Here is a 144,179-nt window from a genome sequence, read left to right as displayed (position 1 = left end):
AAATAAACTAGAATATAAATAATTAAGACTAGAATATTGATCATTAAGACTAGAATATAAATATAATTAAGACTAGAATATAATCATTAAGACTAGAATATAAATATCATTAAGACTAGAATATAAATAATTAATACTAGAATATAAATAATTAAAACAATACATTTCTACAAATTTTTCAATACAAAATCGATTTACTACAGTTTAAAGTATTTTAAATTGCTGATATAAAAAATTTCGCGTCTAAAGAATTACAAGTGATAAAACCGATTAATTCTTGTCTAAAGAATTACAAGTGATAAAACCGATTAATTAATTCATACATATGCCTCAATTGTTAATGTTTTTAAAAACCCCATAAGGCAATATAATTCTAAGCAACTAACATTAACAAAAGGTCATGAAACTAATATAACTCTCTCCTACCCTTTTAGACAAAGTTTTATAGAATGGACTAATAAGGAAAAATTTATAGGCCTAACCAAATCAACAATTCTTGAAGAAGAGAATATAAACGACCAATCCAAATCATAAAACTATATGGTGGTTAGAGCTTCCTCTTAGATGACATGATGGAAGCTAGATAAGTAATCGAGAAAATTATTGTGAGATATTAAATTTCTAAAAGATTATCTTCCATTTTTAATCCTATATAAACTACTGGACAGTTGATCATTGTTGCTCATCTTAATTATGCAATTATATGCTCTCAGCAGCTGTAATAATAATCTTAAATTACATAGCTACACAGATGCTGGTTAATTTGCAGTCATAGCCATGACATACACGATGTTGACTAATATCAAAATCTAGTATGTTAGATATATTGATAAAGCAAAAACACCTAAAATCTTGGAAGAAATTATGTTTGGAAGAAATTATGCAAATATATTGAAGCCTTGAGTTATTTACAATTTAAATGCGCCAAATTAGAAATAAATAATTTGGGAGCTAGAAAATAAGTACCATAGTGATATGATGAAAGCAATTAAGATCTTATATATTATTGTATTGTCAATGTATTCAAATATTTTTAATTAAATTTTTCAGAAACTTTGGTCATATCAAAAGAAAGCATTTACTGTTTTTTTCTGATTTTTTCCTATTTCAAAAAGAATTTTTTTTATAAGCACCATGTCTTTTAGCTAATTTTGGATATGAAAAAAAAATTTATAAAATAAATATTAAACGATATATTTATCCGCAGATACTAACGCCTAAAATTGCGTTTCAAAAATTATAAGGTTAAATTATTTATAAAATAAGTTCTCTACGCTGGCTAGTCATTATTGCATATTCATCTATAATGTGATCTATAGGGATGGTATTAATAATATTTTTTTCTATGCTCAATAGAGCCAACGAATTTAATCGTTCCTGACCCATTGTCGATCGAAGATGTGTTTTCACCCGTTTTAATGCTGAAAACGATCTTTCACATGAGCAGGAATTAAAAGATATAGTTAACGCAATTTTAAGTCAATTAAATATACGAGGGAATATATCTATGGGTAAGATTTTTATCAAATCTATTATTGATTTACACGTAGATTCGTGTTTTTTATTATAGGTTAAAATATAAGCCTATAATATTATGTATTCTTCCATTGGATCAGGAAGATTATAATGTAAGATAAATGGTTTAATGATATCATTATTTAAAAAAAGGGGGGAGGATGGATGTAAAGCATTTATAGATATTAAAATATCTGTGTTTTCTTGGCAAAATCTCTTTTTTAATTCATTTATCATAATATCCAAAATTGGATAAAAGACATGAAACTTATAAAAAGTTTCTGTTTGATCAGAATGATTAGAAGAAACAATATCATCTATTTGAATATAATTATTCAAAATGGTAGAAGGTATATTTGCTCTTTTATTTGTTATTTTTATATTATATAAATTGCAAAATTTATTTACTTCGGTAAATAATGAAGAAAAATACGAATTATTTCTTAAATTTGACAAAGAACTGATAAGAGACTCAATAAGAGCCAATCTGTTGATATGTTCGAATCTGATTTTTGCAAAAAAATAGAAATATTGGAACACATAGATAATAATTTTTGGAATATAAACATACACATAACTGTATCATATTGTAAAAGAATATATAAAATTCCCTTTGCTTTCACCACATCACCATGGTCTATATTTTCTAGATAAGAAAATTGCAGGGAAAGTCATTTTTACTGCCTCTATAGTTCTAATATGGGATCCCCAACGTGTAGAACTTAAGGCATCAATATTTTTGTATTTTAACCCTAAATGGCAAATCAAGAAATTTATTGTGATGGATAACAGATATTGAGAAAAAAGCATGAATACCTTCTAATACATTTAAAAACTTTCTAGATTGAGGTACTGATTTGCAGGCAGAGATCAGTACAAGGTTGAGTTTATGCGCATAGCAGTGCACATATATAGCCATTTTGTGATTTTGGCGATATCTTTCCTGGACTCCTGAAAGATGCTCTTTCATAACACTTGCACCATCATATGCTTGAGCAACGCAAATTGCATTTATGTAATTGTTGTTTAAGGTTGTTATTAATGTCTTCGTTAATGACTCTGCATCTAAGTCTTCAACTTTTTGAAAAGATATAAAAGATTCCTTTGGTGTTTTTGTTTTATCAAAATATCTAACACATATACTAAATTGCTCATATGAGCTAACATCACGAGTGTCATCAGCCATGACAGCAAAATAGCCTGCCTCCCTTATTTCTGATGCTATGTACTTTACGATTAAGTTTCCAGCTGCATATAGCATTTGATTTTGTGATTGAGGTGAGCAATAATGAGCATTGCCTGGTGGTTTATATGCTATTAAAAATGGATCATACTCTTTCAAACAGTTTAATATTTCACAATAATTTCATTGATTATTGCTTGTCTTACTTTCATAATGACCTCTAAGGGGAAGTTCCAACTTACCACATAGTATTATAATTTTGAATAATCGTTTCAAATATTCTCTTCTTTCAAGTATTGTTGATTTAGTTATAGCTATAAATTTTTCTTTAATGGTGCCTTCTATCAAAGATTGTTTAAAATGGTTCCAGAGAATTACATTCGTTGCATGACCATTTGTTGCTCCGTGAGTTGTTAAGTATTATTTTACCTTACGAAATTTTTGATAACCTTGATTAAAAGGGTATCCTTTTTGAGGTTGAGTGGGAAAATTACGACAAGGAAAACAAAAAATAGAGTTTCTGGTTATGCTATATTCAATCCAGGGAAAGGATTTGTACCACTGAGTTTGAAAGCATCGTTTATCTTTACCCATTCCAATATATGGATAGGCACCTAATATAGGTTGCATAGGACCAGTTGTTTTAGTACCCAGATCTAATTCTTCTGAAAAAAGTGATAAAAATTAATAAATGAATTTATTATTGGTTTTAGAAAATTATGACAAATATTATATATTTGAAGAAAAACATTGTTAAAATAAAAATAATACTTGTATAAGCTCTTCTAAAAAAGTGACAAATATTAATATAAAAATTAAAATATTATTGCTTTTATGAAAATTATGACAAATATTATATATTTGAAGAAAAATATTGTTAAAATGAAAAAAATACTTGAATAGTTGTTATTTTTAGTTGGGCCAAACGTATAGCTTCTATTATTTTATAAATAAATATAAAATATCTTATAAACAAATTAATTTATTTTCTTTCCTTCTGTATCTACATTATTTATAATCATGTCATTCACAATACTTTCTTCATTATTTAATAAATCTAAATAAGGTTAATTTTAAAATGTATTTCATCAAATGTAATTTGTTGTAATAAAACTTCTTTATCCAATATACCTTTATATTTACTGCTATCAAGAATCTGGCTTGTTGTAGTATCCTCTTCAGAATCCATTCCTAAAATTTTATATTTAAAAAATTAATACCTTCAGAGATATCTATACATTGGATCTCACATATATCTTCAGATTGAGCCACACATATTGCTTCAATTATTTTATAAATAAAATATTTTATATATAAATTAATTTACCCATTTTCTTTCCTTCTGTACCTACATTATTTACAATCATGTCATTTACAATACTTTCTTCATTATTTAATAAATCTAAATAAGATTAATTAAAAAATGTATTTCATCAAATGTAATTTGTTGCAATAAAACTTCTTTATCCAATATACCTTTATATTTACTGCTACCAAGAATCTGGCTTGTTGTAGTATCCTCTTCAGATTCTATGTCTATATAAAATTTTATATTTAATTTAATTATATTTAAAAAATTAATACATTCAGAGATATCTGTACATTGGATCTCACATATATCTTCAGATTGAGCCACACATAGTGCTTCTATTATTTTATAAATAAAATATCTTATATATAAATTAATTTTTTACCTATTTTCTTTCCTTCTGTACTTACATTATTTACAATCTTGTCATTCACAATACTTTTTTCATTATTCAATGAATCTAAATAAGATTAATTTTAAAATGTATTTCTTTTCAGTGTATTTATTTTTGTAAATATAATATATAATATATAAAAAGTAATATTCCATATTATAGTGTCCATTTTTCAAAAATATATATAAATAAGCAAACTATTCTAAATTTATTTAGCATTTTTATTAAAATATAGTTTATTATTAAGTTAGGATAAACAAATAAATATATAATTATCAAATTATGAAAGAATGATTGAGTAAACAATTTAGCCAATATTTTATTAATGTAAAAAGAATAATAGTTATGATTTTTTAAAATATTGACTATTTATATAGAAAATATTTACTATGTTTTATTTAGCTAATATTTTGACATCACCTTATGTGATTATAATAGAAAAATTTTAAAAAAAATTTCCATTTCTAGTGTCCTGCTCCTGAAAGGTGAAAATATATTGTAAAGCAATTTATGCTTAACTTGAAAACTAAAGAAATCAATATTGTTTAATACTCTGGGGAAAAATGACTTAAATAGAAATTCTATAGAAATTAGGCAAATTTGGGAGGAAATAGGAAAAACATATAACTTAAATTATGATCAAGTGAAAAAGAAACCTTCCATTAAAATAGATGATTAACTAATAAATTTTTATTCTTTAAAACTTAAATGTCCAAAGTGTTTTGTTATTAATTTGTGAAAATTTTAAGAATTTTTTAAAACATATTGGACACAGACTTATATATAAATTTATTTACCTATTTTCTTTCTTTTAACATTTTTGTTTTCAATATTTATATCTTTTAAAACTACAATTAATCGTCTTTCAACTAAATCAAAGTTTGAATTTTAAAAACTGTACAAAATATACTTTGTTCATCACCAGCTTTATTATTGAATCCTCTTCTTTGGTCCTCAAGATTATTGCTACTTTTATCTTTAGTTTTTTTCATAAAGTCTTTAATGCTTAAATTTTTAAATCGCAAAGTCATTTTATTTAAATAGTGATTTTAAACTCAGCTTACAATATTAAATTTGTTAATTTTCAATTAATAAATCTTTATATTTATTTAATTAGGGTTATATAATAATTTAATTAATAAAAATCAATTTAAACTTCAACTGTTAATGCGTTATTTAAACATTATGCATGGTATTGATATTTTATTTTTAACAAAGAATTTGATTGCAAGCTGACTTAGTGAAAATATAATTTATATGTATTAATCTAATCTAATAAAATTTAGATAGTCTTATTAATTTTTAAATAATAAAATTAAATCTATATATTACTTAATAGAATTATAATAAACAGGGGACAATCAAAAAAAGTTCTTTTTAGTTTAAGGGGTTATTAAGGAACCATTAAAAAAAAATTTTTTTTGCTTCAGGGGGCTATTCAAATTTTTCAGGGGGCTTGAGCCCCTGCGCCCTTCCCCCTCCCTAGTGACGCTACTGCTTATTAACCAGCAACTAATATATGTGTGGCTATATAATTTAAAATTATTATTACAGCTGCTGAGAGCATATGATTGCATATTTTTTAAGCAATAATGGTCAACTGTGTAGTTGTTTATATATCATTAAAAATGGAAGATAATCTATTAGAAATTTAATATCTCACAATTTTTTTCTCAATTACTTATCTAGCTTCCATCATGTCATTTAAGAGGAAGCTCTACCACCATATAGTTTTATGATTTGGATTGGTCGTTTATATTCTCTTCTCCAAGAATTGTTGATTTAGTTGTGCTTATAAATTTTTCCTTATTAGTCAATTCTATAAAACATTGTCTAAAAATGGTAACAGAGTGTTATATTAGTTTCTTCACCTTTTGTCAATGTAAGTTGCTAATTTTATAATATGTAGTTTTTAAAAACCATTATTAATTGAGGCAATATGTATGAATTAATTAACCTTTTTTATCACTTGTAATTCTTTAGACGTAAAATTTATATCAGCAATCGAAAATATTTTATACTGTAATAAATAGATTTTATATTAAAAAATAATATTTTTAGAAATGTTTTATATTGTTTAAATTATTTATATGCTAGTTTATTTTGTATGCATAATATAATAAATGACAAAATATGAAATTCAGAATAATTATTCAGAGTTAGCAAATTTCTAAAAAGTATAATATATTAATATAAAACCCGGGCAAAAGCGGGCCGAAGGCCCCCAAATAGGGGGAATGGGGAGCGAAGCCCCCGAAATTTTTTTTTAGTTGAGCCCCCTGAGATTGTAAAGACTAGCGACGCCCCTGGAAATAATCCTAATGCAGGCGCGTACGCATCGGGGGGAAGCAGGGGGACAAATCCCCCCTCCAAAGCCAAAAAATGCAGATGCCGGATATATTTTTCTCAAATATTATTGTTTATATTAATTTATATTTGCTAATATTTATTCCTATCTCATATTAAATATATATTTAATTACATTTATTATCACATTCATCTACTAAGTTATTTTATCAATTAATTTAGATTTCAAGTTTTCCGGCGTAATATTTACTTATTACGTTCAAATTTTTAGTGGATTTATCCTACCATTTTCAAATTTCTAGTCAAATAATAATTATTTCTGAAACTCCTTACATAAAAAATTCAATATATAATTGATAAGTTCAGATATATTTAAAAAATTTTTTAAGGCCCCACCAGACTCGGCCCGAATTTTTTCAAAAAAAATTAGGCCCGACCTGACCCGAACCCGATTTTTTTAAAAAAATATTAGGCCCGACCTGGCCCGAACCTGATTTTTTTAAAAAAAAATTAGGCTCGTACTTTTGCCTAGTTAGAAGAGCCGATTATTTGCTATTAATGAAATATCACAATGGCCTGAAAGAAATATTTTTCAGAAGCAAGAAAATTATTGGATTCAATGCTTATTCCAAATTTTTTTCTCATTAGAATGTATTATTTAATTATATAATTATTTTATGTAATAATTTTAAAAACATGACATTGACTTGATTAAGAAGATGAGAATAGCGGAGAGCATTTTATTAGAACTCAAGGAAATTAGGGCTAATGTTGATGAAGAATTTCATATTTTATATGTTAATGTTAAGTCTAAAGCAGAGCTATACGTGTTTAATATTTGTCTCCCTCGACTTGCAGCATGGTAAGCTCATCGTCAAAACATTAATATAGGATCAGTAGAAGAGTATTAAAACAAAAGTCCCCTCTCTTAGATACATTTATAACCCAAATAAATGAATGGTTTTTAATTCATCATGCAACACTTACCAATCTGCAAATATTACTTTCACAAAAGCATCCCAACCTTTTTCAGATGTTGATAAAAAAAAATATTTGATAGATTTTTATCATGAAGATGTTAAAGTATCTTATGCTGACTTATTAGTTGAATAATGTTTATAAAATTAACTATGGTTGATAAATTCCCAAAAAATGCTATGGATGCTTTGCATTATTTCAAATACATTTTAAATTATATTCCCAATGTATTAAAAGGGTTTATATATATTAGCAACTCTTCCCAATAGTATTCTCTTTTTTAAGAAGAATAACAGAGCACTACAGAGGTACCATTTGCAGGACACGGCCAGGATTTTTTTTATATAATTTTTTATGGCCCGACCCGAGTTTTTTTAAAAAAAATTTCAGGCCCTGCCCGGCTTTTTTAAAATAAAATTTTCAGGCCCGGCCCTAATTTTTTTAAAATAAGTTATATTTATTTTTGATTTTTATAGCTAATAATTACGATTTCAAATATAGGCTGTTTTAAGATGTACAGCCCAACCCGGGTGTTTTTTAAAAAAAATTTCGGGCCCAGCCCGGGTATATCCTACAGGTCTCTGAAAAACATACCAAGAAGTACAACTTCTGAGGTTTGGATCTTTTGAATATTTATAGGCATTTGACGACAAGCATGGATGAGATAATTGAAAAATTAGCTCAATCCCAACTAAGATTGGATTTTACATTGTAAATATATAACATAAAAAGTACAATTATTCCTAAGAAACTTTTTGTGTGTTAATTTATATTTCCAACATTTCATTTTTTATACTTTATATATAAATTTTAAAGGCTCAAAAAATTCAAATTTCTATTTTGGGTCATTTAAGTGATTCTTATAGTGGTTATATTCACTTTATTTTTTATAATTCACATTTATTTTATAGTTTTTCATACGCCAGTTATATCCGTTTAATATTTTATAATTCACATTTATTTTAGTTTTTTATATGCCGGTTTATACATATAATTTTTTTATAATTCACAATAATTTAAAATTGTTTATTAGAAATAGTTATTAGTCCTAAGAAATTTACGTTTGTTATTTTTAAAAAACAATCCCCCCCCCCCTTCCCCCTAGACTAAATTCCTGTGTACGCGCCTGTAATAATGATAAACTATCTCTTTAATTTAAAATTTTTCCATTTTACTAATATTTTTGAATAATGTTAATATACTCACAAAAGAAAGGAAATTATAATACAATTTATTTTAAAAAAAGAAGTTTTATGTTGGAAAATTGATTTCAAATATTTGCAAAATTTTGACTGGGGAGGGGGGTAAAATTTTTATTAGCATAAAATGATATTTATGAAAACAGTCAAATTTGCCATGGAAGAGACCCCCCCCCCCATTGGTTATGCGCCTGGAGGATTTATTGATTATTACTATGTAAAATTAAGAAATTAATACCGTGAAAATTTATAATTTAATATATCACCTCATTTGAATTCCTTATCTTTATAATAATTCGTTTTAGTTTGTAAAATCTATTAGAGATGTATCTGATAATAATCTTATTTGTTATTTGATTGAGCAAAAATTTTGGATTGTGAGCTTTCATTTGAATATCTCTCTTTGATATGAAATAGTTTTTTGATAGATTTCTTACAGTTATTTAGTTTTATAAATTGTTTCATATTGATGTTTAATTTCATCATATCCTTTATAGTTTTAGTTTCCTTTTGTATATATAAAGCCATGTTATGGCATCATGTACTAGATTGTGATCAGAGTTTCTTATTAAGTGAGCTAGAAACTGAATTCGGCGTCTTTTTTAATAAGTGCCGTAGCCAGGGGGGCCCTGGGGAGGGGCAGGCCCTCCCAAAAAAATTTTTGGCCCCCAAACCTGGCCCCCAGAAAAAATCTTTGGCCCCCAAAAATGGCCCCCATAAATTTTTCCGGCCCCCCAAATTTAAAAAAATTTTTGTAATTGATTATTTTTAAAATAAATTTTAAATATTTATTCAAAAAACATGTCTTGTCCTATCCTGTTTTATTTTTATCCAATAATAAATCATCATTCATTCATATTTTATCATTTTCATGTGTTTTTGTGTATAATATTATATAGGCGCTTAATTATAATGTTTAAATTATACTTATTTCAATGATAATTATTTTATTTATTATGCAAATCATAAAAAACCGGAATTTTCTGAAGCTAATCAAGTGACTCAAGACTTGATATATATATTTCAAATCTAAGGAAACAGATTGATATCGATTCATAAATATTTATAAAAATAAAAAAGGTTCTTATTAAATTTTTATAAAATTTGGTAATTTTTGTGCAGTGTTGCTAAACAGCTCGATTTGGGCAGATTTTTAATAATGGTCTGATTAAGATCTTAGACAAAATAATATTATCTAAGCCCGATTTAACCAGTTATGTAAAACAGCGGTGAATATTTTAGCATTATAAAGAAAATAGTGAGATAACACCAATTTTGGTAAGCCAACAAATTAACCGTAATCTTTATGATCTTAAATCAAGATTTCATGATATTTCTTAACATACAGGAGCTACCTTTCCGTGGGACTGGTTCAAGAAAAATTACGGATGCTGCAAATGTAGAAAACATAATTTATTCTTTCTGGACTATTTATAGCAATGTTTTCATACACTATCCAAAAAGATCCTGAATTAAATAAAAATACGAAATTTATATATAAAAATACGTGATATACATCACCCAAATTCAAAACGAAGTAATATCTATTATGGTAGATATGGTGCTTGCATTGGCGTACGCAGCGGGGGAAGGGCAGGGGGACAAACCCCCCCCCCCCCCCCCCCCCTAAAGCCAAAATGCAGATGCCAGACATATTTTTCAAAAATATTATTTTTAATATTTTTATATTTTATTATAATTATTCGTATCTATTTCTTTTTAAATTTTTATATTATTACCTTTTTCATTTACTAATTTACTTTATCAATTAATTTCATTTTCAAGTTTTCCTTGTGGCGTAATATTTATCTATTATTTATAAATTTCCCGGTATTATAATTTTCAAATTTCTAGTCATGGATATTAGACTTTTTTTTAAAAACGCTGAAGGTGAAAATCATGCCAAAAAGAAAAAAAGTATAATATAATAATTTAATAAACAAAAGCTGTGAACTGATGATTTCCTCAAAAGAATCAATTCAAAAGGGGGATATGATTCCCATTTCATCAATAATTGATAAAAATAGGATTAAAATTGCAAAAGAAAATAGAGGCAAGATAAAACTAACTATTGAGGCTATTTTATATTGGGGCTTGCAAGGCCTAACACTTCGTGGCCACAAGGATTCAGGAAGCTTAAATTTTAATAATAATGATAACGAAGGTAATTTCCGTGGACTTTTAAAATTTAAAGCATTAGGAGATCCTGTATTAATGGAGAGCCTCATTAGTACTAATAAAAATGCTACTTATCTCAGCCCTAGGATACAAAATGAGATAATTGGCAACAATATCATTTATCAATTCTGCCCCATGCTTCTCAATTTTGGCAGATGAGACCACGGACATTGCTGGCATTGAGCAGATGTCGTTGTGTGCGCGATATGTAGATACTCATAAAAACAACATTATCAAGGAAATGTTTCTCAAATTTATTCCTGTTTCAAGCATGACTGGGTCTGCTCTAGCTGATGTAATATTTGTGAATCTTATAAAATTAAAAGTAATAATTAATCTTATTATATAATTATTTTCAAAAATATAGCTAAATTTAAATATGATACGTGGGCAAGGGTATGATGGAGCACGTGCAATGAGTGGACAATTCAATGGGCTTTAGGCATTTATTAAAAAAAATGCCCAACAGCTATATATGTCTACTGTGCTGCCCATTCACTCAACTTAGCAATATCGGATTCATGTTCTTTACCATTGATATCAAATTGCTTAGGTTTTTAATTATTAAAATTAAATTTTTTATATTTATATCAGGTAAAATATCTAGCATCTATGAGATGTTTAGATACCCCAAGCGTCAAAATATTTTGAACAGAATTATATCTAAACTCCTTGCCCAACAAGGAGAAAAAAATTGCAAAAAGCTTGTCCAACAAGATGGAGTCTTCGACATCAAGCAGTAACAGCTTTTATCGAGTTAGAAGAGCCGATTATTAATGCTCTTACAGAAATATCACAATGGTCTGAAAGATATATTTCTTCAGAAGCAAGCAAGTTACTGGATTCAATACTTATACCAAATTTTTTTTTCGCATTAGAATGTATTAATAAATTATTTAATTATACAACTATTTTATGTAATACTTTTCAAAAACATGATATTGATTTGATTGAGATGATGAGAATAGCAGAGACAATTTTATTAGAACTCAAAGAAATTAGAGCTAATGCTGATGAGGAATTTCATATTTTATATGTTAATGTTGAATCAAAAGCAGAGCTATACGAGTTCAATATTTGTCTCCCTCGACTTGCAGTAAGGCAAACTTATCGTCCAAATATTAATATAGGGTCAATAGAAGAATATTATAAAATAAATGTCTTTATACCTCTTTTGGATACATTTATAACCCAAGTAAATGAAAGGTTTTTAATTCATCAAGAAGCACTTATCAATCTGCAGATATTACTTCCGCAAAAGCCCTCTGAACCTTTTTCAGATGGTGATAGAAAAAAAATAAAATATTTGGAAGATTTTTATCATGAAGACATTAATGTATCTCATGATGCTTTATTAGCTGAATGCCGACTATGGTATAAAAGATTAACTATGGTTGATATAGTCCCAAAAAATGCTATGGATGCTTTGCATCATTTCAAACATCTTTTAGATTATTTTCCCAATATATTGAAATTATTATATATATTAGCAACTCTTCCCATTAGTACTGCAACTAATGAGAGAACATTCTCTTCTTTAAGAAGATTAAAAACGTACCTAAGAAGTACAACTTCTGAAAGTAGGTTGAATGGTCTGGCCCTTTTGAATATTCATAGGCATTTGACGCCAAACACGGATGAGATAATTGAAAAATTAGCTCACTCCCAACGAAGATTGGATTTTACATTATAAAAATATAATGTTTCTATAATATATTTTGTGCTATCATTTTTTAATGTCTTATATATTTTTCTTTTACATAAAAAATATAATTATTCATATTTTCAACATTTAGATTTTTTATACTTTATATATAAATTTTAAAAGCTCAAAAAAATTTAAATTTCTATTATGGATTATTTATTTTATAGTCATCATATCCTGGTTATATCCACTTAATATTTTATAATTCAGATTTATTTAAAGTATTTATATGCCGCCGGTTATATCCGTTTAATATTTTTTAAATCAAATTTATTTTTATATATCGGTTTATATATTTAATTTTTTATAATTCATATTAATTTAAATTTGTATATTAGAAATAGTTATTAGTCCTAATAAATTTAAGCTTGATATTTTTAAATAACAATATTTTATTTTAAAAAATTTTATTTATCCTCCCCCCCTCTCCCCCCACACCAAATTCCTGCGTACGCTACTGGGTGCTTGAATTATTTCAGATAAATATAACAAAAGTGAGATGCCTTTTTTTGTCTTAAGGCTGATGTGACAAAAGATGCATTAGGTTGTTAAAACCTGAGCATAATTATTTATATTTTTTCTCGAGAAGTCCAAGAAAATTTAATAAGGATTATTAATTTACAACTTAATGAGTTAAATATTAATTCAACGAATATGATAAACCAGGCATATGATAGTGCAAACGTTATGTCTGGCCGAAATGGAGGAGTGCAAACCCTTCTTCAAAAAAATTAATAAAAAGTTCCATTTATACATTTCTACAACCATATGTTGCATATTGTGGCTCAAAATTGGTATAATAATATTGTTATCATTTCTAATTTTTTAAATTTATTCAATTCATTGCATAATTTTTTAGGCGGTTTAACGTATCCTGTAAATATGCAGGCAAGAGAATTTTAGACCAGAGTTGGACTGGTTATTTAGAAACATCTCGCATCATTTATGTTAATTTTGAGGCTATTGGTGAAGTATTAGTTTACTTTTCTAATGGAACTCTTAATTCAGAGGTTTCCACTCATGATTCTGTCGAAGCCTCTGGTCTTTTATCTCAATACGTTAATATAAATTACGTTATATTAGCCATTATAATTTATGATATTAATAACAATATATCCACTAAATAAGTTTCTACAGTCAGGTACTTATCAAGTGGATGCTAAAAATTATAATGATTCCACGATCAATTATTAAAAAAATATAAGAAGCCATAATTCTATTGATTTGATTAGAATAAAAACTGAAAAACTTTTAGTAAAATTTAATCTCACTCCCCACAAATCATCAAGCATAGGTAAAAAGCCTATAAATTTACAAGATTTTTTAGTCGAAACTAAATTACAATTTGATTGCGAAAAAGACTCCAATCGGAGTTCTTCTAAATGGAATTATTATGAAATTATTGATTACTTTGTTGATAATTTTTTAGATAGATTTACACAAGATGTTCTATCAAGTTTTAATGCATTGTCCCCCTTTGATAGTGATTATTTTATATCGGACAAAATGGCCCGATTATAATAATTATTAAACTTAAATATGGAAACTTTACATCATGAAATGAAAATAGCTAAAGAATTATTAGCTGCAGAAGTTAAAGAAACACATAATTTTGAAAATATCCTAAATATTATGTATAAAAAAAATATCATCATGCATCTAAGAGAATTGTATAAATGCTACTCAGCAGCCATCATCATTGGGGTACCAACGGCTTATTGTGGGGCTTCTTTCTCTATAATAAAGAGAGTTCTATCGAGCACTAGAGGGTCGATAGAACAAAGTAAACAAAATTTAGTATTGATGGCTTATGAAAAAAAATTAACAAAAAATTTTTCCTTTAATTTATTTATGTTAAAATTTAAAAATAAAAATCGTCGTATTATATTATAGTATTATTTTCTATGTTCATATTATAGTATTATTTCTATTCATATAGCATTAATAATTTTTTAATAAAAATAGCAAAAAATTTATATGAATGCTTAATTATTTGTTTTATTTAAATAATGGCCCCCCTAAGTAAGCAGCTAGCCCCCTAACTAAAAATTCCTGGCTACGGCCCTGTTTTTAATGTTAAGTTTATTGGTATGATTTGACTTTTTTCAAGTTTGAAATGATTTTTGGATAGAAGATACCATTTATGATTCGGAGGCAATTATTGATAAAGAATTAAAGTGGTATATTTTCTGTTTTTTTCCCATAGGAATTATTGTCAAGTTGAAGATACGCAGTCTGTTAAATACCGAAATCTATTTTGTTTTCCATACTTTCATAAACGTATAAAAAGCGCCTCTCGCTTTTTGTATGCAACTACCTTTATTATCCAGTGTGGTACTTTATTTTGTATACTATTTTTACTGCGTTAGCTCCAACCGTAAAATTTTGGAGCGGTGGCGCGTTTGGGGAAGGGAGAATAACTGTTTTTTCAAATTTATCCTTAGTCTAACTCTATGACTCAAGGTCTCTATTAGGTTGAGTAAATTTTTGGTTTCTTCTATATTTTTGAATATCACAACGATGTCATCTGCGTAGGATATTATTCTAATTTCTAAACGTATCGTCTCATTTGACCCTATATTTACTAGATCGGCCGCCTTATAATTTATTCATTATATTAAACAAAAGTGGCGATAGAGTACAAACTTGTTTTACTTTTTTATCCTGAAGGAAGGGGTTATTTTATTATTGATTTTGAATAGTGATTTTTTAAAATGTGACTGATGTTGGGTTCTATGCCACACTCTGACAGCGTTTCCCATAGAGCTTCATGATTAACATTATCAAAAGCTCTACTAAGATCCACGAATGTGAAGTAGGAGAGTATTTTGCATTTGCAATATTTCTGCATAATTATTTAGATCTTTTGTTTGGTCTGTATGCGCATATGTATTTGGGGAAAAGGTGAGATGTAGATGATATGATTTTATTTTTTAATAGGACCATAAAATTATTTGAGACAAAAGATGTGAAGGCTACGGCTCGGTAATAAGTAAATTTTTATGGGTTCTTGATTTTAGAAATTACATAGGAAGGATTTGTTCCATCCATTGTAGTATTTTCGCTCTCACATATTTTATTGAAGAAGGTTAATGGAAGATATTAACATAGGTGCTATTCTTAGGTATTTTGCTATGATATATTCCAGCCCCGAGTTTTTCCGAGTTTTTTGACTACATTTGATATTTCATTTATGGAGAAACCAGACGGGGGTGGAGCATGGTTTGTATTTATGTTTGTTGGTAGAGTTGCTTTGTGAATCGAACACCATCATATAAGAATCTAGCCATAATGCCATTTGTTCGTCTTGGTCGATGATTACGTTTCCGTTCCTAAAACTATAGAGGGGAGTTTTCTAAAAGTGCAAGGTTTACAAAATTTTTCATAGGCATCATAAATCCTATTCTTATCGTTAGCGATAACAAGGGCTTTTTTTGCTATAAATCTGCCTATCACTCCGCAGTAATCTCGTTATGTTTTCCCATAAGTCGCTATTCGAGACATTCTCCACTCTTAGTTGATTTATTTTTTATAATGTCTCACTAGACACCCAATCTTTCCTTGAAAAAAGACTTACATTTGGCAAACCATCATAAGATTCTGCAAGATCACTTTTAAATAGTTTCCAGCATTCTTCTACGTTTCCATGCATAGTTACGTTAGCTCTTTTCCTATTTAATGCTTGATCAAAAAGTATTACATCTTCTGGCGTTTGTAATTTACTGAGTTTACGTGTAAAGTACGTTTTCAAATGATTTGTAATAGGTCCAGTCGAGTTTATAATTTTGTTATAATAGGCCCATATATTTTTTACGATAATATTATCTCTAAGCATTCTATGATCCGACAGGTTTATATTAGTTGATGCCTTAACGTCGTCAAACCACTGGTGAATATTAGAGATGAAGAAATCAATTTGAGATTTCAGCTAAACCCTCACTAAGGTGTATGTGTTTATTTCTCTGTAGCAAAAAAAGGTATTTTCGATTTTTATAGTTCTTGTTTCAAATCAAGAAGTTTCTTGCTATCCTCGCTATTCGGTTGTTGTATGGTAGCATATCCGGTGACATTACTGATAACATATTCAACTTCTTTACCAATTTTCATGTTTAGATTGCCTAGAATTATTATATTATATCTACATGGTAAGGAATGGATCGTATTTATCATTATGTCGATGAAGCTTAATCTTTCATTTCTATTTGATGGGGCATAAACTTTGCTATTATTGTAGGCCTAAAATTCGTGTTTTAAATAGAGAAGACCACAGATATGAGTACGAATTTGATGATGAAATTATGTATTCGTTTATTTATTAGAAATACTATCCCAGACCAGCTATTGGAAACGGTGCCGAGCAAAATATTTTACAATAATTAAAGTTTGCAATGTTATTCCCCGGACAATGGGTTTCTTGAATACCTATAATGTCTATTTTCTCCATTTCTAACACCCTTAAAAAGAACCGCTAGTTTGCTTTTTATTCCATTGATATCAAGGGACGCAATTTTTAACTTGCCTGAGAATTTGTTCTAGAGAAAAACCATTAGAAAATCAAACAAAGAAAACAAAAGGATGAAAATAAAGTTTAGAGGAAAAGACATTTTGAGTGGAGGTAGTAATTTTTCTATTTAAACGTAAGAAAACAAAAAACCAAGAGTATTATGCGATGACTTATTTGTTTATTATTTTGTTATGAAGATTGAAATGTACTTAAATTCTAATTATTTTATGATTCTATAGTACCGAATCAATTTTTTGAGTTTGAATAAAGTGTTATATTTATGTGTTTATTCCATTTTTTATAATTACGCGTTAATTTGAATATTTGAACCAGAATTATGTTGTTATATAATTATTTTCGTTTTGAATATTGTTAATCGAGTTTTCGACGATTGTAATTTAATATTTAGATCTATTTGAATAATTTAGTTTTAGGAATATATTATTATATGATGAACTTTAATTTACTTCAATTTTTTTTTTGCATAGTAAAAATTTATATAAATACACAAAAAATTTTAAATAAAGTAGTGGTTTTTTGATTTAGTAAATTTTTAATGTAAATGTTGAAATCTCGGGAATAAAATTTTTTGGTGTAAATTGTTGAAATCTCTCGTGAATAAAGTCGTAAGAATTATTATTAAATTAATTAATTAAGTCTTTTTCTTATAATTTATACAAATTATTAAAAGTTTCATTTTTATTTTTAGATATAATAAGCTCGGTAGTTTGCCTTGGAGCTTTTAGTTAGTCTCCCTTATATCCCTCGATAAATATATTACAATTATACAGAATTGTAACAGTCATAATCAGATGATGTTAATTTTATATAATAGACACAATTTTTATAATTTAATGACACTTTTAATTTTTTTACTTTTACATATAATTTTTTTAATTTTTTTTACTTTCACTTATTTTTTCGCATAATACTCTTACCTTTTTATTTTTTATTTTTTAGGTTATGTTTTCCCTTTATATTAATTTATATTATTTATAATTAATTTTTGGTATTAGTATTTAATAAAGGATTCAAAACTATAATTTAGTATATATTTTTATTTCTATTTTATATTTAGATTCTTAATCCCCCAATCAAAGAATTACCAACTGTAACAGTGGTGCCGGGTAGGCTTTTTTTTGTGATAAAATTGTTAGTATATAAGGAAATAAAGTTATGGATTACGACACTAAAAGTGGAGCCTATTTTAGGTTGGAATGACATTAAGAAGATAGATCCTGATTATAATTGGTGGTCTTTGTTTGAAAATGTCCGTGAGAACAACAAAATAACTAAAGAGATAATAAGAAGTGAGGATAAGGAGAAGACTGAGTTACCTTGTTTAAGAGTCAACCAGGATGTAGTTCTCGATGAACTCAAAAATCTAACACCAGAATTTTTAAATAGATATAGAAGCAACTTAGAAGAAAATAAGGAAACAGGAGATATAAGGACAATAGAGGTAAATTCAGTCGAAGTCAAACAACAAGGAATTAATAATATGGCAGAACTGAATGTTGTTGAGGATAATTTTAACAAAGAAATAAAGAATATATTGAATAGGTATAAGGAAGTCTTTAAAGATGAATTAGGTACTCTAAAAGATTTTGAAGTAGATATACGATTAGAAGAAAATTATCGACCTAAATTTTGCGGCATAAGAATATTACCCTTTTCGTGGATAGAATAGATAGATAAAGAATTAGACAAATGGCTAAAAGAAGGAATAATAAGACCAATAGTGCATAGTGTATGGGCAATATCTTTAGTTCCCATAAGAAAACAGGATAACAGTTTTAGACTAAGTATAGACTATAGAGAATCGGTTAACCCGTGGTTAATAAATGAAAAATATCCATTACTTAGAAAAGAACAATTACTGGCTAATTTAAGAGGAGCAACAATTTTTTCGAAAATAGATTTTTCTAATGCTTACTTGCAAATTAAAGTGAGTGAGAAGACAAGTAAAATATTAATGATTATAACGCATAGAGGTTTGTTTGCATTCTGCCGATTGCCTTTTGGTTTGAAAGTATCGGCTCTAATATTTCAAAGAACTATGACGGCGTTATTTCAAGGAATAAAGGGAATAATGTATTATTTAGACGATGTTTTGATATCTGGTAGAACATAAGAAGAACACAATAATAGATTAGTTAAAGTGTTAGATATAGTATTAGAAAATTTTAACAGCTAATATGAATAAGAGTGTTTTTGTAGTAAGAGAGATAAAGTATTTAGGACATATTATAAAGGGAAATGAAATTACTCCGATTGCAAAGAATATAGATAAGATAATGAACATGAAGCACCAAATAATAAAACGGAAGTACAGGCGATTTTAGGAGTTACGATTTATTATCATCGGTTTATACAAGATTTTGCAGAAATCCCCACACCGTTGTATGATTTATTAAAGAAAAATAAAAGGTTTGAATAGGGAGAAGCAAAGAAGGAAAGTTTCGAAAAATTGAAAATAAAGATGGTAGAGAAACCGATTTTGAATTGTTTTAATGAGAATTTAGATGTTATTTTAGCAGTAGATGCATCTAATGAAGGTATAGGAGGAGCGTTATTACAAATGACAGATAAGGTTGAGAAACCTATTTTATTTTTATCTAGACGGTTTAGTAGCACTGAAAAAAAGTATTCAACCATTGAGAAGGAGGCTTTTGCCGTGAGATTCGGACTAGCAAAATGCAAGGAATATCTGATTGGAAAAAGTTTTGTTTTATATACGGACCATAAACCGTTAGTTTATTTATTTAAGAAAGAAAATAAGGAGTTAATGTTATCGCTCAGGCTGCAAAAATGGTTGTTATTGGTAGGTAATTTCGATTTTAAAATAAGATAGATAGAAGGTAAATTAAATTGTTTACCAGATATTTTATCAAGATTATTCAAAAAGGAAACAGAAGAGGAAGAAATACAATCCAAAATTAATAGTTTAGAAAGATTTTTCGCAGAAGAGGAAGCAAATAATATTATTATAAGATCTTTGAAAGTAGATACTAGAGAGAAACCGATAACTTTAGAACTAGTAGATAATGTATCTAAACAAGATGAAGAATTAATAAGAAATAAAGCATGTTTGAAAGGAGACATAGAATGGAAAAATGAAGATAAAGCATTCAAAAAGGTTAAGAATGAATTAAACATGAAAGAAAATTGTCTCATGAGAGGATATCGTTTAGTGATTGCTGTTTCGAAATGGATAGATTGTCAACAGGTTTATTGATGATAAACATAATTATGAGAATCATAATTTATAAAGGAATAAATTGATGATAGACCTAATTAGGAGAATTATAATTTTTGATGAAATAAAATTGATGATAGACCTAATTATGAGAATCATAATTTATAAAGGAATAAAACGGTTAAGAGAATTATAATGTTGATAGAATATCATGGATTATAAAGGATCATTAGAAGATTGTGGAATATAGATATATTTATATAGTAATTTTTTTTTAGATAGCTTCCTACTTCCGAATAGGAAATAAAATCATAAAGATTGAAATTAGAGAGGTAAATAAACAAATGGATGGAAGCTGCAAGAACAGAAGCCCAACAACGATATGGAGAATTACTGCAGGAGGTGCCCAGGAGACAACGATATGAACGTAGGACTGAACAATTTTGGGTAAAGAAAAGCCTTTTAGAATGTTGGTCTTGTGGAGGGATCCACAAGTTAAGATTTTGTCCCATCGCAGTGGAAACGTCGGATAATAACGCAGCTTTACCAGTGCGGGAAAATGGTTAACAGACGAAAAACGCTCTAGAAAGTTAGTTTTCAAAGGGGGGGATGTTATTTTTATGTGTTTATTCCATTTTTTATAATTACGCGTTAATTTGAATATTTGAACCATAATTATGTTGTTATATAATTATTTTCGTTTAATCGAGTTTTCGAGGATTGTAATTTAATATTTAGACATATTTGAATATTTAGTTTTAGGAATATATTGAACTTTAATTTACTTTCAATTTTTTTTTGCATAGTAAAAATTTATATAAATACACAAAATTTTTTAAATAAAGTAGAGTTTTTTTGATTTAGTAAAATTTTAGTTTCAATTGTTCTCGTGAATAAAATCTTTTTGGTGTAAATTGTTGAAATCTCTCGTGAATAAAGTCGAAAGAATTATTATTAAATTAATTAATTATATTAGTCTTTTTCTTATAATTTATACAAATTATTAAGTTTCCGTTTCATTTTTAGATATAATAAGCTCGGTAATTTGCCTAGGAGCCTTTAGTTTGTCTCCCTTAAATTCTTCGATAAATATATTACAATTATACGAAATTGTAACATAAAGATGACAAAATTCTAAGTAATTTTTAGTAGAAGTTTTATTTTGACGGATTTAACAAATTAAACTAGATCCCCATCCCATTCGTTATTAAATTAGGGTTACGATCTCACCGTGTACGATATCGTGTTAAGTTTTTCTGGTAACAACGAACTTGCAAACAAAATTTTTTCTTACCACTGTGGTGTTTAAAAGCCATATATATAATGGGAAGAAAAACCAACCTTAGTAACTTATGATTAGTAAGATGTAAGAACAAATAGTTCAAATTGAATAAAACTATAAATATTATATAATGACCAAATATATAATTAAACAATATTTTAATTTATTAATATTTCTAATATATAACATAATTAATATGAGCTTCGATAAACTGCGTTATGCGAAAGCCACAGTAATTGGAATGATTAAAATAATCCTTAATGTAATGGATATATTTGGTGAAGCTTAACCAACTTGTATTAATATGGCATAAAATTTCCAGTGAAGTTTTTAATACAATTAGTAGGTCTCATGGATTATTATTGCATTCTGACGTATCCTGATCTGTTAAATATTTAATTGACAACATTATCTAGCTCTCTATCAGGCACATTTATTAACTCTGGGATATTAAATAACGATCCATGATGATCTTTAAAGAGCTTAAATTGCTGGAAATTTTATCCAACGAATTTCTTGCTTGATTTAGTAATACATTGAAAAATGCAATCTCATATTTTATGAAGGTCATGTATAGGCTTGTCATCTACTTCGTAAGAAAATTGTTTTTAAACTCTCCGTCTACGAATTAATGTTATTAAAGAAAAGCACTGCTCTTCTAGACTCATTTCCAATTCCTGCGCAATCTCTTTTGCTAAGTCAACTAAATTCTTCTGTATAGCATATGGGATCAAAGGGTCCGAAACTAGCATATCATCAAATTAAACATTTAATAGTGGAATCTAAATCTTAATCTATACTATGATTTTCCGATGTCCTCGCTACGTCATGTCACCGGTACTTATTTATTTATTTTTTTACATAAATAAATAAATACACTTTTTTTTATAAAAATAACTAACATTAAAAACATGGTACATATTATATTTATCAGTCAATTTATATTCAAGTAAATTATATTATTTATTACCTCTTTATTAATCAAAAAATTTTTTTTTCAAATTGATAGCTTAAATATATAAAAATTAATTGGGAAAAAATTTTTTGGCCCAGCCCGCATTTAATATTGAAAAAAATTTGTAGGTTAAGCCCGTTCTACATTTAGTATTAATAAAAAACTATACATAGTTTACTATTTTTATCGTATCAAAAGAAAAATACATAGAAATATATTTATTTATAATAAAATAATTAAAATTCGGAAACATGGCCAACCAAAGAATCAGACGAGAGAAGTCTACAAACTATGGAGATGAGAATGCTGAGGATGATTGCTGGGGTAACAAGAAAGGATAAGATGCGAAGTACAAGAATACTAGGAAGTTTAAAGGTAGAGCCCATTAAGACTAAGATAATGGTTAATAGACTTAGATGGTATAGGCATACAATGAGAAGGCCTATGAACTACATAGGAAATAAGGTTGAGAGTTTGGAAGTGATGGGTAAATGTAAAAGAGGAAGGCCAAAACTTCAATGGGGCCATAAAGTTAGAGCCAATATGAAGAAGTATAAATTAGATCAAAGAGATAGTATGAATAACATAAAGTGGAGAGAGATATTGAAGGAGCTTTCCACCAGAAAAGGTGAAAGCTAAACAGAAAAAAAATAACTATTCTTAAGAATCCTACAATTTACCTTTTTATCGCACCTACCATTATCCCCTTTTATTCCTGCGGATTATTTTGTATCATTGAGTTAAAAAAAAGAAATTTAATAAAACTATACATGGTTCACTATTTTTATCGTATCGAAAGAACAATACATAGTATGATATTTTTTTATAATTTAAATAAATTTATATATCTATTCATAAGAATCCTTTCTTTTTTAAAACTTACCATTTCATCGCACCTACCATAATTCCCTTTTATTCCTGCGGTTTCTTTTGTATTATTTAGTAAATTTAATAAAAAAAGCTATACATGATTCACTATTTTTATCATATCGAAAGAACAATACAGTATTATAATTTAAATAAATTTATATATCCATTCTTAAGGATCCTACCTTTTTAGAAACTCGCCATTTCATCGGGCCTAACATTTTCCCTTTCATTCCTGCAGATTATTTTCTATTACTCAATAAAAAAAAAGGAATAAAAAAACTTTACATCGTTCACTATTTTTATTGTATCGAAAGAACAATACATAGTATGATATTTTTATAATTTAAATAAATTTATATATCTATTCTTAAGGATTCTACCTTTTAAAACTTGACATTCCTTATCACCTACCATTATTCCCTTTTTTTTCTATTTATATCATTCAGTAAGAAAACGATACGTGGTTAGTTAATTTATATGACCATAAATATATATGATAAAGGCCGAGTTAAGGGGTAGTCCTAGTTAAAATAATAACTCAATCAAGATAAAAATAATTTAAAGTGCAACTACTTGAAAGGTATATGTATCAAACGAAGAATATAGTGCAAACTTTTTTATTTTATAATAGACTAATCAAAATATCCAAATGTGTATCTTAGCTATTGCAGCTACAAAAACAAGACCATTAGGAGAAAATAGACCAAATATATTTATCAAAATCAGTTAATAAAAATAGTTTTTTTAAAAATTTATTTATTATATTTTTTTACTTACCGATTTTCTTGTTTCTTTATCTTTACCAATAGAAAATGTTATTAATTTTTTATAAAGATTATTTATAAATAGAGAAAAAAGAAAATTTAAATAATAATCAAGTTTACTAAAATATAAAAAAAGTTAATTATAATACATATGGCTAGACACTCTAAACCTTTTTTTCAAACTTAAATTTTTTACAAAAAATTAGAATATAATGTCTTGCTTGTAGTATACACTAAAAAATATTCTTATTTTTCAAGAGGCCAAAAATAATATAGAAAATTATAAAATTTGGCTGCTCCTAAAATTTTTTATTGGCCGCCAGGGGGTCCCATTTACATATCACCCTAGAGAGTAGTGAAGGCTTAGGGAATTAAAGTGCTAGATTTTAGGAGAAATCTGCTGACGAAGATAGAATTGTTCTTTGGGATCGCCTGTAATCTGTTTCCCTTTTTTGCCTATGGTTTTAATAAAATTAAGAACCTTTTCCGAACATGCCCAAGGTGCTGGATATGATTGTTTTGAACATTGTGTTTGTGACAGGGGCGGACTGGCGACGCTATGGCCTCATGGACATTTTTTCATAGCGGCCTCATTTATATGAGGGCTTCGCTTCCCTTATATGGCTTCTTCGATTTACATGATTTTTATTACTTCTTGTTACATTAGTAACGATTTTATTTTAATATATTGTAGATAATGAAGGTTTAAGCTATCAATTTAAACTTTTACTTTATATTAATTTTTATAAGAAACGTTATATTATATTTTATATATTTAATATTAAATTGATTTATTTTTGTATATATAAAGAGATCCTTATTATATAATATTTTACTAGTTAACTTTTGAAAAGAAAGAACTTAATTTAATATTTTAAATCGATTCTTATTTATTCCTACGTTCAAATCAAGCCATCACCCCCGCGTGTCGAATACTTCTTATTTTTGAAAATAAGTTCAAAAGATTTACATTTTTAGTAAAAAAAGAATAGTATACGATAATCATATATTTTATTTTTTAAAAATGCACATCTAAAAACATATTCACTACCAATATAAAATAATAATCATTGCACATATATATTTTATATCAGATTTATAACGATATTGCACTATAAAATAAATCATACATCACATGTTAAATATAAAAAAATACATACTCAATATATCAAATCAATTAATTTTACACGTATAAAATTATTCAGTTATAAAATATTACAGCGTATAAAATTGCTGCACTTATAAAATCAGGCACCGATCATATTGTAAATAGATATTATAAAATTAAAATAAAAGAATTAAGGAAATATATAATTTTTACCTTAATAAATCTATCATTAACTTTGAACCTTTGCGCAAATATACAAGAATATCTTCTAGTTAAATCTGCGCTAATGGTTCTCATTCAACTGACATCATTAAAAACGCTTCTAATTTTTATTGGTAACTATTTACTCTCAGCATATTTTTATAATTTTTAATTTACTAAATGTTTTCTCGCAATTTGCATAAATGACAAAGTTAAAATGTATTAATATGTCAAAAATAAATTAGTGTCACTTGTATGAATATTGCATCTTTTAAAAATTTCATACACGCATATTAAACACTTGTCCCATTTATTATCACTTCTGAGTTATTATCATATTTTAATATTTCATCTTCTTCATTTGACTCCTTGTACATACGATCATCGTCCTTTTCATTTAATTCTGCTACCAAATCTTTAAATACACTGGCATATGAACATTATTCGTTACGTAATTTAACACTCAATATATATATCTTTACTATATATTTCATCAAAATTTCTAGGGTGCAAATATTGCACATTCAAAATAAGCTCTCAATTCGCAGAGAGCCGTTCCGACAAGGTGTTTATAATTTGATCAATTATAGGCCGAAATACTCCGACCTATATAGATCAATCGATTCTTGAGGACGTTTATCTTGGCATTTGTCACTATATATATTCTCTTCACTTGTCCTATTCGATTTTTTAGCAGAGTATTCTGTACCCTGATACTCTCCGGGAGCTTTAAATAATAAAGTGTTTCATTTAAATTAGAAGCCATTTTATTACATTATTTTGAATCGATGATACAGAAAACTTAGCATCTTCCAGTGGCGTAGCTACGGGGATGGTTTTCGGGTTTGGACCCCTCCCAGAGCAAAATTTTTTTTTAGATTATACGTTCAAAAGACATAAAAGTGATTTTATATGAATTATATTTTTCTGGTTTTGATGTTTGTGGAAGGATATTATATTACTATTGAAATTATTCTGGATAGTATTATTATAAAGTCATTGAGAATAATCTAATAAATTATAATAACATATTATTGATGCATTTAAAAAATATATTTATTATATATTATCGAAGATATGGTTATGATTTGTAAGATAAGCCCGGCCGAAGGCCGCGCATGCCCCCCAGCTTTTATATGTATAGACCCCCTCTAAGGAAAATTCCTAACTACGCCACTGGCATCTTCTATCATTTTCCATGCTGACAAAGTACCTAATTTTTTAGTTTAAAGATATGACAGTGGCCCAATTATTTCAAAAATTACTAATATATTATAGCTGTACTTAGAGTCTAAACTTACATAAATTATCAAGTTTTTATTTCAAATGATTTATTATCTAATATAAATTGAAGTGCATTTATCGTTATTGGGAGAAAGCTCTTTTTACCAAATATCCTCTAAGGGCCTTTTCACGTGCTCACCACCTTATCTTACCTATTTTTTGCAGCTTTCTCAAACCCAAGCATCCATCCTTTTATTTAATTCACCGACCTGGATTTTATTTGATTTCAATGAATTAAGAACAATAAATGTTGGCCATATTATTTCTACAATAAATCAATGTATAAAAGTGTAATATAATAAATTAATCAAAACTTAGCTTTCACTCCACTCAAACGGAAGCGTTTTTACTTCATTTAAAAAAAACAAAGAAAGGAACGTGGTAATGATGTATCGCGTCAAGCGACGTTACTGATATTTTATGATTAAATTATAGTAAACGACATGACAATTGTCAAGGAATGTGATATTCAAATTATAGAGATATCATCAAAAATAAATAAATGATAAGAGAAAATAGTGTGAACATAATAATATATTATTTTTCTAATCGGCCTCTTTTTTGATATTTTCCTCTGATCAGCCTCAAAAATCGACATTTTCATGCGGCCTCTCGGGCAAAATGCCCACCTGGTCTTATGGCCAGTCCGCCCCAGGTTTGTAAGGCCAGAATTAAATAATAACTTTTTTAAAATTTATTCGAGTCATTTACTCTCTTCATTTTTAATACTATCTATTATACGGGGCTGCGTAATGCTATATAGAGAAATTATAAATGGATATATTTTTAATCTTACTAGTTTTGGATCAGGCGCATAACCAATGGGAGGGGAGAAAGGGGGAAATCTTCCCCCATCGCAAATTTGACTGTTTTCATAAATATCATTTTAAGCTAATAAAAATTTTACCCTCCACCCCCCCCCCCCCCCAATTAAAATTTTACAAATATTTGAATATCAATTTTCCAACATAAAACTTATTTTTTATAAATAAATTTTATTAAAATTTCCTTTCCCTGTGAGTACATTAACATTATTCAAAAATATTAATAAAATGGAAATATTTTAAGTCAAAGAGATTGAAATCAAATGGTAATTTATTTTATTATTATATATAATTATTTTATTAAATTCAAAATTATTAGTAAGTTAGAATTAATAAGTATTTTTAATATTAATTATTAATAAATATCTATAATTTTTTAAATATTTTATTTTTACTTCGATTTTGTAGAACAGAAGAAATAGAAATACAAAAGTTAAATAAGGCTGAGCATGAAAAAAAGTAATGTGTCGTCAGAAGCGATATCATTATTGAATTCAATTGATCAATCAGAGTTTATCATTGCTGCTAGTTGCATCAATAAATTATTTTCCTATAGCTCATTGTAGAAATTTACAAAAACCAAATTTATATTTGGTTCAGGTTATTGATTTGGCGGAAAATATATATGAACAGGTAGATACAACAAGAATGAATGAAGATGAATATTTTCATAATATTTATATAGATGGTGAATCGAAGGCTAAATTTTATGATATAACACTAATTAAACCTCGTCTAGCACCTGGGCAATTATTGAGATGTAAAATAAATATTGGCTCAACTGAAGAATATTATAAAATATACACTTTCATCCCATTCTTAGATACTTTTTTATCGCAAATAAAAGTACGGTTTTTAGATAAAAAACAAGTCTTTAGCAATCTTCAAGTTTTAATGCCCAAAGATCCATCTTCCTTTTCTAATGCCACTATTGGTAAAATTAAATATTTAGCAAAATTTTATTCCTATGATATTGATACTGAAATAAATTTAATCAGTGAATTAGAATTGTGGTATAAATATTTACTACGTTTAGCTATTTTACCTGAGCATGCTATTGATGCGCTCAATCGATGTAAAGAAACCTTGGCTCAAATTAATAATATTTTGAAGTTGTTTTTTATTCTATCATGTTTGCCTATTATAACATGTACGAATGAAAGGACTTTCCAACTTAAGAAGGTTGAAAACATATTTATGAAGTACTACTTCCGAATCTCGGCAAAATGGGTTAGCTCTGTTAAATATCCACAGAGATTTGATTCCAACGACAAACAAAATTCTTGATGAATTGGCAACATTCCCACGAAAATTAAAAATCACATTATAATTATAGTATTTAATAAAAATTTTTGTATAATTGTATTTGATAAGAAGTTTAAAAAAACTTGTTTTTTAAATTATTTTCTAGTCAATATTTTATAGTGTTGTTAAACGCCTCGTTTTGAGCCGATTTTTAAAAACGGCTAACTCAGTTATTTATCCAGAAAAATATTATGCAAGCCTAAAAATTTTGCTAATAGAAGGAGCAAAGGTCTAGACATATAGTATCGAAATTTTGAGGCTTAGTTAATATTTTTCTGGCGAAAATATTGAGTTAACCGTTTTTAAAATCGGCTCAAAACGAGCCGTTTAACAACATTAATATTTTATACACACTACTATTAGTATTATAAAAAAAATTATATTATACTTATGTATGAGAATTTGAGCTGAGGCTAGTTTTTAATACAAATTTTATAAAATCAGTAAATCAATAAAAAATAGTTTGGCAAAAGAATACCGAAGAACTTGTTAAAAAAATATTCGAATTTATTATTTCTTTCAAAGTATACTGATTAATCTAAACAATTAAAAATCTACCTATCTGAATATTAGAATTTCTATTTTAACATTAGATTTTATTAAATTAGATAATTTCTTGCTTGTAGTAATGTAAAACGGTTTAGCGCTAACTTAATAGTCGAAAAAATTCATTAAGCCTTAAGGTAATAATATAAATTTTCAAGATTACGCTAAATATTTTTCAGCCATAGCCTATTAGATTAGCGGCGTTGGCGGGGCTATATATTCTAGAAATAAATTGAATTTAGGATTCAATGTATTTTTTATAATTGATTTGAGCACTCTATTTCAATATTGTTAACAAAGTTTAGTTCTTAAATCATTTCCTCACCTATCTATACATTTCTTATCCTCCGAAATAGTCTAGGGAATTGTTTTTTTATTCAGGTCAGAGTCAATATATCATATATAAATTTAGAACGCCAATAAAATATAAAGTAAGAAATATAAATAAATTAGAAATAAAGTTAAATTATAATCGCCGTGAATAAATATTGTCGAGATTAATGACATATAATAAGCCATTGGTAGGGCATAAAAAGATTCTTTTGACATTGAGTAATAATCCAGATATAAAAATGATTATTCCGATAGGCGTACTAGCAGCAGGTATGCAAAGTAGGGTTCTAGCATAATTAGTGTCTATAAAGTTTAAATTGGTTTTGTCCCAAAGGTTTAGTTCATCATGTTCTGGTATAATATTATTATCCGAGTAAATTATGCCATTCCTGCTCTAAAATGCTAGTGTTGTAATAATCGTTGCTTGGAAGAGAAGGTTTTTGAATTTTTATATATACATATGAATTGGATGTTTGCCCCTTATTTTCAACTTAAATATCACTCTCTGCGGATCTATCTTGCTCTATAGTTTTAAATGTCTAAATAAAAATTGCAACAATGTGATAACTCGAATTTAAATATTCTAAAACAATTTCAAGATTTTGAAATCAAAGATAAAATAGTGTGGCGAATATTTACATGCAGTTCGATATTGGAATCCAATTGTCAAGCATTTTTTAGCATATTTTATTTAAAATAAAATTTATTGATTCGCAGATTTATTTTTATTTCAATGCAAATTAAAGTACCTAAATTAATTGATGATTCCGTTTAGGAGGAAGGAAATTCTACTGTTTCTCTGGATAGATTTAGTATGGCAAATAGTTCTTAAAAGGAATCCCATTCTTTAATTACTATATAGAGTTGTTACTTCATAATTACATATCGAGTGGTTTAAAAAGTGTAGGTGGTTTAAAATAAAGAAAATTATAATATTCATTATATTTTTAATTGAAATATATAATATAATTATATACTAATACAATTATATATTAATACTCGAATATAAAAAATAATAATTCAATTTATAAATATTATTAAATATCATTTCAAACATTTTAAACGTCGCGCTGTTGCCATAATATTTTTATTTATCAATTTAAAAATTAAAATATTTTTGGCGAGGCCTCAGTAGGAAAAGGGCTAAAAATTAAAAGTTAGTGAAGGGCTTAACCCTCTAACCCGAATTCGTAATACACTTCTGTTGCTGTTAAGGATTTGGGAATCAGGTTTACCTAGATTCAGAGTAGCCTATTGGACATAGGATTCTATCCATAAATCAGATGATTTTAAAAATTTATAAACCTTTACCGTATTTTGATAATTTTAGGAAAGTTCATAATGGGGTACGTATTAAAATACATGGAATAATTTGAACTGGCAGTTTTAAATATTAAATTTTATATGTAAATTTAAAAAAATAGGCTAATAAAACACAGCTATTCATTAATGGGAAATTTTTTGATTCAAAGTCAGAGGAATGGCTGAATGTTCATGATCCAGTAAATTTAATCAAAGTTTTGTTTATTTTTATTTTGATCTAAGTCTAATAATAATGTGATAACAAAAGTTCCAATTTCCACAGAAAACGAAATGAAATATGCTGTTGCAAGTGCTCAAAATGCTTTTAAAACTTGGTCAAAAACAACTGTGATGCAAAGACAAAGTATCATGTTCAAATTTCAACAACTTATTAAAGAAAATTTAGTAAGTAAATATCAAAAAGTGTTTATTATTTGACCCATTAAGAACATAGTAAACAAGGGTCAAAATGAAAATCAATTTAATTTATATCAATTGAGTTTTTAAAAAAATTATTGAATAAAATTAAATTTTTATTTCAATTAAATATGTTAATTATTGAATTTTTACTGAAATACATTTTGATATTATTTAAACTTATTTTAGCTGTTTAATAAATTATTTAGTGGTATTTCCTAAGCTTATTATTATTATATTAAATTTTATACATTAATTAATCTTATCTTATATTTTTAATTAACACTAACCAGTCCAATTCTAGGCCTATTCCCATCCCCCCTCACTCAAAATATTCCTCGAAAATATTTTTCGGATAAATTTTCTAAAAATAAGAATGTAATAGGAGAGCAACTGCTGTTCAACCACTATCAGTTTAAAAAAAATATTCATGGTTTGGGCTGATTTTTAAAAATGGTCCAATTAAGATTTTAATCAAAATATATTATTTAAGCCTCTAAATTTTACAAATAGAGGACCAAATCTTGCTGCCATCTATGAGCAAAATCTCTAGGATTTTAATAGGGCCATTTTAATAAACCTACCTGAGGCTTTTAAACAATACTATCAGAAATACCTAATAAGTAAATGTAGTTAATTTGGTGGATGATGATGAAAATGATAAAGGTACCAAGATTCTGAATACGGAAATGAGACTGAGCTTCCAAAAACAAAAAAAAGGTTAGATCCTTTAATTATTCTTATTTCAAATATTTTTTAGAACCAACTGATCCAAATCAGATATTACCAAATAGGCAAATATAACTCAGAAAGACTGCTACTAATGGAAGAAAATTTTCCTTAATGTTTTATACATACCAATATGTTAGAAAATTAATTGAAGCTGATACATTTTTCTACTTTCTTTGTAGAATCTATAACAAATAATGGTGAATCAACCTATAATAAAATGAGTTTTATCAACTGTAAGAAAGTTCATGAAAAAGGTACCTTAAAAAAGCAGGATAAATTTAGAGTACATAGAAGAAGAGAATCCTAAGACCAAAAGATTTTTTTGTATAAACTAATAAACAATTTGAAAAAAAGAATTTAAATCAAGATGCCATTTCAATTTTCTGCACATGAATAAATTAAACCTTTTTGAAAAACAAAGTAGATGAAAATGAGGTTGTTAAATAATTATTTGTTAAAGGTTTATAAAGTTATAAAGATTGTGTTGCACATATTTTGTCAAATTTGTATACCCATATATAAATGCATTTCCAAATGTTTTTCAAATAAGCATTATTTAGATCATCACATCAAGTTGTAAGTCAACTTTTTAATCATTAAAGAGCATTATTAAATTAGATAAATGTTCGAGTAGTTATATAAGAAAGGTTAACTTGGCTTTCTAAGACAAGAAAAAAACATACTCAAACCATTAACTATGAAAATGATTTTAAGACATTTAAAAATAGATCTCAACCAAGATTATATTGTTAATACTTTATTTTTATTAGTTTTACACTGCTCAATCATTGATCATAATATCAATTAATATAGTTATAAATATTTTCTTAATTACATATATTTTATAATCAAACTTAACAAGTATTATACAAACAAAATTAAACTATATCAATGTTATTACATTTGTAAAATCATTAATCAACTTATTTATATTTAGCTATAAGTCAATTTTTATTTCCTTCTAATTTTATAAACATACTTGATTATTATTACATTTTTTGCATATTTTATATGTGCCATTTTTTACATAAAATCATTTTGTATTTTAATAAATATCTGCCCCTCTAATGGGTGAAGCTAGAATCGGGCCTAACACTAACAAACATTACTCAAATATATCTAACTAATATTTTCTTATGAATGATTTAAACAATGAAAATTAAAAAGATTGTTTTATTATTATATATTTAAAAGAAAAACTAATTTTCAAGCCTTTTCTAGTTCAAACCTGTTTCCTAATTTGGATTGGACAAGGCCAAAAGAGGTAAACATTTTTCTTTAGAAGCTGAAGATACTTAATAACTAATTAAAGGTTTCATTTCTATATTAAGACCAACAAAATTCCATCTTATGATCTCCATTACTCAAGATTTAAGATATTATTTAATATAGAAATAATTTTACTAAACATTTCTCACCTGGTTTGGCATTGAGTTATTAATACTAACTTTGCAAGATATTGTTCAACACAATCTAATATATTTGATAATAACCAAGGATTTTGTAATTGAAATTATTATATAATAATCTTTAGACACTGATATTTATAAAATTATCCTGTATATTTTTTGAATTTATTTATAAATTTTACATAAGCCATTGGCTTAAATAGAATTATTCTGTCTACCCTTATCATTAGTATACATTAGAGCAATAGCAAAGTAATTATTTCTGTAATAATAAGAAATGATAGCAGGAGAGAATATGAAGAGTAAATTTAATTTAATTAATTTTTATTTAAAACAGAAAATTAAGTCTTTTAAATTTTATTACAAAAAACTAATTAATTAAATTTTGTTTTCAAAAACGAAAAACTTAAATAATAATATAGAAAAATAGAATCACGATGTTTTATATAATTTAAATTTACATATCAATTCGAAAATCTTTTCTTTTTCTTATTTTTGTACATTTTCAATTTCATTAACGTTAACAATTAAATTTCCATACTATAAAAAATCCTTTAAATATAATATAATGAAAATGATAATTGACCAATTTACATTTTGTCAATTATAAAACAACCACAGGTAATTTTAATCACGACACCCTTTCCCTTAATATTGTTAATCACAATAGGCAGTATTCGTTTCATATTGACTCATCAAGGTACTTCGTTTTGTTCAACCATTAACGATTCTTTGTTTCCCGTGAGAACGTGTTCTCTACAATATCTAATTAGGTGGTTTCCCCCACACACCCACCATTCGTGTTGGTATGGTATGTATTCCCCACTGTCTTTTTGCTCTTGTAGATCTTTCAAGACTTCTCATAATATCGTCCTTGCTTCTTCTCTTGCTGCATTTAAACAATGTCTAATCAAGGTCAAACAACAATAGCTCTGATCTCCATTCTCATATAATAACATACTCTAATATACAATCCATCTAAAAATAAAATTAATTTACTCTATCTGGTTTATTCGAATTTACTTCTTATTTTTGAAAATAAATTTAAACGATTTACATTTATAATAAAGAAGACTCTATAATCATATTCATTGTACATATTAAATAATATTTATTGCACACATATATTTTATAATAGATTTACAACGATATTGCACTATAAAATCAAATCATACATCACATGTTAAATATAAAATAATACATACTCAATATATAAAATCAATTACACATATAAAATTATTGCAATTATACAATATTGCTCAGAGAATAAAATTGCTGCACTTATAAAATCAGGCACCGATCATATTGTAAATAGATATAAATAAGATTTAAATAAAAGAATTATGATAATATATAATTTTTATGTTAATAAATCTCTCATTAACTTCGAACCTTTGCGCAAATAAACAACTTCTAGTTCAATCTGCGTTAATAGTAGTGTTGTTAAACGGCTCGTTTTGAACCAATTTTTAAAAACGGCTTACTTAATCCAAATATTACGCAAGTCTGAAAATTTTGCTCATAGAAGGAACAAAGGTCTAGACATATATTATCGAAATCTCCAGGCTTAAGCAATATTCTGGCTAAAATATTTAGCCGTTTTAAAAAAGGCTCAAAACAAATCATTAAAAACGCTTCTAATTTTCCTTGGTCTTTATTACTCTATTTTTTATAATTATAAATTTACTAAATGTTCTCTCGCAATTAACCTGCGTAAATGACAAAGTTAAAATGTATTCAAATGCCAAATAAATTTGTGTATGCACTGTGTGCATATTGTATATTTTAAGAATTTCATACAAGCATATTAAACACTTGTTACGTTTATTATCACACTATGAGTTATTATCATATTGTAATATTCCATCTTCTTCATTTGACTCCTCACTGCACATACGATATCATCGTCCGTTTCATTTAATTCTACATTAAATCTTTAACACAATTCGTTACATTTTGTTTGCTTCTGATGAAATAGCTCTTTCAGGCCATTGTGATATTTCAGTAAGAGCATTAATAATCGACTCTTCTAACTCCATAAAAGCTGTTACTGCTTGATGGCAAAGACTCCATCTCGTTGGACAAGCTTTTTGCAATTTCTTCCTTGTTGGACAAGGAGTTTCAGAAATAATTCTGTTTATATTTTGTCGCTTGGGTATTCCATTAATGCAGAATCCCCTAATGCTTTAAATTTTACAAGACCACTAAAATTACCTTCATTATCATTATTATTGAAATTCAAGCTTCCTGAATCCAAGTGACCGCGTAATGCTAGGCCCTGCAATCCACAATATAGAATAGCCTCAATAGTTAGTCTGATTTTTCATTTATTTTCTTTTGCTATTTTAATCCTTCTTTTGTCAATATGTGATGAAATGGAAATTATTTCCTCACTTTGAATTAATTTGACGAAATCATCATTCACAGCTTTTGTGATAATTTGTTTTTTGATGATTGTCAAAGATTTCTCCAGCATCTTTATACTTGTTGAATGGAGTAAATTTCTTCCAGCATATCTTGGGCCAAACAGGACATATATCTTATAATAAGCTCCATTGTTTCGGGTAGAGTATGCTAGCCATAACCATTTAGTAAAATAGCGGTTTTGAAGTTTTAACTTTCGATTAGCACATAAAGTTTGTGGATATTGAAAATTGAGGGGTGGAATATAAATCTATTATTAAATAAAATATTTATCATAGGTATCTTTAATACCTTTTTAAGAAGTATATGTCTTTCTTCTAGGCTAATTATAAAATGTTATAAAATTATTTGTACTTTTTTGTAAGATGACTAGGATTTTCATCACATCAATATGTTTAAAAAAATTTCTTATGCACATAATTATTATTTGATTAAAAATTTGAAACAGGTAAATATTACGCCACTAGAAATTAGAAAATAATAGACAATATTACGCCAAGGAAAACTTGAAATCTAAATTAATTGATAAAATTAAATGAATGATAAATAAATGTATTAAATATATATTTAAAAAGAAAGAGATAGGAATAAATATTATAAAATAAATTAATATAAACAATAATATTTTTGAAAAATATATCCGGCATCTGCATTTTTTGGCTTGGGGGGGGGGTGCTGCGTACGCGCTAAATGATACCACTGTAATAATAAGAAATAGCAGGATATTTATAAATTTTATTACAAAAAAGAATTAATAAATTTTGTTATCAAAAAGAAAAACTTTAATAATATAAAAAATACAATCACGATGTTATAATTTAAATTTACATATCAATCCTAAAAACTTTTCTTTTTCTTATATTTTTTATTTTCAATTTCACTAATTTTAACTACCTTCAAATATAATATAATGAAAATGACCAATTATAAACAACTATAGGTAATTAATCACAATTTCTAAACTATTTAATATTTGTTCCTTTACACTTCTTGCCTCAAAATGAGTGCATATGTCGTAATGGGATATGGAATCATGTGGGATTCGGAATCCCAACGCGGGGATTCAAGTTGAATCCCCACGTTTTATTCGGGATCTTTTTTTTAAAATATTTTTTTTAAAAATATTTAAAAAATATTCCGAATCCCCATGAAAAAAAAATATAATTACTTTTTATTTTTTTCTTCTCTTTTTTTGCGGCTGGCACCATATAATTAAAAGGCCAAAATAAGGAATTTAAAAGTAAATAATATAAAATTGGCATATAATAAATGAAAAGATATGAGGTTAAGACATTTTTGTTTTAAAAAATATAAAATATATTACTTTTTTTTCTCTTTTTTTGCAGCTGGCACCATTTAATTAAAATGCCAAAATAAGGGATTTAAAAAGAGAATTTAAAAAAAAGTAAATAGTATAAAATTAAGGCATATAATGAATGAAAAGGTATGAGGTTAAGACTTTTATTTTAAAAAATATATTTATAAAAAATCCGAATTATTGCAATAATTATTCAATGCAATATGGCATTTCGTTGAACATTTAAGCAGGGACCCGAACCGTTATTTATAACGGTTCAGTATATAAAAAATTATAATGGTTACGTTTTGGTTACTGTTCTTGAGAAGAAATTTATATAAAGGTTCGGTTCGGGTCAGCTAATTATAAAGGTTTATTACGGTTAGAATTTTTTTTTTATTGAAGCAACACCATCTTCTAATTTATTTATATTATAAGCATATATGAATTATATATAAAAAAATATATAAGATTCAAAATAACTCATTTTTAAATATATTATTGGAACTTATAAGCAATATATTTTCAAGTATAAATGAATTCCTTTTTGTTCGTTGTGACGATAACTACAGAAACTTGTGTTGCGGGAACCGCCAGTACTATAAGAGCACGTTTATATAATTCTGGATATTCAAATTATTTCCATTTCTAAAATATAAAAACTGAACCGGTTTAACCGTTTTTTATAAAGGTTCTTTTTACTCCTTCAAAAAATAATTATATCGGTTCGGTTACGGTTATGATTCAGATATTTATAACAAAAATAAATTTTTTTTAAAAAAAATATTTAAGGGGATTTGGAATCTTTTTTTTAAAAAACAATTAAATTATATTTTTTTGCCGCCTGGCTGGCACCAGAAAATTTTATTTTTTAGAGATATTTAATATGTATTACTTTATGCTTTAAATCATTAAATACGAAAAAATGGTTTTAATATAAATTAAATGTAATAAATAAAATATGGCAATGAAAATATTCACGACCATTCACGCTTACCACTAAAAAATTTTCGCTCACGAAAGGCAATATTTTGTTTCACGCCCGAAAATTCACGGTGTTTTTAAATTTTTCAAAACTTTAATGCTATAATTTTTTACACTTTTTTGAATTTATTCTATTTATTTCTTAAATTCCATAATCCATAACAACAAAAAATAAATACATATTATAAATCCAAATTTTTACATAGAAAAAGAAGAATGTCAATTTTTTTTATTTCAAATGTGTACGCCTTTCCTCTAATAGGCGATTGGCTACAGAAAATAACCTTTCACTAGAAGCCGAATGTGCCAGGGCTGACAAAATTTTACTCTCTAATTTTCTCAAAAAAGGAAATAAATTTTCCTGCTTCCAAAACTTCAAAATATTGCCATTGTTATTTGTTTTATTTTTTAAAATTTTATTTTGATAATATTGATATTGGTATAATTTTTAAAAAATGAAAAAACACTAAAATATTAAAACTATATAAAAATATGTAAAAATATATAAAATTACTAAATAAAAATATATATTGGAACATTTTGATAATCTCAACTTAAAATTTGTTCGTTGTTATAAATAATTTAGTTTTAACAATCTCTAAGGCTTCATTCATAGTGGAGACGGATCCGATTTTTACATCCGTTCCGTCAAAAGTCAATCTCATTAAAAATGATATATATGTTCATAGTGCGTCCGTTCCGATACCTTCCGTCTTCCGGCAAATTTTGAAGTCAAAACATTTTGACTTTTTGATCCTGCAAATCTTATAGAGCGTTATAACGTTACTTACAATTTTTTTATAGTCTATGAACATTTTTTGTATCATTTTTAATGAGTTTGACTTTTGACGGAACGGATATAAAAACGGATCCGTCTCCACTATGAATGCAGCCTAAATGAGTCTGACCTTATTTGGCTCAACCTAAAGATACATAGTATTTTTCCTTATTCATAGTGGATTTTTAAAAACGGCTAACTCAATATTACATCCAGAAAAATAAACCATTATAATTTTTTATATACTGAACCGTAACCAAACTGAACCTTTATAAATAATTCAGGTCCCTGCTTAAATGTCCATATTGCATTGAATAATTGTTGCTTTTGTAAATATATTTTTTAATATTTAACAAAAAAGTCTTAACCTCACCCCTTTTCATTCATTATATGCCTTAGTTTTATACTATTTACTTTTTTAAATTCTCTTTTTAAATCCCTTATTTTGGCCTTTTTATTATATGGTGACAGCTGCAAAAAAAAGAGAAGAAAAAGTAATTATATCATTTTATTTTTTTTTCATGGGGATTTGGAATATTTTTTAAATATTTTAAAAAAAAATATTTTAAGAAAAAGATGCCGAATAAAACGTGGGGATTCCGAATTCCACATGATTCCATATCCCAATACGACATATGTCGTATATATATGGTTAATTCCATATCAAATCAACCAAGGTTTCAACCCGACCCCCTTTCAATTTTTCTTAAATTTTGTATACTGGTAGTATATACTATAACTAAGAAAGAAAATGAAATTTTACCTTCCAACACTGTTAACCCGCTAAGATATGGCCGTTTAAAGCGCGGGAAATGGTACATTTTTGACAAAATGCACCTCATTTATTTTCAAATATCTCGAGAAATAATTAAGTTAGAAAAATTATTTAAATTTTATTTTGTAGCTTAATAAAAGTTCTTTAAAATGATATAAAAATAAATATGATAGACATTTTATTAATATCGAAAACCGGATGTGTAAAACCGGAAATGGCCATAGAAAAAAAGGTATTTTTTTTTTCAAATTTTTTTTTCTGTAGATAGATATCACACTGCTTTATATTTGTACATAGACTGGGATGAACATGGGTTTAAGAGTTATCACTCTTTATATGGCTAAAATTGAATAAATTTAACATTAATATCATAATATTTTAATTTAATGAATAATTATGAAATAATGTTAATTTAAAAAATATGTCTATATGACAGGCCCTTACTTTTTTTTATCTTTATCGAAATTTTTGAGAAGTGGCTGGAATAATGAGCTTTGTTTAACACTTTATTTAAATTTTGTCTCGAAGTTACTTGACAAAATAATTCTAAACATATTTATAACTTTATTTGCCTCAAATTTCATTACATATATAATACAATCAAAAATTTATAATTAAAATATATCATATATTATAATCATCCAAGGAATTTTAAAAAATTATGACTTTAGTTTTCGTCTAGGGGAATAAAAGCTAGGAACTTTGTGTTCCAGAAATTCTCTTTGATCTCAAAAATCTGCTTTCAAGATGACTTTCTATGTTGATATATTCATTATTGCTCACAAATATATAATTTACCCCATAGATATTATTTCTTGCATAGTTAAATAAATCTATTGTTGTCAATTTGTGATGTTCATATGGACGTTGCAAGCTTGCTCGAGCTGCTAACCGTTTAGTAACGGCCCCCAAAATGTCGCATGGACTTTTACCTTGTGCGGTTTAAAAAAATGTCACTCAGCCTTATCCCAAAATCATTTTCATGATTGTAGAGATTAATGAAATCTTTTATTTTTATATTGGTTAACTGCTCCATCAGAAAAATAATAAATTTTAGCCACTCTATTAAATCTTTCCTTCAAGAATACGATCAATTTTTAAAATAAATAAAATGCACATGCGTTGTGCTTTAAACAATCTGATATAACCACTAAATTTACATGTTATATTATGTTGTTCTCACGGTAATAAATTATAAAATAGTTGATAGTGGCTTGATTATTGGTCTGCTTAAATCCTTGTGCATGGTTCTGCACTACAAATGCATATTTTTCTGAAAAGTCTGCAATAACTAAGCATTCGCCAACATTTAAATTGAATTTTAAAAAGTTTTTGAATTAATGATTATCGTGAAGCTATAAACAAATGAGGAATTAAATTGTTTAATTATTCAATTAAATAATCTACAAATTCGTCAGCGGATTTTGTCAGTGTTTCGAGGGTAGTTCGATCAACTGCTATCCATTGTTTGAATGTTTCATAATCTATAGAATTCTCGTCAAAATTTTGAATATATGGGGGAAAATTTATTGTTGAATTTTAGTTTTGGTAAATAAATATTTAAAATTATTTTGTCAAGTAATTTTATTTTCGAGATAAAATTTAACTAAAGTTTTAAACAGCTCATTATCCCAGCCACCTCTCAAATTTTTTTTATAAAGATAAAAAAAAGTAAGGGCCTATCATTTAAACATAAATTTTAAATTAACATTATTTCATAACTATTCTTTAAATTAAAATATGATGATATTAAATGTAAAATTTGTTCAATTTTAGCCATTAAAGAGTGATAACTCCTAAACCTATGTTCATCCCAGTCTAGGATTTTGTACAAATATAAAGCAGTGTGATATCTATCTACAGAAAAAAAATTTTGAAAAAATACCTTTTTTTCTATGGCCATTTCCGGTTTTACACATCTGTTTTTCGATATTAATAAAATGTCCATTATATTTATTTTTATGTCATTTTAAAGACTTGATTAAGCTACAAAATAAAATTTAAATTATTTTTCTAACATAATTATTTCTCGAGATATTTGAAAAAAATGAGGTGTATTTTATCAAAAACGTACCATTTTTCCGCGCTTTAAACGGCCATATCTTAGCGGGTAAACAGTGTTGGATGGTAAAATTTCATTTTTTTTCTTAGTTATAGTATATACTACCAGTATATAAAATTTAAGAAAAATTGAAGGGGGTCGGGCTAAAAATCGACCTCTTTTTGTTGATTTGATATGGAATTCACCATATATATATATATGTTAGCGGCAATTTTGTTTTTATTATTAATAATTTTTTTAAGATTAAAATTTTATTTGATAATTTATATTATTTTTTTAGATATAATAATATGTTTTTTAAATATATTATTTGATTGATATTTTTTTTTAAATATATTGAAATATATTATAATATATTTTAATTTGTTATATTAATTTTTTATATATTTTTTGATTGATATTTTTTATTATAATGGTTTTTTATGTTTTTATTATAATGGTTTTTTATGTATTTATTTTTCAGGTAAATTTTTTCTTGATATATTTTTTGACTAAATATTTTTTTTATTTTTTGTGTTTTATTATTTTTTTAAATATATTTTTTGATTGATATTTTTTTTAAAATAATTTTAGATAATATATTTTAATTTGTTATATTATTTTTTTATATATTTTTTGATTGATATTTTTTAATATAATGGTTTTTATGTATTTATTTTTCACGTAAATTTTTTCTTGATATATTTTTTGATAGCTAAATTTTTTTTTATTTTTTGTGTTATATTATTTTTTTAAATATATTTTTTGATTGATATTTTTTTTAAAATAATTTTTAGATAATATATTTTAATTTGTTATATTATTTTTTTATATATTTTTTGATTGATATTTTTTTTTAAATATTTTTTAGATTATATTTTAATTTGGGGTAGGTCTATAAGTCGAAAGGCTGCATGATACGAAAGGCTAAAAAATAATATTGAAAATAAAAATAACAAAGAAAATGATTAATGTAAAATTTGATTGATTTATTGCTTTTTTTACGAGAAAAATATAATAACATTACATTATAATATATTAAAAAAATGGAAATTTTAAGATCTTTTCAATTTTTTTATTAATTCTTTGAAATAAATTGCGGTTTTAATTTTATTTAATTTTATTAATTTTTAATTTATATTTTTAATTAAATTATATTTATTTATTTAAAAAAAATGGAATATAATATATTAAAAAAATGGAAATTTTAAGATCTTTTCAATTTTTTTATTAATTCTTTGAAATAAATTGCGGTTTTATTTTTATTTTTATTTAATTTTTATTTTTAATTAAATTATATTTGGTTATTTTAAAAAGGTGGATTATAATATTTCAATTTTTTTAATAATTCTTTGAATAAAATTGCGATTATAATTTTATTTAATTTCATTAATTTTTAATTTATATTTTTAATTAAATTATATTTGGTTATTTTAAAATAATGGATTTTTAAAATTATATGTATATTCTATTTAAGTTTTTTTTCAAAACTAAATTGATAGTAAGTATAACGGTATTGTGAGTACTGGATTAGGGAAAAGGCTAAAATCTTATATGCAATTTTGAATATTTTTATATCATTCTACTCAGAATTAAATTTCCTATCCAATTATGCTTAGATGTATTTTTTTACGTTTCCGGTTCAAAAAATAACATTTTTGTCGCGAAAACGTTCGAAGGGAAAAGGCTAACATCTTAAGTTTAATTTTATAAATTTTTATATCATTGAACTCAGAATTAAATTTTCTATCTAAATATGCTTTGATGTATTTTTTTACGTTATCGGTTCAAAAAATAAATTTTAATAATTTTTTTGTGGTAAAAACGTTGGAAGGGAAAAGGCTAACCTTATATGCAATTTTGAATATTTTTATATCATTCTACTCAGAATTAAATTTCCTATCCAATTATGCTTAGATGTATTTTTTTACGTTTCCGATTCAAAAAATAACATTTTTGTCGCGAAAACGTTCGAAGGGAAAAGGCTAACATCTTAAGTTTAATTTTATAAATTTTTATATCATTGAACTCAGAATTAAATTTCCTATCTAAATATGCTTTGATGTATTTTTTTACGTTATCGGTTCAAAAAATAAATTTTAATAATTTTTTTGTGGTAAAAACGTTGAAAGGGAAAAGGCTAACATCTTATATGCAATTTTGAATATTTTTATATCATTCTACTCAGAATTAAATTTCCTATCCAATTATGCTTAGATGTATTTTTTTACGTTTCCGATTCAAAAAATAACATTTTTGTCGCGAAAACGTTCGAAGGGAAAAGGCTAACATCTTAAGTTTAATTTTATATTATTTTATATCATTGAACTCAGAATTAAATTTCCTATCTAAATATGCTTTGATGTATTTTTTTAAGTTATCGGTTCAAAAAATAAATTTTAATAATTTTTTTGTGGTAAAAACGTTGGAAGGAAAAAGGCTAACATCTTATATGCAATTTTGAATATTTTTATATCATTCTACTCAGAATTAAATTTCCTATCCAATTATGCTTAGATGTATTTTTTTACGTTTCCGGTTCAAAAAATAACATTTTTGTCGCGAAAACGTTCGAAGGGAAAAGGCTAACATCTTAAGTTTAATTTTATAAATTTTTATATCATTGAACTCAGAATTAAATTTCCTATCTATATATGCTTTGATGTATTTTTTTACGTTATCGGTTCAAAAAATAAATTTTAATAATTTTTTTGTGGTAAAAACGTTGGAAGGAAAAAGGCTAACATCTTATATGCAATTTTGAATATTTTTATATCATTCTACTCAGAATTAAATTTCCTATCCAATTATGCTTAGATGTATTTTTTTACGTTTCCGGTTCAAAAAATAACATTTTTGTCGCGAAAACGTTCAAAGGGAAAAGGCTAACATCTTAAGTTTAATTTTATATCATTGAACTCAGAATTAAATTTCCTATCTAAATATGCTTTGATGTAATTTTTTACGTTATCGGTTCAAAAAATTAATTTTAATAATTTTTTTGTGGTAAAAACGTTGGAAGGGAAAAGGCTAACATCTTATATGCAATTTTGAATATTTTTATATCATTCTACTCAGAATTAAATGTCCTATCCAATTATGCTTAGATGTATTTTTTTACGTTTCCGGTTCAAAAAATAACATTTTTGTCGCGAAAACGTTCAAAGGGAAAAGGCTAACATCTTAAGTTTAATTTTATATTATTTTATATCATTGAACTCAGAATTAAATTTCCTATCTAAATATGCTTTGAATTTTTTACGTTATCGGTTCAAAAAATAAATTTTAATAATTTTTTTGTGGTAAAAACGTTGGAAGGGAAAAGGCTAACATCTTATATGCAATTTTGAATATTTTTATATCATTCTACTCAGAATTAAATTTCCTATCCAATTATGCTTAGATGTATTTTTTTACGTTTCCGGTTCAAAAAATAACATTTTTGTCGCGAAAACGTTCGAAGGGAAAAGGCTAACATCTTAAGTTTAATTTTATAAATTTTTATATCATTGAACTCAGAATTAAATTTCCTATCTAAATATGCTTTGATGTATTTTTTTACGTTATCGGTTCAAAAAATAAATTTTAATAATTTTTTTGTGGTAAAAACGTTGGAAGGGAAAAGGCTAACATCTTATATGCAATTTTGAATATTTTTATATCATTCTACTCAGAATTAAATTTCCTATCCAATTATGCTTAGATGTATTTTTTTACGTTTCCGGTTCAAAAAATAACATTTTTGTCGCGAAAACGTTCGAAGGGAAAAGGCTAACATCTTAAGTTTAATTTTATATCATTGAACTCAGAATTAAATTTCCTATCTAAATATGCTTTGATGTAATTTTTTACGTTATCGGTTCAAAAAATAAATTTTAATAATTTTTTTGTGGTAAAAACGTTGGAAGGGAAAAGGCTAACATCTTATATGCAATTTTGAATATTTTTATATCATTCTACTCAGAATTAAATTTCCTATCCAATTATGCTTAGATGTATTTTTTTACGTGTTGGAAGGGAAAAGGCTAACATCTTATATGCAATTTTGAATATTTTTATATCATTCTACTCAGAATTAAATGTCCTATCCAATTATGCTTAGATGTATTTTTTTACGTTTCCGGTTCAAAAAATAACATTTTTGTCGCGAAAACGTTCAAAGGGAAAAGGCTAACATCTTAAGTTTAATTTTATATTATTTTATATCATTGAACTCAGAATTAAATTTCCTATCTAAATATGCTTTAATGTAATTTTTTACGTTATCGGTTCAAAAAATAAATTTTAATAATTTTTTTGTGGTAAAAACGTTGGAAGGGAAAAGGCTAACATCTTATATGCAATTTTGAATATTTTTATATCATTCTACTCAGAATTAAATTTCCTATCCAATTATGCTTAGATGTATTTTTTTACGTTTCCGGTTCAAAAAATAACATTTTTGTCGCGAAAACGTTCGAAGGGAAAAGGCTAACATCTTAAGTTTAATTTTATAAATTTTTCATATAATGAATGAAAAGGTATGAGGTTAAGACTTTTATTTTAAAAAATATATTTATAAAAAATCCGAATTATTGCAATAATTATTCAATGCAATATGGCATTTCGTTGAACATTTAAGCAGGGACCCGAACCGTTATTTATAACGGTTCAGTATATAAAAAATTATAATGGTTACGTTTTGGTTACTGTTCTTGAGAAGAAATTTATATAAAGGTTCGGTTCGGGTCAGCTAATTATAAAGGTTTATTACGGTTAGAATTTTTTTTTTATTGAAGCAACACCATCTTCTAATTTATTTATATTATAAGCATATATGAATTATATATAAAAAAATATATAAGATTCAAAATAACTCATTTTTAAATATATTATTGGAACTTATAAGCAATATATTTTCAAGTATAAATGAATTCCTTTTTGTTCGTTGTGACGATAACTACAGAAACTTGTGTTGCGGGAACCGCCAGTACTATAAGAGCACGTTTATATAATTCTGGATATTCAAATTATTTCCATTTCTAAAATATAAAAACTGAACCGGTTTAACCGTTTTTTATAAAGGTTCTTTTTACTCCTTCAAAAAATAATTATATCGGTTCGGTTACGGTTATGATTCAGATATTTATAACAAAAATAAATTTTTTTTAAAAAAAATATTTAAGGGGATTTGGAATCTTTTTTTTAAAAAACAATTAAATTATATTTTTTTGCCGCCTGGCTGGCACCAGAAAATTTTATTTTTTAGAGATATTTAATATGTATTACTTTATGCTTTAAATCATTAAATACGAAAAAATGGTTTTAATATAAATTAAATGTAATAAATAAAATATGGCAATGAAAATATTCACGACCATTCACGCTTACCACTAAAAAATTTTCGCTCACGAAAGGCAATATTTTGTTTCACGCCCGAAAATTCACGGTGTTTTTAAATTTTTCAAAACTTTAATGCTATAATTTTTTACACTTTTTTGAATTTATTCTATTTATTTCTTAAATTCCATAATCCATAACAACAAAAAATAAATACATATTATAAATCCAAATTTTTACATAGAAAAAGAAGAATGTCAATTTTTTTTATTTCAAATGTGTACGCCTTTCCTCTAATAGGCGATTGGCTACAGAAAATAACCTTTCACTAGAAGCCGAATGTGCCAGGGCTGACAAAATTTTACTCTCTAATTTTCTCAAAAAAGGAAATAAATTTTCCTGCTTCCAAAACTTCAAAATATTGCCATTGTTATTTGTTTTATTTTTTAAAATTTTATTTTGATAATATTGATATTGGTATAATTTTTAAAAAATGAAAAAACACTAAAATATTAAAACTATATAAAAATATGTAAAAATATATAAAATTACTAAATAAAAATATATATTGGAACATTTTGATAATCTCAACTTAAAATTTGTTCGTTGTTATAAATAATTTAGTTTTAACAATCTCTAAGGCTTCATTCATAGTGGAGACGGATCCGATTTTTACATCCGTTCCGTCAAAAGTCAATCTCATTAAAAATGATATATATGTTCATAGTGCGTCCGTTCCGATACCTTCCGTCTTCCGGCAAATTTTGAAGTCAAAACATTTTGACTTTTTGATCCTGCAAATCTTATAGAGCGTTATAACGTTACTTACAATTTTTTTATAGTCTATGAACATTTTTTGTATCATTTTTAATGAGTTTGACTTTTGACGGAACGGATATAAAAACGGATCCGTCTCCACTATGAATGCAGCCTAAATGAGTCTGACCTTATTTGGCTCAACCTAAAGATACATAGTATTTTTCCTTATTCATAGTGGATTTTTAAAAACGGCTAACTCAATATTACATCCAGAAAAATAAACCATTATAATTTTTTATATACTGAACCGTAACCAAACTGAACCTTTATAAATAATTCAGGTCCCTGCTTAAATGTCCATATTGCATTGAATAATTGTTGCTTTTGTAAATATATTTTTTAATATTTAACAAAAAAGTCTTAACCTCACCCCTTTTCATTCATTATATGCCTTAGTTTTATACTATTTACTTTTTTAAATTCTCTTTTTAAATCCCTTATTTTGGCCTTTTTATTATATGGTGACAGCTGCAAAAAAAAGAGAAGAAAAAGTAATTATATCATTTTATTTTTTTTTCATGGGGATTTGGAATATTTTTTAAATATTTTAAAAAAAAATATTTTAAGAAAAAGATGCCGAATAAAACGTGGGGATTCCGAATTCCACATGATTCCATATCCCAATACGACATATGTCGTATATATATGGTTAATTCCATATCAAATCAACCAAGGTTTCAACCCGACCCCCTTTCAATTTTTCTTAAATTTTGTATACTGGTAGTATATACTATAACTAAGAAAGAAAATGAAATTTTACCTTCCAACACTGTTAACCCGCTAAGATATGGCCGTTTAAAGCGCGGGAAATGGTACATTTTTGACAAAATGCACCTCATTTATTTTCAAATATCTCGAGAAATAATTAAGTTAGAAAAATTATTTAAATTTTATTTTGTAGCTTAATAAAAGTTCTTTAAAATGATATAAAAATAAATATGATAGACATTTTATTAATATCGAAAACCGGATGTGTAAAACCGGAAATGGCCATAGAAAAAAAGGTATTTTTTTTTTCAAATTTTTTTTTCTGTAGATAGATATCACACTGCTTTATATTTGTACATAGACTGGGATGAACATGGGTTTAAGAGTTATCACTCTTTATATGGCTAAAATTGAATAAATTTAACATTAATATCATAATATTTTAATTTAATGAATAATTATGAAATAATGTTAATTTAAAAAATATGTCTATATGACAGGCCCTTACTTTTTTTTATCTTTATCGAAATTTTTGAGAAGTGGCTGGAATAATGAGCTTTGTTTAACACTTTATTTAAATTTTGTCTCGAAGTTACTTGACAAAATAATTCTAAACATATTTATAACTTTATTTGCCTCAAATTTCATTACATATATAATACAATCAAAAATTTATAATTAAAATATATCATATATTATAATCATCCAAGGAATTTTAAAAAATTATGACTTTAGTTTTCGTCTAGGGGAATAAAAGCTAGGAACTTTGTGTTCCAGAAATTCTCTTTGATCTCAAAAATCTGCTTTCAAGATGACTTTCTATGTTGATATATTCATTATTGCTCACAAATATATAATTTACCCCATAGATATTATTTCTTGCATAGTTAAATAAATCTATTGTTGTCAATTTGTGATGTTCATATGGACGTTGCAAGCTTGCTCGAGCTGCTAACCGTTTAGTAACGGCCCCCAAAATGTCGCATGGACTTTTACCTTGTGCGGTTTAAAAAAATGTCACTCAGCCTTATCCCAAAATCATTTTCATGATTGTAGAGATTAATGAAATCTTTTATTTTTATATTGGTTAACTGCTCCATCAGAAAAATAATAAATTTTAGCCACTCTATTAAATCTTTCCTTCAAGAATACGATCAATTTTTAAAATAAATAAAATGCACATGCGTTGTGCTTTAAACAATCTGATATAACCACTAAATTTACATGTTATATTATGTTGTTCTCACGGTAATAAATTATAAAATAGTTGATAGTGGCTTGATTATTGGTCTGCTTAAATCCTTGTGCATGGTTCTGCACTACAAATGCATATTTTTCTGAAAAGTCTGCAATAACTAAGCATTCGCCAACATTTAAATTGAATTTTAAAAAGTTTTTGAATTAATGATTATCGTGAAGCTATAAACAAATGAGGAATTAAATTGTTTAATTATTCAATTAAATAATCTACAAATTCGTCAGCGGATTTTGTCAGTGTTTCGAGGGTAGTTCGATCAACTGCTATCCATTGTTTGAATGTTTCATAATCTATAGAATTCTCGTCAAAATTTTGAATATATGGGGGAAAATTTATTGTTGAATTTTAGTTTTGGTAAATAAATATTTAAAATTATTTTGTCAAGTAATTTTATTTTCGAGATAAAATTTAACTAAAGTTTTAAACAGCTCATTATCCCAGCCACCTCTCAAATTTTTTTTATAAAGATAAAAAAAAGTAAGGGCCTATCATTTAAACATAAATTTTAAATTAACATTATTTCATAACTATTCTTTAAATTAAAATATGATGATATTAAATGTAAAATTTGTTCAATTTTAGCCATTAAAGAGTGATAACTCCTAAACCTATGTTCATCCCAGTCTAGGATTTTGTACAAATATAAAGCAGTGTGATATCTATCTACAGAAAAAAAATTTTGAAAAAATACCTTTTTTTCTATGGCCATTTCCGGTTTTACACATCTGTTTTTCGATATTAATAAAATGTCCATTATATTTATTTTTATGTCATTTTAAAGACTTGATTAAGCTACAAAATAAAATTTAAATTATTTTTCTAACATAATTATTTCTCGAGATATTTGAAAAAAATGAGGTGTATTTTATCAAAAACGTACCATTTTTCCGCGCTTTAAACGGCCATATCTTAGCGGGTAAACAGTGTTGGATGGTAAAATTTCATTTTTTTTCTTAGTTATAGTATATACTACCAGTATATAAAATTTAAGAAAAATTGAAGGGGGTCGGGCTAAAAATCGACCTCTTTTTGTTGATTTGATATGGAATTCACCATATATATATATATGTTAGCGGCAATTTTGTTTTTATTATTAATAATTTTTTTAAGATTAAAATTTTATTTGATAATTTATATTATTTTTTTAGATATAATAATATGTTTTTTAAATATATTATTTGATTGATATTTTTTTTTAAATATATTGAAATATATTATAATATATTTTAATTTGTTATATTAATTTTTTATATATTTTTTGATTGATATTTTTTATTATAATGGTTTTTTATGTTTTTATTATAATGGTTTTTTATGTATTTATTTTTCAGGTAAATTTTTTCTTGATATATTTTTTGACTAAATATTTTTTTTATTTTTTGTGTTTTATTATTTTTTTAAATATATTTTTTGATTGATATTTTTTTTAAAATAATTTTAGATAATATATTTTAATTTGTTATATTATTTTTTTATATATTTTTTGATTGATATTTTTTAATATAATGGTTTTTATGTATTTATTTTTCACGTAAATTTTTTCTTGATATATTTTTTGATAGCTAAATTTTTTTTTATTTTTTGTGTTATATTATTTTTTTAAATATATTTTTTGATTGATATTTTTTTTAAAATAATTTTTAGATAATATATTTTAATTTGTTATATTATTTTTTTATATATTTTTTGATTGATATTTTTTTTTAAATATTTTTTAGATTATATTTTAATTTGGGGTAGGTCTATAAGTCGAAAGGCTGCATGATACGAAAGGCTAAAAAATAATATTGAAAATAAAAATAACAAAGAAAATGATTAATGTAAAATTTGATTGATTTATTGCTTTTTTTACGAGAAAAATATAATAACATTACATTATAATATATTAAAAAAATGGAAATTTTAAGATCTTTTCAATTTTTTTATTAATTCTTTGAAATAAATTGCGGTTTTAATTTTATTTAATTTTATTAATTTTTAATTTATATTTTTAATTAAATTATATTTATTTATTTAAAAAAAATGGAATATAATATATTAAAAAAATGGAAATTTTAAGATCTTTTCAATTTTTTTATTAATTCTTTGAAATAAATTGCGGTTTTATTTTTATTTTTATTTAATTTTTATTTTTAATTAAATTATATTTGGTTATTTTAAAAAGGTGGATTATAATATTTCAATTTTTTTAATAATTCTTTGAATAAAATTGCGATTATAATTTTATTTAATTTCATTAATTTTTAATTTATATTTTTAATTAAATTATATTTGGTTATTTTAAAATAATGGATTTTTAAAATTATATGTATATTCTATTTAAGTTTTTTTTCAAAACTAAATTGATAGTAAGTATAACGGTATTGTGAGTACTGGATTAGGGAAAAGGCTAAAATCTTATATGCAATTTTGAATATTTTTATATCATTCTACTCAGAATTAAATTTCCTATCCAATTATGCTTAGATGTATTTTTTTACGTTTCCGGTTCAAAAAATAACATTTTTGTCGCGAAAACGTTCGAAGGGAAAAGGCTAACATCTTAAGTTTAATTTTATAAATTTTTATATCATTGAACTCAGAATTAAATTTTCTATCTAAATATGCTTTGATGTATTTTTTTACGTTATCGGTTCAAAAAATAAATTTTAATAATTTTTTTGTGGTAAAAACGTTGGAAGGGAAAAGGCTAACCTTATATGCAATTTTGAATATTTTTATATCATTCTACTCAGAATTAAATTTCCTATCCAATTATGCTTAGATGTATTTTTTTACGTTTCCGATTCAAAAAATAACATTTTTGTCGCGAAAACGTTCGAAGGGAAAAGGCTAACATCTTAAGTTTAATTTTATAAATTTTTATATCATTGAACTCAGAATTAAATTTCCTATCTAAATATGCTTTGATGTATTTTTTTACGTTATCGGTTCAAAAAATAAATTTTAATAATTTTTTTGTGGTAAAAACGTTGAAAGGGAAAAGGCTAACATCTTATATGCAATTTTGAATATTTTTATATCATTCTACTCAGAATTAAATTTCCTATCCAATTATGCTTAGATGTATTTTTTTACGTTTCCGATTCAAAAAATAACATTTTTGTCGCGAAAACGTTCGAAGGGAAAAGGCTAACATCTTAAGTTTAATTTTATATTATTTTATATCATTGAACTCAGAATTAAATTTCCTATCTAAATATGCTTTGATGTATTTTTTTAAGTTATCGGTTCAAAAAATAAATTTTAATAATTTTTTTGTGGTAAAAACGTTGGAAGGAAAAAGGCTAACATCTTATATGCAATTTTGAATATTTTTATATCATTCTACTCAGAATTAAATTTCCTATCCAATTATGCTTAGATGTATTTTTTTACGTTTCCGGTTCAAAAAATAACATTTTTGTCGCGAAAACGTTCGAAGGGAAAAGGCTAACATCTTAAGTTTAATTTTATAAATTTTTATATCATTGAACTCAGAATTAAATTTCCTATCTATATATGCTTTGATGTATTTTTTTACGTTATCGGTTCAAAAAATAAATTTTAATAATTTTTTTGTGGTAAAAACGTTGGAAGGAAAAAGGCTAACATCTTATATGCAATTTTGAATATTTTTATATCATTCTACTCAGAATTAAATTTCCTATCCAATTATGCTTAGATGTATTTTTTTACGTTTCCGGTTCAAAAAATAACATTTTTGTCGCGAAAACGTTCAAAGGGAAAAGGCTAACATCTTAAGTTTAATTTTATATCATTGAACTCAGAATTAAATTTCCTATCTAAATATGCTTTGATGTAATTTTTTACGTTATCGGTTCAAAAAATTAATTTTAATAATTTTTTTGTGGTAAAAACGTTGGAAGGGAAAAGGCTAACATCTTATATGCAATTTTGAATATTTTTATATCATTCTACTCAGAATTAAATGTCCTATCCAATTATGCTTAGATGTATTTTTTTACGTTTCCGGTTCAAAAAATAACATTTTTGTCGCGAAAACGTTCAAAGGGAAAAGGCTAACATCTTAAGTTTAATTTTATATTATTTTATATCATTGAACTCAGAATTAAATTTCCTATCTAAATATGCTTTGAATTTTTTACGTTATCGGTTCAAAAAATAAATTTTAATAATTTTTTTGTGGTAAAAACGTTGGAAGGGAAAAGGCTAACATCTTATATGCAATTTTGAATATTTTTATATCATTCTACTCAGAATTAAATTTCCTATCCAATTATGCTTAGATGTATTTTTTTACGTTTCCGGTTCAAAAAATAACATTTTTGTCGCGAAAACGTTCGAAGGGAAAAGGCTAACATCTTAAGTTTAATTTTATATCATTGAACTCAGAATTAAATTTCCTATCTAAATATGCTTTAATGTAATTTTTTACGTTATCGGTTCAAAAAATAAATTTTAATAATTTTTTTGTGGTAAAAACGTTGGAAGGGAAAAGGCTAACATCTTATATGCAATTTTGAATATTTTTATATCATTCTACTCAGAATTAAATTTCCTATCCAATTATGCTTAGATGTATTTTTTTACGTTTCCGGTTCAAAAAATAACATTTTTGTCGCGAAAACGTTCGAAGGGAAAAGGCTAACATCTTAAGTTTAATTTTATAAATTTTTATATCATTGAACTCAGAATTAAATTTCCTATCTAAATATAAACGTAAAAAAATACATCTAAGCATAATTGGATAGGAAATTTAATTCTGAGTAGAATGATATAAAAATATTCAAAATTGCATATAAGATGTTAGCCTTTTCCCTTCCAACACGTAAAAAAATACATCTAAGCATAATTGGATAGGAAATTTAATTCTGAGTAGAATGATATAAAAATATTCAAAATTGCATATAAGATGTTAGCCTTTTCCCTTCCAACGTTTTTACCACAAAAAAATTATTAAAATTTATTTTTTGAACCGATAACGTAAAAAATTACATCAAAGCATATTTAGATAGGAAATTTAATTCTGAGTTCAATGATATAAAATTAAACTTAAGATGTTAGCCTTTTCCCTTCGAACGTTTTCGCGACAAAAATGTTATTTTTTGAACCGGAAACGTAAAAAAATACATCTAAGCATAATTGGATAGGAAATTTAATTCTGAGTAGAATGATATAAAAATATTCAAAATTGCATATAAGATGTTAGCCTTTTCCCTTCCAACGTTTTTACCACAAAAAAATTATTAAAATTTATTTTTTGAACCGATAACGTAAAAAAATACATCAAAGCATATTTAGATAGGAAATTTAATTCTGAGTTCAATGATATAAAAATTTATAAAATTAAACTTAAGATGTTAGCCTTTTCCCTTCGAACGTTTTCGCGACAAAAATGTTATTTTTTGAACCGGAAACGTAAAAAAATACATCTAAGCATAATTGGATAGGAAATTTAATTCTGAGTAGAATGATATAAAAATATTCAAAATTGCATATAAGATGTTAGCCTTTTCCCTTCCAACGTTTTTACCACAAAAAAATTATTAAAATGTATTTTTTGAACCGATAACGTAAAAAAATACATCAAAGCATATTTAGATAGAAAATTTAATTCTGAGTTCAATGATATAAAAATTTATAAAATTAAACTTAAGATGTTAGACTTTTCCCTTCGAACGTTTTCGCGACAAAAATGTTATTTTTTGAATCGGAAACGTAAAAAAATACATCAAAGCATATTTAGATAGGAAATTTAATTCTGAGTTCAATGATATAAAAATTTATAAAATTAAACTTAAGATGTTAGCCTTTTCCCTTCGAACGTTTTCGCGACAAAAATGTTATTTTTTGAATCGGAAACGTAAAAAAATACATCTAAGCATAATTGGATAGGAAATTTAATTCTTAGTAGAATGATATAAAAATATTCAAAATTGCATATAAGATGTTAGCCTTTTCCCTTCCAACGTTTTTACCACAAAAAAATTATTAAAATTTATTTTTTGAACCGATAACGTAAAAAAATACATCAAAGCATATTTAGATAGGAAATTTAATTCTGAGTTCAATGATATAAAAATTTATAAAATTAAACTTAAGATGTTAGCCTTTTCCCTTCGAACGTTTTCGCGACAAAAATGTTATTTTTTGAACCGGAAACGTAAAAAAATACATCTAAGCATAATTGGATAGGAAATTTAATTCTGAGTAGAATGATATAAAAATATTCAAAATTGCATATAAGATGTTAGCCTTTTCCCTTCCAACGTTTTTACCACAAAAAAATTATTAAAATTTATTTTTTGAACCGATAACGTAATAAAATACATCAAAGCATATTTAGATAGGAAATTTAATTCTGAGTTCAATGATATAAAAATTTATAAAATTAAACTTAAGATGTTAGCCTTTTCCCTTCGAACGTTTTCGCGACAAAAATGTTATTTTTTGAACCGGAAACGTAAAAAAATACATCTAAGCATAATTGGATAGGAAATTTAATTCTGAGTAGAATGATATAAAAATATTCAAAATTGCATATAAGATGTTAGCCTTTTCCCTTCCAACGTTTTTACCACAAAAAAATTATTAAAATTTATTTTTTGAACCGATAACGTAATAAAATACATCAAAGCATATTTAGATAGGAAATTTAATTCTGAGTTCAATGATATAAAAATTTATAAAATTAAAATTAAGATGTTAGCCTTTTCCCTTCGAACGTTTTCGCGACAAAAATGTTATTTTTTGAACCGGAAACGTAAAAAAATACATCTAAGCATAATTGGATAGGAAATTTAATTCTGAGTAGAATGATATAAAAATATTCAAAATTGCATATAAGATGTTAGCCTTTTCCCTTCCAACGTTTTTACCACAAAAAAATTATTAAAATATATTTTTTGAACCGATAACGTAAAAAAATACATCAAAGCATATTTAGATAGAAAATTTAATTCTGAGTTCAATGATATAAAAATTTATAAAATTAAACTTAAGATGTTAGCCTTTTCCCTTCGAACGTTTTCGCGACAAAAATGTTATTTTTTGAACCGGAAACGTAAAAAAATACATCTAAGCATAATTGGATAGGAAATTTAATTCTGAGTAGAATGATATAAAAATATTCAAAATTGCATATAAGATTTTAGCTTTTTCCCTAATCCAGTACTCACAATACCGTTATACTTACTATCAATTTAGTTTTGAAAAAAAACTTAAATAGAATATACATATAATTTTAAAAATTCCATTATTTTAAAATAACCAAATATAATTTAATTAAAAATATAAATTAAAAATTAATGAAATTAAATAAAATTATAATCGCAATTTATTTCAAAGAATTAATAAAAAAATTGAAATATTATAATCCATTTTTTTAAAATAACCAAATATAATTTAATTAAAAATAAAAATTAAATAAAAATAAAAATAAAACCGCAATTTATTTCAAAGAATTAATAAAAAAATTGAAAAGATCTTAAAATTCCATTTTTTTAATATATTATATTCCATTTTTTTTAAATAAATAAATATAATTTAATTAAAAATATAAATTAAAAATTAATAAAATTAAATAAAATTAAAACCGCAATTTATTTCAAAGAATTAATATATTTTTCTCGTAAAAAAAGCAATAAATCAATCAAATTACACATTAATCATTTTCTTTGTTATTTTTATTTTCAATATTATTTTTTAGCCTTTCGTATCATGCAGCCTTTCGACTTATAGACCTACCCATTTTTATGTATTTATTTTTCACGTAAATTTTTTCTTGATATATTTTTTGGTAGCTAAATTTTTTTTTATTTGTGTTATTATTATTTATTTAAATATATTTTTTGATTGATATTTTTTTTTAGAGATAATATATTTTATTTTGTCATAATTTTTTTAAATATATTTTTTGATTGATATTTTTTTAAAATGATTTTTATATAATTTATTTTTAACATAATTTTTTCATTTCACGTAAATTTTTTCTTGATATATTTTTTGATATCTAAATTTTTTTTTTATTTTTTGTGTTATATTATTTTTTTAAATATATTTTTTGATTGATATTTTTTTTAAAATAATTTTTAGATAATATATTTTAATTTGTTATATTATTTTTTTATATATTTTTTGACTGATATTTTTTATTATAATGGTTTTTTATGTATTTATTTTTCACGTAAATTTTTTCTTGATATATTTTTTGATAGCTAAATTTTTTTTTATTTTTTGTGTTATATTATTTTTTTAAATATATTTTTTGATTGATATTTTTTTTAAAATAATTTTTAGATAATATATTTTAATTTGTTATATTATTTTTTTATATATTTTTTGATTGATATTTTTTTTTAAATATTTTTTAGATTTATTATATATATTATTTATTAATATAAAATAAAATAAATAAAATATTATATAAAAACCGAGGTGGGACTACAAGTTCCCAAAAAACATGTGTAGTTATATTTTAAAATTATGATTTGGAGGTTTTGTTTTAAGAAATAAGATTCTTTAGGTTCTGATGTAAGGGCTCTTATCTTATCCCCTATATTTTTTAAAAACTTTAAAGTTCCACTTGGCATATGTCCAAGGGAAGAGATGACAATCGGTGTAAAAATATAATTTGTGAATTTGGAATATTTCATTGTTTTTTTTTCTCGGCTATATCAACCGGATTAGAATTTAAATTTTTTGGGAAAGAAGATACGCATGTGAAGTCCCAAATTAAGGATTTCCCTAAAGACCAAGGCACGGAAGTTAAACCATCTGGTCTTAAGCCATCATCTAACGATAAATTTGTAGGCTCCAGGATGTTTGGTATTCGGGCCCTGGTAAGAGAACGGCTAATAGCTAAATTAATTGCTGCATTATTTTAATTTGTTATATTATTTTAATTTGTTATATTATTTTAATTTGTTATATTATTTTAATTTGTTATATTATTTTAATTTGTTATATTATTTTAATTTGTTATATTATTTTAATTTGTTATATTATTTTAATTTGTTATATTATTTTAATTTGTTATATTATTTTAATTTGTTATATTATTTTAATTTGTTATATTATTTTAATTTGTTATATTATTTTAATTTGTTATATTATTTTAATTTGTTATATTATTTTATGAAATATATTTTTTGATTGATATATTTTTTTAATATAATGATTTTTATGTATTAATTTTTCACGTAAATTTTTTCTTGATATATTTTTTGATAGCTAAATTTTTTTTTATTTGTGTTATTATTATTTATTTAAATATATTTTTTGATTGATATTTTTTTTTAGAGATAATATATTTTATTTTGTCATAATTTTTTTAAATATATTTTTTGATTGATATTTTTTTAAAATGATTTTTATATAATTTATTTTTAACATAATTTTTTCTATTTTATATATTTTGATTCCTAATTTTATAGGTAAAAGTGACAAAAGGTATAATCGTAATTTTTGAACTTTTTTAAGTTTTTTAAAGTAATTTTCAGTGCAGATGTATTATAGAAAAGTGACAATTGTCATAATAGATATTTTTTAATTTTTTTAAAGTAAATAGTTAAAATTATGTTTTGTAAACATGTTAAATTAATATTTCAATGAAGATGTACTATGGAAAAGTGACAATTGTCATAATCGTTATTTTTGAACATTTTTTAGTTTTTTTTAAGTAAATAGGTAAAAATATGTTTAGTAAACGTGTTAAATTAATATTTCAGTGAAGATGTACTATGGAAAAGTGACAATTGTCATAATCGTTATTTTTGAACTTTTTTGATTTTTTTAAAGTAAATAGTTAAAATTATGTTTTGTAAACATGTTAAATTAATATTTCAAGTGAAGATGTACTATGGAAAAGTGACAATTGTCATAATCGTTATTTTTGAACATTTTTTAGTTTTTTTTAAGTAAATAGGTAAAAATATGTTTAGTAAACGTGTTAAATTAATATTTCAATGAAGATGTAATATGGAAAAGTGACAATTGTCATAATCGTTATTTTTGAACTTTTTTGATTTTTTTTAAAGTAAATAGTTAAAATTATGTTTTGTAAATATGTTAAATTAATATTTCAGTGAAGATGTACTATGGAAAAGTGACAATTGTCATAATCGTTATTTTTGAACATTTTTTAGTTTTTTTAAAGTAAATAGGTAAAAATATGTTCTGTAAAAATGTTAAATTAATATTTCAGTGAAGATGTACTATGGAATAGTGACAATTGTCATAATCGTTATTTTTGAACATTTTTTAGTTTTTTTAAAGTAAATAGGTAAAAATATGTTTTGTAAAAATGTTAAATTAATATTTCAGTGAAGATGTACTATGGAAAAGTGTCAATTGTCATAATCGTTATTTTTGAACATTTTTTTTATAAGTAAATAGGTAAAAATATGTTTAGTAAACGTGTTAAATTAATATTTCAGTGAAGATGTACTATGGAAAAGTGACAATTGTCATAATCGTTATTTTTGAACATTTTTTAGTTTTTTTTAAGTAAACAGGTAAAAATATGTTTAGTAAACTTTTAAATTAATATTTCAGTGTAGATGTACTATGGAAAAGTGACAATTGTCATAATCGTTATTTTTGAACATTTTTTAGTTTTTTTAAAGTAAATAGGTAAAAATATGTTTAGTAAACGTGTTAAATTAAAATTTCAGTTTAGATATGTTTTATATTATATAGACACTAACAGGAATATTAACATTAAAATTCCTAAATTCGCTATTATTTATATATTGAAAATTAAAGATGAATTATTTTCCTGTAAATCGTCAATGCCTTGATTTGATTAATCTCGAGATTTCAGCATGAATACATTAATGACCTCAAATGATAAAAAATTTTACTATTACGATTACACCTTAATCTTCATAGCAGCCGGAAATGTTTTTTAACATAATTTATAATAGTAGACCGATGTATAAATAAAATATTTTTAGGATTAATCTATTTTTTTCTAAAATATTAACTGCGAAATATTTAAATATAGAATCCTGCATCGGTTATTTGTATATCAACTAACTATAATATCTTTGACTTATTTATTTCAATTCTGTGAGTAAATATATTTTAAATATTTATTCATTTTAGTGAACTATCTAAAATTACAAGTTAGAGCTATTGAGATGTATATCTATCACTAAATACATTTTCATGAATATATTTATAAACGAAATAAATTTTAGCAATTGACTATGTTGCAATATAGCGTACATTAAATACTATTAGCCCTTATATTTATTACTAAGATTATGCGTCAAACATTATAAGTTCATCTAAGATTTTTTCGAGAAATAAAGGCCTTTGAGTAACTTTTTTTATACTATATTTTATTGATAAATGCTAGGCTCTCTGTTTGAAGGCATTTGGCCAGTTATTGTTTTAAATTTTCTTTAGGTTTATACTCTTTTTTTTAAAAAAAATTTCTCACAAATTTTATAAGGTCGTTATTTTTAATATTTTTATGACATTGTGGTATATTCTTAATTATTTTTAAATAATATTTACCAAATCAGACATATTTGGTAAAATGGGTGGGAATTTTTTACTTCCCCCCTCCCCCCAACTTTATACGCAACTTAATATTATATTAAAATACATTTTTACGCCATATTATTAATGGATATCTGGTAGCAAGCCTTCCCTATAAGACTATATCTTCATAATAGAAAAAACAATATTTACAATACACATTTTTTATTACTATATAATTCTATATAAATATAAATGAATCATTTATTTTGACATAAATTATTTTTTGTATGACAATGTGAATTGCAGGACACATTAGATGCCTTGAATTTACATCTATTTGTCCAGCAATTTTGTTTGCATTTGCATACCACAGATATGTTTGCCGACGTTGATGCTTTATCTTCTTCATCAATGGCACCTATAAAATTAAAATATAAACATTTTATCGTAAAAATATTTAAAAAAAATGTTTTTATAATAATCGCCCTGGATGTAGTATTTACATTTTTTATATAAGTTATAATTAATTAGTGATAGATATACATCTCAATAGCTCTAACTTGTAATTTTAGATAGTTCACTAAAGTGAATAAATATTTAAAATATATTTACTCACAGAATTGAAATAAATAAGTCAAAGATATTATAGTTAGTTGATATACAAATAACCGATGCAGGATTCATATTTAAATATTTCGCAGTTAATATTTTAGAAAAAAATAGATTAATCCTAAAAATATTTTATTTATACATCGGTCTACTATTATAAATTATGTTAAAAAACATTTCCGGCTGCTATGAAGATTAAGGTGTAATCGTAATAGTAAAATTTTTTATCATTTGAGGTCATTAATGTATTCATGCTGAAATCTCGAGATTAATCAAATCAAGGCATTGACGATTTACAGGAAAATAATTCATCTTTAATTTTCAATATATAAATAATAGCGAATTTAGGAATTTTAATGTTAATATTCCTGTTTGTGTCTATATAATATAAAACATATCTAAACTGAAATTTTAATTTAACACGTTTATTAAACATATTTTTACCTATTTACTTTAAAAAAACTAAAAAATGTTCAAAAATAACGATTATGACAATTGTCACTTTTCCATAGTACATCTTCACTGAAATATTAATTTAACATTTTTACAAAACATATTTTTACCTATTTACTTTAAAAAAACTAAAAAATGTTCAAAAATAACGATTATGACAATTGTCACTTTTTCATAGTACATCTTCACTGAAATATTAATTTAACATGTTTACAAAACATAATTTTAACTATTTACTTTAAAAAAAATCAAAAAAGTTCACAAATAACGATTATGACAATTGTCACTTTTCCATAGTACATCTTCACTGAAATATTAATTTAACATTTTTACAAAACATATTTTTACCTATTTACTTTAAAAAAACTAAAAAATGTTCAAAAATAACGATTATGACAATTGTCACTTTTCCATAGTACATCTTCACTGAAATATTAATTTAACATTTTTACAAAACATATTTTTACCTATTTACTTTAAAAAAACTAAAAAATGTTCAAAAATAACGATTATGACAATTGTCACTTTTCCATAGTACATCTTCACTGAAATATTAATTTAACATTTTTACAAAACATATTTTTACCTATTTACTTTAAAAAAACTAAAAAATGTTCAAAAATAACGATTATGACAATTGTCACTTTTCCATAGTACATCTTCACTGAAATATTAATTTAACATTTTTACAAAACATATTTTTACCTATTTACTTTAAAAAAACTAAAACATGTTCAAAAATAACGATTATGACAATTGTCACTTTTCCATAGTACATCTTCACTGAAATATTAATTTAACATTTTTACTAAACATATTTTTACCTATTTACTTTAAAAAAATTAAAAAATGTTCAAAAATAACGATTATGACAATTGTCACTTTTCCATAGTACATCTTCACTGAATTATTAATTTAACACGTTTACTAAACATATTTTTACCTATTTACTTTAAACTAAAAAATGTTCAAAAATAACGATTATGACAATTGTCACTTTTCCATAGTACATCTTCACTGAAATATTAATTTAACATTTTTACAAAACATATTTTTACCAATTTATTTTAAAAAAACTAAAAAATGTTCAAAAATAACGATTATGACAATTGTCACTTTTCTATAATACATCTTCACTGAAAATTGCTTTTAAAAACTTAAAAAAGTTCAAAAATTACGATTATACCTTTTGTCACTTTTACCTATAAAATTAGGAATCAAAAGATATAAAATAGAAAATATTACGTTAAAAATAAATTATATAAAAGTCATTTAAAAAAAATATCAATCAAAAAATATATTTAAAAAAATTATGACAAATTAAAATATCTTATCTCTAAAAAAAATATCAATCAAAAAATATATTTCAAAAAAAAAGAAGACATCTTGTCCAATTAAAATGTCGATTTCTAAAATATAATAATCTACACTCTTCAAAGATTATATAATATTATACCAACATATTCGAAATAATCAATTATCGCTCTTCCAACTACTTATCAACATTCGCGGAAAGCACAATTTTCGAACAATAAAAAAAAAAAACAATATTTTATTTATTTTTGAGCATATCTCCTATTCCGGTTTTTATATTTTTTGGATTTTCTTATTCCCCGAGCCTCTACTAATGCCCGGTCATAGTTATCGAAATTGACTATTCTTTCCTACGATGATTTTCTCCAACAATTTCTTATATAAGGTCGTAGATAATGTTCTCTCCATTCACGGAAAATATCGTCCCTTTTCAATTCTCCCAAAAAAAAAGACATCTTGTCCAATTAAAATGTCGATTTCTAAAATATAATAATCTACACTCTTCAAAGATGATATAATATTATGCCAACATATTCGAAATAATCAATTATCGCTCTTCCAACTACATATCAACATTCGCTGAAAGCACTATCGAGGGAGGCTTGTCCTATCAAAACTTTCTTTTTCAAATAGTAGAAACGCTTAACTTCTTTTGTGTAACGAATAGTTCTAAGACAACCTTAAGATTTCCCTATTTTCCGGCCGTAGAAAAATTTCCTTAAGTTTGAATTCTTTTTACATTACCACACCCTAAAGATTTCCCCGACAAAGTTTAATTTTTTTTTTTTTGCATTTCTTTTACCAGTATTTTCGATTATTTTTTTTTTTTATTTGCCATTGCATCTAATTTATTATTATTTTAAATTTACCAACCCTCCTAATTTCGATTGTTCATAATCTTTCTTTTTTCTTTCAATTTTTGATTTTTTTCTTTCCCCCTTTTTTCTTGTTTATACCCCCCCCCCCTTTTTTTTTTTGTTCGTAATAATACTTTTTATACTTTTTGTACCTAGTCTTATTTTATAAATATTATTGTTTATTTATTATTATTTTTTTTCAAATTTACCAACCCCTCTAATCTCGATAATACTTCTGAAAGGATAGATCAGGTATTCCTCTCTTCCCAATTTTGATTTTTTTTTTCCCCATTTCATCTTTTTTTTTCTTCCAATCAAAATTATATCCGTTAATATATATATTTTTTTTTTGTGTTTTCTCCCTTTCAAAGCCATCTCATGGTTAACTCTTGTTGTCAAGTATGCTTAAAAATAGTTTCGCTTAATTTAAATGGCGTGTTTAGGAAACATGGTTCACCCGCGTGCCATAATTCTGGAAAATTTCCCCTCTCTTACGGCCCAGATCCTTTAATTAACGCTCCTCACTCGTATGACCCCATTCCACCATGTTCCTCAAGCTCTGTTGATTTATTCCTTAATTCGCATAAGCCCCCAGTTATTTCTAGGATCCCTATAGCCGCCCGAGAGTCTATCTCTAGGTTCCTCATGTCACTTATAAATAATTTGAATTCGGATTTCTCCTCACTACCCTTATGGTTAGACCTGGTTAGTTTTTGTTTTCGAGTCCTAGTTAAACCCAAAAATAAAATAAATAACTTATCTGCCTTAATTAAGGAAAAAGTTTCCAATTTTGAAAATACAATTATCGATGAATTTTCTCCTTCGTACGCTTTAAACCCCAACTCCTTCCGTCACAAATTGATCTCCGAAAAATTAGATCTTGGAGATATTAGCGGTGCGGCCCGAATATTGTCCTCCGATGACTCTATTTCTCCTATCAACGTTACCATATTTAAACAACTTCTTGAAAAACATCCACGAGCGTCCCCTTTTAACATCCACCCGCATGCCTCCTCCCCTATTCCCTTTACCTGTGACGAAGTACTTAAGTGCTTAAAGTCCTTTAAAAAAGGGACGACAGGGGGGTTGGACGGCTTCTGACCTGGTTTCTTTGTGGAGTTAATTCAATGCCCTGATAGTGGCTTCATTGACCCTTTGTTGAAAGCATTAACCGAACTGTGCAATAATATCCTCGTACGCGAAGTTCCCCTTTGCATTCGTCCTATTATTTTTGGCGCCCGTCTTGTCTCCTTGTCCAAACCGGATGGCGGCGTTAGACCCATAGCCATAGGGTCATTCTTTCGTCGCTTAGTCGCCAAGGCTCTCGTAAATAGGATTCGGCCTAAGGCTAGTTCCTTCTTATTTCCTTCACAGTTAGGATTTGGAGTGAGAGGTGGGTGTGAAGTGGCCTCACATGTTGCGCGTATTTTTATAAATACTGAGGCCGATAAGGTTTTCTGCAAGTTAGACTTCAGAAATGCCTTCAACACCATCCATAGGAGGGCATTCTTACCATCTTTTTTACACCATTTCCCAAAATATGGGAATTTCCTTAATTCCTGTTATGGATTCCCTTCGTTACTCAAATTCGGGGAATTTTCCATCTCCTCCGAAGAGGGGATACAGCAAGGTGATCCTCTAGGCCCCCTGCTCTTTACTATAGGGATTCATGATTTGATCAAAAATTTAAAGACTAATTTCCAATTAGACCTTAATTTATGGTATCTCGACGATGGCTCTTTTGGCGGTTCTTTATCCAATGTTATGTCGGCCATAGAGTACGTTGAAATGGAAGCTTCGAAAATTGGTCTTTCCCTAAATAGGAAAAAGTGTGAAATTTCCTCCCTCAACAATAAGGATTTTATTCCTCCCTTAGATTTTACAATCATTCCGCATGAGGAACTCTGTCTTTTAGGTTCCCCTATTGGTTTTTCAATCTCCTTTTGTCAAAAAACTTTTGAGGATTTGATCCATTCCCTTTCCAATTCACTCAAGAATCTTCCTCATCTCCCCAAACATCAGTTCTTCTTTCTCACCAAAAAATGTCTTTTTCTACCTAAATTCTTACATTTATTTAAATCTTCCCCCGTTTTCCAGTACAATACTCTCCTTAAGGTCTTCGAATTAAAATTTAAACATTTTATCGAATCCCTTTTAGGCTTAAATTTTTCCGATTTCAATTGGTCCCTCGCCTCTATGCCCGCTTACCAGGGTGGACTGGGATTGTTACCCCCCTTCCTTATGGCAATTGCGTGTTTTCTTTCATCTCGAATATCCTTCGCCGATTCTATTTCCTCGCTTATCGAGTTGGACGATCCCCTTCTATCTTCAGCTAAACAAGAGTGGCTTACTCTAATCACCCAAGGCTCCGAGCAGCCAATTTCCTGCCATCTAAAGAGCTTCCTGGTCCCTATGCTTCAATGCTCGTTTGAAAAACTTTGTATGTATCCTGAGCTAACTAACCTTCAACTGCTCAGAAACGCAAAAAAAAACTCTAACGGCCATGAATGGCTAGACGCGATTCCGAGTGGTAAAAAGGAAACGTTACTCACAGACGATGAGTTTCAAACTGCCATTGGCCATAGGCTTGGTTGCCTTATCCCTTCTGTGGACACCTGTGCCGCCTGTCACAAACAGGTTGATCCTTTCTCTAGACATTGTTTCTCGTGCCTCAAAGTCAGTGGCCGTTTCCTGAGGCACGACAACCTTAATAGGTTAATCGGCAAAGCCTTGATTTCGGCCGGTTTCCCCAATAGCTTGGAGCCATTGGGGCTCCTAAATGCTGACGGTAAGCGCCCTGACGGCATGTCTTTAACGTCTTGGCACGGCGGCAAAAGACTTGTCTGGGACGTCTCTTGTGTTACCTCCTTTCCGGCTAACGGAAATACCGACCCCTTGGAACTACAAGAAACCAATAAGTTTAATAAATATAGATTCCTCCCTAACTCTTTTATATTTATTCCCCTAATTTTTAGCGTCCTTGGAAACCCCGGTCCCCAATCCCTAAAGTTCTTAAATCAATTGGGTAGAAGAATTTCGTTAAGGACAGGGGTCAAAAACGAGTCCCTATCTCTTAAACAAAAAGTCCAATTTGAAATCCTAAAGGGGAACTACAAATGTTTCTTCGAAACACTCCCATTTCCCTCCTAGTTTATCAAATATAGTCATTGTTAATTTTATATATATTTTGCATCGCAACTATATTTAGATTTTAACCACAAAAAAAAATATTTTTTCGTTATAATTAAACAGTTATGTTTTAATATATATATATATTTTTTTTTCCGAGTATGTACTATATTTCTTTTTTATATATCATTAGATTTTATATATATATATATTTTTAATTTAATGTTATTCAAAATATTATGCGATATTTCAATATTAACATTTGAGCATTTTGTTACAAATTAAATTTTTTCCTTCTCAAAAAAAAAAAAAAAAACACAAAAAATAAAAAAAAATTTAGATATCAAAAAATATATCAAGAAAAAATTTACGTGAAAAATAAATACATAAAAAACCATTATATTAAAAAATATCAATCAAAAAATATATAAAAAAATAATATAACAAATTAAAATATATTATTTAAAATTATTTTAAAAAAAATATCAATCAAAAAATATATTTAAAAAAATAATGTAACACAAAAAATAAAAAAAATATTTAGTCAAAAAATATATCAAGAAAAAATTTACCTGAAAAATAAATACATAAAAAACCATTATAATAAAAACATAAAAAACCATTATAATAAAAAATATCAATCAAAAAATATATAAAAAATATATAAAAAAATAATATAACAAATTAAAATATATTATTTAAAATTATTTTAAAAAAAATATCAATCAAAAAATATATTTAAAAAAATAATATAACACAAAAAATAAAAAAAATATTTAGTCAAAAAATATATCAAGAAAAAATTTACCTGAAAAATAAATACATAAAAAACCATTATAATAAAAACATAAAAAACCATTATAATAAAAAATATCAATCAAAATATATATAAAAAATTAATATAACAAATTAAAATATATTATAATATATTTCAATATATTTAAAAAAAAATATCAATCAAATAATATATTTAAAAAACATATTATTATATCTAAAAAATAATATAAATTATCAAATAAAATTTCAATCTTAAAAAAATTATTAATAATAAAAACAAAATTATTAATAATATAATATTACAAAAATAACACATTGCCGAAATCTCACATTTACATTGCCTACCACTACCTCACATTGCCGGAATTTTATATATATATATAATATTTATACTAATTTAAAATATAAAAACTTGCATTTTATGAAACGGAATTTGGACTAGAAATGTGCATTGCCCGACCTGTTATTAAGCCTATTGGTAACGTCTGAAAATTTTATTTGGACCGGACCAGGCAAAAAAATTATGGGGCTAGATTATTAACAAATTCTGCTTTTTGATAAAATGATAATCCATAAAAGTGTAGTTTTTTTTAACCACTACAAAAATAAATATACGAATTTTTATCCAATTTTATACAATTATAATTATTTTTAAATATATTTTTTATTCAAATTTATTATTTAATTTAGCATTATTCAAATCATTACATATACCTTTCAATACGGTAATCTTTTCTTCCTCTATTGTATTCGCACATTTCTAGGTCTATAATCGATTATTATTCCGGTATTTTCCTGTTCCAAACTTGTCTCTTCCCGATTAGTTAAATCCGGAATATTTGAGTCATCTTGTCCAGTAACTCTTTTCTTGTGGCCTTGTAGTTTTTTTCTCAATTATTAAATTGTCTAACATTACTATTTTGATCGTTTTGATTTCATCTGATGGCGACGATTTGTAAAATATTTAATTACTTTTTTAAAATCTATTAATAAAATATATGATAGTATTCCTCTTTAATATGAATAACGAAATCACATAAATACGGCAGTATAAGAATCGCCTACGTTTAAAGCTTCGATCATATAAAATATACGTTATAGTAAGCGCAATCCATCTTTTTCACCATATGAAATAACAGAGCTATGCTTGGAATCTCTCAAATCCCATCTAATTGGATTAAGAAATTGGGGTTAAACTAAGAGAGAAGCCCATTCACAGTTTTTAGGCAGGCTGAAGTTACCTGTGCCCTGTAAGAGTCACATGGGAAATAAAAAGATAGGTAAAAGCCACCCATGCATTATTAAATAAAAGTATAATTATATGGAAAGGTATTGGCTGTGAATGCCCAAGAAAGAAACCTGAAACAAATATAGGATTCTAGTTATATTAATCAATACAAGACGATCGATTATCAATTAATTTCAATATTTGCTTATATCACATTTTCTATTTTTAAGTATATGGACGCCATTTTCCAGTTATAAAATTTTCAAATTTTTTATATGAACCATATAAAATATAATTAAATTTAAAACATCCGTTTTAAATAAAAAAAATCCTATTTTTTTAATCTTTTAAATAATACCATGGTATATAGGCAGGCGTTAAAATATTAATTTAAGTGTCAATTTTTACTCATTACCATCAATTTCCATCATATTTAGCAAAAAATAAACTTTAAAAAAACTATGTATCTAAAAATGACTATATGATATAAGATTAGCAAATTTTATTTGATTTTTTAATTAAAATTTGAGAATATTTAATAAAGATTAAAAAAATATTGTTTTTATATTTTAATTTAATTTTTACTAGAGGTCAGCAAAACCCAACCCCTTGTTAAATTTTTATTTTGGGTCGGGTCTGGAAATTTTTATTTTTAGGGTGAGGTCTGATTTGAAAATATTTTTGTTTTTATTTTGAATTCAATCGGTGATATCAATAAAGCGATTGTATAGTATTTAATTTTGTTCATTTTTAAATTATTTCTTATAAAGTACTAATAAATAAATTAATTTTAGTAAATTTTTTAATATTTTGATTTAGTAATTAATTTTATAGTCGGATTGTGTAGGTTCGGGAATCATTTCGAAAAAAAAATTTCGGTCTAGTTGAGTCGTGAAAATGTTTTACTTCCTTAGTGTCTGTTTGGGTCGAAGAAATTTGCCTCTTGCAATTTATACCGTTAAATTAAAATAATTTATTGACATCTGAGGATTTTTTATAATAAATAGTTATATCTCAAAAACTAATTAATATCAAGATTTGATATTGAATATTTATGAATCCCTATTTGTATTATACCATAATTTTTTTTATAAATTACTTGAGATATGATATAAATATAAATACTTTGCATATGTGCAACGCTTGTTACTAATGGGTTATAAAACATTCTAATTATTAGTGATGTTAAGGTAACTAGTTACTTTTACATTTTGGCTAAAAAATAACTGTAACTAGTTATATTTTTAAAATTGTAACTAGTAACTGTAACTAGTTATATTTTTAAAATTGTAACTAGTAACTGTAACTAGTTAAAATATTTGAAATGTAACTACCAAAAGTAACTAGTTACTTTTAAAGATATATTCAAATAATTAATTTTATTTTTAATATGTTGTGATAAATTAATTTTAAATTAAATTTATTTTTTAAATTAAATTTATTAATTTAAAATTTTGTGAATATCTGATTGTTCCCAACAATAACACATACTTATATGTATGGCAGATGTGCAGGGATTAAAATATTGTCAACTTCTAAAGGATACTATATTAGCTAGTATTGAAAAAATGTAACTAAAATCAAATAATTATTTATAAATTAATAATATCATGTTATAGGTTTAATAATCTTTATGATAATGACAACATCGTTGCTGCAATTTTTACCCTTTATTTAAAACTGACTGGCCTTGGATTAGGCAAGAAAGGAATAAAGCAAAAAAGGAGGAAATTTTAAATTTAATAAATATCTTAATACCTCAAAGTGAATCCCAGACGAATGAATCATGCTCAAAACCAACATCACTTGATGTATTTGGATTTTTTGACCTAAAGCGCCAAAATGTTCTGGATAATGAACTTATAGAAAACTTTATCAAATCTAATAACAACACTTTTTCTTTATATAACGATTTTCCAAAGTTAAAATTACTCTTTATTAAATATAATGTTGTTCTAACATCAAGTGCTCCCGTAGAGCGCTTATTCAGTCTAGGTAAGCTCATTTTTGGAGATAAACGAGCACGTCTCCTAGATAATAACCTTGAAATTAATTTGTTGTTAAAAGCAAATAAACATTTATTAGATTCTAATTTTTATGAAAAATAAATGTTTTTTTTTCAATGCAAATATATATTTTTATATTCGATGTAAATATTCAATTTTGCGATATTTTTTTATATAAATAAATTGTATATTATTTTAAATAACTGATTACACTTTGTTTATCCTAATTTTTTTTATATTAAATAAATGCATTCAATAAATAAATGCGCATATGAAGGATGTATAAAGTAAGTAACTAGTTACTTTTGAAAATAACTAACTAATAACTAGTTACTTTTGTAAAAATGTAACTAGTAACTGTAACTAGTTATGTTTTTGCCAATGTAACTAGTAACTGTAACTAGTTATGTTTCAAAAGTAACTTTTAACATCACTACTAATTTTATAACATAAATAGTCAACCATACCTATAGCTTATTTTAGTTATGCATTACCTAAGGGCGGAACAAAGTGGCAAAAAAGTTATTTGATAATTTTAAAATAATTAAATTATTTAATATTTAAAAAACTAGCGACATGATGTGAAACATTTTCCAACTTAAGGCACATCCTTTAGTGTATTTTTTAACAAATCGAAATTCTTGACTAATAGTGACAAATATGATAGCGATGGCACTGAGAATAGTGTATTTAAACAGGCAGGGAATATATATTCTTGTTAAAACCGAATGATTACATCAAATATTTACTGAAACCAAAATTTTATTCTAGACAAACATAAAATAATTCTATTATATTTGTTTAAACAATCGGAAGAACTAACTATCGTAGGCCATATTTCAGTTTTATTAAATGATTTTTATTTAACTCAATTTTGAAACATTTTAGGTAAACCATTTATCTAATGATATAAAAAGAAACTAAACCTTTGATTTAAAATATAGTATAAATAATTCTCACATCTTTAGCTATTATTCTTGCATGATATAATACGATTTATTTAAATTATGTTTTATATACATTAGGGAAAAATAGCTCAAGTTATCACGGAACAAGGTGGGAAGACTGTTTCAGATGCCGAAGGAGATGTTATTAGGGGATTGCGTAATAAAAATATTTTGTATTATTGAGAGATATACTGGATTTAGATTTTGGACCAGTATTCAGGATAGCTGGGCCTCCCTCAATGATCGGGAAACTACCGCAATAGTTTGAAAATTAATATATAAATAAAAAACCGATGATTACTTAGCATTAATGACAATGAATTGTATTTTAATTTGAATATAGTATTAAAAAATTTAGATATTACATACTAAAGAGGTAATCACAAAGCTTAAATTGTAAATATAATATTCAAATGGTATAGCGATCTAAATCAATGGGGGGCACAAAGAGAGCAACTTTTTTTAATTTGTAAAAATGGTATAAACAGACAATTTATCTTATTAATTAATATAATTATATACCATCAATTCTCGGGCAGTCTTATTTTTATATATTAATTTTCAAACAAATAAAGTATTTGTATATATATTTCTTAAGAAATTTATTGATAACCTGTTAAATTATATTATTGATGAAATTAAGATATTGATTATCTAAAGTAAATTGATAACTATTTTAAAACATTACAAACGCTTCAAAAATGCTCCATGATTATGATTGCTTACTTTAAAAATGCATAATCGCTTATTTTATCCTCTTTTAAAAACATATATATTATCCGCTGCTTTTTCATTAAGAAAATTTAACTAATTTCAATATAAATTATATTAATGGTCCCAGAAAGAGCATTATTTGATAAAAGTCCACATATTGTACATCTAGCCAAAAAATAATAAAATACATAATTTATTTTTTCTATTTTTATCATATCGGATTGGACCGAATTTTCGCTTTTTTTTGAAATATCGGTAATCGGCCGATATTATTAAATTTGCCTAATGACTTCTTAATTAAAAAATTTTAAAAGTATGAAAATATATTTTATGTATAAGGTAAATTTTTTTAAACTTATGAAATAAAATACATGATTTTTTTTATAAGGGTTGTTATGATTTTAAGACTAAACAAATAATAAAAAATTCTATTTACATTGATCATAAATATATTAATTAGTAATTCTTTACTTTCTTCACTATGGAAAGACTTAGAAAAAAATTACAATGATTTTACTATACATAAATAATGATCAATATTTATATATTTTATTTTACATTGATGAGTATAACCTAATAAATATCAGAGACCTGCAATGGGCATGACTTGGCCTGAAATTTTTTTTTAAAATAACTGGGCCGGGCCTAAAAATTTTTTTTAAAATAACTGGGCCGGGCCTAAAATTTTTTTTTTAAAATAACTGGGCCGGGCCTAAAAATTTTTTTTTAAATTCCCGGGCCGGGTCTGACCGAGCTAAAAAAGATTTAGAACCAGAGCAAGAAACCTTAAGTCGTATGCCTCTAGGCAGGGTTGGCAAGTCGGTCAATTGACCAAAGTAGTATTTAATCTGGTCAAATACGGTCAAATACTCTAAAAATAATATTGGTAAATAAATATATTGATAAGCAGAGTTGTTACAAGACTTTATAAATGGATCTAGATACAGATACATCGTCTAAAAAGTTATCTAGATACAGATACAATTTAAAAAATATATATAGATTCAGATACAATTTTAATAATGCATCTAGATGTAGATGCAATTTTTATTATACACCTATATAAGGTTTGCATAAACCTAAATTGTGAAAATTCATGAAATGAGCTAAAAAATTTATTGACTCGATATCAAATTTATCAAAATATAACTAAAATAATGATTTATAAGATTTTAATATAATAATAAAATATATTGTTAAATGATTATAAATAATTATTGATTTCAGTAATATAATATTTTCAAAATTTTGGTCATTAAGGAATCCTCGTTTATCTGCAAAGACATTTTTAGCTACACTAAAAAGTCTTTATTCCGGGGCGCTTGAAGGGATTGTGGTGTTATATTTTATGAATGACAATTTTATATCAGGATATTCTTTTAAATTACTAAAATCTCGACATTTATTTTTTAAAAAATTAAAATTTGTTGAATATCAAAATTTAAATCACTATTAACAATCATATCTGCTGCTATATGGTATTGAAAAAAATCGGATATTAAATTGTTTTTTTTACAGGTTATTTGTTTGCAATCAGTTGAAGACCTTGATAATTCATCAACTAATCTTTGTATTAATTGTTTTTTTTATTAACAGTGTTTGATGTTTTCTCTTAAAATTTAAGATTAAATGTAAACATTTAGCATCTATACCCTTAAATGTTTTACAATGTTGCAAGTTGAGATAATGCTAACTGAAATTTCTTATTTTTTGGTAGACATGGCAAACATTTTACTATCAGAGATTTGTTTTCTTTATTTTGATATGCTCTATAAATTGGCCATGGAAAAACAATGCCAGAACTTGTTGAATATTAATCTAAAATAAATTTTTAAAATTAGCCATTCATAATAAAAATGCAGATTCCATGAGATGCATTGTAATATCAAATTTGTCTGATTTATTGATAAACTCGTACATAATATTTAATGAATATTTATATACATATATATTTTTTTATATATAAGTTATAATATTTATATATATATATAATTTTATATTATTGTAGTCTTGCTACTTTTTAATATATATATATATATATATTTAAATCATATGCTCACATGAAATAAAATAAATTAGCCCAGTAATGTCCAGGTCTAGGCTAGTCACAAGTTACCACTCTTGCTGTTCGGTCGTACCTTCGTGGAGTCTCCATTCTCATATCGTTTAACATTTCTCCATATACTAGTCGCTTCTTCCCATGCTAACCTTAGCCAGTTTTTTGAAATCTTTATTCCATCTATTAGACGTATTTCTATACGAACGATATAGTTTTCCACTAGAGTATAAGTAGCCATCTAAAAAAATAATTACTATTGCTTATAAGTTAACCCTTCCCTTCTTTTATTCCTCTGTCTTATAGTCTTTCGTTTCCGTTTTTCAATAAAAACATAAAATTTTATTATTTTGCTTTCATCCCAACATTTCGTCTTTCAATAAAAATATCAAATTTTGATTTCATCCCAAAATTTCATTTTTCAATTAACAACATCAAATTCTATTATTTTGTTTTCGCCCCACAATTTCTTCATTCCAAAATAAAAACTTCTAATTCTTATTTAAATTACTCTCTATTCTCGGTCTTATGTGTTTCACATGTCTCGGCCATGTACCTCGCTGGTCTTCAATCTCTACCTCAACTTTCTTTCTATATTTTTCCTTAATATACCCTTCCCCCATTTAATAGGCCCATCAAACAAAATATCCAAACAAAACATTTTATTGGAATATTCTCAACATTTATTTGCTCTCTTGGTGTTACCTCCTTTAGAAAATCTAATTCGATCTCGTTTTTCTTCCTAAAAATATCTCAGCTGGAGATTTTCCTTTAGATGTCTTAGTATTGTTATATGCTAACAACGATAACCACCATTTTCCTTCTTTATATTTTTCTTTTTTTAATCAACTCTTAACTATAGTTATCAGCGCTCAGCTTGCCCATTGCTTCTTGGGTAATGTGATGGTGAAACTATATGATGAATCTTCCATCTTTCATAAAATTTACCAAATGTTCTAAAAGCTGGACCTCCATCTAATACTAACATCTTCATTAATCAATATTTTCTTGCAAAATCTTTTACCTTGTCCAAGATTACTCTTGTTGATAAACCAGAAATTTGCTGACAATCTATCCAGTTTGAACCTGCATCTACCATGATAAAGTATTTTTCTTCTCATATTCTAAAAATATATGTACCCTTTCGTATGGAATGTTCGTCTGGCAATTTATCTTCCTTTTTTCTTGCTGGTACATTAGATCACATATTACATGTATCACAACTCTTAGCTACTTCTTCTATCTCGCTATTCGTTTTAGGCAACCAAATATACTCTCGTACTTTATTCTTCATTTTTTATATGCCTTGATGTCCGTCATGCACGTTGCTAAAATATTTTTTCCTAATAAATCAGGTATAACTAATCGATATCTTCTCATTACACAATTGTTTTCTATGTTTTATTCACTTTTAATGTTTTTCAACAATTCATTTTCGCTTTTCCATTCTATATCACCTTTCAAACATGCTTTAATTCTCATTAATTCTTCATCTTGCTTGGATACTCTATCGGTTAGCTAAAAAGTTATTGGCTTTTCTCTTGTATCTACTTTCAAAGATCTTATAATGTTATTATTTGATTCATTTTCTGAGAAAAACTGCTTTAAACTACTAATTCTGGGTTCTATTTCTTTATTTTCTATTTCCTTAACAAAGTTTAAATAATTTACTCTACCCGCTCTGAACCTTATTTCAAAATCGAAGTTACCTACTAATAACCATTTTTGCAGTCGGGATGAAATCATTAACCCTTTATTATCCTTTTTAAACTAATAAACTCTAACGGCTTGTGATCCGTGTATAATAAAAAACTCCTTCCAATCAGATTTTCTTTGCACTTTATTAATTTAAACTTAACTGCGAAAGCTTCATTTTCAATTGTTAAATAATTTCTTTCAGCGCTATTAAACCGTCTGAATAAAAATAAGATATATGTCTCAACATTATCAATTTATAACAAAGCTCCTCTTATGCCTTCATTAGATGCATCCACTGCTAATTATACTATCGAAATCCTCGTTAAAACAATTCAGAATAGGTCTTATCTATCATCTTAATTTTAAGTATTTCAAAACCTGCATTTTGTTCTTTTTTCCATTCGAATCTTATATTTTTCTTTAACTACTTGTACAACGGTGTAGCTATCTCCGCAAAATTCGGTATGAAACGATAATAATTAGCTCCTAAAAAGCTTGTAATTCTGTCTTAATACTCGGTGCTCTCATGCTCATAATCTTATCTATTCTTAGAAATGGGATTAATTTCATTACGCACATGTCCTAAATGCGTTATTTCCTTTACACCAAAAACACTTTTCTAAAATTATATCTAATACTTTAATAAGCTCATGTTTTCTACCTGATATCAAACCGTCATCTAAATAATACATATTCCACTTAATCTTTGGAACATAGCCGCCATGGTTCTTTGAAATATTATGCTGATATTTTCAACCCAAAAGGCTGCAGAATGTAAACAAACCTCTATGCGTCGTAATCGCTAATATCTTACTTGCTTTCTCATTTACCTTAATGTAAGTAGGCATTATTCCATTTTCGAAAAAATTGTTGCTCCCTTTAAATTAGCCAGTAATTGCTCTATTCTAGGTAGGATATTTCACCGTCATTATCCAAGGGTTTACAGATATCCTATAATCTATGCATAGTCTTAAACTATTGTCATGTTTTCTTATAGGGACCGATGGTGTAGCCCATACGAACTATTGGTCTTATTATACCCTCTTTCAGCCATTTGTCTAATTCCCTATCTATATCCTCTAACCAGTAAGGTAATCTTCTTATGCCACAAAATTTAGGCAGGTAATTTTCTACTAATCTTATATATACCTCAAAATCTTTTAGAGTACCTAATTCCTCTTAAAAATATAATTATACATATTTAATATATCCTTTATTTCATTGCTGTACTTATCCTCAACAACATCAGATTCTACCTTATTCTTGATTCCTTGTTGTTTGACTTCACTGAAGTTACCTCTTTTGACTATATATTTCTTAATAAATTATTCTCTTCTATGTTACTTCTAAATTTAATCAAAAATTCTGGTGTTCGATTTCTCACTTTATGAGAACTAAATCATATTTAATTTCCTAGGTAACTCAGTCTAATCATTCTCGCTTAGTATCATTTCTCCAGTTACATTGTAGTTCTCAGTACTTTTGTCAATTTCCGTGATATTGACTAAGATACTTATACATACTTAATTAGAATTAGACCTGCAATACAGTTTTTTAAATATTTTTTTAATTTTATTTTTCGATTTTTCAAACAAAAAAAAATCCCATTTTTTAAAAAAACGCATACATTTTTTATCAATTATTAATCTTCTATTATAATAATCCTCAAAAAACATCAATCAAATTTAGCCAATAGTAAAAAAATATTTACCCAATAAAAATGATTATAATGTATTCGGTCCATTGGTAATCATTATATAAAACTCAAACATTCATCCACTTATTTATAACTCATTTTACCATCTTCATAAAATTAAATTTTTTATAATTATTCTTTTAGTCATATAATAAATTCATACTACGAAAATCAACTTCTATATACTCAACCCACAGAAGGCGTTAAGATATTGGGCTGAAGGCTAAATATTCATTTTCATAACTATAAAATCTAACAAATTTTATTTAGATAAATTATCAATAAAAAGAAATCTATCTAATCAAGAAATTTAGATTAACCACTTGCATTTTATATGATTATATATTTAAAAAAAATTATATAAATAAATATTTGTTTTCATTCTCAGTTTAGTTACACGCTTGGAGTTATTAAATTAAAAACATACTTTATGAGTTATTACTTCTATGAAATAGAATAAGTCTGTTATTTTGCACTAATTGTTATCATTGGAAGCAGTTTGGATTTATAAAGAATTTAGTCTTTTAAATTTAGCTTCAAAGAAATTAAAACTTCAATTATTTTATTTTTGATGAGATCACGAATACCAAGATAAAATAAGAGAGGACATGTGCCTCCCTGCTGGATCCTTTCATCAGCATGTGGGCTGAATTAGAGTTTTAATGTCACATCATGTCTCTAGGAATTTAGGGAGTAAAACAATTGATAAAATGTTCTCGAAATGTGTTATTAATAGCATTTTTAAAGTATACTTTGATAATATCCATGCTAGGAAGAGATTCTGAATATAATACGAATGGCATTCTATTTTGACTTCTCCCTTAACACTGAATCCTAATATGTATACCTAATAAGTTAATACCATAGATTTTGACCCATGGCAATTATTTTTGCTAATAATCTTCTAAATAGTCAATTGCAATGGGACGGATAATCTATTCCTCTCATTTGGCTATCGAATAATGAGAAGATTCTTTCAACACTGGCATTATGAGCTGATATAGAAAAAAAATAAAGCTTGCTATAATAGCAGTTAATTACATTTTTAAGGATTGGAATATAAGAGAAATCAGACCCATTTTTAGTGAAGAGCAGATTTTGCATATTCAACTATCTGATTTTATTTTTGACTACTTGGGAACATTTTTAATTTCTATCCATTGGAAACATTTAATTCTTCTAGTGGTTCTGACTAAAGAGCAAAATATAATATGGCTATGTCTACATTTAATAAATTATCTTACATTGCATCTATTTAAATTTTTTGTCCATTTTTAACATTTGTTTCAAATATTGCTTCTACTTTTAATGGATTTTTATTTTTTTTCTTTCTGTTAACAAATCGTCGCCGATTTATATTATTCTATCTCCACTTTTTTCTGTATATTGAATATTGGAAATGCTTTCCTAATTTTTTTTTAAGGATATGTATATTTAATAGCTCCTCATCCCTTAATTATATAAAATACCATGATATATTTTTAAAAAAATCATTTTTATTATTATTCTAATACCAAATTTTATTTTTATTATTTTAAGAAATATTATCCTTTTCTCCAAACAACTTCTCTTTAAATCCAAAAATTTTATTGAATAATAATAGTTTGTAAACAACAGACTAAAATTTTATTTAAAAAATTTAATAATTAGAATGAATAAAAATTATGGTAATAAAAAATGTTCCTTTTATTTTTTTGTTTTTTGAACCAGTAATATCAGGATCTTTATATAAAACCATACAATCAGTTAAAATGACTCTTAATTCCATTTACATAATACCTGAAAACGTTTTAAAGAATCATGCTGGGTGGATTGATTATTTTTTGTAAATGGAATAATATAATTTTAACAATAAGAAGAAATAGGGAGATAGAATAATCTAATATTAGCTATAATTTATTTTATAAGTTAAAATTCTAAGATTTTTTTATGTAAATAGATTAATATATTCTTAAATAATCAATCTATCAAAAAAAACATTTTTGACAAAAATGGAGATAGAACCTCTAACTCAGGTTACAAAATATTTTAATGATTTAAAATGGTTTAACATTTCAATCAAAGACCTTCATGGGGAGGCTTGCGGCCTATGGGGTGCCAGGTATACTATATTTTCTAGCGTGCCTGGGTCAGGACTGGGTTTTTGATAGAAAGCCTAAAAATTTTTTATTTAGATTTAGCCTATTAAGCTGTGACTAACTTAAAACATATATTGCATTATTTTTTCTTCTAATGATAAAAATTTCAGTATTGCAAACAAAGTGATTGCCTAAATACACTTAAATATTGTTTATTTTCATTTAAAACAATAAATTAAATTTTTGGATATGGGCGGGCAAAATTTTTAAATTTATGATTGGCTTCGGTTTGAATTTTTTATTAAATATGGATTGGGCCTGCAAATTATTTTTACTGCTGACCTGGGCTGGAGGCTGATGAATAAATCAAGGTCTATGAAGGTCTCTAATTTCGATAACTGAATTATTTCATTTCCCATTGACTTTATTTGCTTAAAGGAATGGACAAACCACAGATATGCCTTATTTAAATCATTTGCAAAAAAATTTATGATAATTGCTGGATTCAAGAAATTTTTGGACACAAGGAAATAAAGAAAGTCATTGTGAAGTGTATATATGAATGAAATATTAATCCATTCTTATTTTAGCATAAATAACAAAAAAAATAATGCCTCTTGTGACCTTGCCTTAAATTTATTTATATATTTTAGGGATTTTTTAAGAACCCGTTATCAAAAATATAAGTTATTAGCTAATAGCCCGTCAAGAATAACGGGAAATCAGAATTTTCTCAATGATAGGTGACTAATGAATTTCGCCTTTAGATGATATATGAACCAGAAATTTTCCTATCTTAAGAGGTGTTATTCAGACAGAAATTTATATTTATTTAGATAAGGGGTTATTCTAAAATTTTCCATTATTTTTATAAAATATGTTATTGAAGTATATATTTAATAATTTTAATTTATGTGCACTATCAAAAATCTTTTAAGCTAAATTTTTATTCATTTGTATTTGTAATTTATAATCTAAAATATTTATTCTTGCTATACAATGTCATATTTTATAAAAAGTATGGAAAATTTTAGAATAACCCTTTATCAATAAAAATTTCTGAATAACACAGGAAAATTTCTGATTCATCAATCATCAAATAAAGGAGAAAATTCTGATTCTCCGTCATTCTTGACGGGCTATCAGCTAGTTATATAATTAAAATAAATAATTATTTATTATTATAATATAACTAATAATTAAATTATAAATTTTTTCCCGACTTTTATATAACATTTTGCATACTCAACTATGTTATTTCTCACCGCATATAATTTTATAATAATCGTTTATTCAAATAAGTTTATCAAAATTACATATTCAATATATTTCTTTCTCCTTCACTTCCAACAACTACAACTGAGGACTTGCAGAGGCCAGCATCATGGTCAATGTTGTATGCACATGACATCGTGATATGCGAGGAAACCGAAGTGATGTCAGTACAGAGGGCCAGTGTTTGGGCAGTTAGGCTGGAGAAATATGGTTCCACGTCAGCTATTCTAAGGCAGTATATTGGAAACAAACGTTGCAGATCGGTGTCAAGAAACTAAGCAAATTGCTATATAAAGTTGAAAAGTTTAGCTATCTTGGGTCTACAATACATCAAGATAGAGGTTGTCATGAGAACGCTAGGATACAAAAAGATTGATAAAATGGAGAAGCTTATCAGGGGTGTTTTGTGACAGGAAGATGCCATTGTGGCTTAATGATTATCGAACCATCGGCAGACCAATCTATGGATGTGACGAGCAGCTGAGAAGATGTTGGATGTAATCGAAATGCGAATGATACGATGACCTAGATTACACCAAGCTGGATCATATGACCCAATGCTAAATTAAGAAAGAAGATGGGTATAGCTCTTCGTTGTCGGAAATGATAAAGGAGAGCAGATTGAGATAGTATTGACATATACTGTGGACTGACTGAACTATCGTGAATCAGCAAGTTCTCGATCTTGAAGTTATCAGCCAACGAACTAGAGGAAGGCCATGATTAACTTAGATTTCTAAAATCCGTAAGGACATGTTGGATAAGAAAATTGTTGCCTAAAGGCGAGCCATATGGAAGGATAGGACGCGTTTTAAAGACCCCAACTAGTGTGGGATTAACTTAATGGAAGATGAATACATAGAAAAATAATTTAGAGAAAACTGAACAACATATATTTTTAACTATACTAAATTTACTTATTTTTATATATTATATTAGGTTCATTTTTAAAGTAAATTTTTTACTAACGTTATTAATATTATTTTACTTAATTATTTTGTCGCGTTAATTAAAATTGTATTAGACATGGATTACTTTTTATCGAATAAGGAAATTCAATTATTATTTTTTGTTATTAAATTATTATTTCGCATTAACTATCATTTTGTATTTTATAATTACACTACACTATCTACTTCCGAGCCCGAGCCAATTCACTTATATTTGAGTGACTGGTAATATTGCCGAAACATGATTTAAAGAAAATTATTTAAAATTAAATCAAATGAATATACAACAAAAACGACATAATTAAATATTGATACAATATAAATTTGGAATTAAAATATTTACCTATTTTTGCTCATGTTTTTCTCGTTAAAAAGGTTAAATCAATATTTTTTTTATCATCGTATAAGGGATTTATTCAACAAGAATAATAAATAAATTTATATATATGGTTGATTGATTATTGGAGTGTCCTACTCTAGAGCAATTTTAATTTTGTATCTATTTAAATTCATATATTTTTGAAACTTCAAAATCGATTTTATCATTTTTAATAAAAACGTAAAAAAAACACTCCAATAATCAGGGTATGACATAAAATTGAAAATTTGACAGTTCAAAAAATGACGCGGTTCTGAAATCGGAACCTGAGGAAAATGAATATGGTTATAAAAAAAATATCTAAATAATTATTAAATTTTTAAACAATAAAAAAACATACAATTTTTTTTATTGATATGAATTATTAAACACTCCTAGAGGTTGTGGAATATTGTTGTAATGCACCATCATTAGTTATGGGAGAAAATCTACCCGGTGTGTCGAAAGATATGGATATCATATCTCAAAAAGTTCCACTCGGAGTATGCGCTGGCATAGCGCCCTTCAATTTTCCGGCCATGATTCCTTTATGGGTATGATTTAGACACTTTTTTTGTATAAAAAGAATAGAATTCAGTTTAATGGCGTCGTTAGATTCTCTCGTTTAGTGATTCAGTTTAATGGCGTCGTTAGATTCTCTCGTTTAGTGTTAGACTGACGGGCCAATTTTTTTGACTTTGGTATGTTTAAAAATATGTTTTTCTCATCTTTTTTTAGCGGCCCGAGCCCGAATTTTAAAACATTTTGCGTCCGACCCGAGCACAAATTTTTGTATCAGCCAGTCTTGAGCCCGATTAAACAATTTTTGGAATTGAGTTTAAATATTATAATATCTAAGGAAAAATTAAAAATTATGTGTATTAATTCACATATTGCCACTTTAAAAGTATAAACCCCTATAAATATATTATTAACAATTACCAAATAAAGTTGCAAAAACGAGTATAACATTTTATTTAACCTGATGGAATATGATGCATATAAGTAATGGGGATTTGATTAGTTACAATACAAATCACATTCATTGGAAATTGTAATTTGGGAAATAGAAATTACTTAAATGAATGAGTGAAATGAGTTAGATTAAAAATGACATGTTATTCTGATTAACATCTCTATGAAACAAAACATTTATTAAGGATATTTCTAATATTTATTTTTCGGGTTTCATCCCACTACCTCTTACAGTCCGACTCTAGCTAGAGAAAAAGTCTTTAATGCGAGCCCTACCCTAGGCTCGGGCAAAACTAAGGCGTTATTGTTTTCAAATACGAATCTTATATTATTTTAACTTAAAAAAAATATAAGATGTTTCCTCTAGCCATAACTTGTGGCAATACATTTATACTTAAACCTTCGGAGAGGAATCCCGGAGCATCGATGTATTTGATGGATTTGGGACTGAAAGCAGGAATTCCTGATGGCGTGGTTAACGTTATTCATGGAAGCCATAAAGGTTTTTTAATTATATAATTCCTTCTATCTCACCAACATATCTATCTCACCAACATATCTATCTCATAATCTTATCATTTTGACATGCTATTAATTTTTCCTAGCACGGCTACAACCAAAATTAATCCATATTTTGGCCTAGCCAGATTTTTTAAAAATTTCTCTGACCCGATTTCTTAAAGTTTATCTCTAGATGAGCTTAGTTTCGGATCGACTGGCAGCCCTCCTAGTTAGTTGGGGTTATGCACTGTAATAATATACATATACACTAAATTTAATATATATTATATAAATCTGGTATTATCATTATTTTTACTGATATTTATCAAAGCCACGGAAATTGATTTCATTGCCGAGGATTCGAATAAATTTAACTTTTTATTATATTACATTAGCTGTCACATATCTTTGTGAACACCCAGTCATCAAGGCGCTTTCATTTGTCGGATCCGATAAAGTGGTAATTATTATTTTTCCATTCCTCTCCTCTCTAGGTGTACATTATAACTAAATTGATCCTCCCCCTTTAAGGGTAAATATGTTCACGAAACCGGATCTAAACATGGGAAAAGAGTTCAAGCCAATATGGGCGCCAAAAATCACGGAGTCATTATGCCGGATGCCAACAAAGATGCTACTATCAAATCGGTTAAATTTATTCTTCTTTTTTTTTAAAACATAAAAATTAGCTATTAACCAGCTTTGTTTAAGAATTTACAAAAAATCCGGTTTTCAGGGCATAGCGGAAATTGTGAAATCATGCAATCTTTAGTTAAATATAATTTTATTTTATTGAATATATTTATTTATTCTTTTTAAATTAGCGAACCTTTGTGATAAGGTTCTACATCAAATTTTATAGTTTAAAAAAATAAATAACGACGCGTATAATTAGATAGTAGGAGCTTCTTTTGGGGCCGCTGGTCAAAGATGTATGGCTCTATCGACTATAGTTTTGGTAGGGGAAGCTCAAACGTGGATCAAAGACATTGTTTCAACGACTCAAAAATTGATAGTTGGTCCAGGTAACATTGGATTTAATAACATTTATAGATTCTATATAACATTTATATATTTTGCTTAAATTTTCGTAGTTGAATTGTAGGCAAGGAATATATATTCAATTGGAAAAAAACTTTCATAACTCATAACACAACTTATAATAGTTCTTTTGAATTTTACCAATAATTATCAATATTCCATCGTTTTTAAATGTAAAATAAGGCAAGGATAAAAACACGGATATAGGTCCAGTCATATCTCCTCAAGCCAAGAAAAGGATATCTAATTTGATTGATCAGGGCATTAAACAAGGAGCAACATGTGAATTAGATGGAAGGGGTATAGTCATGGATAATTTTGCTAACAAAGAAGGCAATTTCTTAGGACCTACCATCTTGAGTGGTGTTAAGGTATCGTTTTTATTTTCTATCTATAATTATATTTGTTTATGAATTAACTCATAATTTTGTGTTTAGGAAGGTGATTAATTATAGATTAGTGTGAACAATTTGATATGTATGAATTTAAAAGTCAATAGTCTGAAATTTAGGATTATTTTTGAAATCATCTCATTATAAAAACCAAAGTTAACTTCGGAACGAGACAAGCAGGTGCAAATTTAAACACGCTCAAAATGCTTTTATTTGTATAAAACGTTATTTTTTTTTACCACAAGTTTATATGAAAATTGCTAACTAACTATTATGCCACGATACTGAATTATTATCTTGTAACCACATAGTAATCAATTAGAAAAAAATATTTATTAAAAGCCCGGCATGAACTGCTACGAAGAAGAAATATTTGGTCCGGTTATGCTCATAAATATAGTCGATGACTTAGATGGCGCTATAGATTTTATAAATCGCAATCCTTACGGTAACGGGACGGCCATCTTTACGAGAAGCGGAACCTCGGCTAAAAAATTTACCGAAAATATTGATGTTGGGCAAGTATGATTTAAAACTCATTCAGAAAATAATAAAATTAAATAGTAAAATACTATTGATTTAATTTTATAAATCTTTGTTTACTTAGATACTTCTATTATTAGATTTTATTTATATAGCATTATACCTTTTAACATATTTTTTCAAACTTCTTTCACATATATAAAATGATATTCGTAATCAATGACATTAATACTACCTCAGAGTTACGATTCACTTAATAAAAGTGTACATACATTAAGCTCCAGTCAATTAATATTAGACGCCATCCAAATGTCTTTCACGTTTCATCTAAATGTCTTTCAGTTGCCAACTTCAAGCATGTACACTTTTTCAATGCACTTTATGAATAAATCGTCAGTCTAGGTAAAAAATTTAGTATTAATGTCATTGTTCACACTCTAATCGCAAATAAGTTAAGATTCTTTACATATCCCATATACCCTTTATAATATGATGATCTCTACTATTGATAACTAAGTCTCTTATTTATGAGAATAAAATAACATGATATTATTATCATAAAGTCTTTTTTGAATAATATTTCATGATATATTTTTTTCAGAATATGCTTAATTTAATTTTAGAGGTAGATCATCCCTTCTAATTAAGCATTATGTCAATAGTTTTTTATACGTCATCTAACTCTTTTCCAACAAATTAATAAAGATCGGAATAAACGTACCAATCCCGGTTCCTTTGCCCATGTTTTCGTTCACCGGATCAAGGGGATCATTTCTTGGAGATTCCCATTTTTACGGGAAAGAAGTTAATATTATTATTATTATTAGTGCTGTAAACGTTACTTCAAAAAAGAAATTCATTACGTTTGAGAAAAGGAACGCACGTTACTCGTTACCTTGTGGGAAAATAAACGTGCTACTTAATAAATTTAAAAAAAAGGAACGCGTTACTCGTTAACTTGTAAAAACGTGTCATTTAAAAAATATTATGTATAAATTTCTTAAAATTTTATACCCTTTATTTTTATAAAAATTTCCCTAACATCAAAAATTATAATATATTATTTTTAAAAAAATCTAATGGGCATGTACACATATATTGAGATTACGCCTGATTGACATTTTGCCGGATATAGAAGCTTTCCGCAGCTAATCCAGTTGTAGGAAAATTTCATACCAAGTTTTTTTTTAGAAATTTCAGGAATGCGTCCCCCAAAATACTATAAGTGTTATAATTATGGTTTGATAAAAAGGTGTATTTTTTAGATTCCGCTGTCTTGGAATGGTTGTTATTAGATGTAGAGAATATATCAATAAAGGGATAGTCCCATGTGAGGAGCCGACCCATTTGCCAAGGGATGAGGGATATTCTATTTATTCTTTTTCCATAGATAATATTGTAAATACACTAATAAAAATATTTATGTTAATTAAATTATGATTAAATAACTCCTGCAACCACTTCTAATTTTTATATTATCAATTTATATTTTATTTTTACATTTTCAAACACAAAAAACAATAAGTAAAATATGCATTTTTTCACCACGTCGATTATTTTATAAAAATAAATGAAATAATAAAAAAACGATAATATAAAAATATAAGAATAAAAATTTAGATACACGACACACAGTGTTGTTAAAATAGCGCGCTACTTTTTTCAGTAGCGGTAGCTATAGCGCGCTACTTTTAAAAAAAAATAGCGATAGCGGTAGCTCGCTACTTTCAATTTTACATAATAAATATATCTAAAAATTATTAAAATATATTTTTTATAAAATCTAAAATTATAAACCTTTTATTTAATTTAATTTTGAAATTTATATTTATATTTAAAAATATATAATATTGTTATATATTAGATATAAACAGTTGTTAAATAGCAATCTGTATTTAATTTATATTTCGCGCATTCATTTAATTATATATTTTTGAAATTCCGTTATTGGTAAGTCCTTGCTTTTATCTTATTTTATATTTCATTTTACATTTTATATTAAGCATTATATATCTTGTTATGTGTGAGATTGTTGAAGATATTGAAATTTCTTTGGAAAATAAGCAAAATATAGATGATCCTTTCCCAAAATTCAAGAAATACTTTAACCTTGAAGAAAAAATTAATACTGGATATCAGTTTCGGTGCAAGATGTGCCGCAAAATTATCTCTTCAAATCATACGAGCAGCTTTAATTTGGAAAAACATTTAAAGGTTATATATTAAACAAATTTAATATCAATGTGTAGGCTAATCTTTAATTTTTAAAATAAATATTAAACAAATTTAATATCAATGTGTAGGCTAATCTTTAATTTTTAAAATAAATTAAAATCAAAAACCAATTATTTTTTATATATTCATAAATTTTATCTAAATTATTTAAAATATAATTTTAGACTGTGCACACTTCAAATTATAAAGAGATTGAAAAATATCTCAAAAGTTTTGGGGTAATGGAAGAAGATAAACCCACTTCCAAATCAAATTTAATACAAACAAAATTAACCAATTTGGATTCATCAACACCTGGTGTATCCCAAAAATTGGCTGACAAAGTCATTATGAACTTTATAATAGATACAGTTCAACCATTATCCTTGGTGGATAATGATTCTTTTATAAAGATGATAAACACTTTTTCTCCACGGACCAAGATATTTTGCCGGCAGACATTGATGGCAAGAATTTTGGAGAGCTTTAAGGAAATGAAAGAATCTTTGATATTAAATCTAACAGATGTCTCCTACGTCTGTACAACGGCAGATTGCTGGACTCACAATAGAAGGTAAATGTTTATTTTCTGATTTATAATATGTCATATTTTTAGAGCTTATTTAGGAGTAACTGCACATTGAATTGATCCTAAAAATCTTAAACAAAAATCTGTAGATTTAGCTCTAAAGAGAATAATTGGCTGTCAGACTTATGACATTCTAGCCAATATTATTGCAGAAATCCATAGGTCTTACAAAATTCAAAACAAGGTTTGTAAGATGATTACGGATAATGGGTCTAATTTCCTGAAGGCCTTCAGGTTTTAAATTTATTATAATTTTTTTATAATATGATATAAATAATATAGAATATTTGGGGAGGATAATAATAATAACAATACTATTAATATTCCTGACAAAAATATTGAAGATGGAGAACAAGAAGAGGATGATGAAATGAAGTTTGAGATAATTGATGTTCATTACATCCTTGGTTTTAAATTATTTTATATTTAATTATTCACCAATATAAAATAAAATTTATAATATTTAGGATCTTCAATAAAGTCTTCTATGTTACCTAGCCATCATCGTTGTTCCTGCCACAACCTAAATTTAGTTGCGACAGTGGATGCTGATTATTAAATGAGGATTTTAAAAGAGTATCAAGATCTACATTTTCTAAATGTCAAGCTCTTTGGAATAAACAAAATAAGTCATCAAAGACGTCTGATATTTTCAAAAAAAAATTAGGACGTTATTTATTGACACCAAACACTACAAGATGGAATAGTGGTTACAATGCTATGAAACTTTTAGCATTGTTTCTAGATGAGAAAAAAATGGAAATGAATTATATATTAGATCATTAGTTTTATGATTTGGATTGGTCGTTTATACTCAAGTGCAATAATAAATAAATTATATATATATAGGTAACAAATTATAGTCATGTTTTTATATCAATATTTTATTTGTGGAAATAAAGTTACTTAAAAAAAAATATTTAAAAAAAAAATCAAAGTAGCGTAAAAAGTAGCTAATAGCGCGCTACTCATTTGAAAACGATAGCGGTAGCGATAGCGCGCTGCTTTTAAAAGTAGCGTTTAACAACACTGACGCCACATAATAAAAATAGAATTATGTAAAAAATATATTTTAAGAGTTTTTTTATAATAATTTATTTATTTTCAACAATTGATTTTTAAATTTTGATCAGATAGCGCGAATGCTCATTACAGCTTTAGCTGGGCTAAACACACGTTCCACTTAGGGCAGAGGATGGGAGGACTATATTATATTTAATAAATAAAAATTTTATTTGTGGGAATTTATTAAAAATATTTATTTTCAAAAAAAACTGATCATCTTCACTTAGTTCCTCATCATTTTTTATCCTTATCAGAATTTGATTTTAATTCATATTTTGCTTTCATGTTTAGATTTGAGCTGATGGACATCGAGGTTGAAATATTTGAATTAGGACACAATATATACATAAAAAGTATAAACTTAGATGCCCTTAATTTTCTTTATTTATCTAAAAAATGTTTAATACTGAATCCAGAGCAGATTTAATCATCTCCATCTGAAGAAATAAGTTATATTGACATAATATAATTTAAAATATTAGAGAATATAAATTAACATACTTTGATATTTAATATTATTTAGATTAACTGACTATCAACAAAAATGTAGCAAATAATAAAAATGAAGAACTTTGGTGGTTGATCTGAATTATAAACTTAAATTTATTTAATAATATTTTAAAAAAATATAATATTTAATTAAAAAAAATTTCCATATTTTTTTAAGAAAAAATAGAAAGCAACGTTTTCGTTACCGTTGCTCCAAATAAATGCGTTATTCGACACCTTTTAAAACAAGTAACGAATGACATTTCTTTGCCTCAAAAAGGTAACGACGTTACTTTACAGCACTAATTATACATTTTGTGTTTATTTAAAATTTATAATAAATTTTGTCTTTATAAGGTTATCTACTTTTATTACCAAATTGCCTTTATATTTAAAGACAACAATTCAGTTATTATTGTTGACGAGATGACATGGTTTTTTTAAGATTGCTCAAAATGGAGTTATAACCCTATAATAATCACAAATATAGTTAAGTAATTACTATATTTTTAGCCGTTTAGGCTAATTATTAGCCGGCGAAAACTATCACTTTGGTCTCGGGGTTTTTCTTTGAAATATTGTAAATTTGAAAAAACTAATATAAATTAAAACGCCTTAAATGTTAATGGATTTTCCCCGACACGCGCCTGTAGTAAGACGAATTATTCTACATTTAGCTATTACCCAACTATAATCACAAACCACGATGAAAGATAAATAATAATATGAAATCGAATGGAATAAAAATTTATTTTCATTACTTATATATGCCATTCAATAAGCACATTAAAAATTTAAATATTTAATAATTCACATTATTAGTATTTAAAATTATATTTAGATCTTATCAGTTTTAAATAGTACTATAAACGTTACTCAAAGTAACGGCTTTATATTTATTATGCAATGTCGCCACATTACCTTAAAGGTAACTCATTGCCAAAACGTTACTCGTTCGTTACCATTAAAATCACATTTTTTTATATTTCATTAATCGACATAAACAAACCACCATGAGTTGGCCCGATACTCATTGTATCAGCGATGCCTTTTATTTTTTACCGATACTAAATTATTCAACCCTCAATGTTAGCTAAACAACTTTTCGATGCAATTTTCAAAATTATATTTCTTAAAAAATATATTAACTATTTTTATAATTTATCTTAAAACTATTTTTATTTAATATAATAATATTAAAGTTTACCCTCTCGTGCTATTTTTTTTCAAACTGTTTAATTTTTAAGACGCCTTTATTGCCTTTTCTTTCTCTTCGCATAAATAATCTTTTTTTAAAATTTTAATGCCTTTTCAGAAGAGAATAAATCAAAATTCGAACTGAAAAAAAATTAAAATTCATAAGTGAAGCTAATCGACAACAAAATAAACAACCTGGACATAAATGGTGATCTTAGACTATGCAGCTACTTTGACACACTTGCTCCAGTGGACGCGGTATCATACTAAAAACTGCTAGATAAACATCCCCAAACATCGGAAGCTATAATGATTTTTGAAACTAAGAACCCGTCTCCAATTTTCACTTCGGAAGAAATATTTAAATCAGTCATATCTTTTTAGAAGGACGCGGCCCCTGGATTTGAAGGTATCAAACCTTTATTTCTTCAAGATTTAACCACTCCTATCTTCAACAATCAATCCTGTTTATCGGACAACAACTTAACAAGGTCATCAATGGTGACATCCCAGATTTCGCAAGGACCATTTTTTTTGTAGCCAAACATGTTGCCCTGAGAAAAAAGAATGGTTATATCAGGCCTATTGCCATTGGTGCTGTATATAGGAGATTATGTTCCAAGCTTATAGCTAGCAGGATTTCTGCACAGATTTCTAACAAACTTTTTTCTCTTCAATTGGGTGTCGGAACGATAGGATGCCAAGCGGCTGCACATATAACTCGTATTTATGTTCAGATACAATCGCTCAACACCTTGTTGAAATCGACTTTAGAAATGCTTCAATAGCATTCATAGGAAAGTAATCATTTCACAATTCATAAAACATTTTCCAGTTTTTACAAACTATATCCTTCCAACCTATAAAAAACCATCTCATTTGGTATTTGGCCAATATGTCTTATCCTCTTCAGAAGGTATTCAACAGGATGGCCCCCTGGGCTCCATATTATTTTGTCTTGAAATCCATGATTTGATAACTAAAATAAAAAATGACTGCCCGCTGCCCTTATTCTGAAGGTATTCAACAGGATGGCCCCCTGGGCTCCATATTATTTTGTCTTGAAATCCATGATTTGATAACTAAAATAAAAAATGACTGCCCGCTGCCCTTATTCTGAAGGTATTCAACAGGATGGCCCCCTGGGCTCCATATTATTTTGTCTTGAAATCCATGATTTGATAACTAAAATAAAAAATGACTGCCCGCTGCCCTTATTCTGAAGGTATTCAACAGGATGGCCCCCTGGGCTCCATATTATTTTGTCGTGAAATCCATGATTTAATAACTAAAATAAAAAATGACTGCCCGCTGCCCCTACACTTATAGGACATTGATGATGGGGTCATCTCCGGCGATTCTGCTGAGATAGAAAAGGCTGTTAATAATATTAAGGCTTCCACTGACGGTCTTGGGCTTCTAATTAACTAAACCAAAACCGAATACTGCAAAATCAGCACAATTTCATTTAAAGTTTTTAGGTTTAAGCATATCCCCTTGAGAAATTTATCGCATTTGGGCTCTCCCATCGGTGAGGAGTCATTAAATCCCCTTTTTAGCGATATTGACGATATTTTTGAAAATTTAAACGCATTCTTTCCTGTCTCTCGTCTCAAGGCTTTTTTTTAAATTAGGAATTTTTTCAACATCCCTAAAATCTTTTACTCCCTACTATCGACCCCATTATTTTTAGAGGATGCATCTAGTAAGATTCGAAACCAGAATAAGAGTCATTCTTAGTGACTGCTTTAATATCACGTTTACAGACATTGTTTGGCATCAAGCCACACTTCCTTCCAAACATGACGGACTTGGGATAAGATCCCCATTGTCGATTTCAATATGTGCATTCATTGCTAACCACCTTCAGGCACTTAGATTAATTGACCAACATCTATTAGTCCACGATCCTTTTTTGAATACAGCTAGGACGGAGTTGGCAAAATCCGTCACAACCACAACCCTATTTCCGATTTCTGCAAAACAGAAAGATTGGGATCTACCACTTGTGAAAATTGAACTTATCAAGGATCGGGAATATAAATTTTTAGACGTTATTTCATCTACTAATCTCAAACTTGAATTGGACAACCACGAGCAGCTATGCAGCAACAGGCTCAACATTCCTTTCTCACTACCATATAAATGCAACAGATGTCACACTGATGATGACAATATGCCGCTGCATCATTTACATTGCAATCGTAATCCCGGTCGGCAAACCCGACACTCTCAAGTCATATCTCTTGCACTTAGGTCAGATAGTTTTCCTACCTCATTGGAGCCTTCTGATCTCTTTTCCGATTGTAGGCGTCCTGATGGAATCACGACGAATTCCATGGTCACAAGGAAAGTTTCTAATATGGGATTTTTCTTGTCTGGACACGACCCCTACCCTTTCCATAACAAGGATGCTCTGAACAGAACTTAGAATTTTAAGATCGCCGAATACAGCGCTGATTCTTCTAATTTCATGTACCAATCATTTACTCCACTTTAACATCATGGTGATATGGCTAAAAAGTTTTTTAAAGACGTTCTGGGGACCTCGCGAAAGTTTTTACTTAAGGCAGAGGATAAGCAATAGCCATTCTTTAAGGCTAATTATGTTTGTTTTATCAATTCAATCTCTCATAATGATTAGGGGGAAGGGGTTTTAAATAAATGTGCTGGTTTTGTTTTATTTATTTTGTATTTGTATTTTACATTATTTATTATTTATGTTCAATATTGTCTTTTTGTTATTATGATTATTTTTTAATTATCGTTTACTAACTATATTTATATTACATGGTCTGATACTTATAGTTAATTACGTTGTCCGCCTCTATCCTGAATATTACTCCCAGAATTAAATTACAATATTACTACAAATCTTTTATTAATCCCAAAGGAAGCAAAATTATAAATTATAATAATTTTAAATTTTAATAGGGGAAAAAAAGAATGAATTATATTACAATTCGCTTCCCTTTTATATGGGGAAGCTCAAGTTTAAAATACATTTTTTTAAAAAATTATAAATCTCAAAATCATGCTGAAAATCAGAATTATAAACTAAAAATAAAACTATATCAAATAAAAATAACTCAAAAATCGCCATACATAATGACTTCACATTAATCACATTTTATAAATCTAAAAATACAATTTTATAAAAAAATAACTCACAAAACGCAATACATAATGACTTTACCAAAATCAAATTTTATAAATTTAAAAATAAAATGTTAGCTCGATACACTAAAAATAAATAATATCATTGCATAATGATCATTCACGATAATTAATGGAAAAGTAAGTCGTTACTCACAACAGTTATATTGTATATATACTCTAATTATTTTTAATATATGATCCAATTTATATTATATTCAATACAATATCATGTATTATTTTTTAAAATGTACCAAAGATTTATTTACAATAATAATCAATGTACATCATTTTAAAATTAATTAAATAAATATTACCATAAATGAATTACTAATGTATAATTTATTTTCATACATGATAATTATAAAATTACAAAATTGAATTCGAATTTATAATTAGTTTTTTTCAGAGTTGGTAAGGAGCGGCGCTACATTTTTTTCAAAAACACCTGTAGCCCCTCCTTTTTAAAATTGAGAAGCGGGAGCTAGCTCCTTTTAGGGCTGGAATGGAGCGCCGCTCCACCGCTCCTTTAAATTTAATGTATAAATTAAATTATTTTTTAAATATTAATAATATTTGTTAATTAAAATTCAATAAAAATGAAATTTTATTTTATTTAAATTTATCCATTATTAAATATTTAGCCGAGTTTTATATTGGTTATCATTTTAAATATTAAACATCAAGTTTTTCCTTTTTATATCGAAAATTTCTTGGAAAATCTTGTAGGTCATATTAATATTCATTTCATAGATATATAATAAAAAATAGTTTTAGATATTATGGATTTAGAGATCATAGATGAAGAAATCGAATTTCCATTTCCATCATACAAAAAATATTTTAAACTTCTATAAGATGTTGATCCAAATGATCAAACAAATTTAAGGGCAAAATGCCTTTTGTGTTTAAATAAAACTATTTAATTTTTAAAAGTAAGTAGCTTCAATCTAAAAAAGCATCTAAAAGTAAAAAATCTTTTTAAATACAAAATGATTTGGAAGATTTTTTTGGATTCCATGAAATTGATCATCAGGAAGATATGGACAAATATTTTTTAAATATTGATACCAAAATTTCTATTTTTGATAAATTCCCTGAATTAAAAAATATCTTTATAAAATACAATACCCAGCTTTCCTCTATAGCTCCGTGGAGCGCCTATTGCAAAAGAGGTCTTAGGGGAGAGGCGTGGATGTTTGTTAGATTCTAATTTAGAAAATTTATTACTTTTAAAAGCTAATAAAAGGTTATAAATATTTTGATAGAATATAAATAAAGCTTTTTGATAAAAAAATATGATTTTGTTTCGTATACCATCTAACAAAATGAAAATCAAATGAGCGGTTATGGAGTGGCACTCCATTACTTGGAGCGGGAGTTAGCTCCTTTTAAAAATGTAGTAACGAGAGCGGGAGCTAGCTCCTTTTAAGAAGGTAGGAGCGGGAGCTGGCTACTTTTAAAAAGGAGCGTTAACAATTCTGGTTTTTTTTATTTATAATAATTTATTATTATTAAATAATATTATACTCAAAAAATAATGATAATTGTTGTTGAATTTAAATAAAATATTAAGTTATCTTGTTTCATTAATTTTATATATAAATATCGGTGCTGATCAAGAACGCCCCCTAATCCAAGAATATTTACACGATAATTGGATGTATAAACTTTTTAAGGTTAATTATTAAATTGGTCAAAGGTTATTTTATAATGTTAAGCAATTTATTTTGTTATAATAATTTATTGATTTATTTGGGATTGCTCGTTAACTTATCATCTTCAAACTATAAATCGGAACATAATTCAAACTTTAATATTTTAAAACTATTTGAATATGTTAATTCAACACAAATATTTTATTTTTCCTAAATCTGGAAAATAAAAGGTTATTATTTAAAGACCTAAAACTATTTGAAATAATTCCTTACCCCAAAATCAACAACGTTTGAATATGATAAAAAAAATTGTTATTATCTTTCATAGATACTTTAATAACATAATATTTTCTGGCCATATAAAAATAACATTTTATTTTTTATTATACCAAGATCTGAGAACAAAAATTAGTTATAAACCGATAGTATCATTATTAGTTTTTTTATTTTGTGTTTCCATTATTGTATGTAGTTATGAACTATTAAATGTATATTAGATACCTAATTCTGGTACAATAGTTTAAACTCTAACAAGCTTTCACATCATCCTCAAATTCCTGTTGAGGCGTTGAAAAACTTTGAACGCCTTAAATTACGTCTTATGATTAATCTTAAAAAAAATTCTATTGACATTAGCGTTCCTACACCATCTGTAATGAATGGTCATTTTTATATTAAAGTGGTTTAAAACTTGTTTTTTTCGCAATCAAGAATTATTGGCCTGGCCTTTTGAAATAGGCTGATCGTGTTACAAGCAAGTCAACATAATATCAATTTTCTAAACAACCTAATTTGCTAAACAACGAATTTTCACGCTATCGCCTTCATTATCCTATATATCGTCCCCCATAAAATGGAACCACCTAGTTGGCTTCAGAAAAATACATGTTCCTTGCTGGATTCGAACTAAGAACTATCGGATTAATTATTCTCGCACTTACCGACTAGGCCACACGCTTTCCTTAAACGACAATTTTTTAATGGAATGTCGATCCAAATAAAAAAGTAATAAAATACTGATTTCGTAATAACTAGAGATCTGCAGAGGTACCATTTACATTGCCTGGCTTAGATTTTTTTTTCCAAAATATTTTTATAGCCTGGCTCGGGTTTTATGTCCTCAGAGGTCCGGCCTGGATTTTGTAAAAATATATTATATTTTTAATTTTTATAGCTAATAATGGCGATTTAAATATTTGGTTTTAAAATATGCGACCCGGGTATTTAAAAAATTCAAGCACGGCTTGGATATATTTAAAAAATTAAAATAATGCCCGACCCATGGCCAAGCTTAGGCCCGGGCCTGCAGATCTCTAGTATCAACTAACAATAACATGAAATATGTACTGAGATCTCAATATCAACTCTGAAAATGCATAAATAAATGTTGAAATGCCCTATGAGAAAACTGGAAATTTATATTAATTTTATAAATAAATATATCTAATCATCTTTTACGCAATATATATTTTATTTATTTTTAAATTATTTCTTAAATTTTTATATGAAATGTACTTATTTTTTTATACAATTCTAATATATTTACCCAGTATATTTTATTTTTTTCAGGGTTGTGCATTTGACCGGTCAAATACAATTCGGTCAATTGACCGATATTTGACCGGTCAAATATGGTCAAATTCAAATAAATGTTTTTTACACCAATATTAACTTTATTTTGCATTTATATAATCTTATAATAAATCTATGTATAATAATAAATATCATAATATTTTTTAATTCATTCTATAGTCAATGTTTCACCCTCCATGGCAGAGTCTTGTTCCGATTCATATTCAATATCATTATTTTCTTTAATATTTTTAATCAATCTTAAATTATGATACACTCTTACTAATTTTCCTGCTGTAGAAGCCTTTAATCTATTTCTGTTTTTCGTGTGAATATTGCCCCAAACCGACCAATTTCTTTCAGAAGAAGAAGTCGAACTAGGAAATGTTAGTAAAATATTAGCGACTTCTCTTAATGGGCAAGGTGGGCAAAATGCATTCCACCAACTTGAGGCCGAAATTTGATTGTTTCTTATGGAAATTACAACTTTAATTTACTATATTACTTAAAATATTTTGATTATCACCACCTTGTAAAATACCCAATTCTTGTATTATATTACATGCTTCATCCAATTCAGTATTAGTAAGATGCTCCCCTTGATATTGGGGGTGCAATAAATAAGCTGTGAGCACATGTATTTAGATCAGTTTTTCTCTTTTCAAACATAACCTTAATTTTTTTTTCTTGAGATGGAGAAAATATAGAATCATGGCATGATTGTATTATGTGTTTTTCCAAATTAAGCATCTCGTTTTTTACTTGAGCCAAAGTACATTTATCCCCTTGCACTTTCAATAATGAGGTAGCTAAAGGTTGGAGTGCTAAAAATTTTAAATTTTTCGTCCAAAATTCTTCGTTTAATATATTATTGGTAATTTCTATGGGACAAATATCACAAACAGCTTCTTCAACAACTGATGCTTTTAGAGCTTTCTTGCATATTTGAATTTGCTCCATACATTTTATTGACGATGCCCATCTTGTTTGGCTAATTGTACTTAATGTAGATGGTATGCCATGAAGATTCTTATTACGGGAAAATACTGCAGCTGGTATGTGTTTATTCTTGAAAAATTTAACAATTTTTTAATTATGAAATATGGTCAATGAAGGCGTTCAATCGTTCAAAATCGTGAAAGAATAACTGCAATGTATGCGCTGCACAACCATAACATTGTATATGATTATAAATAGATTCAGATTTTAGAATTCTCCAGGCTGCTTTCATGTTAGCGGCATTATCAGTAACTAAAGAATATACTTTTACCGGATTCAATTCATGAATTACATTTTTAAATTCCTGGGCAATATAATCTGCCGTATGGCGATTTTCCTCAGTATTTAGAAATTTGTAGAACACTGGAACAGGCGTCATCACCATAAAATTAATAATACTCTCGTTTCTAATGTTGCTCCAGCCATCTGATACAATTGATAAGTAAGGAGCTTTATCTATTATATCTGCAACTCTCACCTCCATATCACCTGACGCTTTGTCTAGAAGATATCCAGCCAGCTGCCTTCTCCTGGGTAATGTGTAAATAGGACGTATTTTTTTAAAAAATTCTTGGATGTAGGGATTTTCAGTGATGTGGAAAGGTAAATTGCTCGCATTTACAGCCTTTGCAAACAATTGATCCAGCTCATTTTTTTCTTTGGGATTAATTCTATCTATGAAACCGGTTATACAAGATTGAGATTTATATTTAATCGCCTTGCTTGTAGATTGATTAGAAATAATGGAATCAAATTCTCCTGAGTCACAAGACAAAATTGTTCATTTGATAATCATTCTCACTAATTTCACCCAATTCTTCATTAGAGTTAGACTTAGAAGTAGGGGAGACCAGGGCTAGTCGGTGCAAGGGGCTTGTCGGTTCAAAGGATTTTATTTTAAAACCAGTAACGATTAATAACTGAAATTTTGTTCTAATATAGAATTCTATAATATCCATATTTGGGGATAAAAATAATTTATAATATTTAGCTATTTAAATTTTTATCTGTTATAACATGTTTTTGACATGAATTTCAGAATATTTTCCTTTAATATTATTGAGCTGTATTAAAAAATTAAAAGTTTAAACAAGACAAAATGCACAATATATGAAAGTAAAATATCTATTTTAATATCTGTGAAAGTTTCAGATTGATACATAATGCTTAAATATATGTTAAGATTATATTAGTAATATTACCACCATTGAGGTTAGTAGAATCGTTGCTAGTCGGCGCAATCAATCAATTAATGTTTATAATATTAATATGGTTAATGCTTAAATATATGTTAAGATTATATTAGTAATATTACCACCATTGAGGTTAGTAGAATCGTGGCTAGTCGGCGCAATCAATCAATTAATGTTTATAATATTAATATGGTACGCCAATATATACGAAAAATTCAAAACAGGAAAATATTTAGTAATAGTGATTTGAAGAAGCTATTAGACTATATGAAAATAAAATCTCATCAAGAAAAATATCAACTATTACAGGTTAAAATATAATATTTTATAAATGTAATATAAAAATAATAATTATTATATAAATTTATTCATGTAATTTTTCATAATACATTTCAATTTTAATATAATAGCAGACCTAAATAAATATCTTGCAAATAAAATCTTTGTTTATATATATATTGTGATAATTAAATATATATTGTCATAGATATATTGCATATATAAATTTTAGCCTGATAATAAGATCAATTATTTAATATAAATTATGACAGTATAATATGATTCAAATTAATACATCTTATTGGATATGAACATTTTAGTAAATAAACTTTAGCTTGATAATAAGATCAATTTTTTTATATAAATTATGTGAAGCAAACAAATATTTATATATATTAATTATAATTAACAGTATAATATGATTCAAATTAATACATCTTATTGGATATGAACATTTTAGTAAATAAACTTTAGCTTGATAATAAGATCAATTTTTTAATATAAATTATGTGAAACAAACAAATATTTATATATATTAATTAAAATTAACAGTATAATATGATTCAAATTCATACATCTTATTGGATATGAACATTTTAGTAAATAAACTTTAGCCTGATGATAAGATCAATTTTTTAATATAAATTATGTGAAGCAAACAATATTTATATATAAATATTAATTATAATTAACAGTATAATATGATTCAAATTAATACATTTTATTGGATATGAACATTTTAGTTTTCAGGATATTCAAATGATGTTATATATTTAAATATACAATTAGATAAATTTTGAGTAAATTTATTATATATTTTATTAGGTATACCTGCAACAAATTTTTTAAGATATTACAAAAAATACAAACTGGTTGGCACTATGCCCAAGATAGGCCAAGATAATAAACAAAAAATTTTTGATGATGATGAAGAAAATAAAATTGTTGAATATCTAATTGCATGTAGTAAAACCTTTTATGGTTTATCCGTTAAAAAGGTATTTAAAAAATTATACTAAAATTATTTATTTTATATTTAGATAAAAATTCAAGCATATTATCATGCTATTCAATTAAACAAAAAAATACCAAAATCATGGATTATTAATAAAATGGCCGATGAAGAATGGTTTTCTTCATTTATGAGAAGAAATCTAAGATTATCTCTAAGATCTCCGGAAGCTACAAGTTTAGCTCGAGCGGCTGGTTTTAATCAAGAGGCTGTTCTATATTTTTTTAATCTTTATAAGGGAATACTAGATAAAGAAGATTTAAGACTTATGTCAATTTACAATATGGACGAAACAGGCTTGACAACTGTGCAAAATCCATCAAAAATTATTGCGCAGAAGGGTCAGAAACAAGTCGGATCCATCACTTCCGCAGAGCGAGGCACTCTAGTAACAATGGCGCTGGCTGTTAACGCTTTAGGGAATTATATTCCCCCGATGTTTATTTTTCCGCGTAAAAAATATTATAATCATTTTGTTAGAGACGGTCCTCAGGGATGTATTGGCGCATCCAACGGATCGGGTTGGATGCAAGAGGAGGAATTTATTATGTTTTTAAGTCACATTCTTTCTCATACAAGATGTAGCCAAAAATTTAAAATTTTACTAATTTTGGATAATCATATATCCCACCAATCATATAATGCGATTCAATATTGTATAGATAATGGTATAATACTTTTATCTCTTCCTCCACACTGTACTCATAAATTGCAACCCTTAGACAGGACAGTCTATGGGCCTTTAAAAAATTTTTATAATAATGGGATAGATTCATGGATGCGAAATCATCGTGGAATCTCTTTTTCTCTTTATGATATTCCCTCTATTGTAAAGGATATTTTACCTTTAGCAGCCTCTTCAAAAATATTCAAAAGGGATTTGAATCTTGTGGAATATATCTCTACAATTATTTTCGAAGCTATGATGATTTTGACAAAAATTGCGCCGACTAGCCTTGGTCTCCCCTACGCGATTGTAAATCAGTTAAAGCGGTGTGCAAGTTTTGCAAGATGTCCTATATCACCCACGTTGATAGAATGGTCAAACAGTTATTAAGCAGCTGTACTATGTGCCCTGTTATAATTAAGGAAAAATTTTATTCAAATTCCAAAATATCAACCTCTACAAAAAATATCACAAATGTAATTTGTAATAGGGGAGACCAGGGCTAGTCGGCGCAATTTTTGTCAAAATCATCATAGCTCCGAAAATAATGATCGTATAAGATCCTACAAAATACTAATCGATACCTTAAACATCTACCTATAAATATATACTGTTACATTTTTTAAATATTTAATAGTTTTTTCTCTAAAAAAGATTTAGTAAAAGTCATTTTTTGAACCGAGTAGCCCCAAACCCGTGGCTAGTCGGATCATCGATGGGGCTAGTCGAATCAAGTGGTTTATTAGGCTTCTTATGAGACAAAAATTTTTTTTTTTCATTAGTTAATATATAACTATGATGCTTTATTTGTATAATATTCTATTTACAATTATAACATATAAAATAACAATCTTTTTTGGCACATGACCCATGCGCCCAACCTTTACATACATCCTCAAAATTATGAAATTTTATAATCTTGTTTACATATAATACACACATCTTTTATTAATTTTTTAACAATATTTTTTTTTGATTTTTTATTCTTTTCTTTTAATAAAAGTTCCCTCTTGAATGGGGATGAGGTAAAGATCTCAGCCTTTTTTTTCCTTGATCCTTTAGTTTGCGAATTACCAGATGAGATTGATATCGGAGTAAATGACGGACCTGGGAGAGTATTGTTTGAAGGGATAGTAGAGATGTTAGTAGAGGGGCTAGGAATAGAAAAAAAAGTGTTGGGAAGAGAATTAGTAGAAGAGCTAGGAATTAACATAATTGACGAATTTGAAGGCGGATGTCCTGAACTTTCTCCTAATATAAACGATCTTTCATCATTTGATGAAGGAATAAATTCCTCCTCTTGCATCCAACCCGATCCGTTGGATGCGCCAATACATCCCTGAGGACCGTCTCTAACAAAATGATTATAATATTTTTTACGCGGAAAAATAAACATCGGGGGAATATAATTCCCTAAAGCGTTAACAGCCAGCGCCATTGTTACTAGAGTGCCTCCTGCGGAAGTGATGGATCCGACTTGTTTCTGACCCTTCTGCGCAACAATTTTTGATGGATTTTGCACAGTTGTCAAGCCTGTTTCGTCCATATTGTAAATTGACATAAGTCTTAAATCTTCTTTATCTAGTATTCCCTTATAAAGATTAAAAAAATATAGAACAGCCTCTTGATTAAAACCAGCCGCTCGAGCTAAACTTGTAGCTTCCGGAGATCTTAGAGATAATCTTAGATTTCTTCTCATAAATGAAGAAAACCATTCTTCACCGGCCATTTTATTAATAATCCATGATTTTGGTATTTTTTTGTTTAATTGAATAGCATGATAATATGCTTGAATTTTTATCTAAATATAAAATAAATAATTTTAGTATAATTTTTTAAATACCTTTTTAACGGATAAACCATAAAAGGTTTTACTACATGCAATTAGATATTCAACAATTTTATTTTCTTCATCATCATCAAAAATTTTTTGTTTATTATCTTGGCCTATCATGGCATAGTGCCAACCAGTTTGTATTTTTTGTAATATCTTAAAAAATTTGTTGCAGGTATACCTAATAAAATATATAATAAATTTACTCAAAATTTATCTAATTGTATATTTAAATATATAACATCATTTGAATATCCTGAAAACTAAAATGTTCATATCCAATAAAATGTATTAATTTGAATCATATTATACTGTTAATTATAATTAATATTTATATATAAATATTGTTTGCTTCACATAATTTATATTAAAAAATTGATCTTATCATCAGGCTAAAGTTTATTTACTAAAATGTTCATATCCAATAAGATGTATGAATTTGAATCATATTATACTGTTAATTATAATTAATATATATAAATATTTGTTTGCTTCACATAATTTATATTTAAAAATTGATCTTATTATCAAGCTAAAGTTTATTTACTAAAATGTTCATATCCAATAAGATGTATTAATTTGAATCATATTATACTGTCATAATTTATATTAAATAATTGATCTTATTATCAGGCTAAAGTTTATATATGCAATATATCTTTGACAATATATATTTAATTATCACAATATATATATATATACAAAGATTTTATTTGCAAGATATTTATTTAGGTCTGCTATTATATTAAAATTGAAATGTATTATGAAAAATTACATGAATAAATTTATATAATAATTATTATTTTTATATTACATTTATAAAATATTATATTTTAACCTGTAATAGTTGATATTTTTCTTGATGAGATCTTATTTTCATATAGTCTAATAGCTTCTTCAAAATCACTATTACTAAATATTTTCCTGTTTTGAATTTTTCGTATATATTGGCGTATATTAATATTATAAACATTAATTGATTGATTGCGCCGACTAGCAACGATTCTACTAACCTCAATGGTGGTAATATTACTAATATAATCTTAACATATATTTAAGCATTATGTATCAATCTGAAACTTTCCCAGATATTAAAATAGATATTTTACTTTCATATATTGTGCATTTTGTCATGTTTAAACTTTTAATTTTTTAATACAGCTTAATAATATTAAGGGAAAATATTCTGAAATTCATGTCAAAAACATGTTATAACAGATAAAAATTTAAATAGCTAAATATTATAAATTATTTTTATCCTCAAATATGGATATTATAGATATCTATTTTAGAACAAAATTTCAGTTATTAATCGTTACTAGTTTTAAAATAAAATCCTTTGAACCGACAAGCCCCTTGCGCCGACTAGCCCTGGTCTCCCCTACTTCTTGAAAGTGTTTCCAAACATGATGCTTTGGTTTGACCATAATCCCTAATATATTAAAATTTAACAAAAAATGATTTTGAATATTGTAAAGTTAATCAATCTTAACTATTTTATAATTATCGACCAATTATTCCAATAATTTCTTAATATTATAAATATAATATAATATATATAACCTTTTACCAGAATTTAATAATATTCCGTAAATCTGACCAGAACAATTAAAATGAAAATTAATTTTAAAAACCAAATATAGCAAGTGTAAGTAAAACAAATGAGAATTAATATAATTTATACTCGGCTAAATATTAAATAAAATTTAAATTTATTAAAAAATAAGAATGAAAAAATTATATTATGATTATAATAAATCGGGTATTTTTATTTTTTTTAAGAAAAATGAATTGAAAAAAATAAAGAAGGCGAGAAACGGCAATGATTAGGCAAAAAAATAACTAAAAATATTACTATATTTAGAAAAATTACATATTTATATTTTAACAATAAAAAAATTCTTTTGTTTTTAACAATTCATGATACAAATAGTTTTTTAAATAATTGTAACCTAATAAGATTGCTTTTAATGCATACTAGTTAATTATATCAAAATATTTATTCGCCATTAATATTTTAGAGTATTTGACCGTATTTGGCCGGTCAAATACTCCTCCGGTCTTTTTACCCTGTAAAATTTATTCCGCGATAAACTTTTTTTTATTATTGAAAATTTTATTCCTTAGTATAGTTGGGCAATTCCTCTATTTTTAGCTGTAAGCGGAAAATAATTCTCCGAAAAATAGCCGAAAAAAAATCCCCAAAATTAATTCCCCAGAAAAAAATCCCAGGAAAAAATATCCTCGGGAAGATAATTTCTCGGAAAAAAAATCTTAGTAAAATAATTACGCGGAAAAAAATTCCCCATAGAAAATTATTCCCCGTAAATAAATTTACCATTTTTTAGATTTAGGGGGAAAAACGGAAAAAATTTCCGAATAAATTTTTTTAAATTATCAAAAATAATCCCGCCGCTAAAATAACGAAAATATTTATAAAAAAAATTATATTCAATAGTTCAGCTATTCTCGACGTTTGAGGTTTTTTTTGAGCATTATTTCTGTTAATTCTAAGCGATATAGGCAGAGTTGGGGTCCTCCGAAAAAAGAATCTAGATGCAGATACAGATTCTTTATAAAAAAATGAATCTTAGATACAGATACTAGTATCTTTTTCAAAATATCAAATATCTTAAATACAAGATACTTTTAAATTATAATTACCAATTTAATTAGAATAATTTATAAAATACAGTTTTTATTATTTTTGTGAAGAACATAGCGTACACATATAAGAATGAATATTTGCAATAATTAAATAAAATATTTATTGATGAATTAATTATAATAACCAGGGATTTTAATATTAATTTTTGCCCATTAATAGTTTAAACAGGGAAGGGAGAGTAGTATATTTAATGGAATTTGAAATTGTGCAAATAAGAAAAAAAATTAAATCAAATGATTTATTAGAATTTTTTAGGTTATTTTCTGTGTTGTATTAAATATATATTATATTCGGAGTATATGGCTAAATGACATCTCTAAAAAAAATATACTAGTTTTATTTTATTATTATCTTTAATTTATCATTACTTGTTTGTGATATTTATGTATTTTTTAAATTAGTTTTATTTTCTAATATGACTTATTAATTCTTGAATTTGTAATATCATATATATATAAATATCATTTAAATCTCTTTTCAATTTTTTTTTTATATTTCTTGCAAAATCATTAATTATATATAAAAAATATGAAAATAATGTACAACATTATATTATTTAATTATTAAATACATAACAATTTTCTTTAATGCATTTTAAATTGATTAAATTTTGTAAATATATACTGTAATGTAATTTTACTTATATCATAAATAAATAAAAGTAACTAATAAAGTTAAATTCTACCTTATTATAATGATTTTATTAAGAGCCTTTTAAAATTATCTAATATTATATTTCAATTGTAGCTTAAATATTTCCTCTAATAAACTTGCTAAAATAATTAGGGATGTGCCGATATTTTTTATCGGATCGGGCCGATATTTCACTCATTTTAAAATATCAGTTATCGGTCAATATTATAAAATTTGATCCGATATAAAAATGGCTTCTTTAACTAAAATTTAAAAAAATAATTATATCTGAAATCATTTATTTTTATAAATAAAATCGAAATCCATTTTTATGTATATTTTTTTAATAATAATAATTAATTAATAAACATTCTACCATATTTGTATTTTTTTGCGCATTCTATTTATAAAAGTGTGCGATAATCTCTTCAGAATCTGTTTTTAGTGAAGCTGGTGATATTGACAGTTACTATCGCCGCAAGCTGACCTCTGATAAATTGGAAATATTGATATTTCTAAAAAGAAATCTTCGCTATATTAATGTTAAATATTATTTTAAATATTTATTTCAAATTTCATAATATAATTTTTTATTACTTAATATGTATATAGATTAAAGTTATTACTTATTATATAAAAGTGATTTAACAATAAAAATATTTTATATACTTTTAGAATTGCAATTGAATTGAATATAAACTATCTGATCATTATAATATATTTAAATGACATAAGTTATGGTATAGTTAAATGATGTTATAATAATAAAAAGTATATTAAAAATTAAAACCATTGGTATCTTTACAGAATACAAAATTAGATATGATATCGGATCGGTAATCGGCCGATATCAATTTAATATATCCAAAATGATTTTAATTTGATAATCAACCATCTTCTATAAAAATTTTTAGTAACAATTATCTAAAAGGGACTTAACTATAGGTATTATTATGTTAATAATTATATAATAAAAATGTATACTATACTTTAATACAGGGTTATGCATTTGACCGGTGAAATACGTTTCGGTCAATTGACCGATATTTGACAGGTCAAATATAGTAAAATACGGTCAAATTCAGATATATGTTTTTTTAAGTCAATATTAACTTTATTTTAAATATAATAATAAAATGAATCTATAATATTAATTTTTTAAATTCATTGTCATTCAATAACTAACGTTTAGCTCTCTGTAGCAGAGTCTTGTTCCGACTCATTCAATATTATCATTTTTTTTAATTTTTAATCTTTTCCTGAAGTCGAGATCTTTCGATTTCTATTTTCAAAAGAATTTTAACCCAAATCGACATATTTCTTTAGAAGAACTAGGAATTGTCAGTCTTAATGAGCACGATGGCAAAGTTTAAGCTATTAACTTGAGGTCGGAATTTATTGTTTTTTATGGAAATTACTGTTTTCCACATAATTTGCTATTAAACATGCTGATTTTGCTTCTGAAATTAATTATATCAATTAAAATATTTTGATCATTACAACCTTGTAAAATGGCTAATTCATGAATTATATCATATACTTCATTGAATTCAATACTGGTGAGATGCTCCTCTTGATATTGGGGACCCGAAAAATAAGCAACATTGTGATCACATGTGTTTATTGTTTTAAACATGTTTTTAATTTTTTTTCTTTCGATTTTTTAGAGCATTTGACCAGGTCAAATACTCCTCAGGTCAATTGACCGACTTGCCAACCCTGCTTTAATATGTTTAACATTTCAAAATAAAGGATCTTAGATACAGATACTAGTATCTTATTAAAAATGTCAATAAGATATTGAGTACAAGATACAAAAGGATATTGTATCTTAGATACAAGTATTCGCGGTACTGCCCAACTCTGGATATAGGGCAATAAAATATGAGAATTGATAAATCGGTTGGTAGCTTTGATACTTTATAATTTAGTAGATAGCATAAAAAGTATAGATTGACATCTTGGAAAGAAAACATGATGGATTTTTATAGAAATAGATGAAAATTTTGGAAGAGGTTTTACAATTTAAAATTGGAAAAAAAATGAAAACATTTTTATATATCATTTTAATAAAATAAAAACATGATTATTTCATATCTGTAAATTTTTTTAAAAAATTCATAAGCAATATAATAATTATAAGATTCAAATATGTAATACTCAGTGCTGAAAATAGATGTTCTTTGATTAAAAAGGTCAGTATTTTTCAATACTTTTGGCAGTATTTAATTTAAATTGGGCAGTAAAAGATTTAATTTAGCAAGTTTTATATTGATTTTGTATTCAGCTATAGTTAAATTTTTATAATAGGTATTAAATATTTCAGTAAAATAATTTTTATCAAATGAGGAGACCAGGTCAAATTTCCTAATTAGCCACAGAATATATTTCTAATTATATCATTTAATAGCCCATCATTAGCATAATTAAATAGGGCGCTATTTAAAAGTTAGTAAAAGTCATACTATTATTTTTGCCAACTAATGACAAATATCAAATTTGTGACATAGAAGACAATATATTTTATATTTTAAAAATTATCAGAAATAGACTTCATATATTGCATAACAAAATTATATCAATTGAAAAATTTGCCAACTATTTCTGAAGGCAATAGTGAAAAGCCTCTTAGCCCCTACTGATTTAAATTTATGATTAATAATTTGTGTAAAAATAAATATTTTTTTTAAATAAAAATTTGATTTTCAATAAATATCTAAAAGTTGATGAAAATGTCTAAAGGTGAACTAGATTTATTTTCGTTTTATTATTTAAAACCTCAAATCTTAGAGGGAATTTGAATTTAAAAAACATTTTGACTTAATGAAAGTATCCGGGTCAAAAATGGTATGAATTTGTAAATCCGGGCCAAAATAAAAAATCTGGCTGGCCATTATCATTACTTAGTTTATAATAAAATTTTGCTTAATATCATAGAGACTAGGTATCTAATTCTTTTATTTTATAAATATTGTTTTGTTTAATTTTCACCATCACCAAACCTGGGTTCGGAATAAGGCCATAACATTATACCTTATATTGGTTAGGGTTAATTAATAATAATTTAAAAATTTGGTTAGGTTTAATATTAATCATTATTTTGTTTAACAATTTTATTTGGGAAATTTTCATTTGGAAAAATTTTACCCGAATTTTTTTTAAATTTTGTTTTGTTGATTTTCTCAAAAATTTTAAATAATTTATTTGTGGATTTTTTTTCTAACGCGGAATTTTTTTCCTGGGGATTTATCTTCCGGGGAATTATTTTCCTAGATTCATTTTTAGCCGTTTTAACTTTATTTTAGTGGGCTAAATAACGACCAAAGCTAGTTTTTAGTGGGAATTTCTATCTCAGTTTAAAAAAATTGATAACTGAACTTTTAAGAAAGTAGAAATAAATTAACTCGCGCATGAATGCTTAGCAGATTTTCTTCGGCACTCGCTTGTAGATTAAGCCGAATTCTTCGATTTTTTATTCCTTGCAATGAAGTCTATTAATTAGTGCAATATATAATAAAAAAATATAAACATTGCAAACCTACTCAAAAATTTCGGTTAACTGATAGTGCTTAGATAGATATAAATAGTGGTATACCGATTAGATGTCTGCGATGGGCGGGTTAGCCAAAAAGCCCGCCCACTCGTTGTTTTGAATTTTTTAACCCGTAAGCCCACCCACTTATAATTTTTTAAAAAAATTTGCTCTCCCGCCCATTTATATAAATTTTGTTTAATCCGCCCATCTAATGTTTAAAAATTATTTTAATGGCTGGTTTGGCTCTTTATTTATTTATTTTAATGTATTCTTAATATAATATGCAATATTATGAAATAAAACCATTATTTATAATAATTTGAAGTCTGTTCTGCTCATTTCCCCTGAAAAATTTAAAAATTCACCCGCCCACGCCCGGCTACTTAAAATTTTTTTTTGACCCGCCCACCGCCTAATGTTAAAAATATTTTAGCTCACCCATTGCAGACCTTTATTACCGATACTACTTCTTGGATGCCGATTCGATATTAAATTGATATCTGCCGATTACCGATCTGATATTATATTTGATTATGTATTCTATAGACAAATTAAGCGTTTTATTTTTTAATGCATACATCTACTCATCTCATATACTTTTTAATAGTATTAACCTTTAATCTAACAATACCATGACATAATATAAGTCATTCAAATATATTATAATGATCAGTTATAGTTCATATTTATGAATCTAAAAGTATATAAAATATTTTTATTGATAAATCACTTATTTATATAATATTTATTTATTTACATAATAATTAATAAACATATATACTATATTTTTTTTTAAAACAAAACACCATTTTATAAGATAAAATTTTGTAATATTGGCCTATAACTGATATTTATAAAAGATGAAATATCGATCCGATCCGATGGCCAAAATATCAATAAATAAGTTTCTAAATTTTGCCAAGAGATGGCAAACTTCTGCCATCTGTGGGCAAGATCTCCAAACTTGAGTAATTTAATTTTATTTTGGCTAAAATCTTGAGTTAGCCGTTATTAAAAATCTAAATCGTCGTTTAACAACACTAGCTGAATGTGATTAGTTAGATATATTTAATTCCCTTTCTTGTGGCAGATAATTTAAAAATAATTTCAAATTTTCAACCACTCTATCTTAAAATAATCCGATTTTATATTCCAAATAATTAGAGTTTTGGTTCACTTTATTAAGTTTTATTGTTATGAAATTTTGTATAAAATAAAATAATATTCTATAATTCTATATTACACAATTATCAAATAACCAAAAATAAAAAATATCGGATTGGTTTTTTAATAAATATCGACCCTATCCGATATTTTTTAAAAGGCGTTTGATATTTAATATCGACACATCCCGAAACATGGCAAATGATATAAAATTTTGATTCTATATTTATGTATATATTTTTTTAAATTATAGTCGTAATAAAATAAAAAATGATTTGAATATAATAAAAATTAAATATCAAGTAGCGAGTAACGTAAAATAGCTATGTTAAAGTAAAGGATCGCCTTAATTAGTTGTGTATCTCTAACACAACCTAGGTACTCTGCTTTTAAAAAAAGCATGCCGTTACGTTGTAACACGTTACTAACGGCAAAATTTATATCTAAGACTAGAAGCCTAATTGGAGCGATTGAGCTTTTTCCTGTTAATTTAAACAAAACAATAATTAATATTAAAACGTTTAAACGCTCCAGTTAAAAAGCAGCCTAAGTTGATATTATGAAAAATTTATTTGAATTAGTTTTTAAATAATATTAATAAAAATATCATTAATTTAAGGCGATAAGCTTTTTCACCCAAACTAAAACTATTACCCAATTATGGAGAATGGACAGTGATGAGACATCTAAGACAACTTCTGTGACGTCTATGCCAATTATAAAATAAATCAATTTTTACTATCATAATTATAAAATATAAGCTATTTCCATAATGGATGTTTTTTAAAGGTAAAAAAAAAGCCTAATAGATACATGCTTCTAAACATTATATTTTAAACTGCGTTAGTTATTTATCATTTTTAGAAAAAACATCTGTTCTGTAAGTTGCCTTAAAAAATATTAAATAACGATTGTTACCTGTGATAATATTTTATAAAGTGTTAAATAAATAAATTTTTTATGTATTACCTTACAAAGGACAATATTTTTTGTAATCTTGAATATATTTTTAAATAAAACTACTTGTACCAATTGTATTATCTATTTATTTGGGTCTTAGACTTGTGTCCCATAGGACAAGACTGCGGACCTGCGATAAATCCGGCCATTGCATCAACAAAATATTTTTTGTAATCTTTCCAAACATAAAACACATTCCTTCGTTTTATAATAATCGTGTTTATCCTTCATAGAAATTAACCTCTTTTAAGAATTAATTAAGTATAAATAATAAAATACATATTAAAAATTATGCGTTTTAATAAATATTTTAATTTTATTTGTTTTTTTCATTAAATATTATTAACATTAACATTATATTTAACAAAATAATATATATATATATATCATAAAGATTGACTCTTGTAAAGTAATTAATTCAGAAATCTTCTTAAACATTATTTTATGCATCCATTCATATTGCTCTAATTATAAAATAAGCTAAATAAGATTTTTTTTTTATAAATTATATAATAACTAGTAATTTGGAAGTCATGTTGATGATTTTCTTTAAAAAAAAGGAAGAATAATAAGAAATTAATCTGAAGAGTTAAAATTAGGTGTAAATGTAATATTTTAAATTTTTGCAATAAAATGAATCCACATAATATACAAAATTATGATTATACTTTACTTTAAACAAAATAAATGAATAGAATCGACGGTACATATTATTAACAATAAGGGGGAGGGGGGTCTCTTTCTACAAGTCCATAGGTTGTAAAATCACAGACTCAACATATTATGTTATAAAAGTTATTTTAAAAAATTTGGCGAATTGCATATATCAAAAAAAATTTATGGCCTTTAATAGGTCAGTTATGAGTTATTTAAAAAAAATCGAAATGTAATATTTCATTCCAAAGGCACTAAAAAATCTAAACAGGAGAGTTTTCTAAAATGCTCCAGCCGGTAATATAATAAACTATTTCAAAAATATAATGTATAAATGGAATGGAATGTTTCTTTAAAACATAATTGCTTCCTTGGGAAGCAACAAAAAAATTATATTTGAGGTGACTGCCTGTTTTCTTTTTCTTCTCGGTAAGCAGAGATCAGTTGATATCAAATAATCTATGTTAAATGCATCATCTATAGCATATAATAAGTTTGTATCATGAAGCTTCGAGTTTTTGTAGTTGTATTTGAGACGATGCGGGTGAGGTTTTATTTGCCATGATTTTAGACACCTTTATTTTACTGGGTCTTATAAGTTCTCCATGTTTGGTATCTAGTTTATAGACATAATAATATATAATATCGAAATTAACTTTAATATTACTATTACATCATTATTTAAATCATAACTATAAAATAAATTGATCGAACGTTGTCCAAACCTTCGATAGCGCATTAAAAATGTAAAAATTTTCGCCATATAAATATTACCCAAGCTTCGAGATTTGGCAAATAGATAGCAGAAAGGTTTGACCTTCTTTTGACAAAATCTCAAAACTTAAATAATGTTTTTTTGGCTAAATTCTTGATTCGCCGTTTTCTAAAAATAACTTAAATCGAGGTTTTGGCGTTAGAACTGGATATTTTTTTAAACATATTTTTTAACTTTCATCATTCAAGGTTTTGTGTAGGTTATTCGAATCCTTGTTGGGCAAACCGGGTGATATATGATTTACTTTTACACCGGCTAATGTATTTGTTGAAGAAGGTGTATATCTATCATCTTCCATTTCTTTCTCAACTTCCCCTAATGCAATCAAATTAATTGAGGAAGCCGTACTATTATTTACAACGTTGTTGCTTCGACTAAATCTTTTTCTTGAGCTGATACTGACGGGCGTCGGCGAATTATTTTCTGAGTTTATTGAGAGATTAGACCGGTGGGACAAATCACAATCAGTCGTTGTGTTACGTTTATCCTTGGTCACTGTGAACGAAGACGAAAAAGGATTATAGTCATTCTCTACTACTGAAACCATCATCGTGGTCATGTTTGTGTTGCTATTGTTATTGTTAACGTTCATGTTAGTCAGTTTAGAGTTCTGGCCACTTCTACGAGAGCCCTGAGGGCTTAGAATATTTCCATTTTTGGCATGAATAACTCTGGGAGATGTGGGTGAGGCATTGGAAGCCGTATGCATTTGTTTGGGCGATTGGTGACTAGGGAATTTACGATTAAGGGCATTGCCGGTTGACTCTGACATGGCTCCCCCACCCGGGAAGCCTAAATTGTGAGAAGCACCCGATGGCTTTACCGAAATTGTGTTAGGGGGCGTAGTTGAATGATGTTTGATGGCATTGGCCCGTCTTGGCTGCAATGGCATATTGGAACCACCTATAGACCCACCTCCAGGTTTATTTAAACGTGGAGCTTCCACGGGTTGAACCCTTCTTCGCTTTTTAGGAAGTTTAGCGCGAGCCTGAGAATGTGAGTATATCATGGCGAAATTACTAACTATGACCGGCACTGGAAGTGCGATGGTTAAAACTCCACCAAGAGCGCAAAAAGCTCCTACAACCATGCCTAAAACATTGTGTAAACACAATTTGAAAAAAAAATCTTTATTATCAATTTAAAACGATCCTTGATGCTTTATTTAACTATCCTTACCTTAATAATATTCCTTTTTATCCAATGTCACCATTATAGTTTGTGCTCATTTTATTTTTGTTATTTCGCTATTTACTATACCTATATATTTCGACTATATTCTTCCTATGACCTAACTATGTTTGTTCACTACATTTGTTCTTATTCAAACTAAGTTTACTTTACGCCTCTTATACCTTCCTTTTTATATGCTTTTTCAATTGCATTTTATCTCAACAGCGTTACCCCCCCCCCCCCCCATTAAGCCAAATGTCGATTTACTCTTATACCACGTACAAAATTAGTATTAAAAAGGAAGATTAAAATAAAATTAGCAAAATAAGTAAAATTCCAATCAAAATTAGCTAAAAAAAGGAAATCAAAACTATCCCGTCAATTTCAATGACGATCTTACGTCACACCTCCATCTCCGTGATTATAAAAGTCCTTGTATTTAATATCTAAATCATCTTAAAACTATTCTTCTCTGTCTTCGTCAGTTACTTAATATAACCTACCCTTCTATTGGCAAGCACTTTATCAAAATTTGGTTATTTCGCCCACCAAAAATGTAGCCTCTATTTTTATTTCCTGTAATAAGTATTTGAAATATTTTTACTTTCAAATTCTACTGGGCGTCTCTTAATCTCGTTAAAGTCATTACTTTTTGTAAGTGAATCTTTTCGTTTAAATTTGCATATTATTGAGAATTATATAAATTGTATTCTTGTGAGTACATGAAATTTATTATAGGATTAATTTGAATATTATAAATGAAATCAGAAGAATTGATAATATGATTATGCAATCGTTTTTATATATGGTGAATTCCATGACAAATCAAAATGAGTTTCAACCCAACTCCCTCAGATTTTTCTAAAATTTTTACTAGTTTGCATATTATAACTAATAAATAAATAAAATTTTAGTCTCCAACTCCAAACAGCGGCTGAAATACAGGTCTTTGGGAATAATGCTCTCCCTTTAATTTTAAATATCTTTGGATATAATCTAGATAAACGCGTCATATAATAATTTTAAATATTATTTTAAAAAATATAAATGCCAAAACAATTATTAGATTCGGTTGCTATTAGTGACAATCACTTTATTAACTAATGTTCATTTGTATTCCTAACCTAAATTATGATGCCCGAAAGAGTTTTAGTTTGATTGTTATAAATGGTGGCTTATTATAATATATTTTTTACTAACAAATCCTACCCTCTTTCCTAACGATTTCAGAGAAATTCTCAATCTGGAAATCAAATCTTAGCTTGTGGGCGTCTGCCGAGGTTTTTATCTAAGTTACTACATATATACCTTACTACATATATACCATCTAAAAATGACATTAGTCATGTGTTAAATTAAAATATTTGTTTTAAAACGAATGTATGTAAAATCAAAGCATAATGAAAAAACAATATGATAAGTACAATTGCACTGCAGGTAGGGGAGATTAATCTACCGAACATTACCTAGAATTGGTAAGTGATTTTTGATCACCCCCCCCCCCCCCTCCCATAATCTTAAAGCGAGAGTCAGTGATAGTTTTCAAAATTCTGTACATCACTATAATCTATATTTTTGTAGATGAAGACCAGACAATTATCCTTTCATTCGTAATAGTTGTAACAATCTTATTTAGCATCCTGGTCAACGCCTCAATTAAATATTGGCCTAGAGCTTCGAATTCATGTATTGTAATTTTCTTGCTTTATCATTTTACATTGTTTGAGATTTCTGAATACTTTAGCTCTTTATTTCCCAATATGTAATGAATCATCATTCCACAATTTCATATTGCCCATGTGCAAGTCATATGTCCATATTTTCTTATCAAATTCCCTAATTAAGAAGGTCTCTGACAGAAAGGTCTAATTCTGAGCGATTTATAATAAGTTTACCACCTCTAATCTATAACTTTTCCAACATGTACCAAAACATTATATATAAATGAGGTGTTCATCTTTTTGCTTAAGAAAATATCTACAATAAGGGAAACGCCTGAGCAATTTTCAATATATTCTCATTTCTATTTAATTTAGATACCCCCTCCCACCCTACAAAATATTTAAAATCTATATATCTTAGATATAGAGCATTTAATGATGGTCTTTACAATTGTCGCTTCATTTTGATAAAAAGTAACTAAAAGGATGTTTAGAAACACAGGTCAAATGAGTCAAAGCCATTTCAGCTAGTGAAGCTAAGAATTTGCTAAAGAGAAGAAACGATTAGGTAGGTTTTCTCTAATTTTCTTGAACCACTGCAGGCATTTAGCTATTACATTTTTTAAAAAAAATTTCTTTCAAATCATTGTTTATAGTGATATATTGTATATGGTGAATTCCATATCAAATCAACAAAAAAAGTCGATTTTCAACCCGATCCCCTTCAATTTTTCTTAAATTTTGCATACTGGTTAAGAAAAAAATGAAATTTTACCATGCAGCACTGTTTACCCGCTAAGATATCGCCGTTTAAAGCGCGGAAAAATGGTACATTTTGACAAAATGCACCTCATTTATTTTCAAATATCTCGAGAAATAATTAAGTTAGAAAAATAATTTAAATTTTATTTTGTAGCTTAATAAAAGTTCTTTAAAATGACATAAAAATAAATATGATGGACATTTTATTAATATTGAAAACCGGATGTGTAAAACCGGAAATGGCAATAGAAAAAAAGGTATTTTTTTCAAAATTTTTTTTCTGTAGATAGATATCACATTGCTTTATATTTGTACAAAATCCTAGACTGGGATGAACATGGGTTTAGGAGTTATCACTCTTTATATGGCTAAAATTGAACAAATTTAACAATATATCATCATATTTTAATTTAATGAATAGTTATGAAATAATGTTAATTTAAAAATTATGTCTAAATGACAGGCCCTTACTTTTTTTTATCTTTATAAAAAAAATTGAGAGGTGGCTGGGATAATGTGTAAAAACTTTAGTTAAATTTTATCTCGAAATTAAAATTACTTGACAAAATAATTTTAAATATTTTATTTAGTATAAAATAATCTACCAAAATTGAAATTCAACAATAAATTTTCCCCTATATATTCAAAATTAAAAGAAAGGCTTAATATATTATTTGACGAGAATTCTATAGATTATAAAACATTCAAACAATGGATAACAGTTGATCGAACTACCCTCGAAACACTGACAAAATCCGCTGATGAAATTGTAGATTATTTAATTGAATAATTAAACAATTTAATTCCTCATTTGTTTATAGCTTCACGATAATCAATAATTCGAAATTTTAAAAATTCAATTTAAATGTTGGCGAATTCTTAGTTATTGCAGACTTTTCAGAAAATTATGCATTTGTAGTGCAGAACCATGCACAAGGATTTAATCAGACCAATAATCAAGCCACTATCAACTCTTATAATTTATTACCGTGAGAACAAAATAAAACATGTAAATTTAGTGGTTATATCAAGTTGTTTAAAGCACAACGCATGTACATTTTATTTATTTTAAAATTGATAGTATTTTTGAAGGAAAGATTTAATAGGGTGGCTAAAATTTATTATTTTTCTGATGGATCAGTAACCAATATAAAAATAAAAAGTTTCATTAATCTCTACAATAATGAAAATGATTTTGGGATAAAGGCTGAGTGACATTTTTTGAAACCGCACAAGGTAAACGTCCATGCGACATTTTGGGGGCCGTTACTAAACGGTTAGCAGCTCGAGCAAGCTTGCAACGTCCATATGAACATCACATATTGACAACAATAGATTTATTTAACTATGCAAGCAAGTGAGCAATAATGAATGTATGACATAGAAACTCATCTTGAAAGCAGATTTTTGAGAGCAAAGAGAATTTCTGGAACACAAAGTTCCAAGCTTTTATTCCCTTAGACGAAAACAAAAGTCATAATTTATTAAAATTCCTTGAATGATTATAATATATGATATATTTTAATTATAAATTATTGATATTATTATATGTAATGCAATTTGAGGCAAATAAAGTTATAAATATGTTTAAAATTATTTTGTCAAGTAACTTCGAGATAAAATTTAACTAAAGTGTTAAACAAAGCTCATTATTCCAGCCACTTCTCAAAAATTTTGATAAAGATAAAAAAAAAAGTAAGGGCCTGTCATTTAGACATAATTTTTAAATTAAGATTATTTCATAACTATTCATTAAATTATAATATGATGATATTAATGTTAAATTTGTTCAATTTTAGCCATATAAAGAGTGATAACTCCTAAACCCATGTTCATCCCAGTCTAGGATTTTGTACAAATATAAAGCAGTGTGATATCTATCTGCAGAAAAAAATACCTTTTTTTCTATTGCCATTTCCGGTTTTACACATCTGGTTTTCACTATTAATAAAATGTCCATCATATTTATTTTTATGTCATTTTAAAGAACTTTTATTAAGCTACAAAATATAATTTAAATTATTTTTCTAACTTAATTATTTTTCGAGATATTTGAAAGTAAATGAGGTGCATTTTGTCAAAAATGTACCATTTTTCCGCGCTTTAAACGGCCATATCTTAGGGGTAAACAGTGTTGGAAGGTAAAATTTCATTTTTTTCTTAGTTATAGTATATACTACCAGTATACAAAATTTAAGAAAAATTGAAGGGGGTCGGGTTGAAACCTTGGCTGATTTGATATGGAATTCACCATATATTTTTTGGGGAGAAAGGATAAGGAGTGTTTAGAAAACTTTTTATTAGCTTAAGATGATGTTTACAAGTTTACGGCCTATAGCGGCAAAAATTTTGTACTAGAAAAAAATATTTATATAATAATTTTTTATGATAAAATATTACTTAAAATAATAAAGAAAAAAAAATCCTATTTGGCCTAATTTTAAAAAGTCTGGAGCCGGCCCTGAAATGAAACAAGGATGCAAGAAGCTTAAAAAATTACATGTGAATTTATTATATATTACTTTAATAGATTTTTAGATTCTACGGAAATATAATAATATATGGATTATTAATATTTAGATTAAATGTTAAAGATGTAACGGGATGAGTTTTGTATGGTGGCAAAATTATTTGATTCTTTATAATATAGAAAATTTCCACCGAAAAACCGATAATTTGGCATGAATGTGGAAAGAGAGAGAAAATATACAACGCCAATAGTCTAATTTTAATGAAAATCAATACCACCATTAATTGCCATCACTACGGGAGACTAGTGCTAGTGTGCACAAGAGGATTGCCAATTTAGCGATTTTTTTTAAACCAGTAATCTTTAAAAGTTCAAATTTAATTATGTAATAAATACCATTCTATATGTATATTTGGGGAAATTTAATTTTTTATATTAAAACGTGTTTTTGTGGTTAAAATAATGATATTTTTACATTAAGATATTTAGTAGCATTAAAATATGGATAGTTTAAAATAATTAAATGAACATTCTATAAATGTTAAAACTCTCTTTTAGTATTTCGGTAAGTTTCATAAACATTCATATATCATTGCTGAAATATATATTTAGAAGATATTGTATTAATGATATTAGTAACTTAGATACATAAGGGCTAATAGTTGGATCAATTAAATTATGCTTAGAAATATTAAATATTATAATATGTAATAATAATATAAAAATTCATTAGCTAATTTTATAGATTTAAATCAATTCTATATGATAATACAATAGAATTAGGAAAATATAAATTAACAGGGTAAGATATTATATCAATAAAACCTTGTGCATTTAAATAAAGGAATAAAAGTATTAATTATCATATGGAAGACTTAATAAACCATTTGATTCTATCAAATTTTTAAAAAAATATTAGGCCCGGCCCGAACCCGATTATTTGAAATAGAATTAGGCCCTAGCCCGGCCCGAAGCCTGGGCCGGGTACGGGTCGGGTCTAACTTTGCAGATCTCTAATTTACACATCACAAATAAATCCACTCAAACAAGATAAAACTGGAACCATGCATCAAATGGGGTAAATTAAAAACAATGACAGATGCATTTGCAATCAATGCAAACATTGAAACAATAGATTCCTCACAAATCAGTAAAATGTGGACAGACCTTTCATCCAGATTAATAGACACTGCCAAATCAACACTAGGCTTGACAAGGGGAGGTAATAAATTATACAAAGAACTATGGTGGTGGAATGAAGACAAACCACTATACAGGAGAAAAAAGCCCTTTATAAAATATGGTACAAATCCAAAAACCCAGATGACAAGACAAGATACAAAAAATCCAAGAGAATAGCTACAAAGGCCGTGGCTAGGGCCAAATCTATAGCATACGATGACATGTATGAAGAACTACATACCAAAGAAGGGTAAAATAAAATATACAGATTAGCCAAACTGCGAGAAAAGAATTCTAGGGTTATAACCGGAGCTCCGAAAGTAATCAAAAACAAAGATGGGAAATTGATAATAAAGGAAAAAGAAATAATAGATGGAAAGAATATTTTCAGGAGCTTCTCAACTTTAATCCCCACATACTACATTTAGATGAACACTCCCCGTGTCAAAACCTTATAACACCAATAACAGAGCAAGAGATAATCATATGCCTCAAGCATATGAAAAACAACAAAGCTAGGGGTCCAGATGATATTCCAATAGAAACCCTAAAAGCACTAGGAGATGATGGAATACATCTCCTCACAAATCTGTACAATAAAATACTGGGAAATGAAGAGATCCCTCAAAAATGGAGGCAGAGCTATCTAGTTCCTATCTTCAAAAATAAAGGGGATCCACACAATTGTGAAAATTACAGGAGCATAAAACTAATGTCACATTGTCTAAAACTATACGAAAAAATAATAGAAAAAAGATTAAGAGACATAATCGAAATAGGAGAGACTTAGTTTGGCTTTATGCCTGGAAGATCAACAAGTGATGCTATCCACACAATTAGAGTGAAAAATACAGGGAAAAGAATAAAAGGCTACACATGGTCTTTCTCGATCTAGAAAAGGCCTTCGATAGAATCCCAAGAAAACTTATCTGGTGGGCGCTACGCCACAAAAAGGTTCCCGAAAAATATATAAGAATAATACAGGATAAGTATATTGGCCATAGAACAATGGTCCGTAGCACAACAGGTACTTCAGCAGGCTTCACAATAGCCGAAGGAGTTCATCAAGGGTCGACTCTCAGCCCACTTCTTTTCATTACAGTAATAGATGTATTAGCACAGTATACCTCAAACTATCTCGTGGAATATGATATTTGCAGATGATATTGTGATACTTGCCGAATCCAAGGATGAAATGAAAGAAAGATTAGTGAGTTGGATAAATATCCTAGAAAAGCACGGACTAAAAGTAAATAGAGAAAAGACGGAGTATATGGTGATAGGAAGAGATGAAACAGAGATTATTGATATAAATGAATGGCAGATATCGGCAATTGAAAGTTGCAAATATTTGAGCTCCACTATACAAACAAACAGCACAATAGAAAAAGAGATAAAGAGTAAAATTAATCAAGGGTGGTTAAAGTGGCAAATGAAAGGGAAAAATTTACAGTTCCATAGTACAACCAACTATTCTATATAGTTCGGAAACATGGCCAACCAAGGAATCAGACGAGAGAAGTATACAAACTATGGAGATGAGAATGCTGAGGATGATTGCTGGCGTAACAAGAAAGGATAAAGTGCGCAGTAAAAGAATACTAAGTAGTTTAAAGTTAGTGCCCATAAGACTAAGTTAATGGTAAACAGACTTAGGTGGTATGGGCACACAATGAGAAGGCCTATAAACTACATAGGAAATAAGGTTGAGAGTTTGGAAGTGATGGGCAAACGTAAAAGAGGAAGGCCAAAACTTCAACGGGGCCATAAAGTTAGAGCCAATATAAAGAAGTATAAATTAGATAAAAGAGATTGTATGAATAACATAAAGTGGAGAGAAATGTTGAAGGAGCTTACCACCAGAAGAGGTGAAAGCTAAAGAGAAAAAAAATATAAATTAAAATATTATATCAGTTCAGTTAAATTCTAAAAATGTAATATAGTGTATTAAGTCATATTTACAATCTAAAAAATATGGTTCATTATAGTTAGGGGGAGGGGGTTATAAATTTTCTTATAATTAATGCACATGAAAAACTGACAAATTAGTAATTTAAATCAGAGAATTTGTTTTTTTAAATAAAAATCTATTTAATATATATTTTAAAATTAAAATAATCATTTTTAGGAGTTTGTTTTAATTTCCATTCCCATTAAATATTTATACAAGTATAATAATGCCCTACTTACTATATATAAACTAAAAATATTTCATGTATATATTTATATAGATAAATTAAATATTTACCTGAAGCTATTTAGTTTAAGACAATAATAATACGAAAATATTTCTCCCTATTTTATTTCTGTTGGATCCCCATTTTTAGAACTAATGAAAATAAAGAAATGATCATATTTTTGACTAGTGTTGTTTAAACAGATTCGATTTGAGTCGATTTTTATAAACGGCTAACTCAATATTTTAGCCAGAATGATATTGAGTTAGCCTCGAGATTTCGCTAATATAAGTCCAAACCTTTGTACCATCTATGGGAAAAATCTTCATGGTTAAGTAATATTTTTCTGGATAAAGCCGTTTTTAAAAATCGGCTCTAAACGAGCCGTTCAACAACAATATTTTTGACTAAGGGGCTAAACCTTTAAATCTAATTTTTATTTCCTAAATTTAGATTTTATATCAATTGTTTTAAAAAAATTATTTTTTCTTTCCTAAAGGCCCCTAAATTTTTGAAATCTCGGCCCAGACTTTTCCCCACTAGATTTACTGGCTAGTCCGCTCCTGGTCGTAGCTAGGATTTTTTACAAAATAGATTGAAAGCATTTATTCTGAAAATTTTATCAATGTTTAGTGCATAATTATTAGGAAAATAAGAATAAATTGCCTTAACTGGTTTGCTAGAATAGAAAATATAAAAGATGCTTATTAATTCCTCTATCACTTTTGAGAGCTATAAAAAAGATGAGCATAAACAAAATGAAAACTATGACGTCACGCTTTAAGCGTGAAGTGAGTTAGGCTAATAACCACTAATTCTGAAACTTATACCAAACCACTATGTAGTTCTTAATTAGTAAATTTTATTGCTTTATTCTGTTTAGTGGATGGGAAGGGGGAAATGATTATTAAAAATTTATTTTTTCAAATATCGAATGGCGAATATAGAAGTTATAAATATCTGGCTTGCATTAATATTTAGAGCCTTACTTATTTATTCTTCAATCAATTTCACCAGCCATAAAAAAAAGTAACCAAATTTCAAGAATAAAAGCTATGATATCATGCCTTAAAAAGCCAGCTAAACTTTTGTAGGCATTAACTCTGACGTTTATAACAATAATTAGTTCGTTAGTACATTTTAATTTTAATATATTTGAAAAAAGACAAAATATTTCTTGGAGGATTATCTGCTAAAATTAATCTTTCATACTAATATTTAAATTCTGAAATGAATTTACCTACGAATGCATTTATAGCCTCTGAATAAAATTGAGCTAAATACTCAATTTTTTCAATATATATATTTAATATATCATTTCTATAGGTAATAGTATTTATAATTTGGATAGAGCCATTTGATGATTCACAAATCATTTATTGGTTTGAGTCAAAAATGTAACCAAAAGTGGAATAAAAACGGTTATTTTATAGTAATCCTCAATTAAGTCCACGTTAATATTGGAACTTTTTGTTTGTCTAGGTAAAAGTCGAGGCTTGGGAATCTGAAAATCATATAATCTCGCTTTTGCCTCAAAAACCACTTACATCTCGTGAAATTAGTTTTCTAAGTTGTTATATAATAAATATCAAGATTCTTATAACCTCAATTTTTTTACTTTAAGGTTGAAGAGATTTGTCTTCCTACCCTCCCTTGCTACACGCCCGTTTATGTGCTTCAACTCGTATGGTAGATAGTTTAAAGTAAAACGCTTGTAAATATTTTTTTGCCAAGATGGCATTATGCTAGAGGAAAATTATATAAGGACTGGATATCTGGGTGAGCCAATAGTCTGATTAGTATTTACTAATTTAATAATAAATTTTTCCATTCAATAAATAAAAACCAGTTATAAGCGGTTTCTTTTCTCCGATTCAAAATATTTTTTAATCCTAAGATCATATGATATTTATAGATATTGTTTGTTATTTTTCGGGTTATTTAATAGATATAAAAATATAAATTTCATATTTTGAATCGAGTTAAATTTTCAAAAATTTAAAATTAATATGACTCATATTAAAAAGCAGTCCTAAGCATGAAATTTGTCCAAAGCACGAATTCTAAAGTTTAGAAAATGCATCGCTTAAATAATATGCATTTTAGTTTAAACTTCAATCTGAAAAATTCATAACAAAAGCAATTAAATAAAAAAAAATCACTATCATATAAATAATCAACATTTTATATTTCATTTCATATATGAGACTCGATATCTCTAGCTGTAGCTTTGATACTTTTATAATCTAGTAGCGGGTAGAATAAAAAGGTAGTGAAATAGACTTGTGGCATCTTTGGAAAACGTGATACCGTAATAAGATAAATTAGTTAAGGTGAAATTGAAAAAGATAATAAAATGGGTGATCAGTAAAGTAATTTTATGTGTACTTTTAAAATTGAAAATAGAAAAGGTCAAACACCGATCTCATGTTAATCATAGAGTCCGTGAGAAGCGTCCCGTTTTTTAAATTTATTTTTATATAATTTATAACAAATTTTTTATGTGAAAATTTGATTATAAAATGAAATCTGTTTATAGTATTTCGCGCACTTTTGTTATTATTTTATAAAAGAAAACCAAGGATGGGGTTTTATCAAATTAAAATAAATTTTCGTCGAGATATCAATATAAAAATATTATGAAAACAAAAAATAATTATATTTTCCTACGCCAATGGTACAGGCTTTTAATATGGTTTCATATTTTAAAAAGATTTTTGTTTTTCATTAAATTAAAATGCTTTTTGCTGAAATATATAAATTATTAACTTATACTTATTTTTTAAAATTATTGGTGGCATACTTTATTTAGTTTTTTTATAGTTTTTGGAATGAAGGGTATGGGGGAGGGGGAATAAAAGAGGATAATTTTTTATTAACTTAAAATGATATTTACGAAAACTCAAATTTCCAATGTAGGGAATTAAAAGATGTATGCATTTTTGATTTGGGCAATGGTGACCTGGGGAATTTGTGATTACGGGCATTACTGGTTGTCTCTGATAAGGCTCCCCCACCCGGAAAACGCTAGACTGCTTTACATTGGCTTGTTAAATACTAGACAGCTTAATCCTGATTTGTTAAGCACTAGATGGGTTTAATGATGTTTGATATCCTCGAACCGCCTCGGCTGCAATGGCATATCACCTATTGGCCCAGCCCCTGGTTTATTTAAACGCGAAGCTTCCACGGGTTGAACCCTTCTTTGTTTTTTAGGAAGTTCAGCGCGAGCCCTGGAATGCGAATATATCATAGCGAAATTACTAACTATTACTGGTACGGGAAGTGCCGTGGTTAAGACGTCACCAAGAGCGCAAAAGGCTCCCAGAAACATGCCTAAAACAAATAAATTGTGTAAACACTAATTTTTTCAAAATCCTTCATTATCATTTTAAAACAATAAACATGATAATAAGTGGTGTTGTTAAAGTTCAACTAGTTACTTCTGAAAAATGTAATTATATCTCATTTACATCAGATAGTTTTTTAATCTAGGAAGTGTTGTTAAACGTCTCGATTTGAGCCGATTGTAAAAACGGCTAACTCAATATTTTAGCTAGCAAAATATTGCCTAAGCGTCGAGATTTCGCCAATAGGTGTTTAAAACATTTTGGCATCTATATGAGTATAATCTTTAGACTTTCATAATATTTTTTGGATAAAATATCGAATTAGCCATCTTTAAAAATCGGCTCAAATCGAACAGTTTTACAACAATAAGTCTATGGAAGATTATCTTTGGAGAAAAACTAGCATGCCTTTTAGATTACAATTTCGGAAATAGTTTATTGTTAATAAAGTGAAATAAAATTTATCAAGCCCAAATATTTATGAAAAATAAATTGTTATTTATATTTTTTCGGTGCAAATAAATATTAAAATATGATATTTTTTTCAGTACAAATAAATACTATATTGTAGTATATTTATTTTAGTACAAAATTCCTTTGATTGCAATTTCTAAATAGAAAAATTATTTTATATGATTAATAGATTATACTAAAAATGATGAGTTATATAAAATAATTTATTATAAAATAACTAGTTACATTTGCAATGTTACGGTAACTAGTTATAAGTAATATAACGAGTTACTTTTTAGGGATATAACTTGTGTTTGTAATTGACATTTTTCTAAAGTAACTTTCTAATAATAAAATTAAAATGATCTTATTTTAACTTTTATTTTACATAATTATTTTGTTTTATGAAATTTTTTTAACCCAATCCTTGTTATCCTATGTTGTCCAAAAATATTCTTATTAACTAATACTTTAGTTCTATTTGAAACCATATTCCCTTCACACCTCTTAAAGATTTGTTTTTATATTCTCAAATTTGCATCTATCTCAACATCCAAATTCCAAATCGTATTCAATTTATATTTTTTGAACATGATTTTTGTAAATATTAATTTTGGATAAATATGAGTCATTATTTTCTTCATTATTGATTTTAACGAGGAATGTAAACTAAACCCTTCGACAAAAAAGGGTTCGGGTCTGAAATCTTGACTTAAATAGATAAAAGTCTTTTCATATTTCCATAAGTAGAGTTTGGTAAGTCTACCTGACGCATCCAAAGGTTGGTGAGAGTCTTTCCTTAAAATTCGACCCTATTAAATGGTGTGTTCTACATCATAAGGCGTCCGAGAACGCGGCCATCCAAAGTCGAACAAAGACCAATTTATTTATTATTATTATTATTTTTTTTAATAATCATTTTTTATATTAGAAAAATATGTACAAAAAATTAAATCTATATTTAAATAGAACATGAAAAATATTGAAAATAAAACAAATACATTAAATTTAAATAGAACATAAAAATATTTTAAAAAACAAATATATTAAATTTAAAAAAAAAGGAGAATGCTAAATGAAATGATTTGAACCAAGAATTTTTATATATTAAATAATTTGACCGAATTATTGTGATAGCAATGTTTTGTTTAAGTTTATAAAAAGGAGAGATATATGTATTTTTGCTTATGGATTTCGACACCGTTTTGAAAAAATTTCAAAGCGGCTTGCTCAAAGAAACAGGATATGTAGCTATGATGGGGACAAAGTGGTTATCACCCATCTGGTAGGAATATTTTTGGTATTTTAATAACTCCGCCCTGACATGAGGGTCATGTATATTAATAGAAGGGGCAAGGGGGTCTATGAAAGTAAAATTCCAGATCAAGGATTGCCTGATAAAAAAAGACTAAAGTTATGCAGAATGTGGGTTCAAGAATGCACGGAAGATTTACCTTATTGAGAAATGTAGCAATTAAAATTCAACCCTATTATCTGGTGTGTCCTATATCATAAGGTGTCCGAAGAACGCGTTCATCCAAAGTCGAACAAACACCACTTTATTAAATAGGTCAATTGTATTGTATAATAAAATTTAAGAATAAAATAAATTAATTACTGCTAAAGTTTAATCAACAGTTATTTATTAAAATTCACAAGTCTAGCTATGATTTTTGGGTGGTCTTCCTACACAAATTTTATTGGAAGACTTAGTACAGGCTTTTGGCTAATTTTTTTAAAGAATTTGTTTTTCGTTATATTAAAATGCTTTTTTCGAAAAAGTTTATAATCATTAATTTATAAATTATAAACTTATACTTATTTTTTTTAAATTATTGGTGACATGTTGTATACAGTTTTGGGAAGATGGGGGTGAGGAGAGTATAGAAATATTGGGAAGATGGGGGTGGGGAGAGTATAGAGATATTTTTTATTGGTCTGAATACGAAAACCGTCAAATTCCGATGAAAATTGAAAATAATGATATTTATCATTTATCTATTCAAGTATAATAATGAAGTTAAAAAACTAGAAGAAAATGTTAATTTGATCATAAACATTATTCAATATAGATATAAATGCCTGCAGTGGAGCATATTCTCTAAAATATCTTTATAATTATCCGAGTGTCTTTAATATATAGGTTCGGTTCAGGTTCCAGGTAGAGAAAATAATTAAATAGGTTTGGTTCATGTTAAGGAATTAAATTTTAGAAAGGTTCATTGACAATTTTTATTTGTATAATTACAATATCATCTAATATATCTTTGTCCAATCTTGTTCTCTGTGGTGGTGATAGAATATATTACAACTGGAAATGATCTTTAAAGCGAAATCTCTGTAGCTGAAGTTTTTAATAAGTAGAGTTCAGATTGCTCTTATTTTCTTCTTTTCCTATATACGCGAATATCGGTGTCTTTATTAATCCCCGTTATGGTATCTATCAATCTTTCTCGTTTTTATTGTGGGACATATTTTAATTTTTGTTATTTTCATTCATTTTCAATATAATTAAAAATTGTCTTCAGAATCATGATAATTATTTTGACCATTGAATTTAATCAATTACATGCCAAGTTTGTATAAGATATTGAGGATCAAAATGTTTGCATACACTGAATGCATCGTTTTTTTAGATTGATCTCCCTTGATTTTATGGAAGAAATTAACAAATTGTCCAAACCTATATTAAGTTCTTTATTACAATCGTGTATTTTAAGAGAGAAGAATAGAAATCACCTAATATTCTTTGTTTAAATAAACATTGCTATATATCTTATTTTTATAATTTTAAATTATTGGTAATACATAATACAGAAAGGTTTTTTAAAAAAAATAACGCCTGGAGATAAAAATAAATTATGTTGTTTAATATTTATAAAATAAAACCTTTATGAACCGGGTTTTAGAGGGTTGTAAAAGTTCGGTTAGTTCATTTATTTTTTTTTTAAAAAAAATATTGAATTCTATAAATTAGTTTGGTTCGGTTTTCGAGGTTGAGTTCGGTTCGACACTCTGCTAATTTTTAAATATTGTTATGTAAATTAAAATACACACACCGAAAAAATTTTGAGCGCTTTTCAGAATTTTTTTTTAAGTTATAGGAAGACTAGCTAAAGACGAAAATAATGTATTTTTTAATTATGTCATTTATTGATATGGTAGGCAATAGAAAGTTAATATGAAAACTATTCTATTTCATTTATTTTTTAATAGGTAATAGTAATATAACACTTGAGTTAGAAATAAGATGTCATATTATCAAAAAAACTATATGCTTATTATTCGAAGAAAAAATTTGCATGACGATTCCCGTTACGTCTCTTTCCTTAAAAAAATTAGTCCCAAAAAGGTTAGTCCTTTAAGAAGCATCATTCGGACGCGTTCGTCTCAAAGAAAAAAAAAACTAAGAAATACCTAAATATGTCTTCGGTACCATATCCCCATAACCCACAGTAGTCATTGTTACTATGGCCCACCATAAACCTACGGGTATGCTCGTGAAGTCGTTATGAGGGTTTGTTTCGATTCTTTCTGCGTAATATACAAGGCTAGCGAATATAACGATACCTATTGACATCATTAATTTCATTAAAAAATTTAATTAACGAAATTTTAAAATTATTTGATAATCTTAATGCCCATCCCCCACCCCCATGAATGGTTATAGTTTTTATAAGTATTTATATATTTCACTTCCAATTATATGTATTTATTTTTAAAACTGCAAATCCCGGCAATGTCCGGGAAAAATAATTTCGGGCTGGGTTGGGCTTAATATATTTAAATCGAGCCGGGTCGGGTTTAAATTTTTAAAGATGATATCACTCAATTTTGTTTATAAAGTGATATAATTAAATTTTTCCATATTTAAATAAATTCGGGCTGGGCAGGGTGGGAGAATAATTCTCTTTTTATTTTGGGTCATTTTCGGGACATATAAAAAATTGTTCAAAATCGGGCCGGGCAAATTTTTAAAAAATTTTTTGGGCCGGGTCGGGCTTGAAAAATTAGGTCCGATGCAGATCATTAAGCCACGTAGTTTAAATAAAATGTATTTAATAAATTAGTAGAAATTTTACCTAAAACGAGGAAGAATATTAGAAGTAATAACTCTTTTGCACTTGCTTTGAAGGTATGTATGAGTATTTTTAAACCCGTAGAATGACGTGTCAATTTAAATAATCTCATTATCCTAATAATACTAAAGAATTCGAGGATATCACCATGGGCAGCTTCTTGCTCGATCTTTGTTAAGTCGATGTACAAGCTGACGTAAAAGGAAAGAGTCGCAATAAAATCTATCAGATTCAATGGAGATTTTACAAAGTTGGCTTTATTGGGGCTAACTACAAAGCGAACAAGAATTTCTAAAGTAAACCAAACATTGCAGATAGATTCTATATAGAAAAAGACCCTGTGAGGTTCTGTCGCGATTTTGTCAAGGGTCCAAGCGGTGACATTTGAAGATACTTGTATTGTGACGTTTCTTATGACAGGTATCCTAGCCAAAGGATATGTTTTTAGGCAAAATGTTAATATTGACACGAGGATAAAAAAAACGGAAATTCCCGCTACAGCCTATAATATATGAAAAATGGAAATTTAAAAGAAAAACAATTATATTTATAGAATAATATTCATATTTCATATCTAAAATTGTTAAGAGTAAAATGTCATTGTTAAAATATGTATTTAAAAAATATTGTTTAATGAAATCAATATAAATATTTTAAAATAAATAAATTATTTTACTTTGGCAGCTTTGGAAGAATATGGCTCATCAAAGAGAGCCCATATTTTTGGCTTGTATTTTCTCCAATAACTCATTACTCCTCTGCGACGGCTGCCGCCACCAGCTCCCCCATAGTATAGATTACGGTCTTCTTGTAGGGCAAATCTCCTAGCAATTTCTTCCTCCGTTGGTTTTTCTGAATCTAAGTCTAACCTATCTAAAACGGCCAGAGTTTCACGGGTGTCTTTATATTGCGTGTAAGTCATCCAACAACAGGGTTCGACTTGATTAGAATCTAGTCCCCAAAACTCGAGTTCTTCTTCGAATAACGGCCCACACACATCTGTGGGGTAATGAAGTTTGCCCGTTCTATAGTAGTTCAGCACTTGAGCAAAGACCCCTGGGTGTCTGTCAAAAAAGTATTCATTTAGAATTGGATCGTAATTTGCCAGGGCTTCCGTAAGTCTGGATAATCTAGTTGCCGGAATTTTTTTTAATGTGGCTTTATATGTTTCATGACGAATACCTCCCACGTTTATTATAACCCGATTGTCAGCATCAGTTCCAGCCATCGCGAGTTATTAAAAAAAATTAATAGTTTCTTTATGATAATATGAGAAAACTTGGCCAATTTTGGAAGCAAATTTTCTATAAAATGCTTTATTAGGTTTAGCTAAACATAGACTTATGTAGTTTCTATATTTGACTTCATTTTACAAAATTTTTAACAAATAAATTTTGGCACTGGGAATTTCAAAGAGGTAAATTATCGTAATATTAAGAATAAATAAATTTTGAATTTTAACAATTTATAAATAAATTTCACGATCCTTTCTTTATTTTGATTAAATCGTCGATAACAACGGGCGTGGATTCGCAAAGAATTTAAATTTAATCTTAGAGAGAGTGTCATATTTTAAATAAATCGAAATTGACATCAAGATATAGTTTATAAAGTCGAAATTGGTATTTAAGATCATGTCCTTTTTCATAATTATGAATGTTAAATTTTAGGCATGTTTTTTTTTATTTTCGGTCTTTTAAATATGAATTTGTGGTTCATTACATACGATGTATATCAATTTGTGGGTCTTTTCATTCTTTTCATTAATATGGGAATGTTTCAAACGGAATACAAATTATTATTATGTAATTTCGCATTACAATCAAATCAAGTATGTTCATATCGGCCATATCAAATCTTTAAATAAATAACAATATAAATCAAATTTAGGCAAATTAATTATTATATTATTAAATATAAAACACTATATTATATATTATATTTAAGCCTTTTTAAGATGATAAAATTTAGATAAATTTATCATATATAATTTTTATTCTTTAAAATTATATGTAATCTTCCACCTAACTTAACTGGATTAGTTATATGAAATTCCTAATGAAATGCATAAACGCTTGCTTATGCCAGTAATAAATAATTTCAAAATAATCAAAGGAATTATTTTCAAACTAGTTATTTTAAGAAATAAATACACAAAATCTAACTAAAATTTATTTTTGAAAAATAATACTAAAAATAGTATGGGTTACATTGCACTGTCAAGACCAGTGTCGTCATAAGCCTTTACAATTTTCAGAATTTTTTTTGCTAATATTTTTGGAAATGACCTTTTTTTAGCTAACAATTTAAAATAATCTTTTTTAAATATTTTCAAAAAATGTCAAAGGGCTCTTCAAATTTTTCAGGTGGCTTGAGTCCCCTATGCCTCCTAGTGACACTATTGACCAAGACACAGTGGTAACAGCCTAGAAGGGAATTAAGAAACATTGTAGTAAAATATTAAGAAAGGACGTCAATATACTTTTCAATTTGCCAGGGCTTAATGGGTGCTCAAAGTCTAAAATTATTTAAAAATCAATATTTTTTATATTTTATGCTTGATAATGTGTATTTTCGAAAATATTTAAGAGGGCTATTCGAAATTTCGATGAGGCACTAGCCCCCAAAAGCATCCTCTAATGCCACTGATGTAAAGTGTATGCAAATGACCTAATGGAATACTAAGGCAATGAAAGTATAAATTTGCTAAAACGAAGAAGAGATGCTCCCATTCTATATCTAGAATTAAATATCAAATATTGGATTCTTCAGCGTGAGTAAAGAACCACATATACCTAAAAATCTCCTAGGTAGAAAGATTTAACATTTGGGTTAACGTCTGATTTGGACTAGAGGAGATAATATAAATTTGATATATATATGAAGGCCTGATGTTAGCTAAGGTTTTGCTTCAAAAGTATGCCAAATTGTATAATTTTAAATTCATAATCCTAAGGCTTCTTTTCACATCTAATATTATAGTATTTCCAATAGCCAACATCAGGCCTTGACTCAAATGTAATATTTTATTAAAATAAAGTTTAGATAATTTTTTGGTATGTATGGTATGGAGATATTTATCGACTAGTGCACGCAGAATAATTAGCTTATACGCCGTTGAATTAGGTCATTAAATTTAATTGGCAACACAACGAGATTAAATTTAGTTAGAATTGAGATGAGAGGCGAAGCAAAATGTAGAAAGTAAGCCTGGTAAAAAAAATGCAGAGGGAAACATGTTGTTGGATTTAAAGAGGGAAAAGATTATATAAAACTTGGCAAAAAATAAGACAAATAAGGAACCTCGTAGTTAAAATTAAAAAAAAGCTAAGAGGAATATGACAAAATCAAAAAATAAAGTGTAAGATGACATTGATAAGAAACCAGTAAGGGAAAATATAATATATCGGATGAGAAAAAAATTATGAGAAAGAATTGTATATACAATATAAGATGAATTAAGAAAGGTGATATTGAACATGAAGAAGAAGATAGCAGAAATATAGCCCGGAAATAGAATCAAAGATAAATCAGATGTGGTGACAGTATCAGAAACATTCTAATAGAAGCACGAAAGCAATAGAGAACAGAAGCTTTTACAGGAATACTAAACAACATCGAGACTGGTAAAATTCCCAAAGAATAAAAATAATAGTGGATGTACAGGATAGCTATCCGGTCATTAAATTTATGAGCCACATCTTCATGTATGAGAAAAGGTTATCGGTGCTGATATAAAGATATTGAGATAAGTTTAAGTCAAAATGGTTCAAATAATCACAAACCTGGGTTTAAATTATTAGAACATTCATCTGCCCGAAAACGGGGAGACATAATTATGTTGATAGATAAATCGATTGTGTAATAATAAAATAAAAAGGAGAGGAGGATGCTAGGGTTGTTAAAAAGCCCGATTCGGGTCGATTTTTAACTACTAGAATCGGGGCTGAATGAGCTGACCGACAACTAAGTGATAACCTAACCATTATAAGAAAATAAAATATACTTAAATTTTAAATTATACTTGTAACTAAGTCATAGCTTTTATAATAATAACATACTTATTATACATGATTAAATTATATTAAGAATGTTTTAAAATATCTAGAAAAAAGTTAATTTTACTATTGAATAAATAAATATTTAATTAATAGAGTCATAAATTTAAAGAATAATAATAATATATTTTTAGCTAATTATATTTTTTGAATGAAGAACTTTCCTATCTTTTTTTTATAATTAAAGTGATTGGGATTTTTAAAATATAAACAGGTTTACATTTTTCAAAATCGATGAAATAATTTAGCCAATAATAATGAGACTGACCTTCAATATAAATTATCAATTATCATGGCACTGTTATATGCATAAAAAACTTGATATATTTATATGTAAAATAAAGAAAATTGGTGTACTTAAATTTTTTTTAGTGTCGTTCAATTATTTTGAAACAAAATTAAATTTGCATTTATATCTAAAATTTATTTGAGGTCGAATTTGACGTATTTTTTAAGTGTCTAAGAATAGTTTTGCTAAAATAATTTTATTTTAATATCAAAAGGATGGTATAAAACAATGAATATATAGGTAAATGTAGTAATTAGTATTATTATATAAAATAATTAAAGTCAAGTTCTAAAGAAAACAACAGAAAAAGCGAATTTTATTTTGGTGTATTCGAGCTGATATTATATAAAAATGTTTGATTATGTAATTAAGGTTATACCAAAAAAGACATGAATAATAAATTAAATTAGTTTCATAAATTTATCATAGACTAAATTTGCCTGAGGGTGCTCCCTGAAATTTCAACGACACAAGTAAATCCAAAAAATTTGAATTTTAACCTATGAGTTTAAAAATAGATACTAATTATTATTTGCAAATTATATTATCAATAAGTTTTTAACAGTGGCGTAGCAAGAGGAGGTTGGGGTTGATCTCCAACCCCGAGAAACTATAAGATTAGGTAAAATTTTATTTATTATAATATTTTTTAATATTGATATCTAGATGAAAATTTGCTTTTATTTTTTTTTGAATAGATAAAACCCCCTCCTTAATTATCAATTTCTATAAAATCAACAAAGAAATTTCTTCTTTTATTTAAAAAAGTATATCAAAAAATCTTAAAAATCTATCATAAAACAATAATATAGACATGGACGGACTGAATGCTTCGGCTCCGTGTTCAAATCCCAGAAGTCTCAGTTTTAAAAGGGTTTCACCACCCCCTCCCAAATACTTCTATTTTGTCGAGTCATCTTGGCTATTTTAAAAAAAAAATAATTTTAATGTTTTTCTGACAAAACTTGACCAAAAAGATGTGTTAAAGATTTTATGTAACGATTTTAATAAATGAAAAAAAAACATATTATATCACATATCATATTTTATTGAAAGATAATTGCACATATAAAATTGCACTTAAAATAATATTATATTTTAATAATAAAGTAAAGACGAATTTTTTCTTTAATCGAAGATTTCATCTCAAATTAATTTAATTTAGTTTACGTTCTATTGATATAAGTAGAAAAGCTTCTAATTCGTCTTGTCCAATATTGACGCGCAATCTTTTTTTTAACTAAAGCTTCGCTCACAGCTTATTTTCTTTCTTTCTTTCTTTCTTTCTTTCTTTCTTTCTTTCTTTCTTTAACTATAAGCAATAAACATGTTGGATTATGCAGCAGTATGGAGATTGTAATAATGCAGAAGGTCATACACACAAATTGAATAATTTCTGCATTTTTTATAATGTGAATCATTGTTCCGAATCCGAGACTCTACCCATTCCATAATTTGGGTGATTTCTTTTTTGGATATCATATTTGCAGGACTTCCATTTGCAGATATTTTAACAAAAAAAATTTAATTCTTTAATTGATGACTGGGGGCTTTCACTAATTTGGATAATATGTCTAGTGATTATTAGATACCCGAGATATTAACATACTGAAATTTACTTGGGCGAAAAATTGTGTATCACTGATAAGACCTTTATTTTCTGAAAATCTTTCATTAAAAAGATTAATTATGTGAGTCTATATAGGCTGAAACACATCAATTCTATATCTATCAATATTATTGTTAGGCCGTTCGTCCTTTACATTTATCTGAATATATTCTTTTTTACAGTGATTACGCGTCAAGTTTGCTACTAGGGATGCAATCAAAATATTTTTTTATTTTTATTTATTAGTCATAAAAAAATTAAAATATATAAATAAGTAGAATTCGTCTTTGTTTTTGAGAAAAATGATCAAGTACTGAATCAAAAAAGTTATTGCTAGATTTTAAAATTTTTATTTTCAATCAAAATCAAAAATATATTTAAAATTTTAAAATAAATTTTTTTACATTAAACCTATAATTTATTCATTAAAAATTAGCGGAATATCTATAAAATTATTTTACAAAATTCTAAATAAATTTATTTGCTTAAAATAATTTTAACTGATATCTCTAGATATAAATGGGAAAAAAAATAATATCTATATCTTTTTTTATATATTATAAAAATATTATTTAATCTTAATAATTTTATAATATATATTTATTTAAATTATATGCTAAAGATAAAATTTGCACTTAAATATTTTTATCTTTTAGATAAAAAAGCGTTAAATAAAAGTATATCAAAATGTATCTTAAAATCTATAAACAGATACCTCTGAAATACTTTTATACAACTTTGATAATCTTAATAAATTTTCAATAATATACTTACAATTAAACATTAATTATTGCTTTTAAAAGAGAATATTTTTTTTTAAAAAAGTAAGGAAAAAAATACAATATAAAATTTTTTTTCTCTTTTATTTATTAAAAAAATAAGAATTTTTTTTATTTGTTTCCCCAATACTTATTTATTAGTTGTGTTTTGATGATTTAATGAAACATATAGACGATTAAATTAAAACCCATCCATAAAGCATTATTGAAAATTCTTTTATTACTCCTTTTGTTATTTTAATTATTTTTGCAAAGAAAATAATTTTATATGGATGAGTTTTAATTTAATCGTCAATATGTTTCATTAAATCATCACAACACTGTAAATATAAAATTACATAATATACTCGCATGATTTTCTCTTTATTTATTAAAAAAAAATAAACAATATTAAATTTGCTTCCCTCATGAATATATTTTTTTAAAGTAGTGAATATAATAGTAATTCTTCTTAACGTAGTAAAAATAATATTAATATTTTTAACGTTATAAAAATGATATTAATTTTTTAACGAAGTTAGATTAGTTTTTTTAAACATATTATCAAGATTATATTAAGTTTATTTAAGAATTTTATAGGAAAAATTTCAGAAAAGCATGTAACTGCTTTTTTATGACTAATTCTGTGAAATGGTCATTCACATTCCATGGCAATATTTTCATACCATTTGAACAGTAAATAGTTCATTTAATTTGAGTTCTATGTCTTTTGATTTACTTTCAATTGAAATAAACTAGAATTTGGCAATATAAATATTTTTTCAAATTAGTGATTTTCATCGGGCCTAATTTTTCAAGCCCAGCCCGAACCCGAAATTTTTTTAAAAAGTTTTGCCGGCCCGGTCCGAACCCGAAATTTATTTTAAAAAAATTTACCGGCCCAGCCGGGCCCGAATTTATTTAAATATAAAAATTAATTTTTATAATTACTTAAAATAAAAGACATATGTTATATAGCGTTTAGTTTCAATAAATTAAATCTAAAATTTTTATTTTACATAAAAAATTCAATATAAAATTGATAAATTTAGATATGTTTAATAAAATTTCCAAGGTCTGAACCGACCTGGGTTGAATTTTTTTAAAAATATTAGGCCCGGCCCGAACCCGATTATTTTAAATAGAATTAGGTACGGACTCGGGCCGGGTACGGGCCGGGCCCAACTTTGCAGATCTCTAATTCATACATTCATATTGAATTGATTGTGTGTATGATATATTATGTCTGCTGCCATTATTATAAATTTTATACCTAAAAAAATAAATTATAACATTAATATTTAAAATTATATAGATACCTTTTTTAAATTATAAAAACATGAGCTAACAAAATTAAAATTTACAAATGAATACATGAGAATGTAATTCCTATGTTATGAGAAGTTTTAGATTAAATTTTTTTGTTATAAAATGTAATAAATATTTTGATAATTATGAATTTTTAATATAAAATTTTTTCAATCGGCCCCAAAAATTATATGTACTTTAATTATCCTCTAAAATATCGGTATTAGTCCTGGGGTCCTTGACTATAAGCACATGTAATTTTTTAATCAAATTTTCATATAAAAATTTTTTCATAAATTAAAAATTGAAAAAGGGGACACTTACCACAGACTTATAATTCGTATAGAATCGATGTTTGACCTTTTCTATTTCCAAGTGTAAAAGCGCACTTAGTATTAGTATTAATTTAGTAAACAATCGCTAAACCTTAGCGCTTGAGGGTGAAAGGATCTATTGTAGTTCTCAATATCACGGCAACAAATTTATCTTATTTGATATCATATTTCCCAAAGATGCCACAAGTGTATTACCTTATACCACAGCCATTAAATTTAGATATCAAAGCTACAGCTAGGGATCTCGAGGTAAGATAAAAAAAAAATGATTTTTTATAATAATGATAGTATAGATAATAATTATATTAAAATATTTATTAAAAAATTAATTATATTAAAATAATTTTATTATAAAATTAATTATATTAAAATATATTATTGAGATATTATATATTAAATTAATATATTTTAAAAACTGTTGTTACCTTTCAAAATGATATTTTTAAATGTAAATAGTTATTTATATTTTTGTAAAAATGTAACTAGTTACTTTAATAACACCACTTTTATCATTACTCCTAAAAAATAACATCTAGCTTTCAAAAAAACTTTCCCCTTTCCTTGCTTAATTTATATTAGGAAATAAAACATTTATTTAATGAAAATCGATTTTTCTTTTATATAAAATGTTGACGTTGCAAAAGCATTGCCACTGCACGACAAATTTTTAAAAAGACTTGATATAGTTACAAATTTTTCTTTGTAGAATTTTATTTACCCCCCCCCCCCCCCCCAGTATGCATCTATAGGAAAAAATCTTTTGAAATAATTAATTATTAAAAATTTTATTATAAAATTTTGATGTCAAATTCAAAAGATTTTTATATGACAGAATTTTAATTTTATTAAGTTAAATCATTTATATATAAAATAAATTTTAGAGCAAATTTTTAAATGTTTATTTTTAGAGCTAGTAGGGCTTGCTAAACCACACACGTCAATTATGGCAGTTAATATGAAAAAAATATTTCAAAATTTTGGAAAGAAATTCATGGCTGTATGATTGGTATTTAGGATTTGTGCTAAAAAATCATAATCTCCTTAATATCTTTATTTTTATATGTCCAAAATGTTTTTTAAATTAACCAAAATTAAGCTTCAAACTAATTACCGTCAATTTTAGTATTATGATATTTTGAACAATAAAATAATAAAATTTTTCTACACGTGCATTAAATAAATAAAAATGCTTTTCAATTCAATATAGCCTCAAAAATCTAATAGTTTAGGGAGCGACTTGCAGGGGTTTGCCTAGCCCCGCTATTGGGGCTTTTAGGGCAAAATTTTTACTTTTACAAAAAATAAAATTTCAAAGAAAGATATGATCATATTCTTAAAAATATTTATAAGACACCTTTATAGAGTATAGTTATAGGTATCGATTCACATATTGTTCTTTATATTATCTAAAGGAGTTATAGCCGATTTTACAAAAATCGGTTCGACTAGATCCAGTCTCCCTTACTGAAAATTTGAAAAAATTTTGAACTTATTAAATTTTCATCGAATTTTAAAAATAAACTATTTTCAAAATTAGTGACTACAAGGAGTGTTTGTTTTTCTCAAAAAATCATGTTTCCCTAGACTAAACAAACACATACTGTAAAGCAAGCTCTTGATATTTAAAATCTGATCTTAGACAGGAAATTTAAAAAAGTTATTAATTATTATATTCAAATAAATTAAATACCGATGTAACAATACTAATGTTTATTAAGCATTTAAAGAGGTGCCCTCAATAGAAATCAGCATGGATGACTCGAACCGGTTAGTTAATATCTAAAGATCTAAAAAAAAATTTGGCCCGGTCCTTAATATTTTTGGCCTTACCTGTAATTATCCTTTACGAAGGAAAAATCAGATTTTTCCAAGTTTAAAATTCCAACGATAAATTCAACAAATTACAAGTTATCCATCTCTATTTTACCACTTTTACAATAATAAAAATAGTGTGTAACATGATCTCTGATTTTAATTCCTTATACGATATTTATTATGCGAAAATATTTATTTAAAAAAAAATAATCGTTGAATCAAAAAGATGTTTTTAAATTAAATTTTATGCTTAATAGCGTCACGCGGGAGGGGGGCGCAAAAGAATTCGAGCACCCTGAAAATGTTTTAAAAAAATTTTATACCTAAAAAAAGGTCATTTTGAAAATGTTATCTTAAAAAAAGGGTTGATTTGAAAAAATTAAAATTTTTTTTGAACCCCCTGATATTGTAAAGGCTAGTGACACCCCGGCTTATGTTTTCCACGACTCATACACAGTTGCACTCACAGTCATAGTTAAAAATCAAATAAAATTTAAGAAACAAATATTATATTATAATGTGAATATCGGTCTCTCACTTAATATACAATTTTTCCAATTTAAAAAGCTAACATTTCGCTATGAGGATTTAAGACTTAATAAAAAATATTAGAAATTTTTTCAATATAATATTATCAAATAATAAATAAACTATTAAATTCTAACTGGGTTTTGGACTTTAAAAAATATTTAAATTTCTTTAAATATTAATATAATATATATTTAAAAAAGGTTAATTTAGTTTTAGATTGTAAAATATCAATTTTTAATATAAATAAAAATAGCAATCTCAAACTAAGCGTAAACAAAAGATTAATCTTTTCCAATCATGATTTTTAATTGTCAGATACCACAATTTAACCAGTGGTAATCGCGTAACAAAGAAGATAAAAGGTACTGCTGCAAAATAAGGGACTTTAATTAAGGTAGATAGTTAAATTTTTAAGGACTCAGCCGATTATGGTGACTTTAACTCTTATGAAATTGATGTAGCCTATTAATTTAATTATTCAAACCTCCCACTTCTTCGACATTTTCCTTATTCAACGTTTTTTTTGAATTTTGGGAAATGAGACAAAAATATCATTTTATTTACGCATAGCTTCAATAATTGGGATAATTTTGACAATGTTATTGTTACAGCAGTTAGAAAAAAGAAGAAATAAATTTAATATAATATACTAAATGTCA

General features: G+C 26.5%; 2 protein-coding genes and 1 long non-coding RNA gene across 3 annotated transcripts; 2 read left to right on the top strand and 1 right to left on the bottom strand.

The window, feature by feature from the left end:
* Nucleotides 1–2,754: 2,754 nt before the first annotated feature.
* LOC135931926 (uncharacterized) lies at nucleotides 2,755–4,427 on the top strand. The gene is made up of 3 exons (XR_010573211.1): nucleotides 2,755–2,991; nucleotides 3,049–3,115; nucleotides 3,160–4,427. It is a non-coding gene; the product is annotated as an uncharacterized LOC135931926 (long non-coding RNA).
* A 26,784-nt stretch (nucleotides 4,428–31,211) lies between these two features.
* On the top strand, nucleotides 31,212–114,280 carry LOC135930980 (probable methylmalonate-semialdehyde/malonate-semialdehyde dehydrogenase [acylating], mitochondrial). Its single transcript, XM_065467813.1, has 13 exons — nucleotides 31,212–31,289; nucleotides 31,368–31,445; nucleotides 31,489–31,650; nucleotides 73,059–73,137; nucleotides 84,205–84,359; nucleotides 85,135–85,282; nucleotides 85,677–85,741; nucleotides 85,813–85,929; nucleotides 86,177–86,306; nucleotides 86,506–86,693; nucleotides 87,057–87,236; nucleotides 87,903–88,001; nucleotides 113,741–114,280. The coding sequence occupies exons 1-13, from the start codon at nucleotides 31,227–31,229 to the stop codon at nucleotides 113,846–113,848; spliced, it is 1,572 nt and encodes a 523-aa protein (XP_065323885.1). The 5' UTR covers nucleotides 31,212–31,226; the 3' UTR covers nucleotides 113,849–114,280.
* Nucleotides 114,281–115,059: 779 nt separating this feature from the next.
* Nucleotides 115,060–134,229, bottom strand: LOC135922568 (potassium voltage-gated channel protein Shaw-like). Its single transcript, XM_065456971.1, has 5 exons — nucleotides 133,494–134,229; nucleotides 132,821–133,319; nucleotides 132,156–132,308; nucleotides 115,685–116,602; nucleotides 115,060–115,351 (listed from the first exon to the last, which is right to left on the bottom strand). Exons 1-5 carry the CDS (start codon nucleotides 134,043–134,045, stop codon nucleotides 115,236–115,238), a joined length of 2,238 nt encoding a protein of 745 aa, XP_065313043.1. The 5' UTR covers nucleotides 134,046–134,229; the 3' UTR covers nucleotides 115,060–115,235.
* Between the last annotated feature and the right edge of the window lie 9,950 nt (nucleotides 134,230–144,179).

This window comes from Gordionus sp. m RMFG-2023, chromosome 1 (assembly GCF_954871325.1).
Source record: "Gordionus sp. m RMFG-2023 chromosome 1, tfGorSpeb1-WG-v2, whole genome shotgun sequence".
NCBI lineage: Eukaryota > Metazoa > Nematomorpha > Gordioida > Chordodea > Parachordodidae > Gordionus > Gordionus sp. m RMFG-2023.
The sequence above is the reverse complement of the archived record's forward strand: the minus strand, read 5'-3'. Positions and strand labels throughout refer to the sequence as shown.

Excerpts from the sequence above, each read along its gene's own strand:
- LOC135922568 (XM_065456971.1), bottom strand. The coding sequence starts at position 134,045 with ATGGCTGGAACTGATGCTGACAATCGGGTTATAATAAACGTGGGAGGT. Across the intron at positions 133,320-133,493 it reads ATTCTTCCAAAGCTGCCAAA|GCTGTAGCGGGAATTTCCGT; the intron begins GTAAAATAATTT and ends CATATATTATAG. Across the intron at positions 116,603-132,155 it reads GGTACCGAAGACATATTTAG|GCATGGTTGTAGGAGCTTTT; the intron begins GTATTTCTTAGT and ends ACAATGTTTTAG.
- LOC135930980 (XM_065467813.1), top strand. The coding sequence starts at position 31,227 with ATGATTTTAAAAATTTATAAACCTTTACCGTATTTTGATAATTTTAGG. Across the intron at positions 84,360-85,134 it reads CGGCCATGATTCCTTTATGG|ATGTTTCCTCTAGCCATAAC; the intron begins GTATGATTTAGA and ends AAAAAATATAAG. Across the intron at positions 88,002-113,740 it reads CCCATTTTTACGGGAAAGAA|GCGATAAGCTTTTTCACCCA; the intron begins GTTAATATTATT and ends CATTAATTTAAG.